The sequence below is a fragment of the Tyto alba genome, unplaced genomic scaffold, assembly GCF_018691265.1.
Source record: "Tyto alba isolate M040663 unplaced genomic scaffold, T.alba_DEE_v4.0 Super-Scaffold_2, whole genome shotgun sequence".
Classification (NCBI taxonomy): Eukaryota; Metazoa; Chordata; class Aves; order Strigiformes; family Tytonidae; genus Tyto; species Tyto alba.
The window spans coordinates 28,991,919-29,136,097 of record NW_024881282.1 but is presented as its reverse complement, the minus strand read 5'-3'; the positions used below and the strand labels follow the sequence as shown (position 1 = coordinate 29,136,097).

The following is a 144,179-nucleotide window of genomic DNA, read 5'->3' as shown; positions in this document are numbered from 1 at the left end:
CTGATAATTAGAGTTTATAGAATTGGAAGAGAGCCTCTGTATTAGAGTAAATAATGGTTATCTTTAGGTTCTTTGTAATGAAGCCAAGATTCAATTGTGCCTTATTTAAAAATAATCACAAAGCTTTTCTGTATGATTTGCAGTTGCAATAGCTATTCTTCAGAAGTTGTCGCCTTACTGACCACAAATTATAAGAGAAATAAGAAGGAAAGTTACTCTCCCAAAATGTATGTGACAATGACTATGAAAAATAAGTATGAGAGATCAGTGTCAGGGTTCTAAGTAAAAAAACATCTGTCAGGTTTTTGTGGAGATCTGTGTGAACTCAGAGAATTATTTTCCCACGAGTAGTCCTACTTAACTGAAAATGCAATTTAGCTATTTAGAAGTCTAAGCAGAGAAAGTTTGTCTTATTCTAAAACCCACCTACAAGCAGTTTCAGGATTTGATTTCCTGATTATGTCTGTACGAGTCTGACAGTGAGAGATGTAGCTCTATGACTGAAAAGGCATTTGAGAGATCTAGGGATTCACAGTGTAAATTTATCTCCGTATTGTAGAATTCTTGCATTAACAGGTTTTTATGGCAGTTCTGTTTTAGCAGTCATTTCGCTGGCAGCGGGAAAATGTAATGCTCTGTGACAATCTTTTTGAACTTTATTAACTGAAATAGTAGGAATGCAAAGTTTGGTGGGATGAAATTTTATTGGTTACTTTGCTCTTACAATTTTACAAAGTAGAATGTTGCTTTTGAAGGAGATACAACACCTGATAAATCTGTGTTTTGTGCTTTGAATTGAGAGGTCAGACTAGTCAGAAGTGTAATGTTGTTAGCAGCATTGCTTGCTTTTTGTAGATCATACTGTTTGCTTTCATGAAAGCCCAGTTGGATCCCCCAGGTCAAAACCAATAGGAAAGTATGAGGCACTCAAGTACTTTCTCACAAATAAAAATTGATCTCTTCACAAGGCAGTTGGCAATTGAAGAAAATAAATTCTCTGATATTACACTTTTATCTATTTTAAAACTATGAGCATATTGTCAAATACTGCTGTCAATGTTTAAAGTAAATATGAGTAGAATTTCCACTGAAAATTTATTAATTTCAGCTTAATTTCTGCTTAAAAAAACTCAAGGGAGTTTTTAAGATCTCAGTTGCATTGCCTACTACTGCCATTCAAAAGAAGTCTAAGTATCATCTTTCAGGATTTAATACTAAAGGAAACGTGTAACCATTATGAGGTAATAGTTCTTCAGCAACCTAGCTACATTAAAGGGTTCTGTAAAACAGTTAGATATGCTTTGATGATTGCATACATAATGACTGAAGCAGTGTATTTAAGTGCTGTATTTGCTCTGTTAACTAAAAATTCAGGGGCATGTGGTGGTAAGAGAAACAGAATGCAGGTAGCGTCTTCTTCCATTCAAACAGCAGAGCAAGCCCCTCTCCAGTCGTCTGCATGCAACTTTATCAGCTCATCCATGTGTCTGTGTGGGAGTCAGCTCACTGAAGCATGTCACATGATTCCAACTGTAACTGATTCCAGTTGTAACTAGCAAGAAGTATTACCTTGCCAGAAATAGCTGTAGATGTAAACCGAGGAGAGTTCATATGACCCGACTGTGAGTATTTGACTTAACGAACTAAATCGGCCTAGGCTCCATCTGTAATAGAGTCCTCCTGTCACTATACTAGCTGTGGTGTATGTCAGACTCTTTCCTGAGCTGATTTAACACTCTAGCCCAGCAAAATGTTCTGTAGTTAAATCAGTTTGTATCAGGTCCAGGGTGAGATTAGAGCATGGTGAAGAGCAGGAATTTATGGCTAGGAGAAGATGATATCCTGGTTTTGATGGTGATGGGCTGAGCCTGGAATGTAAATTACATAGAACAAAGACATTGCACATAGGTGCAAATGTAAGGGAGCCATAAAACTAAACAATGAGTTTGTATTGTCAGAATATTGCTTCTTAATATACAGTTAAATTGAAATCTGTAACTAATGCAAATTCCATTTTTGTTCATGGATAATAAAAATGCTGTAACTTGTGTCACTGCTAAATAGCCATTTATTGTCATACTGTGTTTGATAAAGAAGTGTAAGTTATTTTATTTGAGAATAATTAATACAGTCTGAAGTTTGAACCACTAAATTGAATCCTGTCTTTCTTACGTGAGAATGCATTGGAAATATGAAGAACTACTTATCTGCATTCTCTGTAATCTGAGCTTTATTTGTGTTTTTATAAAACAATACATTGAGAGTTAATATTCCCTTCCTCTGCAATGTCTGCTTCAGGGACTAAATATTGTATGTACAGCACAAACTGAAGACATACCCACTTATTTAAGACGTTCTACAATATTTGGGGCTGAATGTGAATATGAAACAAAAGAAATGCTGCCATTAGCTAGGTTTTCAAGCTGACTATCCAAATATTAGAAAATTTTAACAGTGACTACATACAAGCAAGATTAAAATACTGTTTGTAAATAGTACAGACAGCTTTACTAAATGACCATGCTATGAATTATGCTTTCCTGCTCTCTTTTTATAAAGAATTTCTGTTGAACAAAATACCGTGTTTTAACTTCAACCTTTTTCTGGTTTTGAGAAAAAGGGAACTAAAGAGGATGTGGGGAACCATAGGTCAGTCAGTCTCGCCACTGTACACAGCAAGATCATGGAGCAGATCCTCCTGGAAACTATGCTCGGGCACATGGGAAATGAGGCGGTTGATGACAGCCAACATGGCTTCACTAAGGGCAAATTGTGCTTGACGAATTTGGTGACCTTATGCAACTGGGTTACAGTGTTGGTGGATAAGGGAAGAGCAAATTACATCATCTACCTGGACTTGTGCAGAGCATCTGATGCTGTCCTGCACAGCATCCTTGTCTCTAAATTGGAGAGTCGTGGATTTGACTGGTGGACCACCCAGTGGATAAGGAATCAGCTGGATGGTCGCACTCGAAGAGTTGTGGTCAATGGCTTGGTGTCCAAGTGGAGAGCAGTGACAAGAGGTGTTCCTCAGGGGTCGGTGTTGGGACCAGTGCCATTTAACATCTTTGTTGGCAATAATGGAGAGTGGGACTGAGTGTACCCTCAGCAAGTTTGCTGACGACCCCGAGCTGTGTGGTGCGGTGACACGCTGGAGGGAAGGGATGCCATCCAGAGGGGCCTTGACAGCCTTGAGAGGTGGGCCTGTGCAAACCTCATGAAGTTCAACAATGTCAAGTGCAAGGTCCTGCACATGAGTCGGGGCAATCCCAAGCACAAATACAGGCTGGGCAATGAGTGGATTGAGGGCAGCCCTGCAGAGAAGGACTTAAGAATAGTAGTGGATGGAAAACTGACCGTGAGCCAGCAATGTGTGCTCCCAGCCCAGAAAACTAACCGTGTCCTCAGCAGCATCAAGAGAAGTGTGGCCAGCAGGTTGAGGGAGGGGATTCTCCCCCTCTGCTCCGCTCGTGTGAGGCCCCACGCTCAGTGCTGGGCCCAGCTCTGGGCTGCCCAATGTAAGAAGGACATGGACCTGCTTGAGTGTATCCAGAGGAGGCCGTGAAGATGCTCGGGGGCTGGAGCAGCTCCCCTGTGAGAGACCAGGCTGAGAGAGTTGGGGGGGTTCAGCCTGGAGAAGGGAAGGCTCCGGGGAGACCTTAGAGTGGCCTTCTAGTACTTTCTTAAAGGGGGCCTACAGGAAAGCTCGGGAGGGACTCTATCAGGGAGTGTAGTGGTAGGATGAGGTGTAACAGTTTTACACTGAAAGAGGGAAGATTTAGATTAGGTATTAGGAAGAAATTCTTTACTGTGAGAGTGGTAAGACTCTGGCCCAGGTTGCCCAGAGCAGTTGTGGGTGCCCCCTCCCTGGAAGGGTTCAAGGCCAGGTTGGATGGGGCTGGGAGCCCCCTGGGCTGGGGGAAGGGGGCCCTGCCCAGGGCAGGGGGGGTGGGACTAGATGATCTTGAAAGGTCCCTTCCAACCCAAACCATTCTGCGATTCTCAACACATCCTGTATCCATTACCTACTTACTTATTCTCAGAGCTATTAATCTCTACCTGTGCTGGGTTTCTGTGGCATGTTTTTTTGGTAGTGAGGGTGGGGGGCCCCTGTGAGAAGCTTCTCAAAAGGTCCTCAGGCTCCAAGTCGGACCTACCTCTGGCCAAGGCCAAGCCAATTAGTGATGGCAGCTGCGCCTCTGTGATAACATATTTAGGAAGGGGAACCAGGAAAGGGGTTGGGACTTGTGAGGAGGAGCTGAGAGAAGGACACCTATGTGAACACGCAGGTCAGTGGAAGGGAGGAAGGGAGGAAGGGAGGGAGGGAGGGAGGGAGGGAGGGAGGGAGGGAGGGAGGTAGGGAGGTGTGGGGGAGCAGAGACCCCTGTATCCTGCAGTGAGACAGCAGGGCCGCCCCCCTGCCACCCATGGAGGTCCATTATGGAGCAGAGGCTGACCTGAAGCCTGTGGGGGAGTCCACACCAGGACAGGCATCTGCGCTTAAAGGAAACCGGGACTCTGAGGGAAGAAGCAGCCTCTGGTGTTGTAGTTTGATTCTGGGAGGACTGCAACACCCCAGGGGTGACCCAGGCCGGGGCTGCATGGGAACGGCTGCATTCCTTGGGAAGGACTCACTGCGGAGAAGGTTCATGGAAGACTGTCTGAAGTAAGAGGGGAGCCATGGGGAGCAGGGGAGTCGTGTGGGGTGTTCACCCCACCTCCCGAGCAGGAAGGAGCGGCGAGCTGACTGTAACCCCCATCCTCTGCCTCCTGTGCCACTGGGGTAGGAGGTAGAGAGATCGTGAGCAGAGCTGAGCCTGGGAAGAAAGGAGGGGTGGAGGGAGGTGGTTTTTGGATGTGGTGGCGCTTCTCACTGTCATACCTTGTCTGCTAAGTGTTGGTTTTGTTAGTGTCTGAATTAAAGTGATGTTTGTTTTTTTCTTCTCATAACGAGTCTGTCTTTTGCCCATGACCGTAATGGGTGAGCCACCTCTCCCTGTCCTTATCTAAATTCCCCGAGCCTTTTACTTTATTTTCTCCTTCCCATTCCTGAGGGAGGAAGGGGTGAGTGAATGGCTGCATGGTGTTCAGTTGCCCTCTGGGCTCTGACCACACCACTGAAGAGGGATTCCAACTATAGTCTAGTTTTAAGAGTTGAGAATCCTAACAAAAAGTTTAACTTTCTAATTCCTGTACTGTGAAAGGCTATGCAGCTAAATATTCTATAGCTTCATGTACAAACATCTTTAGCCCTGCTCCTTCAATTCTTTTATTCTTTGCAAATAAACTATCAAATGGTTTGTTTTATGAAAAATTGTTTATTTCCCAGTTAGAATTAATGTAACTTGCTAGGTAGAGGTACACTCAGTGTTTCTAGGATTCAGCAGTGCTGTATGAGAAAAGTAGCCCAAGGGGAATTTAAGACTTGAGGTACTTTGCATTATACATGTCTGAAAAAGAGCAGTACGCTCAGAGTGTTTGTGTCTGACTGGTTCACCTTTTTTTTTTTTTTTTTTTTTTTTTGCGATAAATGTAGGCCCATCAGCTTCCTTGATACAGCTATTTAGTAGATTTCTATTAGAAACAGTAGTTTCACCTCCTGCTTTTGCTACTGTATTCATGAGTTTCTAGAATTTGGCAGTTGGTACTGCTGAATATCAGTGAATCTCATCAGAAAGCTTCCGTAGCTCCATAGAGCTAATCTTACTATGGGGCTGTGAATCTGACTCTTTCCACAGTGTATCTGTAGCATGGACGATGCTAAATGACCAGGGTATGATCACATCTTTTGATGTGATGATGTTACCAAATGTGTAAACTCTCTTTCCAGAGAGTAATACACATCAGCGAGTGGTATGAAACGTATTTGGTCATGGGCCCACAGACCTTGAGCTGTAGTGAGCACCTTCCTTACCCTATGAAGCTATTGCTCTATGTATTTGTGATGCCATCGTAAGCAACAGGAACAGTTTTGAGAGAAGCAACATCTTCCTTGAACTCTGGAAACAGACAATGGTGGGCAGCTGTCTAAAGAGCTGCTTGCCGGGCTGCAGCAGGGTGTAGGAGTCTTGGATCTGGGGAGGCATGAATTTACTTTCCAGCTCTCTCTCCTTTAAATCGCTCCTGGACTTTTTGAGCTCAACTAAAATAGTCAATAGACATCACAGATGTCTTCGAAGATGGCACAGTCAGATACGGAGCAGAAGCAAAGATTTTACAAGGTACAGTAGGACTCACTACAAGATAAGAGGGACAATGAAAATATCCATTTGCACAGAAACAGGTACTTCCTGCTGAGATAGATTCCTTATTGCATTAATTTTTCGATTAAAGATTGGAGCAACAGGGGAGTTTATCCTGTTACTATGTAGAGATTATGGTAGTGGGAATTCACCTGTGATCACTAGCTGGGTGAAATCCTTTAGGCAGAAGTAATGTGCTTTGGTGCAACTGTAATAATTATCATACAGCGTGTGTAATGTGATATGTTATTAGGTGTCATAGAATCATAGAACGGTTTGGGTTGGAAGGAACCTTAAAAATCATCTAGTTCCAACCCCCCTGCCATGGGGAGGGACACCTTCCACTTAGACCAGGTTGCTCAAAGCCCCATCCAACCATATATATACACATATAACCACCCCACACACGCACACACTTTGGTAACCTCTGAGAATGACAGAGTATTCTACAACTACCAAAACTTATCTATCAATGCACAGATCACTCTTAACAATGACACTAAATTGGAATGTTGCTTTTTAATTGTTACAGTAATATCAGTGCTCTGACTTCACCTATTTTCCTTCTAGTTTCCTGAGAAACAATAGGGAGAAAAAATAACAAAGCATATGAAACAGCATTGGTACCCCCACAGACCAGATCCTAAGGAGTTCTAGCATGACACAGCATCATTCATTTTATTTAAAAACTTGAGAAACCCTTTGGTTTATTTTAACTTAAAAAAATTTTTTTTGGTCTCAATATTGAGACAAATCCTCTTTGTTTACTTATGAAAAAGCCCGTTAAGTCAAGCAGATGAATAGTGAGCTAAGTAACATGAGCAGGAATAGTCTGGGCTTTTATTGATTTGTTCTATTCTTGTCCTCTGTTCTTGCTAGGGCATCCACAGTTCTTAAACCTTCTTAAATCCTTGAGGCAACACCATCCAAGTTAATTGAGTTTACGGCCGCTTTTGGGATTTTCCCATTTGAAAGGAAATAGTTTCTGGTTAGACTCGTGGAGAGGGAGGCAAAAGAAGGCATCCTTTAAATCTAGAACAGTAAACCAGGTTAATTCATGGGTCATGGTAGTAAGCATGGTATAGGGGTTAGCCACTACAGGATATAGGTCCTCGGTTATTTTGTTAATTGCCCTCAGGTCCTGTACAACCCGGTGAGATCCATCTGGTTTCTTCACTGGAAGGATAGGGGTATTAAAGGCAGATTCACATTCCTTCAGCAATCCCTGGTCCAGAAAATTTTTCAATAATGGGCTGAATACCTTCCCAATCCTCCTGCTTTAGAGGATACTGTTTTAAACTTACAGGGCCTTTGTCCTTCTTTCAGTTTTACTATAACTGGTATAGCATTTTTAGCTCACCCTGGTATTCCTGTTGCCCATACGCCTGGGTATACCTGGTCAGTAATTTCCTTGCTGATTTCTCCTTTTATTGGAAGATATGTTAAAAGTAAACTCATTATTTGTACATATTGTTGATCGTTTACCTCCAGAGTAACTTCCCCATTCTGAAACTTAATTGTGGCCTCCAATTGTTCCAGGAGGTCTCTTCCCAAAAGGGCTTTGGGCGAATCTGGCAAATATAAGAATTTATGAACACCCATTTGTTTTCCCAATTTATACTTTAGCAGCTTGCAAAAATAGGCTTTCCCAGTTTGGCCAGTAGCTCCCTTTACCATAACATATTCTTCTCCTAGGGGCATCAAGGCCTGATTAAGGACCGAATAGGTTGCTTCTTTATCCACTAAAAATTCTACTTCCCTTTGTTCTTTCTAGGAACAACATTAATTGTAGAAGGGTGTGATAGTCTAGGGTCCCATTTAGTGGCCATCTTGCTTCATTTTCCAGTTTATAAAGTGGCCACCACTGATTGCAGTACTAAGTAAGGGTCTTTTTACTTTCTGTGCCCCTAGACCCAGTGATGTCTTTCCAATGTGCTAATATACATCCTAAAGGGCTTTTCTTTAGGATTTCTTTACCGTGAGTATTTCCTATTTTTGTTCCCGCTTTAATCTTATGTGAAATTGATATGTTACCACAAAAACAGCGACAAATGACCACAGCAATTATTATTCCAGCTACCACCCCACCAGCAGCTAAGGATATCCAACTCAGCACATCAGTCTCATTTGCTTTGTTCACCCCTGGCCGCTCTCCTCGCGGAGCACACGGAACGGCGGGTCAGAACTCCGCCCTCGCTCCGCGGCTGCGCTGCCTCTCGCTCACACCCTGCAGGCACGCAAAGATCCCGCCATGCTTTTCACTCACGCCACAAAATGCATCAATTTAAAACAACAGCCAAGCTCGAGTGTAGTAGCATAAGTCATAAGCCATTAACCATTTGCCACAAGTACAAAACCGACTAATGCGAATCAGCACACAATGCACGGGACCGGATGCAAAAACTTACTTCAGTTCCCATGGGTTACAACAGATGACATGAACGATAGCTATCCCACTGGCGTACTGCCCTTAATAAGGGGTCTGCGCCAGGACTTCACTCGCATACTGCCCTCCTGCCCTAAGGAGAGATTCCCCAAGTCCTGCGTAATGCCCTTAATAAGGGATTCCCACAAGTCCGGGCCAGGGCAGAGTAGGAGTGCTCCGGCAGGACTTTATTACAGAAGGCAAATTATCTCTTATATGCCAATCATTGATAGTCTCCCAGCAAACTATCTCTTACATACCAATCTTTGACAGTCTCCCCAAGCCTATCCCCCACTCCTGTTACCACTCTAGACAGAGCCCTTCCCGGGGCGCCTTAACCAGACTGGGTACCCCACCTTGGGACTGTGCTGTGCGCCAGGCGGCTCTGCGTGCCTTACCAGCAGCCCATCACCCCGTAAACACACAGTTTAGATGGCTCTTGTCTGCTCCCGCAGTGAACGGCTGGGAGCAGAGTTCCTCCGAGAATTCTTGGGCCACAGCTAGGATGTCCGTTCCTCAGTCGTTCCGGCAGCAAGCAGAGAGAATCCCATCTGGGTCAGCAAAATGAAGGGCAGAATCACGACTTTAGAACCAGTAAGGTTATAAAGTAGGTATGTTTATTCAGTGCTGGATGCATGGGGGAATCATTGCACATGCACCTTGGAGCGAGAAGCGGCTCCTTTTTATTACGTAGAATGTTCCATATGTATCACAATTATGGGAATGGGGAGGGAATATTACAATTAGTTTCGAGGAATCCTTAAAATATCCCCCACCCCAAGCCCCCGGCGCCGACCCTCCCCTAGCAACTCCCATGTTATCAGATAAACAGCATGTCTTAACAAAACAGAGGGCATGTCCCAACAGACAAAGGGCATGTCCCAACAGACAAAGGGCATGTCTCAACCCCCAGGTGCAACATTTCCTGAGGGTGGGGGGCGCATCTGGCTTCCTTAGATCAATACTTCCAATACTTTTTATTTCTGCTCTGCTCTAAGTTTGGAAGAAAGCGTTTGCTCTTCAGGTATTATTTGGCCTTTAGTCAGCTTTATCCCTTTCCTCCTGAGACTGATGATTGCACTGCAGCTGGCCCTGTTAATGAAAAGTTAGTAATCTGTGGGGTTCTTCCCTGCCCCAATCAAGTATTTTTGAGGTCTGTAAGTTGTCCCTTGAAATTTAATACTCTGTATTCTCATAATAGAGGAATTGACGGAAGGGAATGGTTTTTAAGGAGCCTAGCATAAAGAGCAAAATTTGTTAAGGTGAAGAATTGTAAGTAGGTGAATCTTTGTACAGCTAAAATAAACATTATTTGATCATTATAAAAACCTCCCTGACTCTTGAAATACTAAAACCTCTGTAAGTTTCATTATCACTGCCAGTCTGCACCTGCAGCAACATATTTCTGTGGCTAAGAATAAAAACGTATCACAGGGAATATCACTCTTTGCAAAAGAGTTAAGCCTTGTTCTGATCTGTGATTACTGTTCTCCATGGCCGAAGAAAGTCTTAGCTTGAAGTGACTGGCTGCAGCGAGTGCACAAGCAGTGGCATCCACTGCGAGGTCCCTCGGGTTTCACAGCGGCTTCTGCCCGGTGGTGCGTGGTTGGATTTAGGGGGTCATCTCTGGAGGAGCACATGTTTCAATAATAAAAAAAAACCATTCACATCACTGAAGTTAAACACGTGCTCCCATGCTGTGCTGGGCTGAAGTGTTAGTATAGAGCAGGAGAGAAAAGCAAAAATGGTCAAACATTCTACTTGTGGAGAGGGCAGGTCTGTTAACTGAAGAGGAGCTTGCCAACACCTGCAGTGAAATGGGCCCGGCAAACCTGTGGGGTAAAGAGTATCACTTCTGCTTCCCTCCCCACCCAAGCGTGGTAACTGGGTACCCCTGGCAGCAGAAGCACTTGATAAGGAGGTGTCAGACCTTCAGCTAGTGCAAGTCACCAGGGCTAAGCCGGCCTCAGGGAGCGCAGAACAGCTGTGGCTGCGTAGAGTATTTGCAGAGCATCACCCAGACGCGTGGGTATAGCTTCCAGCTTGTTCCTGCCAGCTTCCACAGCTTCCTTGTTGCTCAGGTGGATGTTAAAAAGTTTTGAGAGTAGAGCCCGTGTCCACAAAGTTGACTGTCTAGATCTTAATATATCCTTCCTACGCACTGGTGCTCATGTTTTGCTCAGGAAGATAGAAAAAGCTTTGAAGAGAAGACATTAAGCTTTAAACAAGGCGGGGCTTTTCCCCGCTCCCCTGCCTGGGAACGCAGGAGGAGGGAAGGGCCCGAAGTGGTGAAGCTGGGGCTGGCTTTGCTGGGCAAGAGCTCGCCCTGCGGGGAGCTTGTCCTTCCAAGAGATCACCCCTGCTAGGTCTTGGCATGCAAACAGCTGGCTTACATTTGTTGTTGTTGCTACTTTTAAGAAGTATTTTATCATCTTATTCTCTTTTTTTTTTTTTTTTTTTTTTGGCATTGCCTTTATATGTTCATCCCCATAAAGAGACATGAAGACTGGAAATAGCTATTTCTCAAATATTTGAGCTATTCTTTGCCCATATGTATGTGTGTATGCACGTGTTTAAAGTATTTCTCTAACTTTTTAATCGGGAAAAAATATATATTTTTTTGTGGTTATACAAATTGCTACCCCCTTGCAAATATGTCGTGACTTCTCTCTTCTTGTGTCATAGAAAGAAGCTCTTTGCAGTACTGCCAGAGAAGGTTAATGGACAGCCTTTCAGCAACATTTGTTTGTCATGAGAAACGGCCCTTATTCCTCCATTCAGAGACATCATAAGTACACTGCAGTAGCCTGTGAATTCTAGACTTGTTGACTGTACAGAAACGAGTGCCAGGATCTCAGTGAATAGCTGGAGGTATAATTTAGTTGTTACCTTTAGCTTTTGTTTCTTATATGTTAGGTCAAAGCTAACATATCTGGAAAATAGATAGTAAAAGAATGTTAATTAGAGAAAAAAAAAACAAACAAACAAACTTCAAGCTTTCTCAGGGTAAGGCAAAATATTTTCTTTTGTAACTATTTTTGTGAAGTCCAGGTTTATATCAATGTAAAACCTGCATACTGATTGTATGTCCAAATATACTTACAAAGAAGGAAGATCCTTATGTTTGGACTATGAAAATGTATTTTAAGGATGAGACCACAGTTTTTGACTCTGAAATGGTATTGCTTGCTTTGAGTTAGGGGGTAGTGAGACACCCTGGCTTTTAGATGTTCTAGCTGTGCAGACTAGTATGAAATCTCTCTGTTCTTACTGCTACTAAAGTATGAATTCAGGAAACTCCATTGACCCCTTGTACTTTCATCACTGTAGAAGTGCCAGATAGCACGAACAGCTTAGTGAGCTACAGGATAATAGAATGAAAAAGAAAGGAAGTATTGATAAGGACAAAGCTCTTTTTTCTATAGTGTGCTACTTTTCTACACTGGACATGGTTTATTGGTTCTGGAGTATACTAGTCACAGAACTCCTTTTCAGGTCTTTTCTATGATGTTAGACCATCCCTTCTATTTCTGGGCAAACTGACGTAATTACTGTAGGCAAAGTGGAACAGCTTTAACAGGGGTGAGTGAGAATAGCTGTTGTTTAAATACTCAGGATTACATGTCCAGCTACTTTTCTGATGTGCTTTTATCCTGTCATTGCTAACTCATTTGGCTCTCTGTTCCATCTCTTGGTGTATGAGTGCTTCATCTATAGCTGCCTTGCTATCCTTATGTCTTGGGACCTTTTTTTCAGTCTTTGTGAAAAGCGTGTATTTCATTTGGTGGCAAGGCTGATGAAAATAGTTTCCTTGCCAGCATATGAGTCCTTCTGCAGATCTAATCCAGGATTGTCTATCTCTTGAATATTCTGTGTGAAGTAGGATGGGATATTTAATAGGAGAAAGGGTGCATTTTTTAAGACAAGTGGTGTTGGTAGGATGAGACTATGCTAGCTAGGTGATGAGTTAGTTGCACAAACCTACCTATAGGATGCAATGCTGCTTAGACTATAGCTATGTGTTGAATAAAAATTGTAAAAAAATGTTTATGAGGGGGTTGTTGTTGTACGATATCTTTTAGTCAGTTTTATTTGAAAAGTAGCAACTCAGCGTGTGGTTGTGACTCTTAGTACTCCTGAAAGCAGAATGACTTTCAGAGTATATGAGAACTACTACAGCAGATGGAAAAACCGTGCAGTTTTTGAGTCACAGGTAACTGTCAGCGTCTGATATTGATGGATGCTACAATAAAGCCATTGTACTTCTGTGGTACTTATCCAGAGCTATGATATGCATTTGGAGGGTTGTATATAAAGAAGTAGTTTTGAGAATTGTATAGAATTGTGATATTTTCCACCCCTTCCATTCATTCTGCTTGTATCCAACAGGTAACAGGTGGTGAAAATAACTGTAGGAATGATCATGTAATGAAAGCAGACAGTAATGAAATTTAGAATAGAAAAATAGACTTTAGATCTGACAAGGTGCTGTGTAAGATAAAATGCTGTCATGCCTGAGGTAGGCTGATTAAAGCTAAAGGGAGGGGAGGGGAAGTGAATCTTGTGCATTCTCCCAAAAGACAGGAACGCTCAAACGAGGCATGTTGAAATTTTTTGCAATAGTTTTGTACCAAATGTTTCATAAGGTCTTCAGCTACAAGACATGGACACTTTTAAAGAAGTGAATGCTTCTTGCTGTGAGTTTTTATTAATAGCAATGCTAAATATACCACTGTTTTAAATAAGCAGCAGAATGCAGTGGATGGTGTGCTGAAATTATGAATCCCATGAAGTTAATGAACTCTTTTAAAGGATTGGCAGTAGATTTTTAAGAGCGAATGTGTTTGTCTGTGGTTTTAGATTTTTTTGAGTAACTTGTGTTTTAAGAATGGTGTGTTAATATGTTATAATAGATTTTAGTGTACATCTTGGAGCAGAATTTAAAAGAAATCTATTATCTGAATTTAGATCAATAGGCATCCAGATTTTCAAAAGATATCAGTGCTCAATAGGACATGAGAGGCAAATCTTAAGCCATACTTCAAATTCAATCTGCACCCAGCAATTCCTTATTATTGTTGTTATTAAGTGAGAGCTGCTAAGCTTTTAACAGTTCTGGAAACATTGCCTATAGTAGTTAACTCTTGGCTCTTTCCCACTGAAATAGAGTCAAAACCCCCGTTGATTTCAGATGTGCATGATCAAGCCTCTAAGGTCTTATTTTATAATTTTGACCCTCAAAGATGTATGTTACATTGCAATGACAGAGAAGAGATCTGTCATAGTTTGATGTGTCATCATGGTGATACTGAATTTTCCTGACCTCTGAAATGCAGAAGTTTTGTATCTCTTCCAATTTTTGTAAGGTTGATCTAGAGAAGACATGAAGATACCTTCATTTGTTTGCCAAAAATAGATTTCCATGAGAAATTATTGAATTGTACACACTGGAAACTAAGGGTAGACTAGAAAGTAAGATCCTTCAGGTGGGGTGAGTTATCATTCATTGAAAGAGTGATGGTGTTTCCTGGCAGGCTGGTCAAAAAACATTTGCAGTCTTTAATCCACACAAGATATACAACATGAGCTTGCTAGATGACACGGTGACATATGGTGTAATGCCATACTTCTTCTGTGTACAATTCTTATCAGTAAGAAGTTCCCAGAATAAACAGGCTGATTTGGTTTATGGTGCTCTTGCTTTAATGCTGATTACAGTGTATAACTCACCTTGCCATGCTTGGCCAGCAGATGTATTTGGACATCATACTGTTTGGCAGACTACAGAATGACCTGCCAGTGACTGTCATCACGGATGGTATTTCTACTGTGCTTCTATGAGACTGTTGTCATTAACCCAGCAATTGTGCAATAAGTTCTATAATACATGATTCAATTCCATAGGCTATTGAGATTTCTTGGCTGGGTTTCTGCTGCTTAATATATCAGAAAACAGAGGACAAAGGCAAACATATTTTACTTCATATTTGAAAACACAGATAATATGAAACCCACTATAAATGAACTATTTACTCTTTGTGAAATTAAATAGTCTGAGCCCTTCTTCCAATAAAACTGATTATAGGGTTCAGAAATTACTTAGAGTGCAGATTGAAGCTTTACCAATTTTATATGAGATCACTGTAATTGCAACAATAGAGTACCTGCCAATTCATGTTGCTTAGTAACATTATGGACAAAGTTATGAGGGATGGAGTCATAGTTTCTTAACATATACATACTTTCACTGCCTCCGTTTGAATGTCATTCACTACTTGCATATAAATATTTTAGTGTTATGCCCTGGCAAGACGTAGTTCCTACATCCTGTGTTCCTTGAACTTGTGCTTATGAAGACTTACCTCAGTGAGTAACTTTGTGCAAGGAGTAGTTAAAGCTTCAAGGAGACTGTTAAGTCAAGTGCATTCATAAATATTCACAGGTTCCAGACACAGTGTAGTTATGCTAAAGTTAGTTACAAGTGTGGCTTAACTGCAGTGCAATGTAATGGATTTTATGGAGAGGATGCACAGGCTTGCCCCGTAAAAGGGAAAGCCATGCAGGGGGAGACAGATAATAATCACATTTAAGAAACGTTAAGAATGTGATGCATATATCTCACCTCCCTTAATATTTATGCTCACATATTCGTACATTTATATATGGTAACATTATCAAAAGTATCTGTTTATCAACAGAAAATGAGAATAGAAATTAACTAAAGAGTTTAATTCCATGCACATACTCTCAAATCTAGGCCCAAAAGAGAGGAGGAAAAAAAAAAAAATCTTTTAATCACTGAATACTAGTGTCCTGATTTTTCCAAGTCTTAGTGCTGTAAAACATTATGAAGAGGGAATCCTTGAAAGACTACAGGAGATGGGTAGACTCTCCAGAAAGAAAAGAAAGTAGTGTTTTGAAGGAAGGTGATTCTGATTTTTTAGGAGGAAGATAAATGAAAATATTCATATATACCCAATTGTTCTCTGGAAAATATAGACTAAATGAAAGATTTATGTGCTACCTTTCAGAAAAAAATATGATAAATTAATTGGCTTTTAGGAGCTAGTCTCATGTAGCTAAGATATGGAGGGTCAGATCGGATTGATTCAATTATGTGAAGATATTCACAGGATAAAGAACAGACGTGGCTGCTCTTGACTTCTGTCGTCTTCAGTGACTGTGCAACATACATCTTCAGCTCTGCAGATATTATTTTAGCTGTAAATATTCCAAGATGTGCATATTTTTATGGTGGGGTTGTAATTGTAATACAACCTTCTGAGTATTGAGGAAAAGGTTTTGTTTGGACGTTTTTTTTTTTTCCCCTGAAATTGGTACAGGCATGTTTTAATTTGTAGCAATGTAAGATTTTTATGGCAAAATGCATGGGGTTTTAAACTAATTTAATCAAAATGGAGGTTCCTATCTTTTAAAGTAATGTGTGTTGACACAACTGTCATTATTTGTTAATGATTTGATTGTGGGAAAGAGTAGTAGACCATGTTTAAAACCCCCCCAACTTTACTGTCATGTTACTAGATCAAACTTAAAGCAACTATAAAAAGAATGCAGCCATACCACACTATCATATACAAAAAGCACTGAGCTGGGTTTTTTTTTTGTTGTTTTTTTAAACACCTCTTTTCCCTAACTGTATGGAAGGTTATTTGTTTCAGACAGTTGAATTAGAATAAATTAGGGCAAAAGTTTTCTATGCAGAAGATATTACAGTTAATTTGATTTGGATAGAACAAAATCTAGTTATTGTAATCAAATGAGGTGTATCTTACAAAGATCAGAGAAGAGTCAGCAGGATGATGAGTGCGTTCTCATTTGCATTTGTGCTAAGGCTATGAAAAGGTTGTGCAAGTGTAACTAAGTGGTGTGAACGCTTATTTTGATATGCATTCATGTTTTGCTTTAGGACAGAAAATATATCCTCTTGATATAGGACAAATTGCAGTAAAGCATTCTTAAACCAGCATAATAATTCTATATGGCTTTAATTACATCATCTGAAAACTGGATGAAGTTAAACCAGTGCAATTTTTCCAAGTAAATGAGGACTGAGATCACATGTATGTTTCTCTAACAGGGTGCAAGTTGAAATGTGTAAAATACAATTTATGCTTGCTTTAAAGCCCATTTATTCTAATCCGGTGGTATAAGATGTAATTGATTTTCCTTGCAGAAGTTTTCCTCTTTATTTTTTATTATTTAAATCTTGTTTATGCTGATAACATTAAAACATACTTTCCTTCCTGACTAGTTAGCATTACCGTGTGAGAGCAGTCATCCTTTTCAGGCAAACGGTTGTGTAACTGGATGGTAACTTACGGATTTTCCAAAGCAAGAGCAATGTATGTATACTGGAGGAGGCTGCCAGAAATTGGAGGGGAAAAAAAATGTTACTGATCTATATCATAGTTTTCCAGAGCCTCCAGAAGCAAGAAGAAAATGCTTCTGTATGTTTGATATGATACGTATCTATCATATCTATTTCTCTTTTAGTACATGTATCTTCAAAACAGACATACACCTGTCAGCTGGCTGTTGCTGAACTCATTAGCTTTACTGAGGAGTACGTATTAACCCAGAGATGGATATGGGTCAGGAGTATTTATTTCTGCTACAAATCCAACAGTTAAGTGATGATGTGGGTGTCTAGATCTGCCAGAGCCTTGTGCTCAGTGAACAGACTCCTTCACCAGCATAAAGCACAACTCATGTTAGCAACGCTTTGTGAGGAGAGAAGGATTGACCATTTGGTCTGGTTGCAGGACTGAGGCTTCTGACCTAATTTGTGGTAAAATATGTTAAAAGGTGCTTAGGTCTGTTTGATTTGCTTTCTTCTTTTCATTCTTGAAAGGGCAATGGAGAAGGAAACATTGACCTGTCTTTTCTGATATGAATCAAAACTTTGGAGATGCACAAGACCAGACAAAGTAATAGGACTGCATGGTTGGAGACAAATCCAACAGCTTTGGCATTAGAGACTAAATTTTACTTTTTACTTTATCTGAATGAAATATCAGTTTTCAAGGAAATCTATGAAGAGAGGTTGCATTTGTATAGTATATGTGTGATATATTCAGTTTGAAGCAAAACTGCACACCCTTACATTGTCTCTTTGCTTTGAGATGTTGGTGGTGTTTAAGAGGAAGTAAACCCACCTCTTTTTAAAGGCTTTTTTCGAATTATAGACCCTGCCTCTAGTAACAGGAAATGTCACACAACCTTAGGACTGTTTTTAGTCGGTTTTGACTTCAGCGAAGTTTCAGTATGTGGACTTGAAGGTTGTTAGAACAGGCTTTTTCTTGTTTTGAAGCTTCAAGTAGAAATTGTCAAGGAAAAAGTATAAATTGTTAATGAAACTATTCTGGTTTAGAACAGGGACTGGAAGTGGGAGGCTATGTCCTATGTGCTACAAATATCCCTCTGAAAATCTGCTTGACTGTGGCTAAGTTGCAAGACTTCAGAATTGCAATTTGCATGTGCTCGACAGGGACTTGGCTAAAGCTCCCTGCGGGTGCCACTGTGTGGAGCCACAGCGAGCCCAGTGGGCTATGGTGTGACATTCACACAAAGCTTGTATTCCTATCATGTTTCAATGTAACTTTATTTGATCAGTTAAGTTTATCCAGGCAAACAAACTGTCCATTAAAAAATCATTTTTTTTAGAGCCAAAATTTCCTTTTGCTTGTGTTCAGGAAAAAAAGTAGTTTTAGTAATTCAGTTGTGGTAGTGTATGGCTTTTTTTATTACTATGTGTTTTGGCTTGAGAATGTTTTGGGGTGAAGGATACTTTCCTTTTTGCTTCTATGGAAGTTACACTTTGCATGGAAAGATTAATCTTTTAGTTGGAGGTCAAGGACAGCTGGCAGAGTTTTCAAGTCATCTCAAGAACAGTAAAAAGTCAGGGCTATATATAAAGTGCTGAGCAATAAGTGACATATAATTACATGATTACCTCACCTACATTTGTCTGTAAAGGAAATAATGTTTTATGATATGTTAAGAATTTGAAATCTTATTCAAGTTTCATTGCTCTCTAAGGATTGTCAGCTGTTCACCATTTCCCCCAAGCTCTTCAAATTGATTATGAGTGTTATCTCTGCCTAGCTGGGTGAAAACAATTTGATTCCCCAGCTGCTGGGGGAATCCTGCTAGTTGATGGCTCACAGCTTCTCTTTGCTTGCCTGCTCATAAACTCATTGAAAATAAGATTGTAGGATGAGTGTTTACAGAGCTCTGGTCGAGTATGGTGTGGAATAAACCAAACCCCAGTCCTGCTTAGTCTCATGACGTGATGTGACATGTTATGCTGGTAATTGAGTCAGTCATGCAGAGGAGGGGGGTTCTAGTGATTGAGAGACACGATAGCAAACGCTATGACATCTTCTCTTTCTGCAGCCCTAAGGTGAGGCATTCCTTGGGGAATGAATTTCCTGTTGTCTGTGCTTGGAACTCCTTGGTGGTCACTTTTTGAGAGTGAAAGGGAAGTGTCAGCTGGTGTAACTTGGAGGACACTCTGGCCCATGCCTGCTTGTCTGTGCAGTCCAGAAATGTTCTTTGCTCTTTGAGCTATTCGAATTCAGATTGGTATAATATAGATGCCTGAGCTACCTTTCCAGTATTTCTGCCAGGATCAGTAGCAGTTTGTTGTGACAGCACCAGGTTCTGTATAGGCTAATTTATGCTGCCCAGAGGCAGATATTTTGAATTATTAGCTACGATTGGAATAAATTGGCCCATGGGGGCTCTGGGCTGCTGTAGCTGGGTTAGTTTTCAGGTGACTTTGAAGCAATCCATGCACTAGAGACCAGGGTGACCAATTTTTTTGCTAGATATATGTGGGCCCTGCTTCTTGTGGAATATCATTTGACCAGAGCTTGCTCTCTGGCATTATTATGGGACAGCCAGAAAGATGTTCCTCCAGCAACTCCTGCTGGAGCAGGAAAAAAGCCTGCATTAAGTCGTGACCTGGTGCAAGCATTGAATTTGATATTTTTTTTTTTCCTTTCTGCCATGTTGGGGGATGAATTGTCAGGCACATACTGAAAGTAGGGATAGCAAATCCTCTGTCCTAGTGTCAGGCACAATGAAATCATGTCCTGACTCTTCTAGAAACTGCATTTTGGGATGGCCCTGGCTAAATCAAAGATGTATCTACACAAAGATGTACTTTGGCCAGGTGTTTATGTCATGTTTACAATGCAAAATTGAATTAGATGTAGTTTCATGGGGTAGACCAGAGCCTGGTAGACTTGTCTGAGTTGTGGATATTTTTAATGAGGATTAAACAAGCCTGTGCAAGAGCTGGTGGGAGTTATTGAGCGCAGTGCCAGGCAGAGATGTCTAGGATGTGACCCATCTTCTTTCCAGACTGTTTGGCGGTCTCTGTACTGTTTCTTTGCATTTCCTGTCCACTGTGAACTTAAGTACATACATTTGTCTGTGTCTGCTTTGCCAGCATTATCATTTTGAGATCTGGTATAAAATAATTCAAGGTTTCTTATTTTTTACCTTGCAGACTCAGACTTCCCTTTGGACCTGATGCTGGCTAAGTGCTCACCTATCACGTAGCAGGTAGCATGTACTATACTGGATGGCATTAACAGCCAAGAATGGTGGGCTTCTAACTCCGCTGGTAAGTTTGCTCCTAAGGGATATATAGTTCAAAATGTATTTCATGTAAAAAGCAAGGTTAATTTTTTTTAATTGCTGTTTAATCCTCTCCTCAATACAAGATTAAGCTGCAAAGCTAGGAAGTTGGGCAAAAGCAGTTACAAAACTTGCATCCCTATTTAGGTTTCCTTGATGTTACTGGATCTGGGTTTTTTGGTTGTTTTTTTTTTTTTTTTTTTTTTTTTTTGTTTGTTTTCAGGCTGTACCCGTAAGCATAAATTTCCTGTGCCATTTTGAATTGTATTAAAACATGTTTAGAGTTCTGGCAAGTTTTTAGGATGTCTGATGTAATGGCTGGAATAATGTAACAGAATTTACATGGCAGGGTGCCTGGATGGTAAAATTGTGCCACTTGGGTTACCAGGAAATCTCATAACTTTTGGCTTAAGCATTTTATTTCGGGAGGAGGGGTGGCTGACAAATGCTCATCAGGCAGAACTAGGTAGTCAGCATCTTCTTTACCCAGCTCTGCTATGAATGTGTAACATAGTACTCATTTCTAGTTTATATTGGAGTTTGTGAGGTACAGTACAGAGAGCAATGTTTCTGATTTCAATTGCTTTCTTTTTCTACTCTCGGTTTAACTATATATTAATATACATTGGTAGCATGTGCTTATATTCTTTCTTTTCCACATTGGATGTGGCAAATTAATTTCAAATGGTGTTTGTATTACTGCAACAGAAGCAAAGTAAGCAAAAAAGTAGCTCAGACAAAAAGTTTTTCTCAAAATAGTTAAAGATGCTTTTCCAAACAGTTGCACATAAACACAGTTCCACTTATTTTAAAATACCAATACTAAAATGAAAAATGCATAAGAATTTAATGTCAGTGGGAGGGGTACTGGCTGACTAAAGGGACTGTAACAGGGAATGGTTTCAAAGAGGACTTGTGTCAATAATGGCTGAAAACTGTTACCAGCATCTGATGGTTCTGTGGCATTTAAAGCAAAACAGTTTTTACAAGCACATTTAGGAAGATTTATATAAGCAGGCAATATATTAAAGATGAAGAAAATCACATTTCTCAGAATCTTTTAAGGCAGTTAGAAAGACTTCTGATTCTTCCACAAGAGAGTGTTTCTGTGTTGCTTTTGCCCATTCTCTGTCAGTCCAAGGTCATTCGCCTCTGTAGTAAACAACTCTGATACAATCTGTCAAACGGTTTTATTGCTTACCAAGCTGTTGCGTTTGGAACACTGTACCGCAGAAGCTGCAGTAAGACATTGTCAGCTTTCCTAGCACTGCATTTTAATTTTATTCAATGGGACTTTAATGAATTATAGGATCTGTTAGCCCAATCTTAGGCTTTACTTGAAGGCTGTACTAGCTGATTAAAAATCCATCCTGTAGTCACTGGAGTGCAGAAGCATCTTTATTAGCCAAGTGGTTTTTGAGATGCTGAGTGCTCTCGGTAATCACAGTCATGAGAAGGAGCTGACAGGGCTGGGCAGGCTGCTGGGAGATTTGCATGTTTCCCCTCTGTGAACAAAACTATGAAAAGTAAAGAAATTAGATAGTGGTATAATTACAGGTCTAATTTGTCATACATAATATATGTGAAACACTTAACAGGTTCTCAAAGGTGTTTTATGTAAATGCATATGGAGATCACATGGCATCTGTGTCCTGAACCTTCCAAGAGTACTAACAGAGCTGGTATTTGTGAAGTGAGGATAGTATGTAGCCTCTCTCTGAATTACTCCTGGTCACAAAATTCAGCCAAAGGTAAAACACTTAGTTCATAAACATTCTGTTTATCTTGAAAGAAATTGTATATGTTATCCCCACTCAGACCCAAGTTAATCTCACAGGCCCCGAATAGCAGCAGGGTGCCAGATATAAATCAGGCTATGTGGTACAGGCTTAAGACAACTACATGCCTTTTTGGTTTTAGGTCCATGCTATCTCTTGCTCTGTCCGTGCAGTAAGACAGCTCTCTGAGATTCTTCTTTGAATGATAATTCTGTGAAGCTCTCTATGCTGAGTGTGAGGGTTTGGTTTTGTTTTGTTTTTTTTTCTTTCCAAATTGCCAGCCATACCTAAACACCTTTCAGTTTCAGTTGGGACCAGGTAAGTGGCATAGGTGTGGTCAATTCTGACAATCACATGAGGGAAAGTCTGGGTTCTTTTCTGTGTTGTGTAAAGTATTGGATACATCTTTTTTTTTTTTTTTCAGTCATCTTGCAGCTAGGATCACTCAGACTGATGTGACTAAGAAGAGACATTTAAAGTTACATTATCCTGTAGGATTATTGTTTCGTATTAAGAGCAATTTTGAGAAACAATGTTGTAGGTTGACTTCCTCTACTTCTATATATCCCATTTTGTTTAAATAAAATCTAATACAGCTTTTGGAAGAGGGAATGTATCTTCATCTATCTTCTATGGATCCCAAATAAAGACAAATTAATTTCCATGTGTGCTCCTTGATACCAGTTTACCACATATTTTCCAGTATTCAAGTCATTACTCAGAGACCAGCAGATAAGGGAAAGGAAGTTGTCTGAAGTTAACAACTTGTTTTTAAACACCACTACCTCATGTTTTAGTTCTGTCTCTAGCCTTGCTGCTAACACTTAGGAATTACTTTGATTTATGTGAATAACCCACTGGCCTAACAGGTCTTCATACAGAAGGAAACACCCCATGCAAGTTGCTCTAACAGAATTACATAAAGGAAACAATTTTTCTTTTTATTTGTATCACATACATCAAGCATACATTAGCATTACAAAAGCAGGTTGTCTCATGTGCAGGGAGAGTGATCTTTGAAAGCACTGGGACTAGACACTCAAGCACACATCTTTTTTTATAGGTTAGTCCTGGCTATTTGGGGATCTAACCACAGACTGCCTGCAGCAAAAATGGGGGTTTCTACCCACAACAGTGGTTTTCACATTCAAGGTCCTGTCTTGTACACGCTTGCAGAAGAAAGAGAAGTATAGTCTAGTTTGAGAGTATAAAAAAATAAATGAATGTGAAAGTTCAAAGCCTTCAGGTTTCAAGGGGTGAGTGTGAGTGGTATAGAGCAGTGTATTGTCTTTTTCCAGACTTCTGTTAGAGATAAGTTTTCTAACCATAATACTGGTGTCACAGTGAGGGAACACAAATCCCTGGCTCTGCAGTATTCTCTTACTGCTTATGCCAGAACAGCAGCACCTCCATTGACTGCTGGAAATGGCTTCCCTGTTACTGCTCCTTCTTGTATTACCCAGAGCAGTTCTTGTAATTCTTCCTTGAGAATGTCTCACCTACCAATGTGGTTATTGTTCACAATATTTATAGTCTTAGGACTTGGAGACCAGTCCAGGCTGTGTTCAGGAGAAGAACAATGTGCCTTTTTCCATTAATTTATATTGAACTGCATGTGGGATTGAATGCATTTTTGCTTCATTGAAGGTAATTGATTAATTAGGAGTTGGGCTAACAAGAAAACCTACAATATCCTAGAACTATGTCATGAATTCAGAATGACTTTCACTGAGTCTCGTAATTTCATAGGTGACTTTTTTTTTTTTTTCTAGTTGTACACGGCAAGTCTGATGCTGAAAGGTAAATGAGTTTTAATTTTCTCTGCCCCAGGGTGTTGTAGTGAAAGAGTTCTGTGAAAGTCTTCTCTGACTAGAAAGATCAGAGAAAGCAAGTACCAGATTAGAAATTCTCTATGCAGTTGTCTTTCCTCTCACCTTGTCTGTTTTCTAAATATTGACCATCTTGTTCTCCCCTTGTTCCCAGAATTTATCATGATGGATTTTTAGTAATGTATAACCAGAATCGCATACTGCAATAATTAAATGACAGTGTAACATAAATGATAGTACAGGAACTTTGATGAAAGCTGTATCCACAAGTAACCAAGTCTGAGAAGTCATGGGTTATCAGACTTGTGGCAGTCACAATTGTAGCATCAATCAAGAACTCAGCCTTGATGGAAAGGATAGAACATGCAGCTACCCACTGACAGACACTTTGAAGTCCAAGGCTGATTGATTTTCTTTCAATTCATTGTGGTTTTGCCTGAAAAAATAAGGTGGGTGTCATTCTTTGTAAAAAAAGAGAATTAGAGTAGTATTTAGTCTGAAATCCTTTGGATTTGTAAAGGGTTGCTGCTTTAGAGATATATGGGGAGGAATGGCTGAGTAACTTCCAGACATAAATGACAATGGGTTATGTGGATCTCTTTGGTATAAGAACAAGCAGTGTTTGATGTTTACTATATTGGAAGAAGACTATGTTCCTTTTGTTATAAAGGAAGTTTCTGAGCACATCAGGAATTCTGCATGTAGAACCGCAACTTTTCCTCTGTGGAAGTGTTCTGGTTTTGTTCTTCTCCATCCATGCATTGTCTATTTTTTTTTTTCCCAAATATGAATAGATATGATTCAAGTTTTCAGATGGCCAGGATCTACAGCTATCAGTGGCAAGTGTTTCACAAGGAGTTGGGGGGCCTCAAAGCAGCATTAGGACTTGGGTGGATTTGATGGTATTCTCTGTATTGCGCATTTTATATCCAGCTTATGCTTTGAGCTTGTGTTGTTCATGGATGCAAGGCGTATATAGCACTTCTCAAGTGCAGGCTGCCCAGACAAGTAACACTTTGCTGTCGGTGCCGTGTTTGCTGTGCAAGAGTCCCGGGCAGCTCCTGGCACAGCGGGAGACCTGAGGAGCAGCGGAGTCGTGAGGGTGGGGGTATGTTGCCCACGCAGCCCCACTTGACCTTGAACCGAGAGATAAACCTTCAGCAGTGGCTGATAAAACGCTGCCGGCGGTTACGGACGGGGGGTAAAGTCGCTCTCCCGGGTCGGGCCGGGGCCCCCCCGCCACCCCTGGGTTCGCTCCCCCCGGGCCCGCCGCTTCCCGCTGAGGGAAAACCACCCAGACCCGCCGCCGCCCACCGTGTGTGTGTGCGTGGTGGGGGGGGGCAGCGCCCCCGGCCCTCAGCCCGCGGGCGTGGCGGGGCGTGGGGCAGCGCCCCCGGCCCTCAGCCCGCGGGCGGGACGGCGCTACCTGCCGCGGCCCGGCCGGGCGCCGCCTCCCGCCTCAGTGCGGCCCCGGGGCGGGGCCCGAGGAAGTGACTTCAGCCGGCGGCGGAGCGGCGGGAGCGGAGCGGAGCGGAGCATGGCAGCGGCGGCGGCGGCGCGGTCCCTGCTGGCGGCGGGGCGGGCGGGCGGGCGGCGGGGCCGGGCCCTGCCCCTGCCCGCCGCGGGGGCCGCTCCCTGCTGCACTGTGGCCCCGCAGCAGCGGCAGCAGCGGCAGCCGCCGCCCGACATGAAGCGTTACCTGTGGTCGCGTTACAAGGAGGCCAAGAGAGTCACCAAGGGTGAGCGGCGGGCGGCACCGGCGCGGCACCCTCCCCCCCCCCCCTCCTCCCGCCGTGCCCGCCCGCTTCCTGCAGCGGGTCGTAAGGGAAATAAATACGTGTGGGAGGCGGGGAACGGCGAACCGTGTGTATGGTGGGGGGTGTCCGTTGCGGCAGCGTGAAGGGCTCAGGGGGCGAATCGCTGCGCGCCGCCACCCGTGGGGTTTCTGCTCGTGGGTCCGCCCCGCAGCGCCCGGCGAAGCCGCCGTCCCCTGGAGTCGCCGCGGCTCTGGTGTCCAAGGGCTCTTCCCTTCTGGTGGTCGCCAGTGCTCTCCCCGTGTCAGACCGGGAGCGTGGGTAAGGCCGTCACCGCGAGCGGTCTCGAGGGCCAGGCGCGCTGCTGGGGGCGGCTGCCCCTTTTTCTATCCTTTTGCTGAAGAAAGGGTGAGCCTGCCCCACCACCGCCCCTGCTGTGACCCTCCGGGGGTGCCCTGGGGAGGGAAGGACCCTTTTGTGGCCGGAGTTGGAGACGTGGGATGTGGAGAAAAGCGAATGTGAAGAGAAAATCAGGAAGTTGGCCGTTTCTTTGAGGGATTTTCTGTAATAGGCTGCTCTTCCAAAAAGTTAAAATGCTGTGAGGTTTTAGATGCCCTTCTTCATTTTGCCTTCGGTTCCATTAAAATACTGTGAAGCACTGAAGCCGGGCTAAAATGCTAGTGATAAGTGCATGACTCTGGGAAGCCCTGGTCTTCAGCCCAGCTAGGCAAGGAGTTAAGGGCTAAATACTTGCCTGAAGCTTGTTTGCTTCTGCCTTTGTTCTGCCGGGAAGAGTATTACCAAGGTGCTTGAATATGTGATCTTTTTAGAGAGCCAAAAGAGAACGAGGCAGCATGTGTTCTTCAATGTCAGTTTGGAAAGCTTGTCCTGTAGTGGCAATGGATAATACTCTAGTCTTGTTTTTTTTTCCCTTAAAAACAAACAAACATACACAAAAACCCCAAAACAAAGAATAAAGAAATTACTGTATTATCCTGTACTTAAGATTCTTGAGCAGGAACTGGGGCTTCATTGTGCTAGGTACAAACATAGTATTTGCAAATATAAAACTGGCATCATTTCACACATGAAATAAGCTGTGTTAGATCTCAGAAGAATGCTATGGGCTTTGAAGGATGGGATAAGGGATAGGAAGAAGAGGGTAAATGCCTTTTATTTTGAATCTTTCTTTTCCTGTTATTGGAATTAATTTATTCTAAACCACACCCAAATTACACTTCAGAGCTGAGGTTAGAGAGTAGGGCAATGTTAAGAAAAAACAAGTCAGTCAGAGGGTGTGGGCTGGCAAAAGATGAGGCAAGTGCTTCTAGAATAATTCAGAGTATTTTATTACAACCGAAGTCACCCAATGGCTTCAAGTATGTGATGTTTCGCTTAGTTACAGTGGTAAGATGACAAAGATGTCCTGATTTTTGACCCAAGGTTTGTAGCACTTGGAATGCTATCTGCCAGCCAGAATGTCTAATAGCTACAGAGTGTTTATACTGTCTGTTTTCAGACAGGCGCTAGTCAGGCTTTTTTTTTTTCATCTGAAATATCTTTATATATAGATATATAAACATCTTTGAAACAAATGTTGACTCATGAGGCTGCACAACTGACATTAGAAAAAATACTTCAACTATAATACAGAAATGAGTGTTGTAACATGATTTTGGAAATTCACTCAAGACTATGGTTATGACTTTAAGTTAATTAAATGATTTGTGGACCTTTTTATAGAGTAAGAATATTTGTCTTAATAGTAGCATGTCAAATTGCATTTGATTATTTTGTTCCTCAACTGAGCGTAACGTTTATCTCCCTTATTACTATAAGTAGTGACAGGAGATAGTAAGAGCTCATATTTTGATTGAGGCTTATTTTGTTATATCTTTCATTTCAGGAGATTTAGCTTTTCACATCAGCTTAAGCGTGGGGAGCTCCTGGGATCCTTTTTTGGTGGAAGAGATGCTGGACTTTATTTGAAACTTGGAATTAAACTCAGTGAAATTGCTGTTCTTCCTCTCTTAAAAATTGAAAGACTTAGATATTGGCATCTGACAGAGTTGAATGGTTTCAGATTATCATCTGTCATTGAGCATCTACATAAAGTTTTTTATTGTCTCTGCCTCAAAACTGTGTAGCAGCCTAAGGCATTACATTTACAAAGGAAATGTTTTTTCCCTTTCTACAAGTTGGCCAGAGTTTTCAAATTGGAGCACTATCGAACAGATCTGGAGTCCCCGCCTACCTGCCTTGTTGGGACAATTTCCTCCCACGGTGGAGCACATAGTGTGTCTGTCCTCAGGGCTGAAGGTGTTGAGATAAGCTTGACCAATTCCTTCTAGGCTTATATGTAGAAAGTAAGCAAACAAAGCATATTCCCTTTAAACTCACCCTTCAAGCACAGATTTAAGATGAAAGCTCCCCTCTTTTCCCACTAATAGGGAAGGCTGGATCAGAAAGATAGTATATGGGAAGGGAAGGAAGGAAAACTTGTGCATGTTTTGTGTTTCCAGGAGGATAGCATTTAGCCTTCTAATGTTGCTATTTCAATTTTTCTAAACAAGAAATACAAACATTTTTAATACTGATGTTGGTGTGGGTCCTAAACTTACTTAATATGTTACGGTTCTACGTAAGTGGTCTTAACTTCTCAGCAGACTTTTCAGACAAGTATCAAGAGAAACATACCCTTACAAATGGAGGAGGTCTACACACACTAGGTACACGTGCAGTACACAATATGCAGAATATTTTTGGTTTCCTGATTTGCTAGAAGGTTTCTGAGCATAGCAATGTGTATGTAACTGTTGTTTGGAAAGTATGGCAATCGCAAAGTTTACTTATTTGGGTTGAAATTGAGTAATGTGGTAACCTTGAAATGGTGAAGCAAAAGAAATTAAAGCAATGTCAGTTCTGCTTCTGGGACAAAAGCTGAACCAAATAATGGGAGGAGAAGACAATTGTTATGATAATAACAATAACCTCATCCAACTCCAAAGTTCATTTTCAGAAATAGTAATAAATGTGTTAACGGAGTTAGGGAAAAAAATTATTGAGGGTGGGGTTCTCTGATAAGCAAGATGCTAAAATGTATCTTCTTCTCTACTTGAACTGTACAGAGAAAAGTGTGCTTCAAGTAAAAACCATGGGTCACCAAGACAAGTTTGGGACAGCATTTTCAATAGCATTGTGTTAAGGATTAGCTGGTTAGTTTGAATTAGTTTGATAGTTTCCATCATCATTTATCTATCTTTAAAAATTGCTAATGGATTTCTAGGTATTTATTTAAATAAAACTATGAAACTGGTGTAACTTTTTTTTTTTTCTCTCTCCTGTTCCCAGAGTTGGTTCCTTCAATTATGAGTAACATGCTGAATCCGGATGCTATTTTTTCAAACAATGAAATGAGCCTGTCAGACATTGAAATTTATGGTTTTGATTACGACTACACATTGGTCTTTTATTCTAAACATCTGCACACGCTGATCTTCAATGCTGCTCGAGATCTTCTTATTAATGAGCATCGGGTAAGTAAAATTAACAGAATAGCAATAAACTTATGAATAAAGAGTATAATAAATAATTTCTAACTGAGAGGGACATAACTCATCTTTTCATGCCTCAGTCCTAGCTTGGCTCCCTTATAACACATTTTGTGCAGCACCTACATATGAACCACAGAAGTCCTGGTTTATTCTCAGCTGCAGTTTTGAGCAGAGTACAATCTGACAACTGTTAAGGAATTGAGTTTTATTTGTTTTATTTTTTAATTTGGTGGTGGTGGTGTGGTTCTTTGTTTTTTCCTGATTGTCAATTATTGGAGTCACCCTAATAAATGAGGAGCCTAAAAGTTACTGTTACGCTGTTTGATGTGTTGCTGTGAGTGCAGTGAGTAATTTCCATATGAAATATTTTTAGCCCGACTTCTTAGGAGGTCTTTGATTGCACTGTGTGTTTGCGAGGTGCTCTGTATGCACCTAGCATTTCATCTGAGTTAGCTGAAGGGGCTGCATGGGCGGGGACTCTGTAATCAGAGGCTGGATACCAGAGAGACCAAAGTAAGTGTTCAGCTCGGTAGTCCCCTGAGAGAGAGCTCTGCCCTGTTGCCTCACCAAGCACTGTGTTTGCATCTGTGACCAGTTGACATCCATGCAGATTGGAGCTGGTTGTTGTGTAGATTGGGGATGGGAGAAGTTTCTGTGTGTCAGGAAGTGGGGGGGAGGTGGGTGACTTGGGAAACTGGAAGTATTGTAGGGAAAAAGGTTGCAGAGAGTGTGGACTGAGAGAGGCACCATTTATTGGATTGTAGGACTTGCCAGAAAATAGAAGACAAAAATTCCACAGGGTAACTTAATGAAACTGCTTGTATATTTTATACAACCTAAATCTGAATGAGTGGTGTTATTCTACTTTCGTATTTGAATCTAAAGGTTAGGAGCTGTATATAAACATCTATAAATATCCCTGAAAGAACAAACAAAACTTCCTGGGCGCTACAAGCATACACAACTTGATCCCCCTAAGATTTTGGCATGCCTTGGGAGCAATTGCTGTAGTATGTGTAAATACACTTTTTTAAAACTACATGTTTCTTGCAAAAACCAGTGTTATTGTAGGAGTCAAAACTAATTCTTGTAGACAAAAATTCAAATGGTGCTGTTTTTACTATTTGAATTAATTCAGGTAGTAATGACTTTCCATTTTGTCTCAGTTAAAATCTCTTGAGTTGCAGTAAATGAGCTGTAATTACTTTTTGAGATAGCTTATTGAAATACATCATATCCTGATGGAATTTATTGAGGGACAACAGTTTTTATTAATGCTATCTCTGTAGCTGCTTATGCTGTTAATGTTTTCCTTGCCTTTAACATCAGAAAAAACTTCTCAATAGTATTGCCCATTGTGACTTTCACAGCCAACCTGAAAGATGGCCAGTTTTGCTCATGGCAGTGTAAGGTAATTCATCAGAAATTACAAAATGCAGTGTAAGAGGCAAAGAATTTTGAAGCATGTCCAAGAGAATAAACATCAATTTAGTGCTAATCTCAAAAGTGGCAGCAGGTGTTGAATGTAAACTCTTGCTCCTGGGTTTATTTATTTCCTAGCGTACGGACCTTATGCCACCTTATCTGGAACGCTGTTTCAGTCCAGGTACACGTACCCATTGTGGTTTAACCTGGCAGGCAGCTCAGCATCATGCAGCCATTCGCTTACTCCCCTGCAGTGGGATGAGGGAGAGAGTTGGGAAAAAAGGTAAAAGTCGTGAGTTGAGATAGAGATAGTTAATTATACAGTAATAGGACAGAAAAGGAAGGGAAGATAATAATGGTATGGGAATATACAAAACAAGTGACGCACAGTGCAGTTGCCCACCACCCGCTGACCGATGCCCAGCCAGTCCCTGAGCAGCAGGCTGCCACATCCCAGCCGATTCCCCCCAGTTTTATTGTTCAGCATGACGTCGTGTGGTATGGAATATCCCTTTGGCTCAGCTGTCCTGGCTGTGTCCCCTCCCAGCTCCTTGTGCACCCCCAGCCTCCTCGCTGGCAGGGCAGTATGAGAAGCTGAAAAGTCATTGACTTACTGTAAGCCCTGCTTAGCAACAACTAAAACATCAGTGTGTTCTCAACATTATTCTCATCCTAAATCCAAAAGGCAGCACTATACTAGCTGCTAGCCAAAACCAGGACAGTATCCCTACCGAGAGTAGGGTAAGCAAACAGTGCAATTTTTTTTTTTGTTGTTGTTGTTTGGCTTGTAAGGAAGCTTTGATTTGTGTGCCAAGGTAGGCTCAATCTTTTTCTCATAAGTACTGGCATGCATGCAAAAAGATATCCTTCTTAGTAGAACAAATTAAAGTGGGAAGGTGAAGTATGCAGAAATTTGAAGAAGTCCAAATGCTTCGGGGTATGGGCAGTACGTTATCATTTTTAATTGATCACATTCTGTATCCTCCCCTGATGTTTTCCCTTGTCTCTTCTGCTTCATGTTCCCTGGCCAAATCTACACATCTTCCCAACCCATCCGTGGGCTTTTGATGTTGTTCTTCGTTCAGATCAGTAGTTTCCCCCATGTTTTCTGGAATTGGTAGTAGGGATGATAGTTCAGAAATTAGGAGAAAGGACTGTTTTCTTTAACTTGTAGGTGTCTGTGCTCAGTACAAACACAATCTACAGCAGTTGCAGAGTAAGTAGTCTTCAGCATAGATAAAAACTTTGTGGAGAAACAGTGATTTATGTATTTTTTTGTAAAAGTAGCTAGAGCCTCTGTTGAAGCTGTATAATCTTTTTTTTCCCTGAAGGCTTGTAAATTAACCATATATGTATGGAGACTGTTGTAGAGAAGGTGGAGGATGTGCCTGAGATGCATTTATCAAGTTCTAAGACTGCTGTAGCCTGTGGGAGGAAAACAAAGGATTGCCTTTCAGTTGGTTAATCAAAGAAATGATAGTTTTCTTGGGCCTTGTCAGAGATTACTGAAGCATTTTGCTTTTTAAAAATAAAGAAACAAAACCCTTAGCTCAGGGCGCACACCTAACAGTTTTTTTTGTTTTCATTGGCTAACCTATGCTTAAAGCAGGACAAAATGACAATCAGCTGAAAATGGGCCTGTACTGAAAAATGTTAGAAAACTCTCTAATAGGTGGTGTGAACCCCCTCTGCTATCTGAAGAACCTGAGGAAAGAGTACATGACATGGACATCCAATTCCTGTGCATCTCTAAACAATGAGGTGTTACAAATGCTGTCCAGGGTAAATATAGTTGGGTCACTGTGGTGTTCTCCTGAAGTGACTCACCCGAATGGTGTTTAACGCTTGACTTGCTTTCAGGATCTGATCGTGGTGACACACTGTACCTCAGGGAAGGTCTCTGTTAAGGGAGCCTGGCTTCTCCAGGTAACGAGCTGTTGTGAATTCTCTTCTTCCTTCCTCCCAGTCCATGTTTATTTGCAGTGTGCCATATCTTTAAACACCTCTCAGGTCTGCATTTCAAACTCGGCAATCTAAGTTCAGGGGTATGATCTGCACTGAAGGAGTCAAAACAGACAGCTGTGCTGCTTCTATTTCTTGAAAATGCCAAAGTTGTTTTTTGCTCCTGTTAATACTGATGATGTTGCATTGCTTTTTCTTTCAATAGAAATGAGCAGGAAAGTTCGGGGCGTGTTCTTTGGCTTCTAGCTGGAAGGTTGAGTTGGAAACTGTGTTCATAGAGTCTGTTTCTTGGGGGAACTTCACAATGCAAGGTAGCACAGCTATTAAATTATAGGAAGATAATAAAATCTAGTTTGTTTTCAAAGGTGCATATATTAAAATAACTTTTTGAACAAGAAGCTAATGTTCAAAGGTGATCACTACAGAGTACGTGGACATCCAACTTTAGGTACCGTGCTTGACTTAGATTTAAAACAATGACCTTGGATTTTGGAAAAATGTTTGACTTTTCTTGCACTGTACATGCGTTCCTGCAAACCTCATCAACCTATCAAGAAGCCTCTTAATGACTAGTAAAAATGAAAAACATAGAATACTTAGGCTTTTAAAATTCTGCAGAAACAATTTTTTACTTGTTTTTGTTACGAATTTAACATCAAATCATTGCTGTCTTTTCTTAGTATCCTGCAGAAATAAGAAAATACGATTATGATCCAAATTTTGCAATCAGAGGACTTCATTATGATGTGCACCGGGTATGTAGAAATTACTTTGTGATGAGTTATGTAGCGCTGATAACCTAGTGAAAGTAAATAAATAAGGCTTTTAAGTCTTCCAAGTTTTCACTCTGCGTTGATGTGTAAGGATTTTGTTTCATATTTTTCTCTTCCATAACAAGCTTGATTTTTGTATTTTAAATAGCTCAGGTATAAAAAGTTTTGGGTGTTTTGTTCTCATGGTGCATGGGGGAAGACAACTTACAGTGCAACAGAGTAAACCTAAGCAGGCATCTGATAGTAGGAAAGGTTATTTCTTCATGACTTAGCTCAGGTCACTGGACAATGTTTCCTTGGTGATTTGGCAAGCCCTATGTAAAAACTGTTGATAAAAGTAATTTGGAAGCTGTGAAGGAGATTGAAGTGAAGGTGCTCAGGCATTCTTGAGACAGAAAGGTTATAGATAAAATTGCTTTGATTTTTAAAATTTCATGTCAAATAGTTGATGTGATAAAAACTGATTATTTTTTTCTTTCCCTCTGCAAGGCATTATTAATGAAGATTGATGCTTTTCATTATATTCAGCTGGGAACAGTTTACAGGTGGGTAAAATTATTTCCTATTTATAATAAAAATGTATACTCTTATTTTTTGAATCTCTTAGTTGCATTTATTAGTGTACATCTTAGGTTCACATCAGGAACAGTGCCCTGACAAGCACAGACATGAATGAATGTTGCAGTGTTACTGGAAGGGGGTTTCTTTGCACCTCTGTGTGTACACACAGATGCGTGCACACTTTGACTGACTGATACAATACAGCTGATTCCCCAGTTCAGAGCTGAGGGAGTTGGCAAGCTGGTTGGTCACACAGTGCTGAGTCACTTTGTTTCCAGCTGTTAAATCGTGCTGAAAGACATCTGAAAATATGCTGATGACTTCTCGGCTGTTGCTTTCTATGTAAATAATTGTCACAGGGTGCCGGTGAGCATGACTTTGGTGTGGTTGTAGAGACACCTGAGAGGTCTTGTTGTGTTTGGACACATCAACCACATCATACTTGCCGAGTGGAGCACAACTGCTTTGTGTCCTCATGGCCTGACACTTTTTGAGTTTGCTGAAGGGATGTAAAATTGACAGTCTCTTTGCTGTGCTTCATTACATGATGTAGACTTACTCTGCGTGATCTTTGACAGGAGAGTTTTTAGTGTGGCTCAGTTTGCTGTAATGAAGCAGTACACATTTGACTGACATGAACACTACACTCGGTACAAGATCTTAAATGAAACAAGAATCCTGAGCACCTTTCATAATGTCATTGGACAAAAAGTTTTCTTCTGGGACCAAAAGCTAATGCAACCTTGAAGTGATTTGCTATGGGGTACTGTATATAGTAGCATGAAATTATGATAATGTGCTCATTACTTTTTGTTTGCCAGTCGGGCAGATAGGTAGATGATTCAGTCGTAGTTGGTGTTTTCTTTTATGAGTTAGTCTGAGATGCCCTTAGGTAGAGGGGAGAGAAAGGGAAGGAAAATGAAGGAGGAAGCCAGATGGCATGGTCCAGTATTAGGCTCATACTGTCAACACAGTAGCTCTCTAAAGCTGCCAAAACAATGTGATCTATATGTATCATCAGGGTCTGAGTGAAACTTTATACCATTTATTTGTGTGTTTTATACATGCTGATGTAGAATAACTATTGAATGCTTGAACTGACAAAACCCGTTCCCGTGGTTTTTGAAGGAATTGTTTATGCAGGGCTAGGAGGGAACCAGAGAACGCAGTGTGAAGGTCACTGATTGTAAGATTCATTTTAAAAGGCTGCCACATTTTTACATTTTTCACTGTGAAAAATGCTAGTTTACTAGATTAAAGGCTAGGTGAAGTAATCAAAGCTATGTTTATCTGTAGAGGTATTAGTAGAAATAATAAGATTGGTATGAATGGAAATATGTATGTATAGGAGCACCAGAAGAAACACTGGTAGAAGGGACAAAAGGATGGCATGTGTTGGTAGTGCCTGCATCAGTTGGTCATCAGAATATCATCACATCTGCATGCTGTTTTTCCAAACACCCGTATGGGGATGGGGAGAACAAAAAAACCAGGCTGAAGGCTTTGAGAGATGGTGTCAGGAGGAACAGTGATATGACTGGAGCTGTGTAGTGACCTAGACAAGAAGATGTATGGGTGGTGAGTCCATCAGCAGTGTTGCCTTATGACTCAGAGTGGGACAGAATGAAGAGGCAGAAGATCACAGTTGCTGTCAACTCCTAGTACAGAATGCACTTCAAAGCCAGAATGTGATGGCTGGTCAAGAAAACTCGATAGATGTTGAGATTTGTTGAAGAGCTGGTGTCCCTTTTTCTGTGCATCACCCAAAGTAATTCTGGACAGACTGCTAGGGCCCCACATCTTGGTACTTGTGAGTGTGTGCAAGGGTGAGAGTGAAAGCTACTATTTCACTCAATACTTCCTCTTAATTTTGTTTAAAAGAAGGTTATCTTTCTGCTCTGTACCAACACTAAGCTTTGCTGTCAGTTGGCACATATCCGTACTTCTTAGTTTTAACCTTCCATGTGTTCTGTATGTGTGTAGGTCAGCTACACAGCTGAAGGTAGCAGGACTTGTCCAAGCACACAGCCTCATTTGCACTGAGTGGTGTGTAAGCAGTTCTGGTATCCCTCTGACAATGCACATCTCCAGGAGCAGCAGTGGGAGCACTGCTGTAGGTGAACTGTGATGCTTTTGGTGCTGTCTGTCCATGCTGTCAGTGGAATGAAACAAACTTTGTGGTTACAGAGCTGGACTGTGAACTGTGTCAAGGCTGTGAGTCTTCTGGTGAAACTAATCTACAGCCTTGCCTACACAGTTGTCTCTCCTCTCTGGATTTCACGTGTGTGTATTGTCCTATCTTGATTTGTGCTTAAGTATCTCCTGATCCACAAGCGTTTTCTTTAGCGGTATTCAAATACCACTTGCCATAGCTGTCTGCAGACTAGAAGGTGAGTCAGTCCTCAATTCTGATCATTTGACTTGGTGTACATTTAACATTTCTGTGTGTATGTGGCACACATTGCATTTGTTTGTGTTTACTGCTGTGGAGTTGGTGACGCTGAACTCTGCGTTACAAAACTGAAGTATCTGCCCTGTTTTTGCACAATACTGGCTTGAATGCTGGAGCCCTGCCAGCAGTAGCACAGAGCGATGTACAAGTTGGTGTAACATTGAGGAGTGCAGTAAAGGAGCTAGTTAATGTGGGGCTCTGCTGCCACAGCAGCCCTGAAGGAGTTCATGTGTCGTGCTCTTGCACTGCAAAGCTGATGTGGGTGCTAAACACTGAAAGTACTAGCCTTATTAATTAATTAATTTATTTTTGAATGCCTCACAACACGTCTGGGTAAGACAAAGAAAGGAAGGCACTGAAGTAACTGTCTGTCTTAAAAGGCTGCAAAACACATAAGTAGACTTGAAAAAAGGGGCCAGATGATCTAGTTTTCACTTGTGTTCTTTCATCTTAAGCAAAACCTCAGCACTTCTGTGTCCTCTCGTGAGGATGTTTGCATGCATGCAGTGTTTTAGATGCTTTAGTGCAAGATGCTTGATACTGTAAAGATTCAAAACCAAACCAAAACAAAGCCCTTAGTCTCTTAGTAGCTGGTAAAGAAGCTCTGGGGAGAGATGATGTCTCCTTCCTCCCCATTTGTTGTTACATTTTTATATTTTATTTGCTTGTCAACAATCCTTCAAGTAATCTTAAGTTTTTGGAAACTGAACTGTTGACACAGTTCAAAAGGAATTCTTATTTAGTTAAAGGTTTTATTTTTATTTCCTTTGAATCTTCAAAGTCATGCCGTAGAATAATCTGGTTTAAACACTATCACATCATCAGTGCTGTATAAAAGGCAGAGTGAGGAATTACTGGATGTTAAGAAACTGAAAGCTCTAACTACTACTTACAAACTCTTGAGGCGTAATTTCAATGGAGACTAATTAGTTCTTTTCCTGTAAGAAAGTGAAAATTACTTGAAATTGGAATGCTTTCCCTGTGCATCAGCCTGGTAAAGTGTTACTTGTTCTGTAAGGAAAGATGCTGTTTCAACTTACAGACTAAAGTCTTCCTATGGCATTATTAGTATTTTAATAAACTCCAGATCTAGGTGTTAATCTTTCAGACTTTCATTTGGTGATTACTTGAAAATGTTAATCTGACTTTTGAACTAAACCTAATGTTGTTTTCCAGAGGCCTCAGTGTTGTCCCAGATGAAGAAGTCATTGCAATGTATGATGGTTCCCATGTCCCGTTAGAACAAATGAGTGACTTTTATGGAAAGGTAAAACTACAAACTGCTCTTTAAAAGTTGTGGGGTTTGGTTGTGTGTTTTTTTTTTTTTTTTTTTTTTTTTTTTTTTGTGGTGGGGGTAGAGGTGTTTGCATTTTGTTCTTGTACTTACTGGCAGTTAGGTTTTCTCAATACATGATTGACTTTCAGTGCTAGATGTGAAGTTTTCCCTCTAAAGTAGCAAATACATTTTCTTTCTCCTACTCACTGTAGTTTCTTCTTTCCCTGTTACCTTGCCCAGTCATACAGATAGAGAAGCGGAACATAGAAAAATCAAGTGACTTGCTCAGCGTTCCATAGCAGATCTGATAAAGTCTGGGAAATGAACCATATCTGGTGCCTTATCCCAGCTATGTACTTCTTCCTGGTGGTCTAATGGCTCAGCTGATGGAGCAGCAAGTAAATGTATGAAGGCATTTCTTGCAGACAAGCTGGCAGAGTGGCAGTGAGGGGATCTGACAAAAGATGAATGATAAAAAATAAAGATTTTTAAGTTTAAGATTTGACTTTGTGGGGAAAGTTGAGCTTCTTGCTGGTAGGTTCCCTTCTCTTTCCCAAGCAAGAATGCTGCTGTCTTTTTAGTAAAAAACAAGTTTATTTTACCCTTTTTACTTAGGGATGTTAATTCCATGTTGACATGAAAGGCCTTTCTTTGTGCTGTGGAGCATTTTGTTGTTCTTGCACTTGTTCTCATTTTAAGGGACTGAACTTAGAATTTCCAAATCTGGTCTCTGCAACAGTTCTGAGTATCACCCTGGCATGCCCTGTGGGATGCTTTTGTCTCTGCAGGTCTATGCTTTCTTTGATTTTGGAAAGGATAGTGACAGGACAAGAGGCCGTGGACACAAATTGAAACACAGGAGGTTTCCTCTGAACATCAGGAAACGGTTCCTTTACTGTGAGGGTGACCAAGCACTGGCATGGGTTGGCTGCCCGGGGAGGTTGTAGAATCTCCATCCTTGGAGATTCAGAAGGTCCTGGGCAGCTGGCTCTATGTGGCCCTGCTTGAGAAGAGGCTTGGACAAAATGACCTCCAGAGGTCCCTTGCAACTTCAACCATTCTGTTTTTGTGATTTTGACCAGTGTGCTGTCTTGAGCTGGTTGTTTTACATCTCCTTGAGAAGCATTTGGTTTGTATTTGCTCATGTATAATGAGAGTCTCTATTTTTGTGGAACTTAACTATAGTCACAACCTTTGCAGATTAGAAGTCTTTTCTTCTCTTACTGCATTAGTTATTGTAGATTCTTACAGCTTTTTATTATCTCTTTTCAAGGAGGTAAATTGTTTTGCAGTCGTAATCAGTATTTGACTTACAAAAAACCCCCAAACGAACCAAGTAACAAAACCTCCACCCCACATTACAATACCCAGTAACTCTTGTTCATAGAAGTGCAGACTTCCAGTGAAGGCCTCTAAGTTCTTCTCTTGACTTTTAGCTGAGTGCTGTCTTTTGTGTGTTTATAAATTAAAATAATGCTCCTGAGTAATGAGTCATGATTAATTCTTAAAATAAAGGCAATGCTTTTGTTGGAATTATTTTAGTGTAAGTCTGTTTTAGATTCTTTTTGAACCAACAGTGCAAACAGTGATGGCAAAGGCTGAATATCTGCAACTAAGGTGAAGTGTTTCTACCGAATGAATGAAAGTGTTCTAATCTGAGAAATGTGTGACACTTTTTTTATTCCACCCCTGTAGAGCTCACATGGAAATACAATGAAGCAATTCATGGATATATTTTCCTTGCCAGAAATGACACTACTTTCTTGTGTGAATGAATATTTTCTGAAAAACAACATAGACTATGAGCCTGTTCATCTGTACAAAGATGTCAAGGTACTAGCTTTTAAGATTTAAGGAAACCTCTACGTTTGTGCATCTTCTCTCTGAGCACTTCAGGAAGCTTCAACCTGTTGTGTCAGCTCCAGTGAAATACCTCAACTTTAGGTTTTGTATAGAGTAATTATTACTATACAATCAGAAAAGCGTGAATTAAAACAAAGGTAGACCTTGGAAAAGAAACATAGAATAGTTTGAAATTTGTTTTAAATCTGACATTCTAGGTCTGTTGCTCTTTTTGTAGGTTTGAGAAGTGGATAGGGGGAAACTGGAGAAGCTTTTGTATATTGATAAAGCTTCTTTTGATTGTTATTAAACGTATACTTTTCTCACTAGCAAGAATTGTATGAGGCTATAGTGAATTCTGGTTTGGAGCTTTCAGTTGTACTGCCTCTGTACCTTCACTAGTATATGATCATTTGTTGTCTCTTTTGGTGTATCTATTTTATCTGTTTCCCTCTCTTCCTTCTACAAAAAATCTAGTCATAATGACTAGAGGAATATGACCATCTTGATTCTTCAGGATGTATCCTGCAGAGGAGATTATTTTATGTCATGGTTATTTAAGAACAGAAGAGGTCATGCCCAAGTTGATGGTATTTGTCTCTACAGGCTTTCCATCCAAAACCCTTTCCTGGCCCTGTTCTTGACATGTATTAAACTTGTGTAGTTGTCCAGCATGTGATGCACCTGAAGGTTGAATTTTTCTCACTTTCCCAAGTAAATCAGATGGGTTTTAAGAAACTTTGTACCTTCAGAGTAATTTTCCCTTCTGCCTGTGGTTACATAGAATCAGAAGACTAGTTCTGTGGTTTCTGCTGAAGTGTTTGTATAAAATTCTGTACTTCTCAGCATTACCAACATTTTGGAAGCTCTATAGTGGCCTTTTTTTTTTTGAGGATTTTTAGGATATACCCCATGTAAGTACCAACATGGCAGTACCACTGTCCTGAGCAGAGCTGGCTCAGGAGAGCCGCCGATGCCTTCAGAGTGCCTTTTGAGTACTTCGCTTCTTTCATCTGTTTATAAATTTATTGTAAATAACCAAGGCATTTGTGAGTGATCATAATCTAAAATTTGTCTGATTTAAAGTTTATTTATTTATTTATTTAAAGGAATGTGTTCTGCTCCAAAGGACATCAGAAATCTATGATGACTTTGCTTCTGCAGATGGCTTTCACCCCACTTCACCATTCTGAGTGCTCTTTTCACATTTATATAAAACAGCTCGTGTGCTATACAGTTTTGTACTTCACAAAAGTAGGAAGTTAGTTTCTTAGAGGACAGGCTTACTCTTTGTCTAGTGGCGACATATATATAATGAACATCACATGCCATTTCTGTAAAGTTGAAGGTGTAATTCAGAAAAAGGAATTAGTTTAAAAGCAAATTACTACTGCTATGCAGTGAGCATGGTTTTTATACTTGAAAAGATTTTTCAGTTCTTTAGTTCTGTGTTGCTTTCCTGACAGGACTCAATCAGGGATGTCCACATCAAAGGAATAATGTACAGAGCAATTGAAGCAGATATTGGTAAGTACTAATGAGATCATCTGTCAGTGCTTTTTTCACTTGTATAATAATTTTTCTGGCTTCCTTATTTAAATTATAAATTCTAAATTTTAAAGCCTGAGAGAGTTATTTCCACTTGTCTAAGGTACCTTTGTTAAGTGTAACCTCATGTTCTGAACCCTTGGTTGAATGTAGAGAAAATTCTCATGAAAACTTTTTCAATTAATATTGCATTTTCCCCAATCCTCACAGAGAAATACATCTGCTATGCTGAGCAAACTCGTGCAGTGTTAGCAAAGCTGGCTGATCATGGCAAGAAGATGTTTCTCATCACAAACAGTCCCAGCAGCTTTGTGTAAGTGAACAGTTGCTTGCTATTCAACTATACATTTTTAAAGGAGGGAGAGAATGAGGTTCTCGAATGTAATTCGTTATATTGCGCAGAACTGGACTTCTGCTATGCTTCACTGTTAACATCCCTCTGTCCTTTTTAGAGACAAAGGCATGAAGTTCATAGTTGGCAAGGACTGGAGGGATCTCTTTGATGTGGTCATTGTACAGGCTGATAAGCCAAACTTTTTCAATGATAAGCGCAGGTGGGTATTTAATCGGTAAAGAATGATTCAAGCATCTTATTCCATATAACGCTATAGAGCATGTTACGAAATATTTTAATTTGGATGCAGTGTAAAATGAAATCCTATTTGATGACATCCTGTTTAAGATCATTACAGAATACAGCAACACCCAGTTCTGAAGTCCAAGTGTTTACCATTTTTTATCTAAGAAAGTTCCAGTGGCTATCACGGGTCTACTGCACTGAGTTAGGGTCGCAGAAGCTGGTTGTTAACATCTTAGCTTGTAAGCTGTAGTGTATTCCTTTCCTAGGAACTTTCCTGAGAAATTTTGGTGCCTTTCAGAATCAGCTTGTTATCTGGAAATATTTTTCATTGCTTTTGGTTTTTTTTTTTAGTCACACATGATATTTAAAGGGCAGACTGCCTGACAGACTGGAGCATTTGGACTAGTTGTTCAATTCAGTAAACACATTTGTAATGCATATGCACTACTCTTATGCTTGAAAAAGACCTATCCCTTTACATGTACTTATGATTTGAAAGTGAGAAGGAAGTGGGATTTTTTTTTTTTCCCCTTTTAAAATTTAATTTTAAGAAGAGCTCTGCTGTTATGTCTTGCCCCCTGTCTTCTGCCCCTTTCTTCAGTTGTACAAAATGAGGAATTGGGCAAGATTTTTACACATCTTCACTTTTTCTTGTGTTCTTTCCTTCTTACTGACAGACAGTGTTCTCTGTTTCTTCCCCTCTGTCTGGGATCCTTGTCTTACTTCTCTGTTGCAAACATCATAGGTAGGCTGGATAGATGTATTGCATTTCACTGGCTAAAGTGGAAGTTTTGGAGCTTTGCTTATCTGTCTATTACAAAATGCCCAGATGCTAGAGACCATGTTTTCCTTTTGAAAGACAAGTATTTTTAATATTGAAATTTTAATCTCCTCCTAAAGAGTGACAGAATTTCTACAGCAATGTAACAATTGTATAATTCTATTCTAGACCATTTCGGAAGGTGAATGAAAGGGGAGTGTTGCTTTGGGACAAAATTCACAAGCTGCAGAAAGGTCAGATTTACAAACAGGTATGCTTTCAATAAACTCTGTCAGTTCAAATTTAATATGTATTCCCTAGAATCCCAAGCTTCTTTAGATATCACAGAGGCTTCTAAAAAGGAGATATGTTCTTTAAGAGAGTTGTTTTGATGACTGAAGTGGTACAAATTCATTGTTGGTATTGTATGTCTGCAGTTTACTTGCCTCTTGAAGTGATAGTATTACTGAAATTGCCTGTAAAATTTGAGATTCATAATATATAGAATGAGGACAAGATTCTTGATATGAAAATGTTTTTAGGGGTGTACTTAATCCCTTTTTCATGCTTTGCAGGTTGCATGCTGGTACAATGTTTGTGTTGTTGTTTCTGCAGGGTAACTTGTACGAATTTCTGAAGCTTACTGGCTGGAGAGGCTCTAAGGTTCTCTACTTTGGCGATCACATTTACAGTGACTTGGCAGTAAGTAATTTACTTTCACAAAATAGGATAAAAGATGAGGCTTTCTCTTAGTTTTCCTCTCTTCCTTCCCAGTTATTCAATATAATGCACTTTCATTTCAGATTCCTGAATACAACAACATTTGAATCGGTAGTTAAGCCATAGTGCTTTTCTTGCCATGAAGAAAATTGATGCTGTAAAAGGCTGACCATATTTTCCACATGACTCGTAGCATTTAACTTGTTTACAAACTGTGCTTAGGAATATGTGAGTTTGTGTTTTGATCCAGATACTGATTTTGTCAGATGCCCCAGAGAGTTAACACAGATACCCAAACGTACAGGATGTGGCTGATTTGGATGACATTTACTACCAAATGTAATAAGAGCTGAATGAACTTCGGCTTTGAATGCAGGAACCAATCTTCTTGTCACCTTTCTTCCTGAGATCTTGCTATGGGTTGTCGCCCCACTATCCAGGCCCTTTTTTACTATCTTACAAACAAATGTCCTGCTGACTGTTAGTTTAGAGTAAGTGACCACCTCTTAACCCGTTTGTAATTAGTTGTGTATGAATGCCTGGATATGACTTTCCACTGGCGAACTCCGGTAACATGTTTCAGCAGCAGCAGATATTAACATTTTTGCCTCAGTCTGCTTTTAAGAAGAAAAGTCAGTTTGGGTGCTTCAGGAGGCTGAGAGCCAAAGGAAGGTGGACGCAGCTCTGTTCTTCTCCGGCCCAGTGGAGGAGAGAGCATGGGTGGTAGCTGCCTCCTCCTCTACCTGTCAGAAGGAGCCTGGATAGCTGGGGGTCCCAATAGGACCCTTCTGTCAGCTGAGCATATGGGTAAATACCACAAACCCAACGCACAGTTTCCTTGAGATACTTCTGACAGCAGCAGAGGTCTCTTCCACAAGAGGAATTTCCTACTATTTGTTTTAAATGTAACGAATTGGTGCATATCTGCAAGTGCTTATGTGTTTTTTGTCTCTCTGTCTTTAAAAATGTGGGATTTGAAGCTTACTCGGAAATTAAGTTCTGTTGCCTATTGGCACAGTTTAGTCCCATTGTCTAATATTTCTGCTTATACATAAGAAGCAATTAAATTAGTGCCCCCTTGGGATAAACAGTGACCAGATTCTTCAGTTCATTTAAGTAGTTCTTGCTAAGATTAATACTTGTATTTTGTAATCTTTGGTAAATAGGACTTGACCCTGAAGCATGGCTGGCGCACTGGTGCAATTATTCCAGAGTTACGAACAGAGATTAAAATAATGAATGCAGAGAAGTACATTCAAACTATGACCTGGCTGCAAACCTTGACAGGATTACTGGAACACATGCAGGTTTGTTCTCTGTGTGTGTGTGTGTAATCAGCTCTGTATAGCAGAAGGGATCCAGCCAAGTTTCTAAATGCTGGACATTGTCATTGCTAGTGTTTTCTGTCTCATTAAAGTTCACAAGTTTGACTGTAGATAAATAAACGCAATTATTTGTGTGGCTAGTTAATAAGAGTTTTCTTAAAATCTTGTCTCCCTCCTCCACTGGTTAGCCTGGATTGATTCCTGCTTTCGGGTGTTTAAGATGCGTGTGGATACCTCCGGTATACTGATCTCTGAAGCACTGCTCTCGTCCTCTTAGCTGATAAGGGTTTGGTAGTGGAAAGGCTCATTTACAAGGCCATCCTTAGTTACCTGTTATTCATACTTTACATTCTAGGTTCACCGTGATCCTGATTCACAAATGATTTTAGAAGAGTGGAAGAAAGAAAGAAAGGAAATGAGGTAAGACATGGGAGGTGAATTTTCAATATGCTTCATGGTAGCTAAGTGTTCTGTGTGATGTCTTCCATAGGTTTCTTCAGAATTCCTCCATCCCTGATGTATATTCCCTGGTAGTTACAGACTTTCTAAAAATGTCTGTGTAAAGCAATATTCTACCTGTCTTTTGGGCAGCTCTTCTCCTCTCTGACCCTTTCCTTACGAACCTTATGAAGATTTTTTTGTGTACATGAAGCTAAATCTTAGTTGTGTTTTTTTTTGTTTGTTTGTTTGTTTGTTTTTTTTTAAAGTCTCTTATCTTTGGGGCAAGTGACTGTCATTAGGATTTAGGTGAAGGCAAAAGTCTTTCATGGTCTTTAGAAAGGAAAGCTTGAGATGTCATGTTTCTGAAGTCGGAAGCACCATCACTGATTTTAGTGGGAGGAGCGTAAAGCTCTTCTGTTCCCTATTGTGATTGCTAGATCTGGGCTACATATGTGCAAGAGGTGTAAAAGTTTCTTATGGGGTGCATTTAAGTGTTTTGATGATCAATGGCAAGAGAATAATGCATAGAACAGATTATAGAAGCTGCTTGCTTCAGGTTCTGGATACTAGCTGGTAGAGAGGCATGCAGGTATGTTCACTTCATTCTCTTTGTTTTCTTCTTTCCGGGGACAGGGAGATGAACAGGAATTTCTTCAACGCACAGTTTGGAAGCTTATTCAGAACTGATGAGAATCCAACTTATTTCCTAAGACGTCTCTCTAGATTTGCGGACATCTACATGGCATCATTGAGCTGTCTCTTGAACTATGAGCCTGATTACACGTTTTATCCAAGAAGGACTCCTTTGCAGCATGAACTCCCTGGCTGGTCAGACCAGCTGTGCACTGGTACATTCAGAATACCTTTCCTACAAGAGACAGTTCAGATCAAATAAACACTTGGTGGCTTCTCTCTAAAATGGGCAATTTTTTTTTTTTTTTTTTGTTAATATACATGTATTTAATTTAAGTCACTTAAATCTTGATTTAGATGTAAGTCACCCTTGTTCTCACAAGTGTTGTACCTGTTTTCTCCTCTCCTGCTCGGAGATCTGAAAACTTACAGAAGAGATGATGGACTGCCAAAATAGTTGTGGGCTGGGAGGGAGGGAGGGCACATTTGAGGGGAAGGTTTGGTGGTGTTCTGGGGTGGTTGTTTTGTTCATTGGAAATTTCAATCCGCAGCCTTACGGTTTACAAAGAAGCACCTGTACTCTCTGTTCTGGCCCTGTTCAGCTCCCCAGCTGGAGCCTGGAATGGATCTTGGCACTGAAAAGCCTAAATCCAGTATTAGTAATTCAGCAATAGGCCGTTAGAAGCTGGTTTACAGTGAGACTGAGAGTCATGGTATACGTGTCTTACCTTTCCTTCCTGCCACAGCTGGAGCCTTACCTGTGACTGCACCGACCTCTCTAGTGCAGTGCAGTGTTTGCAGTACTGGCTGCCTCAGCCTGATGGGCTTTTCCTCCTGTCCATGCTGTGTCTGTTCTTGTAATGTCTGTGCTTGGCTGTAGGTGGGCCTGAGCCTAAAACTGAAAGCGGCAGTAACTTGGGCTGCCTCAGCTTCCTTTTGTTAACTTTTCAGCATCTTTCTTTTTAAGTTTCAAAACACTTTAAATAGCCGCTCTCCGATAATAAAGCCATTTCAAGACGTTTTGCATTTTGCATTTCAAAGTGGAGATGGATCTCTGTCAATCTTTAGATTGATCCTAAGTGCTGCTTTTAAGAATTTTAAGTGTCTTACAGTGGTAGGCAATGTGGTTTTGCTGTTCCCTAGGAGGGAATGTATTTCATACAGCCTTCAGTAATGGACTTTTACAGTCAAACACACACAATGGGCAAATGAGTTAAAAACTAAGAAATGAGAAAATGAAAATCAGAGTTTTCTGATAACGATATTTAAGCTCAAGTCCCGAAGGTTGAATTGGGGGTGGTGGACAGTTTTGCATCAAGCAAAATAATTTTGGAGGTGCAAATTTAGAAGTTCTATTGAATTACTGAAATTGCAGGTTGCATGACACAAAATATGTTCCAAAGATTTGAGCTTAAAAATGTCAGATTTTTGCACAAGGAAAACATCTGTTGATGTGTTTCCTCAAACAGGCACTTTATGGAACTGTTATATAGTTGTTTTTAAATAAGGATGCTTTCCTTTCTCTGCATCCAAATGAAACGTGTGTGGGGTTTTTTTGTTGCTTTTTTTTTTAACTGGTGCTTCCCACCCCTGTCATTTTAGAAGGCATAATATGATTAGTGCTTTTCAAATTTTAGTTACTAAAGGCTCCATTTTTAAAAGCATGCAATTAACAAAACATATAGCATTTGATATTCTTCATTTTGGGATATCACTTGCTTTCTACCATGATTGTAAGGTAAACAAACTTTTGGTGACCAAAAGTTGTTTGTTTGTTTTTTTTTTTTTTTTAACCTGTCTATATTATGTGCAAGTACCTGAATTGAATTGAATTTCATATGCCGTATCTTTCATATTTTTAAAATCATGTTTTCAAAGTAAAGAATGTATTCTAATCTAGCCTGCACAATTTCCTAAGTAGTTTTCCTTTATGCTTGAAATCAGTCTGAAGTCATCCGAGGTGGTTAAAGATTTTATGTTAATGGTTTTCTTGTTCTCCTGTTTCAAACTTGATGTGCAACACCCCTGAAGTGTGTGTGTGTGTATTTAAAGGGGTGAACATACTTGAAAGGAGTCAGTTCATCTGCCAGTCCTGCTGTTTTGCTGGAAGAAAAAGCTTTGCAGGAAATTAGTTTGGCTTTATCAGGAGACTTGTTGGTGGGGCTGTGTGGGAAATACTTAGCATAACTTGATAATGAAACGTGGGGATTGAAATATCCCCGATTTGCCTTTGGTTCTTTATCCTAATGCTCAGCTAGAACTGAACTTGGTGTTAGGTGCGCGTAGCACCTCTCGTGCTCCAGAGATTTCAATGTACTGTGAAAAAAAAAACATAACGCCAAACCACTGTACATTTTCCATCTTACCACCAGCAAATAATAATACTGTGTTACTCAGTTCTGCGTTATTGAATTTGATAATGTTATGTTGGTTATATCTTGGTGATGTTTATTCTTTTAAAGCTGGCTAGGAGTCAGTTTTGTTTGCCTAATTTTCCTGTGTTAAACAGGAACAGTTGGGTTGGATGATGTTATCTACACAATACACATTTTGTTTCAAGATGATTTTCTCCTCTCCCCTTTCCTTTCTCTTAACTTACAAATCGAACTTCTGTACAAAGCTACGTTACAATGGCCAGCTGAAGTAAAATCTTGTTTATTTTGCATGACTTCTTGAAATAAACACCATTGCATGAAAAAAAATACTATGGGAGGATTATGTTCCTTTAAAACAACCCAATAATGTATAATATGAATTTAAGTGAGATTTTTAAAGTGTGTTGTTTATTTTTCAGTGCTAGAATGCTTCTCTTAACAAAAATGCAAGACATTTCCAAAAGTTAATGATTTCATCTTGTCACTCTCTGCATTTCTTATTTACTGCATTATTTATTTAACCTTGCTATGTTACTGACTTCAGAGAGATCTTTGAGAATGTTTAAAGGGCAATGTCTATACTGGGAGTTCATTTGAACACCAAATAAGAAGAAATTTTCATTCTGTTCTGTCAAAAACACGGAGGAGAATGGTTTGTCAGTAAAAGAAGAGTTTAATGAATTGTGGAACTTTTTTGTGATAAAAATATTTAATTATTATTACAAAAATAAATGCTTGGACTTTATCTTCTGGTCCCTGTGAACCTTAGTATTTTTGGTGATTGGGGAGAATGAAAGAATGTGAGTTGTATTAATCACAGAACTTTGTGGAGCTAAGCCCCCTAAATACGTGTGTGTGTTTAAATGTGTTTGTGTTCTAAACTTTGTAAATATTTTACAGGTAAAGACAAGCAGCTGAGTGCCCTACAAGGGGGCAAGGGAAGGAGTTAGGGCAATTCCTTCAGCCCGCCTCTTTCATCCAGGCTTATTTACGCATCAGATTCCCTGGGTCGTGCTTGATAGCTGTGGCAACAACCCCGGATTTGCCTGCATGCCTTGTTCTGATGGGGGAGGCACCCCGGGGTTGCTCTCAGGGGTAACTAACGCGTTCCTGGAGTGACACCTTCCCTTCTGCTGCGGGGAGCATTCCATAAGGGAATGTTACTGCTGCTGTCTTCATACTGTCTTATTGCTATCTTCATTTTCTTGCTGTTTTCTGGTTTCTATAGCATTCTCACAATTTGCTATGATAGTAATATTTTGAGGGAAGGACGTGACAGCGAATCAAAATCAAGCTTGATTCACTTCTAATAGTATTGTGAAAATCTCAAGTGTTACTGCTGTGCCTCAGCTGAAAGGCAGTGTTAATGTGCTTGGTAATGAGATGGTGTGCAAGCAAGCAGGTAGCTCCTGCGCTTCTCGGAGCCAAAAAACTGAATGTGGACATGACATGGCAAGGTTATGCTCATCTTTGTCCGCATTTCATAAAAATGGCTCAAGTAAAATTTGATTACTGTTTGAATGCTCTCATATCACCTGTATTTCTTACTAAAGCTGCCACAGTTACTATTTCCCTTTGTACAGTGATTTCCCTTTGTACGGGTTTGAGGAAAGACAGAAAAGCTGGAGGAGACAAGCGAGGCAAACAGGAAGGTTGTATTTCCTGCTGCTGAAATCCTTACAAGAAGGTATCCTAGCAAAAAGTCTCCTCAGTTTAAAAATACAGGTTTAACACGTGTTCTGCTTCACACTTGCCAGTTGTAGTTGTAACTGAGCCAAAACGAATGTGTAGAGCTGGAGTACTAGCAAATTTAGGATACTTGCCAAGTCAGCAGCCCTGTGTGTTTGAGGCCATTTTAAATCTGTGGAAAAGAATAGAAGCAGTTAAATAGCAGGCTAGTGAAAATCTGCTTTTCACGGAGAGGTGTCTGCTTCTGGGTAGGTTAGTTGGGACTCAGTTTTGCATTTGGCACTCACAGTTGGTATTACTCAGATACAGCTGACATTTCTGGGGTTGTTAATTCTGTGAACTCCATAGACTGCATCTTAAACAAAGCTGTGTGCTTTTGGTATTTAATTTGTAACGAGATTTTATTCCCTGAAACGTGTAGGTGCTGTTTTTTTTTTCACAGTAAGTGTAAATAGAAATGTGTTTCTTAATTGAACTAATGCCAAATTCGGTCTTCAGTTCTGATCATGAGGACCACTCATCACAAGCTGCTGGTCATCTGAATCCTATAAAACAGAAGAAGAAGAAAATCAGACATGAGTATTGTGTTAAGAAAGGAAAGTCACTTTTTGGCCAATTTGTCCATACAGATGGAAGAGGTTGCACTTGACACTTTTGCACCAAACAAGTCTTTTTACAGGATGCAAAAAGGTTTATTTTGATTTTAGACTCTGCACGTACATGAGGGTCTTGCTAAATTAGACCCTTGAAACTATTCAGATATCCTGGCTCTACCCAATCTTTCCTTCTGTTGGTTCCCAGCCCCCTTCCCATCGTGTTTCAGGTTCTTTGGAGTGCTGGCATGGCACTCAGCTGCGTTTGCAGCAAGAAGGGAAGACAAAATCAGAAGGCTTTTTAAGTTTGTATATACACGTCACTGGCATCCAGCAGCATTTGAAGTCCAATTTAATTAATCTTTCTTTGAAGGCAGACTTGAGATACAGCTGTAGACCACAGGCTCAATTTTGCTACAAGTGAGGCCACCCAGTTTTTAGCAATGGTGAGACAGGAAAGCCAGGAACTTGAATGAATAGTGTTTTCCCAAATTAATTTTTCTTTTTTTCCAAATAGACATTTTCCTTTCCTTAAGTCTTTCCCTCTTACCATTATTTTAGTTGTGTGTCAAATCAAAATGAACACTTACTGAGAAAAGATTGTAAGTAGGCTCTGGTGGAGTCAGTGCAGAAGAACTTTCATATGAGGGGTTGGTGATATTTGAAGGCTGTAACCTGTCCAGTGGCGTTACGTCAGTGTCATCTTTTGACTATACAAAATCACACAGACCTGCTTAAGATCCATCCTCCTCCTACCGTGCATTAAGCGGGGCACTTAAGCCTCACTACCAACTGGTGTAGTGTTGTGACTGAACTGGCTTTATCATATAAATTAGTGTCTCCGGGCATGAACTGTGTTCTGGGTTGATGTATTACCTCAGGCCACCCAACACTGGTATCTTTTTTTTCTCTCCCTTTATTATTTTTAAGTGCCAGCAAAGATCTGGAGAAGAAGTGTTGCTGTGACATTGTGCCTGGGATAAAAGGTACCTGGTTGGTCCCGAGTGCTATCATTGCAACTATATAAAAATACAAGTGTTTCCCCTTGTTCGTGGCTCCTGTTTTTGGTTTCTAGAAGACGATTCACGTTACACGCAGGGGCTAAAATAGGAAGGGATTTCTGGTTACTTCAGGGTAGACTTTCTTTTGGATTGATTCTTGTGTGTTTTGTAATGTTTTTGTTTGTCATCCCTCGTCTCTGAGTAGCTTGGCTGTTGCTGGCTGGTTTTGCATCGTGATGATACTACACAAGGTTAGCAAAGTTAGTTAAGAGAAAGCAAGCATGAGAGTGCATTAGTATTAAACATTTGCACTTCTCAATCCTGCAATCATTTCAATTTGCTTGTCTTCTGAATCTGACCTTTTTCCTATCCAAAGTTTCGACCTCCAGAGCAGCAAAATTATTACCAATGCCACAGAGGAGGGGGAAGAAAAGATGTGCCCTTTCAGTGGGTGTAATTACCTGCTTCCCTCAGGGTGAGCTTTCTGGTGAGGCAAAGGCTGCTGCACTGCTGCTCTGTGCTTAAATAAGCTTTTGGCCAGTCCTTGGTGTGGGAAGTGTCTGTGAGAGCAGGAGCCCGCTGGGCACAGTCTGGGGGAGCAGGAGGCAAACGTAAGCTTGTGCCCAAGACAAGTGTGTGAGCTTTCTCTCTGTGTCTTAGTCTGAACAGTTCAAGTGATAAGCGATCAGGGATGTTTCTAGCTTACTGAAACGCAAGGAGGAACTGGAAGCTGTGATTCTGGGAGGTGTGGTGGGCCTGGGGAAGTGCTGCCCCCCTGCTTCGAGCTCTTTGCTGCCTACCTTGAAGTGCTGGAAGCCCGTGTTTCTCTTCCTGAACCTGAGGTAAGAATATCCGATCAAAGCCACGATTCCAATAACCAGGCAGACGCCAAAGAATATTCCTGTCCTGGTAATGACATGAAGAGGAGCCTGGAAGTAAGAAAGAGGGTAAGTGAGCTACGAGTGGGTGCTGGTCACCTTCAAGTGCCTGAGGAATTTTTTGAGGGTGCTGGACATTGCCTGTAGTACTTCTTGTTTATGTTTCTGAAGTTACAGAGCATGCCTAAGTGATCTTTTCTGGTCAGTTTTTTTTTTCAGAGAAGCAATTGAAGCTATAATGAGACGGAAACCTCACTGTCCTGAGGAGAAACAGGTATATATTTCCACTAAGCAGCTTTGGAAATGTGTGCTACAAGCCCTGGAGGGCTTTGCATGGGTTCAGGCTTATTCCCCGCTGCTTTGTGCACTGGGGAGGTGTTGGTTATTGCCAGCTACTGGCAGCCATACCATCCTCTGAGCCCTGCTTTACTGGGGCTCAAACCAAACCACGTCTGAGACGGGGCCCACCTCATTGCTGGTTAGAGGGACTGCCAGCCTGGGCAGAGGGTGCGCAGGCCTGGGGTCTGCCGGTGGCCCAACACCTGCCTTCTGTAGGTTGTTTTACCCCAAAACACGCAATGCCATTAACCTGAAATCCTTCTTTGGCCAAGCAGGTAAAGTGCCAATCCAAGGAACTATATATGATATTTTATAAATATTTTAATAAATATGTAGGTGAAGGATGGAAAGAAATTCGCATGTGATCTGGATTTAATCTAATGAGGAGAAACGCCTCCACACTCTGACTTCGATTTGCCTTTTGCAGCTCTGTGGCCTGATAGATTGATAACGTGAAGGTGACCAGCACTTTTGGGGTAGTGACAAGTTTGAGGGATCCCAGGGCACAAAGCCACTCAGGCTGCAGTCTCCCCCAGCCACTGTGCTCTTTTCTGGAAATCCAGGAGCTGAGGAGGTGTCTGGAAATGGGTAGGAGATTTGTACGCTGTTACTCTTGCTTCTCCATGTACTGCCTTAGCTCTGTGGCCTCCCCCCTAGAAAACTAATTATTAAACTTGGTCTGACAAAAATAATCATGTTGTCTTAATAGATATGCTCTCTTCATTTATTTTTTAGAAAACAAACTAATTTACATGGTGCAGCTGTACATCTAAATATTAGAAAATATTTAGTTGCCCTCTAGCATGTAAAAGGTATTAGAAAGACTGTAATATCATGCTGCTGTAGACTGATAGAAATTGCCTATTATCTTGAATCATTTTCAGGCAGTAATTTATGCCTTTACCCAAGTGTGTCATCTCCTCCTACTTCTGAGGATTGTAGGCTGAAAGGGACTTTTGTGAACCGAGACTGTGCAGGGATATTACTGAGCTTGTAGGAAGAAGAAGGCTGATTTGCAAAGGAGAAAAGGGCTGCTCAGAACAAAATGAAGGCGAGAAATAGGGTATCAATAGGATTAATCTTGTGGACTGAGGAGGCAGCTGGTTAGCCACTTCTGAAATCAGAGCTGGGATGGATGGGTTGTGAATGTGAGTGAGGCTCCTCCAGCCATGGAGAGAGAATGATCAGAATGAGTTTACCATGATGGAAGGGAAGTTCTTCAGATTAAATAAGTGGTGTGTCTTCTTGCAAGGTCATCTTGAGCCTGCGCTGGGCTGTCGCAGAGTACCCTGCGTGGAGCAGAGCTTGGGAGCACTAATGCTGCCCATCTGAACACTGACATCTTTAAGGAAAATATTCTGTGCTGAAAAAAAGGGTGCTCACTGCACACCTCTCCCAGGGGCAGCAGGGATCACTTTTGTGAAACATCCCTGTGGTACTGCTGGTGAATAAAATGGGTTTTGTGCCTTTCATACAAAGCAGTAAACTTTGCTGGTGGTTTCTGTGGTTTGGTGTTTTGTTTTGTTTGTTTGTTTGTTTGTTTTTTTCCCTGTTCAAAACCAGAACGATGTTCCTGCCTGTCTGCTTCTGTGCCTGGTACCATTTTGATTCCAGCTTGAAGCAGTGCAGCTGCTAACTCGACTTCCCTCCTCGGAAAGGACGGCACCCCTTTCTAAACTGTGCTGTTTTGCCATGAACAGTCTGGTTTGGTTTTTCTAATGGGAGAGATAATTGGATAAGTGGGACCATTGCAGAAATTCGTGCAGGCAAAAACTATCTATTTTCAAAACACTTTGTTGTTTTGGATAGGAATGAATTAAAAGTAAAGAGTGAAAAAATTTTCCTCAGAATCTTGAAATGTCTTTCTGGAGGAACTGAAATGGAACTTTATAAAACCTCCATCAGAAAAATGAGCTCCATTATAAAATGTAGCTTTTATTTATATAAAATAAATGGGGGAAGAACTTGTTCAGAGAGAAACATTTTGAACAAGCCTCACTGGCACCTTGTTTTCAACTTTTAACTTTCTTTCAAAATAACCTTTTAAACTGAACCTGCATGTATGGGAGGGAAATTGGGAACATATGAATGTCAGCAATGAGTTTGGGATGATAGAAGCCACAGCCACCTCACTAAAAAAAAAAAAAATAATCACTATGTACTTACAGGAGCTGGTGGAGCCTTTAGAGGCTCTGAAATAACATGGATTATCCCATTGGAAGCGATTATATCCCACTCAACAATAGCACTTCTGTCCACGTATCTGATCTCGGTCTGCCAGGAGAAAGCAGTGAGAGCTGAGCTTTGACCCTCCTCCCTTTGGACTGAAATAAGCCTTGAGACTATTTCCCCTCCTCAGTTACTGACACATAGAGAAAAATCACATGGGGGGCTCACACCATGGCCTCTCTGGACATCAGGCCGGTCAGCTCTCCTGTGCACGAAGGAGCCATCATTGTTACCTGCATATTGCCTTCAGGCATTTATTTTTTTTTTTTTAAAAGAGGGTTTTGTGATGTTTGTGCAATTGCCAAGCTCTGCCTCGGAGTGCTGTTACTCCCGCCTGCCAGGCAGCCTGCAGCCTGCCTCCGTTACAGCTGCTTGCTGGGCTGAGGGTGCCACTTGCACCGAGTTTGCTGGCTGGAGACAGCCGGCTCGACGCTGATGGGGAGCCACTGCCCGCAGTTTATTTGGTGGCCTCGTGTCCGTGAGCTGGAAAGTGGTCGCGTTTGGCAGCTTATCAGGAAGGGAGAGGGATGGGACCAGTCGTTGCCACCCCAACACTTCCCTAAAAATCTGCTGATAATGGGAGTCCTTGACTGCTTTGGGCTGGTCCTGAGTCTATCTCCAGCCTGTGTCTGTGTTTTGGGAGGGCAGGTTCATATGCGTCCAGAGCACCATTGCAAACTCTGCTTTAAATTGCATCCTACCACAGGGGTCTCTTCAGCGAGCAGAACCAGGAGCTGCTGCTCCTGGCACAAGGCTGTATGCTGCTGCTGGAGCACACGCCGACATTCTGTGCCCAGGGAGGAAGGGGCTCGGCTGCTGTGGCACTGTGGAGCAATTTGGGGGTCGCCCGGTGTCCTGCTGCCCTGCCGCCGTGCTGGGGAAAGCTGGTGGGCTCCGACCCGGTGTGCTGGGGCAGGGGGATGCTTGGCTGCATGGAACACGCGTGGAAAGTGTTCCATGAAAGTGGCTGCTGCTTCTCCTTCCCCCTCTGACACCCTGCTGAGCTTTACTGCAGCTGCAGGGACAGAGGGCTTGCTCAGGTCTTCCAGGGAGGAAAAAAAGCTACAAATTCCCAACCCGCTTTGAAAGGCAGGAGCAAGATTGGTGTTAAGGGGCACAGAGCCTCCCCTTGGCAGCTTTAGAAGGAAGGAGGATTTTTTAAAGGAGAATGTCTTCTAATTCAAATATCAGATCAAAGCGATCCAAAAGAGCTTTGACATGCTAGCTAATGAGTGATACAAGTAAGTCTTACGCTGGTACACCCAATGTCTCATGAGGGTATACTTTATTAAGGCAATTACTGGGTTTGCAGTATAGGATAGCTTTAAAAATATATATGTGGTAATTCTCATGCCAAAGGAATTTCTCCTGAAAAAGGAGGAAGGGAGCAAAGGCAACAGATGAGTCTTTTGTGCACCTCTTCCTGCAGCATCTATTTCCTGCTTGTTGGTGTCCATGAAAATCCACTCCCACAGCACCATGCGGGGCACTCCATTTTCCTTGGGTCCAGCATCATTCTCTAGAGCACAGCTAAACTACAAGCCCACAGACACAGGTTTTCTTACTTTCATATTCAGCTATACAGAGTCACCCACAGCAGAGCCCCAATCTTCGTCTCAAGGGGTTACTGCCATGGAGGTCATTTGAAATGCTCAGGTAGTGAGGGTTTTTTTGATAAAAAATTAGAAGTTGGGGGTGTTTGCAAAGGATACTTTCCATTTGCAAAAAGAATATAAATTTTTGCATTTAAAAAATGGTGGAGCAGTAACAAAAATATGCAAACCACTGTTTTGTCTGCTTTTGCTCTGAGCAAGACTGTGCTGGCATCTCCTGCCTCTCCCAGAAATTTACCAAGAAACTTTACAAATGCCAACACCTTTCTTTAATGATAAGCTGCTTTTCTCATCTCTCCTCCCATTGCAATGCCATCTCTTATAATCCTGCCAGTCTGAGAGAAGGGTTGAATCAAGCCCATATCCCCATCCTGCCATTCCTACAGGCCACCTGAACAGTTTCCTTTAAGTTTTGTGGGTCAGAGCTTGGCCGTTTGCAAACTTGTAAATTTGTGGTTTGTCAGCTGCTATCCAGGAAAGAGCCTTCTGAAGTCAGCCTCTCATTGCTGCCCACTGTAACCCTACCAAATTGTTATCTGGATCCATGTGTCACTCGATTACAGGGGTGAAAAAAGCATGAAGAAGGGAGATTTATTAAAAAGGTACCTGTTTAGCAGTGGGGGCTTGATGTGCCTGGCTTGTGGGGTTTGTAATGAGAAGTTTTTCCCCTAGACGAGTTAGAAGAGTGGTTCCATTGGTCAAGTCCTCATAAAACATTATGCTGGCATTAGACAAATGATACTCGATGTCTCGCCCAGAAAGTGTCTGCAAATGAGAGCAAAGCACAAGGAATGTTAACTGAGCTCATTCGTCCTCTGAATTTACCAGTAGGCTAAGTGCCTGTGACTTTTTTCCCCTCTTTGCTATTAATGCTGCAGCAAGTGCAAGATGGGGTAGAGGCTATTGGGAAATCTAGATGCAAACAGCAGGGTCTTCTGTCTCTGCTGGCCTCTGCAGCAGGCAGCACCTTGATTCAGGTGGGACAATGGGTTTTACGCTTTTGTATGATGACCTGTAGTGATGAGCTTCAGAGATATTTGAAACAGCTTGAAGATGCAAGCCAGGACATAAATCCATGTGAATTGTTTGAGGGAAGGGAAGAAGGAAGGAAGGAAGGAACTGAGTAACTAAATCTGTGATGGGAAAGTCTCTGTAGTGACTTGAACACTTGATAACCTTACACTCCTAACTATGGAAGAGAAATGGACACAATGAACTTGCCTCTTTCAGAAGCACAGTTTAAACTATGTGGGGTTACACAGAAGTCAAGTCATACTAAGATTATTATTTTTTTAAAACCTTAAATTTCACTGGAATACAGAAATCCATAATGGCTGTTTAAAAAGTGTTATTAAAATGAGGAAGAAAAAAAGAAAAAAAACCTGACCTCATTTTCCCTTAACCCACTATCGTCTGGAGCAAAGAGAGTGGCATGCACTGACAGGTCTGTGAGATATCGCACGAACTCTCTCCCCTTCCTAGAGCTGTTGGAGTAAGCCATGATGTCCTAGGCAGAAACAAAATCCAGTTTTACTAAAGAGCAATTCTATGCTCCTGTGGGAGGAGCTGGAAAGATGAGACTGTATAAATAATGACAAAGAAGCTTTCTATTAATAGCCACAAAGCAAGTCTGGAGTGATATTGCAGAATAAGTTTGTATTCAAAACCCAGCTTTAGCTGCTGCTGTGACCTGCAGGAGTTGGGCCCTTGCTGTCTGTGGGGCTCCTTACACATATAGTGCCTTTCTGAACAGTGTCAAGAAAGGGACCCTTTTAATACTTTGCCTTTTTCCCCAGCAGCAATTCAATAAAATTACCAAAATGCACCGCGCTCCTTGTGATGCTCAGAAAGCCAGGAGTAGTTGTGCACAGACTCCTCATTAAGCTAAAGCTGCAGTAGCCTTTCATCCCCAAACGAGTTTTAAAAAACCCCAAATCTCTTTGCAGCAAGTAATTAAAAAAATAGCGACTACGTTCTGATTTTGACGGTACAGAATTTGGACCACTCCACCTTGCTTTGCTGGTGTGCCGGGGTTACCCGCTAGTAAAGCAAACACTGCGACAGAACCTGGTGGCAGAGCCTGCTTTGCTCCGCTCACCCGGCCAAGCAGTGTGCCGGCTGTGGGCCGTACCGTCAAGAAGTTTGTCAGCGTTGGGGAGGACATCAGCACTTGCAGCAAGTTCCCGCTGCAGGAGAAGCCGTCCCCCACGTAGCCTGGCTTGCAGGTGCAGTTCACCTCTGGAAGGTACAAAACACAGAGAGCCACGTGGGCAAACGTCCTCTGCTAGAAGGCTTTAGGCTGTCCTGCACCTGAAAAACAACTTGCAGGCAACAATTTTTATTTTTTTTTTTAAAGTTAAAAAGAGGCAGAGTCTCTTGCAGTGTTATCTAGCAGCCTGTGGCTGACCAAAGGAACCAAAATCAGGCTGCTGCTCCCCTTTGCACAGAGGGATGCAGCAAAGGACCCTCTTACCTTTCTCCCTGTAGCAGAAAACATCCCAGGTTTCACTGAGGTTGACTCTTCTCCCGTAGTCCACAATGCCGACGTAGCCGGAGCCGCAGTTTGGGGAGGAGAAGGCGGTTGGGTAGCCCACTCTTGCGCTGTCTAGCCAGCCGGCAGCACACAGGTGGTACCTTGCCTGCAGCCGGCACAGGCGTTACGGGAGAAAACAGAGGGGGAAGAGCTGGGTGGTGGGGCTGGGGCTCTGTGGAGGAAATGAACAACCCCCCTGGGGCACTCAGGCGGCACCCAACCTGCCAGCATGCTTTCTCAGGGTCTGAGGGGTGCTCTGTGCATCCGTCCATCCTGCGGCCTGCCCTGGGCTGAGCTCTGTGCCAAGGGGATGCAGAGACAGGAGCCCCTCTGAAAAGTCAGTGGCTCCCTGCACGGATCGAAGGAGCCTTTTCTGGGAAAAGCTTCCCCAAGCCGGCAGGATGGCAGGTGGGTGTGAAAGCCAAAGGGGATGTGCAACGCCATTGTGTGCCAGCCCACCTTTTGTCAGCGTGGGAAGGGCTGACAAACCAACTCAACACAGAAAATAAGTCCCTAAGAGTGCTGGAGCCAGTCCCACTGTCGACTTTGCTGATTCAAGGGAAATATTTAGACTACGGGGCACAGGGGACATGCAGCTCTGGCTGCAAACTGAATCCCCTCAGGCAGCAGAAGGAGGTTTACGTGCTGGCTGTGGTCCACCCTCACATTTTGCTAAAGGTGTCTCTAAAAGATGAGCGTCTTTCTTCCTTCCACAGATGGGAAGCAGACAGGAAGTCAGGCTTGACCCACTCTTCTAAAACAAGTTTTACAAACCTAGGGTGTGATGCTCATCCCACCGATGTCATCCACGTATTGTCTATAACACACTCAAGGAAAAGAATATGGAAAAGGGTCTGCTAACTTAACAGCATTTGGGGAAAAGGTTCCTGAAGCAGTACATTAAAAAACATTAAGCATAATTCAAAAGTGTACATTTCTTCAAGAAGTGCTAATAATTAAAACCCACATGAAAACACTTTTTAAGTCTGACTGTACCATCTTACCCCAGTATCACTGGAAACAAGAACTTTGCAACTGGTTTCAGTGCTGTATGAGCAAGCATGAAACCAATGAACAGTCTGAAGACTGCTCCCAGCCAAATATACCCTGGGGCATGGGGGAAGAAAAGGAGGGAAAATGAAGCTTATTAGCACAGAGCAGCCCCCTGGCTTCTCCCTCCCCTTTTACACTGTGGCTGGGTCAACTCCTCCTGCAGTGAGGCTACCTTACCTTCTGTGCATACAGCAGCTGGTTATACGTCGCAATGGTGGCTGACTCATTGGCACAGGCCTCCTTTGCCTTCTCATAAGTCATTTTGTACTGCCCTTGTGGGGACCTCAAGTGGAAAACCCCAACCGTGGTATCTGCAAAGAGAGAGAGGAACCAGTTCTTCCTGAAGGGGTTTCCATGGCTGGCTGCAGTCAACTGTGCCATACAAATACCCGTGAATTTTGTGAAGTGTAGTTAGGACATATTGAACCTTTACGGGTAACATTCCTACCTGGAATGCCCGCATCTGTTGCTTCATAAACCTAGTATCACAAAGTATGTAAGCACATGCTCTAACTTCGATCTTCTAATTGTTTCAAGGGAACATAGGGAGAGGACTGCGTGAGCTTACAGACACGAGGATCGGGGACATCGGTTTCAGTGCAGTGGCACAGGGACGAGGATGTCCCTGTCCTGTGGCATGCACGGTGTGACATCCTCACCTTGGAAGTGGAGATCAGCACAGTCAGCGTCGGGGTGGCACTGCCCGTTGTCTTGCAAGCAGCGGTTGAGAGGAAGCTGCATCACTGAGCAGTTCAGCCCATCACCGATGTAGTTATTTTTACATTCACATTTGCGTTTGTCCTGGTCAGACAGAGAATAAAAAGGGCCAAGCCAAATACTTAGCTGACATAAAAGCGGTATTTCACGCAACATTCTGAACTGTTGGAAAAATTTTACTTGATATAGCCAGGAATGGCCAAACAGGAAAGTTGCTACTAACAACTGTGATTCAACAGACCACAAACTCTGACGCTGACATTTATTCTTCTAAGCAAAACATTTACACATGCACTTGGGTGCTTTGCTGAATTAATACCAAAGCATAATTCCATCCACAAAGCTAATAACATGCATTGGAGAATTATATGACACATAATTAACAAAAACGAATGGCAAACCTATCAAAATTATATTTAAATGACTGGGCACGGGAGCATGGAAGGAATTTAGCAGCCCACGGATAGTAATAAATTGAGAACTATAAACCAAACAGGAGTTGGTGACATCCAGAGATTGCGATGGTCGGCAGATGGAATGGATTAGCGGCAAGGCTTTTCTAGATAGCTCCTGGAAGACACATCAGGAAAGCCACCAAAATGGAATGGACAGGTGATCCCGAAAGCAGCAGGACTAGTATTGGATCAAGTCACCAGCACAAGTTTTCCTCAACAACGTTGAGGAATGTGGACCATGCGGGCCAGGAATTTGTACCATGTGTCTGAAGAGCTTTTTAAGCTGAGTCCGGCCAGCCAACAAGTGACACTATTCTCCCAGCTGTCCCTAAGTTTATCTACCAAAATACATTCAGTTTCAATCCAACGAAGTCCTATTGCAAATAAGGATATCCAGTTAGGGAGAGCTAAGAAGAGGACAGAAAGATTACACATGCAAAATATCCCACTTGTTGTAGTACCCCTTTCCCTAGAGCAAAGATGTCAAACTGCTTCTCACCCCTCAGCTGAAAGGATACCAAACTGATGTGGAAAGTAGGCTGGGGCTATGTAAAGGTTGTTTCGGAAAAGAGGGACTTTTTGAGGTATGGGGTGTGGTCCAGCCAGAGAAAAGACTTCTGTTGGCACCGGGAAGAAATGCCTCAGACTTCCCTGCTGGTGACGGAAACCTTTCAACTTACAGGTCCTGTGACAGTGCAAATGGCATGCTCATGGCAGCCTCCGTTGAACCCATCGGCGCAAGGATTTATTGGAAGGCAGGTAAAGCCATCGCCTTTGTATCCTTTCTGGCAGTTACAGAAGACTTTCACCCCGAGCTGTGTGCATTCGGCTGCCTTGTGGCACCCGCCGTTGTTTTGTTTGCAAAGGTCTGCAGCTGCAAGGGGGAAAAGAAAACAGGTGAGTAAAGTTTGCTTTTAAAGAAGGTGTTCTTCACAAAGGCAAACCACCTCCATGTTTTTAAGGCACACTAAAAATACTAGAACACTTGTTTGGGGAAAAAAGTTGAGTTGCCTGAGGCATCCCTGAACTTGCTCAACGTCTGTCTTTTAGGGCTCTGAAGCCTTGGTTGGGATATCCTTGATTTAAGAGACATGACACCACTCTCCAGAGATTCTGCTTCACCTTTTGGTGGCCAGAGAGCTGCTTTTTTGGGGACTCTGCTTTGGCCTGTGCAACTTTAGAGGATGCAAGACACCTGGCTCAGAAAAAAATGACTTTTCTGCATCAGTGTTCCTGCCTTGCCTAAGGTCATCAAAGAACATCCATCAGTGATGAAATGTTTGACGAAATCCCTGCTGTCTCCAGAACCTGACTGAAGCACATGTCCTGCTCGGTAAAGCCTAGTGAAGCCAGCGACTTGCTTTGGAAAAAGATGGATCTGTATATATCCTAAACTTGTTTCGCTTGCTGCGCTGTGGAAGTTTTTAGATTTGATAGCCAGCGTTTCATACTGGACAGTAACTGCATGCAAGTGCAAGAGGGGACAATGTGCTCGCTTGCAGCAGGCTGTGCAGGGGAGAGCTCACCTGTGCATGTGATCCCATCCCCATTGTAAAACGGCTTGCACTGACACGTGTTGTTCTCCATGCAGACAGCGTTGGCGGAGCAGCTCGGGGAACACACTGGCTGAAGAGCTGTGGAGAAGGCAGAACAGCTGGGATGAAGATGCTCTTTATATTGCAGTACCCTTATGTAGAAAGAAAAGCCCTTGTGCTAGTCTTGCTAACTGGAAAACCTGCAAGAATAATTTTTTTTTTTTTGTTTTTGTTTTTTTTTGAGTGCTTAGCTCTTGGGTGATACCTTCCCCATATAGCCCAAAGCTGCTCCTCAGGGGAGGTGAACACTTATATTCCCATTTCACAAAGGAGCAGACGGGGAGTGAAGGGACATGTTCAGAGCCCAGAACAGAGGCTTCTCACTTTGTTAGCCCTTTCTCTCTTTTCTCTACGCAAACCCTTTGTTGAATTGCAAGTGCTATCAACACATGGCTCCACGCAGCGGAGTCTGGTGAGAGGAGGCAGAGACCTAGCTTGGTTTCACACAGCCGGCCAGTCCATCCTGTTTCACAGAAGCATCGTCCTGTTCCTGAATATCCCTCGTCACACTGCCCATTGGTCTTGCATTCGCAGGCTGCAAAAGGAACACAGAGGGATCACTTACAGATCTGCCCTTGGGAAAGGGGAAAACCGTTTTCTAGGGAAACACCACCTAGACTGTCAGTTTAGATGCAGTATTATTTAGCAATTATTTAGATAAATGCAGCCTCGTGGTTTTTTACCATGAGGCCAGTGAAGTGGTGGGCCAGACTGTCCAGAGTGTTTGGTCAGTTTCTATCCTTGGAGGTTTTCAAGCCCTGACAGGATAGACCCTGATCAACCTGGTTTGAGCTCAGAACTGACCCTGTTTTGAACAGAGGTTAGACTAGAGACCTCCTGAGGTCCCTTGCAACCTGAATTATCCTGTGACCCTCTGCTTTTATACCTGGCATTCATTCAATGTACCTCTGAAAATGAAAATAAGTTTTGATTTGTATTACAGTAGAGTAGCAAACTTCACAAAGAACTATGGCAGGAAGGAGTTAAGGGCTGAGATGAAGACCCAGCCTCATCCTGTCCCAATGTGCAGCAGCTGCTGGTCATGGGGAAACCTTTTAGCCAGAAAAAAGGTGTGCAGGGAGAGAGTGGTTGCTGCTTGGGAGAAGGTCTGTCTGAGTGAAAGAAACCAAATATGAGGTTAGGGACCTTTCTGTAAAATAGCAGTAATTTTTTTTTTTTTTTTTTTTTTTTTTTTAAGGTTTTAGATACCTTTATGACTAAAAGCTTCTGATTTCCTTTTATCCATGGAGTGTTACTGCTTATGTCCTGTGAACTGAATCATGAGGGACTGATTTAATCTATAGGTGATGTTTTTTTCTCCGCTCTTTGGGCCCTGCAGTAATTTACATACTGAGTCCTTCTTAAGGAGTTATTGGTGGCTCTCTGTTTTATAATGTAATGAAGTAGCATCCTCTCTTGCCTTATTCCTCTTCCTGAAATATTGTTGTTTAAATAGGAAAATGATGTGGCATTGGAGAAACTGATTCTCTGAAGACCTGGTCCTGCTGAAAAGGAGCTTCACACTCTGGTTATCTAATTTTTGGCTGATATAAAGATATATTAAAGAGAAGGGGCTATAAAACACTTTTTCTGTTAGATATCGCAGTCTAGGTCAGACTACCAACTCGCACAGTTTATTTTGTGTTGTGCTATAAAACTGATAGAGCGCAGGTAAGCATATCTTGAGCATTGGTATCCAAGCCTAGTGTCTTGCCTCCACCCTAAGGATATCTAGCTTATAAATCCTGCCATATATGCATCATGAGCGCTCCAGGTGCACACAGTTAGGATGGAAGGGTTAATTATGTAGTTTCCAGTCTAAAGGCTTTATGTTGGGAAAAGATTTAAGTTTAAAGGGTGATATTGATCCTGATTCTACCTAGTTTACACTTAAAACCGCAATAAAATGGATTATGTGAGTAGTTTCTTGGCTGCTGTCCTCCTTCACAAACTGCTTTCAACTTGGTGTCCTTTTTCTTCTCTTCTGCAAAAGTAGTGCATGGCCTTGGCCTCCTGCAGTTCCCTCTATGGGGATGGGGGAGAAGGCTGTGCTGTAGTTGAAAACATTTCTTGACAGAGGCTCTGTCTCTGTTCCCTGTTACTTAGGTATCATATAAAAATAAGAGGAGCCTTGCAGAGAAAGTTGAGTAAGCCTTTGTTCCACCACCTTCCCATACTCCCTTCTGAGACTTTGTGCTGTCCCTCCATGTGAGAAGGCACTTGGGGAAAAATGTTGGTGTTGAAAGCAGGAAGCATTTCTTGATTCATTTAACCCGTCGCTGACAAAATAGTTTAGGTATGACATGGGCAACAGCATGGAAAGGAAGCTTAAACGTACATCTGCAGTTGGAGCCGTATCTGCCTGGCAAACACAGCTCACATGAAGTCCCGTTGAAGCCGCTGTTGCAGTGGCACTCTCCTGTCCCTGTGTACCCGTCGTTGCAGGAGCCGTGGTTATTGCATGGGGTCTCTGGGCCCCCTGGGCAAGCTGAATGGTTTAAAAAAAAACAAAACAAAACAAAAAAGTGGCTGTTTAGCTCCAGTGCATGTTTATTCAATGTCACTGTTTGTTACTTATTGTTCTGTAAAAATCCTTGAACAGGGCATCTCTCTTTGTTAGGGTATGTAAAAGCAGCTGTTCTTTGACACACTTTTACAACTCCTGTCAGAAATGTGTTGTGGACTCTTCCAGCCCTGGGTCTGGGTGCTGTTACCTGGGTGCTTGCTCATTCAGACCCATCGGTGAGTGCCGCTGCCCAGCCTCTGCCCAAATCCAGCCTTGCTTGTACACCCACATGTGCCTGGGTGCTGCTGGGCTGAGCCCAAAGGGCAGCTCAGGCTGGGCTGGCCAGAATTGCTCGGGGACCCCCATGTGTCTGTTTGTGAAATCTGGATGTGTTCCTGGACTCGTCTGTCAGCAGAGATCCTAACCCTGACCCTCTGTGCCCCGGTGAGCGTGTCAATACTGTTCCCCGTGGGGTTGGCAGGTGAAGGAGCACACAGTTCATTAGTATCTGCTAACGAACAGCTGGAGATAAAGCTTCTCAAACTATCAAGAGTTTGAGATACAATTAAAGATACAATTTCTGAGCTTACGCCAGTGGTGTGTGTGCTTGTAGGTGGCTGAGGACTCATATACCATGTCTCTGGTGTGTCCTGGTACCACTGCCATGAACTTGGTGTCCGTTTTTGTGTTGAAAGGACTTTCAGCTGATGACCGATTAAGACTTGCTAGCTTTGGTTACAGCAGAGCAGTATTAACACTCTGCAGCCTTCACTTAGTTTACCTTTAGCATGGAGTATAAAACTTGCTGTAAATGTGAGATTATTTGGAGTGGAAAAAGAATAATGCTGTTTTCTTCGGCTGTCGCAACAGAGTTCCCCCACCATGCAGCTGGTGACTCCTCATACCCCCCACCCAGCTCAGCCAGCTGGGCTCGGGGAGGGGGGAGTCTTACCTTGGCAGTCTGGCCCGAAGTAACCCTTGCAGCACTTGGCTGTCTGGATGACCATGGAGCAGTTCCTTCGGCAGCCATCCCTCTGCAGCCCGTAGGACTCGAACGTGCACCTTTGGATCCCTTCCTGGGCATCACACACGCCCGTGCAGAGAGGGGGGAAACCACAAGGAGATGAGTGCTATGTGGAGGTTTGGGGGCTTTTTCTCTTCAATTAACAGTTTCTGATGTACATTGACTCAAAATTAGATGTGTGAAGAGTGCAGGTGTGAGGCCCTCACCTCATCTTTGATTCCTGACTTTCTAAGCACCATTAATTAGGCTGGGGGGGCTGCTCCAAAGTCAGCCGAAGTACTCGCTACAGTGGATGCTGTGTGAGACCGACAAGTGTCCCCCACCACCTGGGTGTTTGCCTGGGGACAGATTCGTCCCCAAGGCCTTACGGCATCACTTAACAGTGTGGTCTCACCGTTGAGGGTTCTCTTACTTTTTCAAAGCAACTTATTCTCGTTTGCTTGTGTGAAGTACAGAGAAGAGCAGGTTGTGCTGTTTAAATGCAAGATTTCAATGTATTACCTTTGGTTTTGTCCCTGGAGGGCATTTAGAATTACTGAAACAGCTAACACAGTGCCCCTGTTGTACAAAATGGAAAAGAAAAAAAAAAGTATATTAAAATGATGGCAACAAAAGCCTATTTGAAATGGACAAAAAGTCTGTTTCATAAGAGCAGCAAATAACAAGCAGACTGTAGGCTTATAATGCTTGACACAGATAAGAACTCTGGAGAAAGAAGAGAGGAAAATGACATCAAAATAGTTGCATGACTTTAGTGCTGTGAAAAGCAAGAAATTAGTTTTGATAACAGAATGTAAGTTCTAGAAGAAGAAATTTTGCTCTGGATATAAACAAACAGGGAAAATAAGGTGGATATTCTTCAAACAAATATTGACATGGGCTACATCAGTTCTGGATGTCTAATTAGGAGTAGAGGTAAATGGTTACCTCTTGGGAAGAGCTGAACAGATCTGAAGAAATTACATCTATTAATAAAATCATGAAACAAAAGGTAACTTGAACAGATGGAGTGCACACAAATGTTGGTTTTATAATTGAAATATAAATTCCAATAAGATTTTTAAAAGACTGATTACATGAAATTTATTTTACATAAACTACAAAACTTATGTAGGTAATTTTCTCCTACATTCAAATTAAACTGAAGTAAATTTGGTCTTGAAGCAATTTCAAAACAGGTTTCAAAACTTCCTGTTTGTGGGATGCATCAAAGTTCACAGAGGAAACCTCCTCCATGCTAACAGTTCCTGTTCAGGTGTGCTAAAGGATATTTCTGTGAAAGCAAGGAATGTGGGAGACAGAGAGCCTGGCTAACAGACTAGGCAGTTCTCTATCTTGTGTCCTTAATACCCTGTGCAGCTGGGACAGCAACGTTGTTCCTTTGTAACTGGGAACTTCGTAAATTCAATCTCTATGACCATTCACAGTGTGAATTTGTATTAATTTAAAAGCATGCTAGGAAGATGTGTCCTGGCTCAAATTTATGCTTGCACTTGTAAGGTACTGTTCTTACTGAAAACAGGGCTGCAAGATTCAGCTGATCTTAGCTGAAATTGCTTGTCCTGTGTGTTGCTTAGAGTAGATATGGGGTTTCTGTTATGTACCTTTCAGGTGTTGTGCTGTGCTTCTTAACCTTATGTCTAACCAGTGTGATAGATGAAGCCAGCCTGAAATGGCTGGACTTAATCTCAGAAGTGTCAAAGTTCCTGCAAGTTGCTGTTGTGAGTGTTATGCTTGTGAGGACAGGGTTTGGCCCTTGGGCTGTGTTTTTGCCAGGGTGGGGGACCAAAAAAAGGGAACTGACCGTGAAATCCACAGTGAAGAAACTGTCACAACGTCCTCCCAGGCTGGGGTCTGTCAGCAGGCAGTCAATGCCGTAGGCCATGCCTCCATCAAACTCCAGCTGCCGCTGCACTATCTTACACTGTCTGTCGTTCAGGAAAAGGGCGCCCTGAGAGATGGGATGGGGAGAGGGGGGCATGACAAGTCATACATCAGTCTTCTGTGGGGCTGGGCTGAATTCAGGTCCTGCGTGGGTGTTAGGGATAATCCTTCCTCTGCTCTTTCAGAGATTCCCCTCCAATCTGGGGACCTACAGCTGAATGCTATAACACCACAGGTGGGCAGATTTTTTGCCTTTCCTGAAGGGACAGAGTATGCCAGCCCTGTGCCTGCAGTTTTACCTTATACATATTGAGGCTTCATCACATTTTCAGAGGCAGATGCTTGCCAGGTGTAATCTGATACATTTGCAAAGAAATATGTGCTGTTGTTCTGGCTTATCAGGCTGCATGTATGCCTGCCATCTTAGCTTGTAAGTGCTTACAAACCAGAGTTTGCATGCAGAAGCTATATTCATGGGGCTTCTGCCAAAACCAAGTTCACCTTAATAGTTTCCCACTGTGCATTTCATTGTAGAAGAAGTTAAAAGGTGCTAGTGTTTCAGTTTTGAGGTAACTAAGAGCTGTTTTGAGCAAATAGAATCTTATAACAGAGAAAATGACAGCTCCAAAGAGTTTTGCAAACAGTCTGGTTCCCTGAATCTGTTGGGGTGGCTGCCCTGGTTCTGTGGCTGTTGGCATGGACTGAAGCTGATCAACTGAATTTTGGTGCCCCTGGCCCTTTCTGGGGGCTATGCGCAGGCACAGTGGGGTCTGCATGAGTGGATCCTGTGGCACGGGCAAGGGGTAAATGTGCTGGCGGAGTGAACACTTACAATATCCCTGTTATCTCCACAGCTAATGCTGAGGTTGGAGCCCTGCAGGGTCTTCAGTGAGGTGGAGCTGGAGAGCTGGTAGGCCAACACCTGGTAAGGAAACAGGGGAAATGCATGTGTCTGGGCCTGTTTGCATGTCTTGGCCTTGGCAATGCTCCTAAAAAGCAAGGGCTTACCGCAGCATCACGGACAATGTGGAATTTGAGGTACTGCACCAGCTTGTCAGCGTTGGACTTCTTGAAGAGGAAGTCCTGCTGCTCCGGAGGCAGATTGCGGATAGCTGTGTCTGTGGGCCAGAAGAGCGTGACGGGTTTGTGAATAGGGTCGTTGATCAGCCCAAGCAAGTTGTTTTTCTGCAACATACCAAAAATTGGGGCAGGGGATTAATGCTCCATTTAAAATGACATTGACTCTGTGGGGTGAATGTCTAATGTAAGTGGGATGCAGAGGCCTGTGGGCTGCCTGGTCACCAGCATATAAACACCCTGACTTTAGAAACCAGATGCCTGAGTTGAGCTGCCCAAGTTGAGGAGTCTTGAGACCAAATTCTCAGAATTCCTTTAACACCCAGGGATGCCCACTGAAAACCAGGCAGCCAGCTCAACAAATCATACTCGTGTCAGACCTTGGTCATGTAATACCACATATGGTTGACTTCCCCCCACCTCTGTGGGAGGGGGACCATGTGGTAACCAGGGTTGTAGTGTACTGTGTTGTGAACCCTTTGGCTCCACTAAACACCACCCTGCCAGTAATGCCATGTGCCATGTTTGTGCTTTTGTCTTTTTTTTTGTTAAAGACGACAAGTGTTTAAAACCTTTGCTCAATGGCTGCTGCCTCTTGTGTCCTTACCTCTAGCAAACTACTGAATAGGATGTATCCATGTTTGGCTGCAACCATTTTAAGGCTTTCCTACAAAGAAAGGAATTTCAGTAATTTATCTAATAAATACACTTTGTGGGTATTTAAAAAGCAGATATCAGCTTGCTTTCCACTGTAAGTCACTTTTTGTTATGCAATCAATGCCACTGTAAAAGCCCTGTGCAGAAGTCCTCTTATACTGTTCTTAGTACAACAGTAACCCCTGAATTAATTTTAAATATAACATTTAACTTATCCAGCAGGGTCAAACAATGTTTGTATAAGGTTTTCTTAGTATCACTGTTTGGTTTCTGGGACCTAGATGATTTATATATCTAACAGTAACTGTGGAAAAGCCCCCACATTGAGAATGGCAATGACCTGCACATACCTTCTTAAGGGGAAAGTCCTGCATATATGTTGGAACCAGAATTTGGTTTATGACATGGATCACGCCATTTGTGCCCACAGCATCGCTGAGTATAATTTCAGCTTTGTTGTTCAAAACCAGTGAGTTCTGGAAAGGCAACAAAACATGTTTTCTGTGGAACCTTGTGGGAGAGTGAGGCTGATGCCAAATTTCTTTGGTACAGCAAGCCCACACCATCCTTTCTTTGCAGCAAACAGTAGCTTCAGTTTTAATAAATTGCACTTTGTTTTTTTCAAACTCTCATCATGCTCATAAAGCTGGAGTTTGAGGTTAAATAACTTGTGTCAAAGCAAGGGTTGTACAAATCCCCTCTTTGCAAGGCAGATAAGTGTTGAACACTTCAACTGAATGGACAACCTTCTTTTAATGCTAGTTATTTTTGTGCATCAGAGGAGGAAAGGGAATCATTCGGGTTTTAAAAAAAGTGGAATGAGGGCAGACTGTGTTAGTACTCTGTCCCCTGCCTCTTCAAGCTCTGTTACCTGAGAGTAGCTGATGTGTATTGGGTCTCCTTGGAGAGAGGTGATGTTTGTGATTGTTGTCAGGTCGCTGTACAACAGACTGGCACAACCGACCATATGGTACCGGAGAACCTGAGCCATCACTCCTTTGGCAAGCCAGTCCTTGACCTGCAGCAGAGAGAGGAGTAGTTGAGAAGCAGTTGAGCAAGGCATCAGAATCCAAAAACAGGGCCAGCTTATCAGAAACTTCTGGCTGCCTTACTTACTCGTGGGTCGCTGTTTAGTACATCTGTGTGAGGTACAAAGAGAGTGAAAGGGCCAGGGCTTGCAATATCTCTGATAGACAAGGCCTGCCAAATTTAAGAGGACAAAGTCGTAATGAGTTGTTAATGCACATAACGTCACGCGGCGATGGGGACAGCCCTGCTCAGTGGGAAGTGGTGCCCTGCAGCCCTGTTGCTGCTGTACATTGGGTTCCCTTCCCTGCGATGCAAGGATTAGAGAAACTACTGTACGGTGAAGACTTTCCTTCCCAGCCCCATCTGCCACCGCTGCCCATGGCTAGCAAATGGAAGATTTTGGCTTGTGGCCAAGTCTCTGTTTCCTTTGCAATAACAAACAGGAGAAGAAGAGGGAAAGCTCTCAGCCAACACCAAGCGTAGGGAGGGTGGAGGAGGGCTATTTCCTCCTGGGCAAGGGAAGATGAATGAACCCTTTCATCTTGAGATAGTCAAGAGTGGATATATGCATGTGCTTGTACGTGCATTTAACTGATACGTGGTTTCTTGTATCTAGGAGTAGATTAATTACTATTAGGTGGACAAATGGACTTGAGGTTTTGCAGGCACTTTGCAATGACCACTGACAAACCAAAATAAGAAGAGAGCTCTGCTAAAGCGAGAAGCAGCAATTAGTTTACAATGGTAACATAATCAAAGCTAGAATATCAGTCTTTAGACTAGCAGGCCAGTATACAGATTTGTGCTGCCTTGACGCTCAGGGTAAATGAAGATTTACTGCTGCCAGTCTCCAAAAAGCAATGAGAACTGGTGGTGCACGTTGGCTGTTTAGCAGCACATGGCAGCATCCTGCAATGTTTCTGAGGGGCAACTGAAAACAGCATCTCAGGTTGGAAATGCAGCAGGGCTAGAAGAGTCATATTTGCTCATATCAGAATCCGTGAGAGATGTGCTGGAAGATCTCAGAATGTGAATGGGTGAAAGCTTCAGTTTTAGGCCTGGTCTGGGGGCCCTTTTCCCCTGGTATTTTAGTCTTTACTATTAAATCTCTACAGGTTTTAATGACCATTAATAGTTTAAATTTCTCCAATATTAGTGGCTGGTGATCCAAATCTAGTTCCAGTGAAGTTGAAGTATGTTGGTGCGTGTCAGATTCATGCCTGCTCTCCACCTCCTTCTCGAGGCAAAAGAGAGGGAAATGTCTCCCACAACAATCCCCTTCCTCCCCCAACTCCCTCAAAAAAAAAAAAAACAAAAAACTTGACCTTTTCTTACCTCTAAGTGGAAATAAAACCTAGATGTGTTGGAGTTCCTGAGAAGTTCCTGCAATCAAGAGCAAGACTTTGTAACAGTGCTGCAAATGTGGGAAACATCTGTGGAGTACAAACAAATGCAGCCTTGGAAAAGAAAGAGAACTTCTGGCTTGGAATGAACACTGCCCATCTGCATCACTCCTGTTCTTTTCTTACCTTGCTTTATCAAAGAATGGCTTATTTGAAACCTAAAAGTACCTGTATTAACTCCCTGGTACTGCAGTCATCAGCATTGTCCATCAGTTGTTTCCTTTTTTTTTTTTTTTATTCAGGTAGGGTTATCTTGCAGCATCCTGTTCCTATTCTTGATATCTTGGATTGGGATTATTTCAAATTCTGGAGCAGATTTACCAGTTGTTCAAGAAAGAAATTGGCATGTTTCAAGAGACAACCATTGTATTAAATAACTATCTGAAGTAAAATAAGGGACAACAAACATGTACAGCACTTTACCTGGAAGATGTTGCCTCGGCACTTAAATCCATCTCCAACGTAGTTATGCTTGCAGGTGCAGGTCCTTTCTGTCAGCTCGGTGTCATTACAGATGGCAAGTTCACTGCAGCCTCCATTATTCTTGTAAGATCAAAATGTAAAATATTTAATTCTTTCATTGCCAGGTATACAGAGCAATTCTAGTTTACCACTTTTTCCCCATAATAACTTGGAAGGACTTAATCCTAGCAGTTTTTTGAAACCAGATTTTACTGGAACATCTAACAGTATATCATTTCTTGCAGACAATAAAGAACATTTAAGGTTCATAAGAAAACTCTCCTTTTATGCAGAGGATGTAGTTTTGATTCCCCTTATATCTTCAGTTCATGGTGTTATAAGGATCCAAAGGGTTTTCAGACAGGTTTTGTTCTGGACTTTGGGGATGAGTTTTAGCTGTTTTGCTGAGGCAGCGTTGACTTATGCTGAAGGGAGCTATTTACAGCTGTAAATCAATTTTATGGTGCTAGGAGCCTGGATTTCTGGAGGAGCATTAGCATAGGACTGTCTATTGTTCTTCGCCTTTCTGATGGCCCAGGCCAGCTGGAAAGGGAACCTGCCACATGTCCTCTCCTCTAAAACATCTTCTGTCTACCTCTGGGTGTACCCCCAGTGTGACCTAAGGCTTGGAACAGCAATGATGCGCCTCACCCAGGCATCGGCTGCCAGGAAGCTCTCTGGGCGAAGGGGAGATGTTCCTCATCCAGGAGCAGCATGCTGGGGTTCAGAACTCTGCCCAGTGGGTTCTTCCCAGCTAGCACCTCAGTTTGCAAATAAGTTTCTGTCCTGGACTTGAGAGCAAATCAGGAAAAATTGAGAAGCCATCTTTATTTCTTTCCTTGTGCTTGTTTCACTGTGCGCTTTCTGTTGCCGGTCATCTCGGGATTCCTTTCCCCTGGGCCAGGAGTGGGGACAGAAGCTCCTTTGGGAGCTACCAATGGGGCCTGCCTTGACAGGCCATAGTGAGTTCTGGGTGCAAGTAGTGGGCTTAGGTGCACTTGCTATTTATTTGGCTAGCTTTAGGTGGGCTTTTGGCAATCTTGGGTTCATCATAGCTTCCCACAAAGCTCTGCTGCATGGAGGTTTGCCAAAGTGAAGCCAGATTAGCTTCTGGTCTGACAGTACCACTTCTCAAGACTTTTTTAAAAAATATATATATAATTAGGCTGGCATCATTAGCCATTTGAGAGGAAAATTGCTGGAACAAGGCGTAGGAAAAGGCAAAAGCATACAAAATCATAGGAAGCAGTAGATCATAACTTCAAGCTCCCTTTCCTCCAGCTTCTGTTTCTGTCCTTGCTCTTTCATCTCTGCAACCTTTCAAGGTTAGAGAAACTCTGCTGACAGGCCCAGCTGGGAGGGTGAGAATTATTGTCACTGTGTTCAGAGCACAAAAGATTAATGTGCACGGGAGAGTGGATATGTCCCTGCTGCAGCTTGCCAAGAAGCAGAGCCATGCGGCTCGTGCAAGTACGTGGCTTGCAGTATGTGAGCTAGCTTGTGCAAAATAAATGCGAGAAGTGAGGGACAAAATGAATGCCATGGGAAACCCTACACTGCATGTTGGGGAGGGAAAGAAGGGAAATGGTTGGTGTAGAGAATGCTTTTATTTTTTTCTTTTAACCTTCCCATCAGGAAGGGCTTCGATTCTGCCACTCGTCACTTCACTTCCTCTGCTTCACTATTCACTCAGCCACCTCTGCTGCAGCTTTTAGCATTGATATCCTGTATTATGCATCCCAGGGATGTGTTCAGGATGCAGCCTATGCACGGCTGTAGGGGCTATGGGGCTCTGCTCTTTGACTTGCCCCATGGGAACTCTGATGGAAACATCTACTACAGGGAGCCCAGGCCCTTGAGCACCTCTTTGCCCCAACATAGATTTCACTGGTAATGATGCAGCAATGTGAGGACTTGATATTCTGATTAAGCCGGAAAAATTTCAGACTGAGAAGAGGATGTGTATGCTCACACTTGATTGTTTCCCTTGTTCAGGCTGCATGGATATGGTCCCTAATCACACCAGAGAACTTAATGACAGGAGACTATTAAAAATAAGTAGGCATTCTGATCTACTGTAGACTACTCTCTCTGGTTCCCAATCACCTGGCTCCTACAACAGTTCGAACTGGCCTCTGAGCATCAATGACTTACACTGTAGATTTTTTTTTTTTCTGGTCGTTACAGGTAACATGTAGTAGACCACACTTCCTTATCATTTGAACCAAGCCCTCTAATTGCCTTGACCAGAAACTGCATTTTTTTTTTTTTTTTAATATAGTAATTGAAATGTTGGTAAGCCCTCTGTGTCCCAAACTCAAATTTAGATAGAGGCTTTTTATATGAATTCTAGCAATGACAGAAACTTTGCTGAGAAGATATGACTTACATTTTACCACTACAGACTAGGGTTTATTTCTCTAGATCTTATTTGAAGTGTGGTTTTTTTTGTTTTTTTTTTTTTTTTAAGACTTGGTGATGAGTCCAGGCCCTCACTTGTTATGTGCAGGCTATGGTCCAGCCCTTACTGCATACTTGGTTTCTAAAATAGCGACAACACTAAAGCATGTACTGAACCAGACCCAAGCACATTTAAAAATCAACTAAGTTGACACAAGTAGATTCTGGGCATATCTGACTTAGTTTTGAAGGCATGCAAACTCAAAAAGTGTAATGATGATAACAAGACCTCAAATACTCCCCGTAAATGGATACTTACTTGTGAACACAGACTGATATATGTGCATCTTTTACCATCTCCAGAGTATCCCTTCAAGCAATTACACACTGCCTACAAAGCAAAACCAGAAAATATGGATACATGGAAAGATGTCTGATTTTTTTTCAGCAGACTTGTATTTAATTTACTTTTTTGCCAGAGTGTTTCATAGTGATATGGTGTACAATTTATTAAGCTAAAGGTACATCATATCTCCAGCAGCAGTTTCCTAGCCAGCATGAGCAACCATAGACTGAGATTGAGGAATAACAATTTCCAAGAGGCTCTATCTGCCTTTCCTCTGCCTATCCATCTCTTGGCTCTCCTCTGCTGTCCTGGTCATTTGAAATGACCTCTTTGACATCTGCACATGGTCATCTTGCTGGAAAAAACAGACCAAACCTGTAATTCATTTCCCTCATTTTATTTGTATAGGTTGGTATTCCCCCTCTCTTCCACTTCCTTGTTTTAAGTGATGGAACAAATCTTCAAAAAACAGTTAGAATTGTGTCCTGATGTTACCAACAGCTTCCCATGCAGTGGTAATGCATCTGACACTTGCGTCACTGTTACTCTGTTTTGTACTTGCAGTTATCACAAATAAGAAAAATTAACATGGTTGCAATGAAATGACTTCTCATGCTCTCCAATTCACTGTTTAATGGTTCTCAATTTAGAATTCACATTTAATATGTAGGAGATTGAAAATTCAAGGAGTTTTCTGCAATAAATAAAACTGCTAGGCAGTATAATAGGTTTTTTTTATGCACCTGGATGACTGAAAGCCCTACAGAAAGCAGATGCATTTCTGTCCTATAAGTCTGGCTCTGCAGCACTGGGATTTTGTAGTGGAGGTTATTGCTCTGATGTTAATTATATTCCCATGGATAAGGAAGTATAAATAATCATGTTGTAGCTACTACTTCTGTCTCTGGTGAAGTGTGTACGGAAGAAAATAGCCATCAACTGTCTTCTCTAGAGGGATGGGGAAGGAGTTCAGTGGCTCTGTGCTCCCACCAGAAATGTACTGACTTGCAAATGATAGTCAAGGCAAAGGGATAATTTATCGGTGCTGGCAAAAAGTGTTGATGGGGGTTACTGTCCCTCCTGTCCCTGGACAACTGGAAGGCTGGAGGTGGCCTCTGACTCCTGGTCACTGTTTCATGCATTGTTCCTGAAGAAATACTGCTGTGCAGTGCTCGCAGGAGGGTGACAGTCCTGCCTGGAGCTGGTATGAAACTACAGGGGGATGATAAGAAGTGCTGCAATCAGGGTGTTTGGTTTCTTCTGAATCTGTTATAAAAATAGAAACACTAATCTGTGTTGCTTGATTGCCTGGGCCAGTTTGTTTCTCCTTTCCTCCACTGTTCTTGTATGCTACTTTTTATTTGGAAGGTATGTGGTATTTCTGCATGGGAGACACAGAAGAGGGGAGGAGTGAGTGGATGCCGGGGTGCTGTAAGCCCTATACAAGAACTATGATTCAGGCAGTTTTGTTTCCTTGTGACTACCTTTGAGCTATGCTGGGAGAAGGGCTAGTCTGAAATGGAATTTTCCCATGGACAGTTTCTACAACAATGAAAAAAACATTATCTGGCAATACTCTCAAACTGACAGGTTTTCATACCAAAACCTCCCAAAGGAGAAAAACAATGTCTTGAAACAGCAAAACACTGCTTTCTTCTGCAGTTTTGGATTTCTTTTTCTGAAATTCATTTTTTCATGTTTGTCCACGCTCCCCCCCAAATACCTTTTTGAGGGAAGCATATACTTTTCAGAATTCCTGTTACGAAATCCACTTTTCCATTTAAAAACAAAGTTGAGATGGGAAAATCTTTCTTTACTCAACTGTAAACAGTTGGCCAGTCTTATTTATCTGCACTGACAAAGTACTCACTTGATTGGGTCCGGTCTGCGTGCATTCTGCATTTTTATCGCATCCACCGTTGTTCTCCAGACAAGGGTTGATTTCTTTATAAAAACAGAAGTCATATAATGAAAAAAACAGAGTGACTTCTGAAAACCCAAGAAAGGAGAATTTTAAGTAAAGCATACGAGGAATGCAGATTTATGACAACTGTTAGTCAATGAAACTCATTCCCTTAGCTATTTAATACCTCAGTCTAGGTCTTGCAGTTGTCTTGGTGAAGGCTAAAACTGCCATCAGCATTTCTAAAACTATACCTGGGGAGGTATGAAACAACAGTGTCTAAAAGTCTTTAATTTTTCAGTGCTCAGAGGAGCATGAGTTTATCAAGCTCCTGAAGATGGGTTCATCCTTGTTGAGAGGTTGATTTTTTTTTTTAATTATATTTTTTTAATAAACTTTGGTGTCACGCAACACTGCTGTAGTTGCATGGTTTGCCAAGTAGTATCAACCATGTGCCAGGTAGAGATGCCTTAGGCATCAGGGGCTATTGTATCAGGAAAATGCACTTCTGGGTCATAGTGGAAGAAGGATCTTCCATCTACAGGAAAACTCACTTCTGTAATTTCCCTCTGTGTGATATAAGACATTGCAAATGCTTACCTATGCAGACTATTCCATCTCCAGTGTACCCAGCATTGCAGATGCACACTCTATTGCCAGGCGTTGTTCTTCTGCACTCTGCCTTAGCAGAACAGCCACCGTTGTTGGTCTTGCAAGCATTAATAGCTGAACAGAGACAATGATCCAGATTAAATTAATGTGTTTAAACAGTTTTTTGCCTTTCAGGTTAAACTGTCTCTATGTTTTAAAAGGATTTGTTAACATTTTCTGAACATAGAATTTTTCTGATTTAAGAGGCCATAGACTTCATTAGTGCCAGATATTTAATATATCTTATTGATTACAAGAGGGAAAGCTGGGAAGATGCTTCTAGTCTGGAAGATAAGAATTCATCCAGGACTGACTTTCAGTCACTTCCTGTCTTCTCATTCTGCCCATTCCAACCAAGCACTGAAAAAGGGACCTGCATGTTCTTCTCTAGATTAAATGGACATTTGAAGTTTTCCCTTAGCTTGCCCTTTTCTGCACACAGATCATATGCCTTCTCTACAGGAGGTCTAGAGTGTAATACCACCCAGCACTCCTGTGACAAAAAGCCCTGGTTGTTATTCAGATACTCGTGCTGTTTCTCCAACTCTGGATGAGTCAGAGACTCACAAATTGAGTTTTCTTGGGTTACTCTGAGATAAAGGAGGGAGCCTTTGCTGGTTTTCAAATGTTGATTAAATTTTTGCCTCAAATGACCCCAAATTGCTGTTTCAGCAGCTGTAACAGACTGGGGAGGTGACTTGTCCTGTAACTGGTTTTGCCCAGGAATCTTGTACAGGGGAATAAGCGTGAGTGCAAAGCCTCTACGGATGACCTGTGTCACCCAGCTCTTCCTGCGCACAGGGGATTTCCCCACCAGTAGATTAAAATGGATTTGGTTGATTTGTGCCAGAAGAGAAAATGAAAGCAGCTGGAATAAGAGTGCTAAAATCTTGGATTAGGACCCTGCCAGCCATTGTGAGTAGACAAATATGCTTCTGTTCCCCAAAGCATTAGTATTTGAATCAGTTAAGGATTAAGTAAAACAACTGTAAGATTAATTACAATCACTGTAGCCGGAAGCAGTCTATTTAGTCTGGATATCCCAGACTCTTAGAGGGATACCTGGGTTAAGCTGCTATTGACCCTTTCTGATGGTGTCTCATATCTCTCTCGTCTAAAGCAGTTGATTTTACCACCCTAGAAATCTGTGCAAATTCAGAAAGCCGAGGAAATGGTAGGGCTATACAGCTACCAATAGCTGGAAGTGTTATTGTACCCTGAATTGACCTCTCTGTTGGGCTTTGTTGGGAAAAAAGAGTAAAAGTCATAATCCAGGTTTCATTGCTCTGCAAACAATGGGGTCTGGGTTGTGCACGTCATGTTCCCTTTTCTCTGGTCTCCCTTAGCACAATGCCTCACAGCTTGGAGATTTTGAGCCCTTTGTTTGCTGTGAATCTGCACCTGTTGGGCTCCTACTCATTTTGAGCAAACTGGCAGTGATTCCTGTTTTTTAACTGCTGCATAAGGAAGTGCTCATCTCTCATCAGCTCCACTGTGATCACAGAGTGTTTCAAGCACCATTTTTTTTTTTTTTTTTTTTTCAAAAGGGAAGAAACAAAGTCCACTTGCCTGGGCAGAATGTCCCGTTCCCCTCAAACCCAGCTGCACACTTGCAATAGGCAGTGCCATTTGGTAGGAGAAGGCAGCTAAAGAAGTAAAAGGAGGGAGACAACATTTAAAAAAACCAAAACAAAACAAAACAAAAAAAAAGCAGTGAGGTCTTCCATATAGCCCTTGTTTTTGTGCATTGTTCCAAAGGTAACGTCATATAGAAATTTAAGCATACAGTACGATGTAGCTATAATCATAAAAATGAGTCTACTTGGACTGAGATTTACAAGTGCATTTTGGATGTATTATTTTATGTATTAAAAATGCATGCTTTGGTCAAGTGTCCTATTTTCTCATGTGGAACTCCAGAAGTTGCATGTCTGCTCATGCAAAAACTGTGCACAAATTTTTTGTTTGTGTGCACACAATTTATTGAAGGATGCAGCAGAACTGATGAGCAGGGGTAGGAGCCAGGCATCTGAGTCCTCTGAGTTCAAGTCTGGGGTTTTTTGACAGTTTGACCTTCTATATGCAAGTGTGAGTTTACTGCCCCCTGAGCCCTGTATAATACAGGGATTGCTCCCTGGTGTTACCAAGGGAAAATGTCACAACACAGACTGGATAATCCTGTCCTTCCCCCCACTGCTGCCATGCCTGCACCTATCCTTGTACCCCCAGGGTAGGCAGTGGATGGATATGGCTCCAGAGAAGAACAGTCTGCTTCTCCTGTCAGAAACACAGTCTTGATGCCAGCATGTGTGGGATCCCCCTGAGCAAATTTGAGTGGAGTTTTGTCAAAAAAGCCTGGTATGGTACTGCTGCTGTGAACTGCAGTTCACAAACACACGGGGGAGAGAATGATCTACATCTGTGAAAAAGGGGGTTGACCCTCTGGTTTCTCTGCTCATACAGAAGAATTGTGGCTGAAAATGAGGAGTCTTGCTGGCCACCTTGTTTTTTAAATGTCTTGGGTAATGTAAATCTTGCTGTCTGGTGGGGGGCAGGTGCACTTGGGTAAATGACTCAATGGGGGTGACTTGCTCCTTTGAAAACTAATTAGTGTCCCAGTATTAGTGCTGGACTGCTGAGAGCACTTTTTTTTTCTTTATATTTTGATGTGAAGAGGAGAGCTGTTTCTGGCATTTCTCAGTTGTGGGTGGTGGTGGATGGGGCAAATAGGAGGAGCAGACAAAGCCCACCTCAGAAACCCAGCTGGCATCCTGTACTTTTTAGTGGTCTAGGCTCCATTCCTTTGTGTGCTGCATGGTAGGATGTCTCATGGATTATTTTTCTGTTTTGATTTTTTTTTTTTCCCCTCTCTCTCTTCCCTCACTGCTGTGCTGTGCCCCCCCCCTCCTCCCCCCCATCCTATTTGTTTCCTGTTTTAACATGCAGCACATTTTGAGCTTTTTGTTGTCAGCATCAAATATGTTAATTTAACATTGGTCCTTATCTCTGTGGTGGAAAACACGGGTGTTATTATCTGCTTGCTTCATAAAGAGCAAGATAGACTATGCTTTTCGTCTTGCAAGAGATCCCCTTTTTCTCCCCTGTCCTCCAAAGCAGTGGATTTTGTACATACTTAGCACTAGTATGGCATGAGGCATTACATGCGTCATCTTTGATTTCTGCAAGAGAGAAAAAAAAAAAAAAAAAGAAACAGGGATCAGAACCTTTTGGGTCAACAACCTTCTAGTTTCCTAGTCTTTTGGTCCCACCACACAGAGCTGGAGTCTGTTGAGTTCTGCACCAGGCAACTGCACTCTCAGTCTGTACAGAGACTCTCTATCTGTAGATCAGTGGCTACCATTTCAGTTCAGTTGTACGGAAAAGGTTTGTCAACATATTTCCAGGAAAACATTTCACCTGTTGTCATTTATCTGTATTTAGTCTGGTGAGTTTTGTACATTGTTAGTTTAATTATATCAGTGTAGGTTTTCTAAAGGAATTGAAATTGCTCAAATATAGCAAATATAGCAACTCTAACTATAAAGTTAATTTCATTACTATTTTTTCCTGAGCAAATTTAAAACTGATATAGAATGCTATTATTAACGTGCTTATACCATTTATTTTATACTATTATAGGTAGAGTTTTGAAATAGTCATTGAATACATTTTAATTATGTCTAACTAAAATATAATTTTATATTATAAATATATTAATATAAATATAAAATATAAATATATTAAACACAAAATGATTTATTTGTTAATTAATTTTTATTGTATTAGCAAGAACATAATTTAATATCCAGTACTGTATAACTAAATCAACTTATTGAAGCACTTGAGAGGTTTTTGATCTGAGGGTGTGTTAAGTATCTCCACTCTGGAAAATATATAGCCTTATCAAACGGGACGTTCTTTTGGGACAGGTACAGAGTGACACAGATAGAGAATTAGCTGAGTAAGGCACTGAAGTCTTGTGAGAGGTATCTCAGCTGGCTTTCTATTAATAAGGTAATTAATTGTCATAGCACAGGAGTGTCACCCGTATTTCACTGCATGTGGGAAGCTGCTGGGTATCTGGTAGTGCACTGGGGTTTGAAGAAAAAAGAAGCAGCACTTACCGGTCTCGCATGCCACCCCTCTCCAGCCAACGTCACATTCACAGGACCCGTCCCCGTCAATCCCGCTGCTGCACTTCCCGTGGACACAAGTGCACTCTGTGGGGAGAGATGGGAGAGAACCCCTGGGCAGGGTAGCAGTGTGCACAGCAAGGCAGCGCGGGGAACGATGGCCCAGATGCCTTCTGCTGATGGCACCTTCTGCTCTAGGCCATGTCATCAAATGCTTTGGCTTGTGCCTATTGGCTGCTACCTACAGAACATATCTAAATTCAAAATAAGCTTATCTTTCCTCTATTCCCAACAACAGGGACTGCAAACTGTATTTTAGTGGATAAGTATTGGTGAAAAATCAGTGCTAAAGAGGATTATTCTCACTGGGTGCTGTTCTAAGCCTGTAGCATGCCAGAGTAGAAGGCACCATCTCCAAAAAAGGGATTAGAGGGAAACCAACATAATGGGGAAAGAAAAGGGGCTTATGGGGGTCAAAACATGTTTTTAAGACTGGCCTATTACCCTGAAAGTGATGTACCTTTCCAGGATCTAGAATAGACATGGTTAGAAGATCAAAGGGGAAGGTTTTGACATCTGACAAGACTAGTGGAGGTGCCTGTGTGGGTGGGGGATGCTCAGTACCTTGATCACAGTTGAGGCCATATTTGCCTTTGATGCAGCTTTCGCAGGCTGTACCAACAAACCCCTCTCCACACTCGCAGACGCCCGTGCCGTTGATGCCATCCAGGCAGACGCCATTTCCAAAGCAGGCATTGCCTGCTTTCCCTGGGCAGGGCTGGCACTGCTGCCCGAAGAAACCTGCGCAGCACTCCCTCGTCTGGAAACCCAGAAATGCCGTGCTGAGGGTCAGGGTAGCAAGCATGGCGGCAAGCATGCGGCTGCTGGGTATTGGGTCTTGGGACTGCTGTCGGGTGGAGGTGAACTATAGATCTGGATCTTTAGCAGAACATCCCTGCTGGTCTCTGGCCATGGTCCTTACTGTGCTGGAGCTCAGGCTGCCACCCCAAGTCCTTGGTAGGACCAGGTGCCCTCAGCCACCCCAAGGAAATGTGGATGAGATTGCTAGGGACAAGCATGGGGTTATCTTTCCCAATCCTGTGCTCCCTCTGCACCACATTGACTACCAGCCCTTCCTATGCTGCGGCCATCAGCAAACTTTAACATTCCAACCTCTGCTGCATCCAGAATAAAAGGCCTATAAATATATTGTCAGGGACCACCTTGATGTGCTTCGTGTGTTTAGTGGGGATTATGAGGAGGGTGAAGTTCAGGGATAGGGGTTCCTGGCTTTTACTGAGACAGAAACAGTGTACTCACAATGACAGTTTTTGCACACTTTATCTGGCACCCAATCTGGATGGTGTACATTCTCATGTTGTTTTCTGAGAGGATGCAGTATTTCTTCACTCCTGCCTGAACAGAAATTGGAGAAGCAGCTGCACTTCTGAGTAATATCAATCAGCTAGTTTCAAATGTTTTAAAAAATGGGACATTAATGTATGCTGTGCTTCTATAAGCCCAACGGAGGGGCTTTCTCAGAGAAATTCAGGTGCCAGGAAACTATAGGTCTTATTGTGGTTGGCAAGGACCTGCAAAATATCTGCAGTTCTCATGTCTTGGACCTGGACATCCTAAGTCTCTATTCTCCAAGTGTCCTGGTGACCAGAACTCACAGCGTATTGTTGGGTCCAGGCTGGGTTTGCCCTTCTGTACATCTCTGATTCAAAGGGCTAAAAGTTGCTTCTATAATTCCTCCTGTAGCAAGGATACTTCAGACCATGCTCAACTCCCTCAGTTTTGCATGGTAGAGGTAACATTTGCAGTTAGAGGAGGCTTCGGTTGTCCCAGTGTATACTAGAAACTGGTCTTTCAGGATAAAACTACCTTCAAGCTACTCTTGATTCTACTCCCTTGTTCTCAGGGTAGATTGAGTCTATTGACTGTAAGTAATGTATGTAGCAGGCTGAACTAACTATGATAACTCTTGTTGAAATGGAGGCAATTATATTAAAACCAAGATTGAATGCATCTCTACTCAGTTTTGATTAAAAAAAAAAAAAAAAGGCATTAATGATAAAATACTTACTATTTCTTTTGTTCCTGGAGGACAACTTGATGTCTGTGAACAGCTTCTGCACTTTTCCTTAAGCAACACAGATGGGAGGTAGTTAACAGGTTGTAAAGAGCTGAAGACAGGTTACTTAATAGAAAATGCATAATTTCCAGTTGTGTTTCTAAGTCTAGCCCTCAGGGTGCATAGTCAGGATAACCCCTCTGTAAAGGTGGTGAGCGTAGATGGACTGCTCAGTAAGGAAGAACATCCCCACCAGCAGGTCTGTAGGGACACCCCATGTGAAGCCTTCTTCCAAGGGGAAGAAGAAAGAAAGCTCTTTTGGATATTTCTCTTTGCTCTTCTAAAGCAATGCTTCCCAAAGGCCTCCCCATTGAAAGCACAATAAGAGGTAAATCCTGAGCTTGCACACACATTGCCTGTGGTGCATGGGCAGATTATACCTGGTATGAGTTTTCCATTTCTATGTCCTACTCTATATGTGCGTGTGAATCATTTGCACACGTAAGGTCAGTTTCTGAAAAATGCTTAGATACACGTTGTACCTAGTACACGATGTTTAGTATTATTCCTGTTTAGCTAACTATGACCTTATTTTAGCAAGGCTTAAATAAATGTTTAAGTATATTGCTGCATTTCAACATATCAGGGAAAATAATTTTCCATGGGAAAACAAAGGACTATGTGCAAATGACCTGAGAGTAAAGCTAGGGAAAAGCATTGAGTGAAATATACTCAAATACAGGACTATATCCCCAGGAAAAGAATTAGGCTGCAAAAGGTCACACCTGTTAAATTTTCTTTAACTGAAGCACAAGTCTCACTCTTTCTTCCTTGTCTAGTTTGTTGAATGTTCCGTAAAAAGGGAGGTAAACTACCTGTTTGCTGCCCTATTTGACTCACTCAGGAGAAAAGATAAAGAAAATGTTTCTCTACTGGTTTGAGGAAATTGAGTAATGTAAACCTCTTTATATTTCATATATAAAAGGAACACAAGAGGGAGAATACTCAGAGGGTATGAGGAGTTCGTGTGTATGTGCAGTAGTAATTTACACTTGGGATGAAAAATTTTTCCATAATAAAGTATTTTATTTTCATTTTTTTTTTCCACTTGTTTACTTTATAAACAAGCGACCTGGCTAAGAAGATGTATTAGAATACTGCATTACAATTATTTTCTGAAAATTAAAGCTCAGGAATTGCTTATTCCTGTGCTACTCTGATTATATTTTATCTAAGCTGTCAGTACACTGTCTGCAGGATCAAAGCTGTTTTAATAGATGCTAAAACTCTGGCAGGAATATCTGTTGTGGAAAATGTGTACATTCCTTACTGAGAAATAGTGTCACTTTTCCTGTACATTTGAGCTATTTGGCTATAGATCTATCTGATGGGCCTTTAAGCCATCTATATGAAGAGAACCACTTACAATGATCACAGTATCATTGATGTCACATCTGTTCTTCTGGATTTCTAGGACCTTTCCCAAGCCATGAATTATTCCTTTGTCTGTTGCAACGTTTGTATAGATTATAGGTGCATCATTTATGAATAGCTGCAAAAGAAAAGCCATCAGTTACCAAACAGCTCTGCTGCTTTCTAGCTATACGGTAACGAGAACAGTAGGAGATGAAAGGAGGATCAGTGTGCAAGTCTCACTTCAGGAAAACCTACCAATGTAGTTAACTTCAAATACTTGCTCACATTTCAGTTGCATTTAAGAGCTCCACTGGCCTGGAGGGCATGAGATGACTTGCAGCCTGCTGAACTTCCTTAGCAACAGGATTGGGCAGAGCAGCTTTTTCCACCGTGGGATGTAAAGGTAAAGGGTTTGAAGAAGGAGCCTAAAGCAAGCCAAGAGCTGGGTCTGCTGGCTATGGGGGATGAGAGGCTTCAGGAAAGCCCTCCCAGCTGCTTCTTCAAGGAGGACTTTCATCATCTCACTGCTACCCCACACTCTCATTGTGCCCTCACCACCAACAGCTCCATGAGCAGATACTTTTCCAAGGGTCTGTCATGGGCAGAGCAAACAGCAGAGCTGAAACTGCTTTGGTGAGAAACTTTCTGTCCTCCTTTGCCATTTCCCAGAGGCAGCTCTGGGACAGAGAAGAAGGAGGACCAAGTTCCTTTCCTGGCTGTGCCACAAAACTGGGTGTGTTGTTTAATCTTGTTGTGCCTGATTTTCCTGTGAGTGGTGTTGAAAGGCAATTCATATTTGTTGCCCAGTGCTTCGAGCTCTTAGGATTGTAAGTGGAATAAATCCACAGAATATAGAATTAATGTTTTATAAATGAAGGTAGGTTTCTAATAGCTCTTGGAAGTCAGATTAATGACTGCTTTGTACTGCAGACTCGTGGCTGCTAGAGAAAAATGTCCACCACAATAGCTTTGAAAATGCACTGCTAAATGTGAACAGCAAAACTGAAATCAAATTAAATCAAAGATCTCTTCATGGGTGACTTTGAATTAAGCAAGCCCGAGTGTGACAACTTCTGTGCTATTATGTCCCAGAAGTTAATGGGGGCTGCACATCTCCTTTTGGCTGCGTGTTAGTTTAAAGTTGAAGATGGATTTATAAAAAGCAGGAAATGTGTTTTTCCAAGCAAGTGCAGACGGCAGTACCTGGCCATTGTGGAGGAAGAACCCAACCTGGTAGGAGAACCCTAGCATGGTCTCCCTGTGCATGCCATTGTGCAGGTTGTTCTTCAGGAGCTTCTCATCCAGCACAACGTGATAGCGGATTTGGCCTTCATCCTGCAAATGCACAATTACATTCAGAGTTATGTAACAAAGCATGAAAAGTTATTAAGGATAGCTTTTCCCAAAGGGTGTAAGCTGAACATAGATTGCCTGAATTTAAGCAGAAGCTTTGCCAGCCATCAGATTATTTCATATTTTCTACAGTGGAGAGCCTGCATTCCTGTTATGAATAAACTTTTATGGACCATGGAGGATGAAAGGCTACTGAACTAGTGGGACCATGGTTTTTAATTGAGCCTGGCAGTGTCTCTTTCTGTATATAGGACAGGCTGACAGATTCAGGGAAAAATTAGCCAGATGGCTTTTTTAGGGCTCTGAACTTAATGAGTTCATTTGACATCAAAAGTTGCGTATTCATGACTGATTTTATAAACTTGCCTGTACTCATTCCTTCTTCCTTTGGTAATCCTTGAATCACCTATAGATGAATATTTACAGTAGTTTATAGTGTGGTTTTTTTTTGTTTTTTTTTTTTTTTTGTTTAAATCTTTAAGGTAATCTTCAGTCAATGAAGTGTTAGAGCCACACCTGTTAATTGGAAAGTTTTGTATGCCTCATTGCTGGAATGCATTCATTTTTCATTGATGTGGTGAAATTATTCTCCGTACATCAAAATTTTGTGAAGGCTTCCCAAGGTCTCTGCATCTTGTTTTGAAGCAGGGGACTCCCAGAGCTCTCCCTGATGTGGAGGAGGAAGCAGAACCAGGATGTGTTTGTGAGAGAAGATGGGACATTTGGAGGGTTTAGGAGCTGCTTAGCCAACAGATATAGTGCTGCTGCTGCAGCTCTATGTCTTTGTAATAAAAGGTGCTTGTGGGAAATCCTGTTACCTGCTGTCCCCTTGCTCTGAACGTTCAACCTGCTCCTTGCTCTTTCATTCCTTCAAAAGTGTGTGAAAGCATGAAGCAACCCCAGGCTGCAAGATTTGTCATGTTGCCTGGCTTTGCCCCCAGGGTGAAATTGTGGTCTTTACATCTCTTAGTGTGGGACCTATTCAATTTTGATATCCACAGATTTGACAAAGAAATATTTGCAGGCAAGAAGGTGGGAATTACGATAGAGCTAATCTCCATCAGTGTCCAACCCTATTTAATCCTCCTGACTTGGGTGATTTGGAGAAAAAGCTAACTCTCCTCCATCTTAATTTAATCACCAGCAGAGTGAGAACAACACCTTGCTTCATCGAGGCCAAGAAGTGGGGTTTCTTCCCTGTGCTGAGCTTTTCCCTCTGTGGCAGTTTTGCCCAACGTGTTTCATGAAGAGGATAAGGCTTAGGCAGGCCTAACCTTACGGTTGTTTTCTGATTTTCTTTGTCAGATTGCCACACCAGTCAAGGTTGGGAGGATGGAAAAAAGACAAAAGAAACATCAGTAAATAGTGGAAATATAAAAGGATTTTTGTGTGTGTGCAACCCCTATCCAATGGGAATGATGTCTTAGGTGTGTCTCAAAATTTGCTATAAATGCTTCTTACAGAAATGTGTCATGAAACAACTGAAATAGCATTCAAAAGTCATTTGAGGAGATGAAGCTTGATCATATGTGAATTCTTCTGGTGAGGCAGCAAGCAGGACTTTTGCTGTGGGTCTGCTAGTTGGTGGTAAATGTTTTGAGATGTGTCATTTGAACCCCATGCTCCTCAGCTTCCTGGCTATAAATGGAGACCATGAAAGTAGGGACAGAGTGCATCAGGGTAAATATTTATGGGAGAGACAGGGAAGTATTAATGTAATTGAGCAAGTCATGGGTAAAGCTTCCTCTGCAAGATGTGGCTCTCGATACGCATGCTTGATAAAGCTGTTTCAAACTGGATCAAATGCAAAGAAAAGCGCTGCGATGATGCAGGAAACAGATAGTTTATCATGGGAGGAAACTAATAGGCTTGAGAAGGCTGTTTGGCCTTGTAAATATGTCAGGGCCCAAATGTCAGAGAGAGAAAGTTGTTCCAGCTAAAGCATACTCCTGGTGTTAGAATCAAGGGATCTAAACTGGCCAGAGGTGTGCTGACAAAATAACATAAACTAACTCTGAGCATAAGGACTGAGGTTGGCAGCGAAGGGATGGACATGTCTGTGCTGGGGTAGGAGCTGGTGGCCAAGTCAGGCATGAGCCTGGTGTGGGGCTCCTGGGACTGGGCAACAGCAACGGGGGTTGCCTGAGGAAATTTTTCTAGCCAGGAAAATTTAGGAAATTTTTCTGAGCCCTGGGACTGGCCAATGATGCTTGTAAACTGGGATTAGAAATGGCCTGCAGAAAGTGGCTGGGCAATAGCTTTCCTGCAGGAGTGACAGGGCAAGCATCTTGATAGTTTTAAGAAAGAGTTGGAATATTTTTGTGGCATTATTAATGATGGGGTTGCCAGTGATGACAGAGGCTCTGGACATGTTCACTTAAGAAACTCATTTCAGTGTTATTCCTGGTCATTTCTGCACTAATCTTCTTTGAAAAAAATCCCCCAAAGCATTATATTGATGAAATGTCTGATATTATCAGCATGGTTTTAATCTAGAGAAAGACAAACCCCAGAACAAACAGCTATGCTCTTCTGACAAGCCAGAAAAACATAGGTGGATCCATCCCTCCTCACCGTCTCTGTTGTTAAAAACAAAACCAAACTTAATGCATTTCTGGAAAGCAAATCCCTTTTCTTATTTCTGTGTCCTCTCAATCTACCCACTTGAAACTGAGATGAGATACTGAGTTGTTAAGACAAGTCTTGTGAGCAATACGTACCAGAGTAGCAGACTTTTTATCCCTGAGGTAATTTTCTATGGCATCATTATTTGGGGCAAAGACTGTATATGTATTCGCAGCTTCTATTTCATTTGTCAGGCTGTATTGCTGTTGTGAAACACATAAAAACGAATCAGAATGACCACTAGTAGTCTGATACCAGTCGAAATGTAAAGAAAGCAGGGAATTGCTTCTATTCTTAAAACGATGTGAAAGCTCACAATAAGGTATCCCCTGAAAATGGAGTAATCAGGCATTTGCTTCAGGCGGGCCAGCAGCCTTGGCATGACAGTGCTGCGGAGCGGGGTCAGAACCTGAAAAGGGAGCAGATATCCCATGTCAGTGTGTGTGCACATGCTGTTGTTGTACCTGCAGGGATCAGATGCAGGACAAAATGCTATTTTGTGAAAATAATACTTTTTTTTTTTTTTTTTTTTCCCCAAAGCTGTTGATTATTTTCCACTGCTTGTGGTGCAGTGGAACAAATCCTCCCTGTGTGGCTGTATACCTTATCAATAACGTGTATGATCCCATTTGTGGATGCGATGTCGCCAGCCACGATGTGAGCGCCCTCGAGGGTGAGGTTCTGAAAGAGGGAGAGGAGATGGGGTTTGCTTTCGCATTACAGTGGTGGCACTTTCCTAGAGGTTCATGCTGTAGATTTCGACACCTTCCAAAATGCTTGCCTGGGGCCCCACCACAACTCCACTCGCAAAAGCCCGCACCAGAGGCCTGGTTACCCTCAGGGAACCGTGCATAGGACAGAGGATTTTGGGATTCTCTGCTGTCCCCTGCATGCAGACCCATGGGGTTGCTTGCCCTGGGACAGTTACTCGGTGTAGGTGTGCTCACCTCCACCCCATGGCAGGATAAGCTCCTGTGCTGATTCACGCCCTCCTGTTTCTGTACAGTTTTAGGGAACCTCATTTTTGATGTTTCCCTTGGGGCATGGAGGTAGGGGGAACTTTTCCTTCCCTTAGTGGGGATGAATTGCTTAAATGTGCCATATATATTTCCAGAAAATCTTCCTCAGAACATGGAGTACTAAATAAAAATGCTGAGGTGGGAAAGGCTGTCAGCTGTACTTATTTACCATTAAAAATACCTCTGGGTGGTTTGGGACTATCAGGTTGCACATGCAGACATGTGCATGATATCACTGCTCCTACCTTCCCAGTTCCCTAAAAAAAGTTACTGGGTCTTCTTGGTGCCCTTTGTCTTAAATTAGTTCACACAGGGCTGCTCCAGGCAGGGACTGTACTTCCGCTTGGATATGAGACTGTCCAGCATTTGTAGGAGCTACTGAGACATTAAGAATAAATAACATTGTGGACAAATTTCAGCTAGGTAAAGTGGTAAAGAATCAACTTAATGTTTCTCTCAGAGTGTCCAATATAATTGATCTAGTCCAATTTTATGACACTGTCTTTTTTAAAATACAGGTGCATAATGTCTGTGTGTTTTTTTAATACAACAAAATCAGTGGCAGTGATGATCGGGGTTTGGTGTATGATACCACAGTGGTTTGCAGGTCATCTCACCCCGTTTTCTTTAGACAAGTGTAGGAAGTTGCTCTGTAGAGATGTTGGCAGCATGTCAGAAGACGATAAATTCTGGAAATCAGCAAAGCTGTAAGCTCCTGTCAATACATGATACCTAAAGGAAATTAAATGGATTTGAAGGTTTTGTATTTTATCTTTTTTTTTTTTTTTCAGATAAATATGCTTAGTGTGTCTAAAACTGGTGTAAAGCAGGAATTGTTTATACAATATCTAGTTCAGCTATGTTCCGATCTTAGCTAGGCCTTTAAACATTTCTGACATAATATAATTAATGCCTTTGTTTTTAGTGGAGTTGCTATTGAGATTTATATCACTGTGACTAGAATGGGAATTCTATGTCCCTCTCTTATAATAATAGCTGTCTTGCTCTAGTGTCTTCAAAGCAATGCTTGTTTGGCATAAAAAAGCAATTAATTTAAAAAAAAAAAAGCAAAACTGCAAACCATTAACATACTTCAGTAGAGTTGGGAAGTTACTCTTTGACATCCAAAAGGCTTTCTCATCTTCATCCATGTTTTCAATCGCTTGGAGGGAAGGCACAAGGACAGTTAGGTTTGAGGTGGTGGACAACACCGAGTTTATCTCAGCCTCCTGCATGAAAGTAAAGAGGGTAAAATAATTAGTTCTAAGGATGATCTATAAATAGCAGCAGGTGACTTTTTAGCAAGGTGGAGTATGTGACATGCTTTGTGACCAGCCTGGAGTGGAAAAGCTATTATACTGAGCAATGACTTGATCAAAAGTACTTAGAGCTATACAAAAATGGTAAATGGGTGTCTATTTTTTACAGAGTAGTTTGCCAACATTTAAAGAGCAGAAGCAATGTTTAGGTCAGAATTGTTTTTTACTATGGAACACATAAATTACTTCCCACAAAAATTCATCTGTCTCATGGATTTGATTTTATCTATTTGAATGTTAAAAAAAAAAAAAAAGTCATGGTGATAAATGTTAGTGGTTACTGATAACCTCAATTAACCAGCTCTTACAGAGCACTCCATGCTATATAATAGAGGATTATGAACCATGAAATAAGAAACCCACGTAACACGTTGTTCCCATTTGGAATAAGACTATTTAACATGGCTGGGATTTTTCAAGATGTCCAAGGGATATCTGTGCCCACCAGAACTGCAATGGAGCTTGCTGCTGACAGCTCTAATTTTAGATGGAGGATGTGAGCTCTGTCCTGTGCATGGACTGCTTCATCCTCCATATATTTGTACCTGGCTTAAGGATGGAGAGAGCCCCCACTAGAGAGGATTTTTGCAGTTGTGTGGATTTTTTTGTGGGGTATAAAAGGGACAACTAAAGATTTTAATGTGATTTTGCTGAAGGTGTGGTTCTCCAAACTTTTCACAGGCTCCACAACTTGGTATTTTTGATACTGCAAAACTTGGGGGAGCAATACGAGCTTGGGTTCTACCTTTTTGCAGCTGGTATGCTGCCGGGAAACTGGCTTGTTTTGGATAGTCCTTTAATACCCATACTGGCTTTTAAATCAAGAAGGGAATCAGTTCCCTTAAATAGCTGGGAATTTTGTCTATGTTAAGATCATCTTTCTTTCTAGCTATCATCACTGTCACCTTCCAAATATTTAAATACAGAAATAGCAACAGACTTCCCTTTCTCATCCTTCCTGACCAGCAAGAAAAATACTTAGTTATGAAAACTGGTAAACATCACATTCCTGCTCAGTTATGAAGTTAAAAACTCCACAGATAGATATACCTCCCTATTTTGCTCATGACTGTAGCTATCACTGTTTAAAGGATGCCATATTTCTGAAGTGTAGCAGAAATTTCCACATTCTTGTTTCAATAGTTTTTACATAATCTGCTCCCTGATTCCACCCCCCTCACCCCTGCCCCTCTTCATTATCTAAAGAGCACATTAGCAGGTGAACAGCCTTTCCTATTGTGCTCATTTCTTTAACTTCACTAGTTTCTCTATACTGTGTCCAGTGCTGCAGCTTGAGCCCTGGGCCAGGCAGATAGCTAATTTAAATTAGCCACAGTGGCCTCTCTTTTAAGCAGCTCCCTGAGGTCCCTGTTGCAATTACATGCCTTAATGATCCCTGAGCCATTTAACTTTGGAAAGCTTGAAAACAGCTATACGCAGTGACTTCTGCTCCTGATGTTATTCATTAACATATCCCTGTTCCTTCCTGTTTGCCATGTATTTACTATATGCTTCTTATATTTAGGTCCTAAGTTCTTTGTGGGAGAAACTGGTTTTCATCTTTATCAGAGTGGTGTAGGACCTCTAATGTTACTGCTGCCCTAGTAATAAATGATAATATGTGAAAATAAAAAGTAGACAGTGACAGTCAATCTATCTAGAACTTTTTTTCCATCTAAATTGTTGTTTCTTCCCTAATCTGAAGCCAAACAAGCTAATCTGTTTCTTTGTGTCCTGCACCTCTGTGAAGCCTGCACAGACTGAGTTTTTTCCTTGTTGCTTGCTGTGGCAGCAGTGGACTGACCAGATATACGGTTGCATTTTCCTGGCGTGGGATTCAGTGAAAATAGGAAGGGTAAGGCCTTTCCTTCCCTTTCCACTTGCTTGTGGTTTTGTTGCATGAGAGAAGTTGGAAGGAGCCCCTTGGCATATTCAGGCTTTGCTTGTAACCCACTGGTTGTCATCTGGACTAAAGAGTATTTATGTACCCAGCTAGTCATGGCTTATGTAGCCCCCTGACTCAGCGAGTGGGCTTGTAACTTGCTCTTTTGCTTGTGGAGCTTCCTTCCTTGCCTGAATTTGCGACCAGGCAGAAATAGGGAATCAGATGATCAGTCCTGCTGTGACTGGTGGGAGAGGCACTCTGATACCTCTCCAGAGTTTAGGCCTATGATGTGTGATGGGAATATTGCTGTGAGGTTCCCATTTTTAAAAGCTGAAAGGTTCACGTTTTTCTGCAAACATACTAAAAAAACAGCCATGAAGTGTACTTACATTAATCCACTGGTTAAATACAGCTGCTTCTGATAGAGTAGATAACTCCTAATTAGAAATAGAAAGAGAGAACAATGAGTAGGTAAGCTATAATTAGCTGTACCAAAGTACTCTTGCTGTAGCCTGTAGTGTAACTTGCCAGGTGTATGGCCTGGCTGATGTGACATGGAGGACGTTTTCAGTGTGTGTGAATAAAGGAGGACATTTGTGTTTTTCTAGTACTAATACTTTCTGGTAGTGGGAATAGAGTGAGTTACCAACTCTTTGAAAATCAGGCCATCTATTGCTTATGTGTATTAGGTGTTCCTGACCTTGAAACCTGATATGTACTGACCTCAGGCTAAGTGTTAATTTTCTGGGAATGTAAACCTAAATCTTTTATTCAATGCAAAATTAATTGAAAAAAAAGGTATGTTGTTTTGCTTCTTACATATCATACTGCAAGTGGAGAGCCTTTTATTCTGCCATGATACTTCAAACAGAGACAGATGATGGTATGAGCAGGGAAGGTAGATAGTGCTAAGAGCCATGTAAGATTATTGCCAATGGCTGGGAGAGCTGACACTTTCATTTTTCCTATGCTGTTAAATGCATATTTATTTCACCAATTTTTTTGTTTTGATTTTATTTACCTGCCAGTCAACATGGTTTGTTTTAACATGATAAATTGACCATTTCCACTGAGATAGACCTCAAGGCAGAACTTCAGAAGAGCTGGTTGCTTGCTGCTTCCAGCTGGGAAGTCGAGTGCTTAGCACTTCTCCATGCTAGGCCTCTGGGGATGGCATTTTTCAATTTGTCTTAAAGAAATATGCTTGAATCTCTTAGGCTCTTTTCCAAATTCTGTTTTTTAAACACAACAGATCATTTTTGTATCAGGCAAGAGTCTCCAGCAGGAATGCTGCAGATAGCACTGGTGGGCGTCATATTTTTCAAACTGTTTATGATGGCTTTGCTATCTCTCTGGCTAAGATCCAGTGTGAGAACAGTGCTGTAGGTTCTGTGCTCAGAGAAGATGACCATCTTACTTACATCTGCAACATTTCCATAGCATATTCTGCCATCTCCTTCATAGCCCTTCGGGCACACACACTCCCAGCCATGCGAAGACTCAAACTGACAAATTGCCTTTGAACCAGAAAGAGAGAAACTTCGTCAAGTACTCAGGAAACAACTTGAGAGCAAGGATGGCCTGTAAAGCCTCTTACTGAAACTCATTCATATACAAACATGAACCTAACAAAGGTTTTTCATACCATCTTCCATGGATGTCCTCACCCTCCTACAGAACAAACGCCACCAGCTGAGGGCACTAACTCCCTCACCTGCCCACCATGCACTGAGTCTACAGCAATCTTACTCCCCCCTTTCTTGCTTCTTCCCTACATAAAATGGGCCCTGTTCCTTCACCCGACAGTAGCAGATCCATCCTTTGCTCCCCAATGTGCTTTGTTTTAACTCTGTCCCTGTGTCCTGCCTGGGGCTGGTGTGGCTCTTGCAGGAGCTACAGAGCACAGCAGAGACTACGCAGAGTTGCGTGACGTGGGTAAATATCCCAACAGGCTAGTGCATCCCAATTGTAATTTCTGGCAGAGAAGCAGCATTTATTTACTCCAGACTTGAGATAGTCCTTCTGTACAGGCAGAATTAGGAGCAGCCCTTGCAGTCTGTCCTCAGCGCACATACCATACTGACATGGTTTTCGTAGCATTTTTGGTGTTTGCAGTGCTGCTTGGAAAGCTTTGTTCCAACTCAAACAGAAACTGCAGGCTTGAAATGGCAAGGAAATTCTATGGTGTGTGCAGGAGGCGAGGTGTGATATGTATCTGAACACTTTGTTCAGGGAATGTTTGATTACTCACCAGATGATGACATTTTCCATTTTGTTTGAGGCACGAGTTTATGGGTGTGCATTCAATTCCATTCCCCTGAAATCCGTCCTTACACTTGCAGTCATTCTGTCATTTCAATAAAACACAGCAATTTATTACAATGATTAAAATAGTATGTATATTCTAGACGTGGTGAATTAGTCTCTCTGTGTTTTTTGCGTAGCTCCACTGACTGCAGTGGAATGACACTGATTAATATCTCAAGACCACCTTTATGCCTGACATATACTAATGTACTTACTAAGAAGTGTTTGCTGCCACAATGCCACCGCATAGGAGGGAGGAAGCACTGGGATAGGAACTAAAGGAGACTGCTTTGGATAGAATGTGCCACCTGGAAATAACCTTGTATCTAGGAGGGAGAGGAAAATTTGGGGAAGAAAACAGGGTAGGAAGTGCTGACAGCAAAATGGGTGAGGAGTAGTGCAGAGGGTGGCAATGAATGTGGGAGGACGTACCTGACCCGGCCCAACGTATATGCAGGTGGCATTTTCGTGACACCCTGCCACGGTGGGCAGCAGGCAGTTGTTGATAGCTGAGCAGTCCCTTCCATCGCCTGTCCATCCTGCCTGGCAAACACATGTGTGCTCTCCTGGGCCCGTCCGAACACACTCGGCCTGGGGGGACATGCAGAGGCACCCGTTCAGGACAGTTAGGTGGCATCTGGCTTTAGTTGTAAGGCTTGTCTAAGCAATAGTGATGCTTCTATCTGGGGAAAGAGCTTGAAACTGCAGTGAAAATTGTGACTGCAGGTGTTTCTGGTCAAACCTTTCTTATTGCCCACTTTTCTGTGGTGTCAGGCTCTGTGGGAAAAGCACATACTTACATTGATATTGCAGCCACCTGGGTTTAAAGCAGCACAAGGATCAGCTTTGCTGCAGCTCATGCCATCTCCCTCATAACCAGGTTTGCAAACACAGCTGTAGAGACAACAGGAGGAGAGAGGCATTAAATGTGGTAGGACAGCTGTAAAGTGAAGTGATTGTTTTCCACTGTAACCTTTTGTTTATAGGCAGCTTAAAATTGGTAACCTTGGGTTCATGATGTAAATAGTTTAAGTATGTACATTATTTTTTTTTTTTCCACAAAATATTGGCTGGGTTATTTAAATCAAATCAGGGATCCATTCTCTGTGTATAAGATGGGGAGTGAAGTTAATTCTGTGCTAATGTGATCTTTGTAAAGGTGAGCTAATAGCTCTAAATTAATTATGAGTTGGGGTTGCTCCTTCTTTCAGTGACACAGAAGATAGCTCTCTCCTTGAAATGTATGAGAATGAGTCCCCCTGTTTCTCTGGGTTATGTCCCATCCCCCCCAGACTAACCCATTTGGAGAGAATATTTTAAGCACATAAGTAACACAGGCAGCATCCCCTCTTCTGCTTTCTGTGGTGACTCGTTATGAAGACACTGGCAAGAGGCAAACTTGCTGTGTGAGGTTGAGTGTGAGGCAAGCACAAGGCAGCTGTAGCAGTAACAGGGGTTTGTGACCAGTCCTGTCAGGACTGGAGAACCTTGTTGAAGTCTGCGGTGTTACGGCATGCAAATCTTACCTGAGTGGTCCAGAATGAGATATCTATCCCCAAACTGCTTGAGAGTTTGTTTTTCAGGAAGGCTCAAACTCCTAATTCATAAGAGGTTCCCAAGAGCCTTGAGATGTTGGTGGGAAGGCAGCCTTCTGAACAGGGGTCATATCCGTACGCATCTATCTTACCAGTGTTAAATATAAGGTACAGGATAGGGCATTGAGAAATCTTAATTATTATCTTGCAACTCAAGGTTGATGTGGTGCATGTTTAAGCTTATTTGCTGCATAACAGTATTTCAGTAGCTGATGTTTGTGTGCTGCTACAAGGCACTGTTTGGATCAAGAAAATAGGACAAAGCTGCAGCATAGTTAATATTAATTACATGCAAGTTGCTGACTTACCTCACTGCACCATTGCTAAGATGACAGTCTGCATGTGCATGGCAGAGCTGTAGGGAGGGCTCACAGGGAACAACCTGCTTATCACAGAGTTTCCCCGTGTATCCACTTCTGCATGATCCAGGAAGACAGATCCCATCACTGTCTATTCGGTTATTGCACTTCCCATAAATGCAGAGGCACTCTACCAGAGATAAATGACAATGTGCAGTTCCCTCATGGTAAAAGGCATCTATCTTTACGTAGCACTTCTTATGAACTGAGTCCTCCTTCTTTTTCTAGAATCTAAACTTTTGTATTTTTAAAGGTGCACGTTGTTGGGAGACTTACTGTTTATGTATCAGAGCTATGTCTTTTCAGGTGTCTTTTATGGGTATCTATTTAAAATTTATTGTGTCTTCAGTGCCCTTATCTATCAATGAATTTCAAAGTACTTCAGAGAAGGCGGAGCAAAATACTATGTCCTTTTAAGGCTAAAGTTATTTCATTGCTCAACTTCTGACATACTATCAGTGACATGGGAAGCCTTTTAATATTGAGTCCACAATCCTACAAATTGCACAGTGCTGGGCTAGTGCACAGAGCAGCAGCACAGACCTACCAGAGCTTTGCTGGGGCTGGGCTGATTAGTATTGCTAGGAGGCACAGCAATGTGCCCAAAGGACATAGTAGGTAAGCCTTCTGCAATCCGAAGTAGTGCCAGTGGTGACTAGTTAAGCCAACATGTACTGCTTTGGCAGGACCAGAGCTTAGGCAATACCACTCTTTCTTATGGAATTTATCTTTTGTTTTTTGTCCATATACCTCTGAACCTTCAAGTGAGCTTTACTTCATAAATGACAGGCTGTTTCATAGCAAAGAAGACTAAAAATGATTTTGCAGATGGGGAATATATCTGTATTTGATGTTGTATGTTCTGTAGACTTTCAAATGTAGTATAGTTTGACATAGCAGGATTAAAACTGTCAGTATATAGAAGATGACTGCTGGAACTATAAGCTATTCAATAGATCAGAAATTATTCAGTAAAGATGGTTATGAAGTGGCCCTAAACACAGTCTGTTTATAGATCTAGATGTTCTTAGATTATATGTATTTCTCATTGCAGGCAGAATCTCTTCTGTTATGGGCAATACCAGATGGGAATAGAATAACAAAGATTTTCTTTTTCAGTTACTTATGTGAGGGAGACAGAAGTGAAAAGAACAATAAATTAATATAAAGCAAACCATGGCCCCTGCAGAAAGCCCAATTAAGTCGGTGAGAATATTTTCATTGACTCTGGGTTTATGATGTCTCCCTTTGAAATAACAAATGAAAGTACCCCAGAGAGATCTTGTTTATCCTCTATAGGTACTGTTTAGTGAGCAGTTAACTCCTACCCTAATGTTACTAGGGTCCAAAAGAAATAGCCCATGCTCTTGAGCTGAGGATATATGGCTTTACTGACCTTTGTCGCACTGAGGTCCATATTTGCCAGGGTCTGAGCAGAACTGACAGCTCGAGCCTTGAAATGCCTCAGCACAAACACAGGTCCCATTTCCACCCAGGCCATCCATGCACTGTGATATAGAAGAGAGTTGATTTCTAGGTGTAAATTGAAATAAGTCTATCCTTCCCCCAGAAAAGAGACTATATGCTTGTCTGTATTATGACTGTGCTAGACTACTATGAAGAACCTCAGCTTTGATGAAAAAGGTGTTTCAAAGCAAGAGCTTTCCCTGTACTTGTACTTTGCTGCTGTGTATTCTACTTCTCTTTGTAATTTTAAAGTGAGAATAGTGAGCTGTGTCATTCTCCTGTGCTGTGCAAAGTAAAAGTATCAGAGTGGGTCACCCAGCCCCAGACTTTCCTGTGTGCTGGTGTTGGAAACACAGAAACCTGCAATTTGGACACCTGAGAGGAGACTGATTCATTTTCCCTCCTCTGTATAACTGAACTTGGAATTCATGGCCATCACTGGACATAAATGGAGGGTGCAGCTCTTGTGGACTCTAACATCCCTGTTGTGCAGAAGTGCTTCAGGGACTTTTGGGACACAGCCTGTCCTCCCTGCCATGGGAGTGCAAGGTGCTGCCGGATGCTCTGCTTACTTGCCCGTTTCCTGAGCAGGGTTTGGTGAAACCTCCTGGACATGGACTGCAGTCAGAGCCAAAGAAGCCTTTGCAACACTTTGGTTCCTGTGAAATAAAGTAAATATCCTTTTTTCCAATGCCTTAGTGTGGAGGCAGTGCACAAAAGACAACTCTCCGTTGTGTTTTGGCCCTCTGGCAAAGGCCTGTAAGGCTAGATGGTTCTTAAAAGGCTTGTGTTGAACCAGAACCACCTTTGCAATGGCCTTATTAAAACTGGGAGGGGCGGGGGGGGGGGGGTATGGCAGCCCAAGAAGGGGATGCACAAACCACCAGATCCTTCTCTTGTTCTTATCATACTCCTCAGTGTTAGAAATCCCTGTCCTGTCACCAGTTACGATTGTGCCTGTGTGTGCCTGCTCCATACTGTGTGTGCTCTTGTATTTGCCAGAGGGAGTGCAGTGCAATTCAGAGGCAGGCAGTCTCCTTTGCATCCGAGATCAGGAACTCAAAGATGTATTTTATCCCAGGGAGGTTCTGTGAAAGCTAAACGTGCTGCTTTGATCTTCCTCCTTCCCCTCTGCACCAATGTGAGATTTAACTGCTACAGAGCCCTAAATGTTTTTCTCAGCTGCATTTTTTGTTTTATTTATGAATTGGCTGCCTGATTCATTTGTTTATCAAGAGCACAGAAATTGTATTTGAAAAAAACCCCTCATTTACATGTATGATTCAAGGGAAATAGGAATTAGCAAAAGGCACTCAAAGCTTACAGATTTGTAGACTTCTCTGCTTGTTACTTAATGGTGGTCATGAAATGCAGAAGCCTATTTAGGAGTCCCAGGAGCCAGAAAGGTAGGAGTACCTCTCAGGGGCTAATGACTTCTGTGAGGACTAGACTTGCCAAGCAGAGCAAGCGGAGCGTGGTTCTTGGGACCATTTTCCATTTATTATTCTCCAATATCATGTGAAGTCCTGGGACAGGAGGAGCTGGGGACCAAGCTGACCTGTTCTTCATGGGTGAGGCTATATGGGGCAATAACAACATCTGGGCTTGGAGCCTTACATGAAAACTTCTGCATTACAGAGTACGAGAGCGTTGTTGTCAATAACATGGCAGCTAAGAAACCTCACGGAGTTTGCCTGGTATTTTGCTCTAAGATTTACAGTAGTTCCTCTCAGCCCCCTGTAGAAGAGTATGGAAACTACGTGGACATCTGCAAACATCTTTTGACTCCAAAAGGGAAGGTCACAATGCAAAAGACAATATTTTGGAAAAATTTTATATATGTTTCACCTGAAGGAACCATAAGTCTATACCTTTATTGTTATATTGCAGGCTCTAGCACAGCCAGTTTTTTGGAAGGTTGGGCCTTCAATAATGCATCTCCGTTTTGAGAAAGGCTAGAACATGCACAAAATAGAAGCATTAGTATTTCTAAGCAACATTATGGTTCTGTGATACAGTCTTGATATTGCAACGTAATTTAACTGGAGAACAGAAGGAACCTTGCTATAGTGTTGGGTTAAAAAAAATCAGAATATTATTGATTTTTTCATAATACCAACTTTCTTTTCATTATTACTGAATAATGGGATATAGGTTATTACTGAATATGGCATATAGGAATAACTACCAGTAAATTTTTATAACATGGGGAATAAAATTCCTGTGGTAGCTAGACTTGAGTTCTGTATGTGGAGAAACATGGAGATTTGTATCTCTCAAATGCAAAGCAGATGGACAAGTTTCAATCCTTTCTGAAGCTGCTTCTGCAGACAGTTGCTTCTGGGGGAATGCTTAATCAAAAGGAAATTTTTAGCAGATGTGAGGTCTGTTTTAAGTGTATCTCTTCTCTATTTTTTATCTACTAACTCTCAAAACATAATAATTGCAATTGTCATTCTTCACCTCTCTCTTCTGCCAAAGCCTGTCTGAAATAGATCTTACTTTACCTGAGAAAAGAGTCAGAGCTTCTGTGAAGTCTATACGGGATCTTGAAACCACAAAAAAAATAATGCTGAAATTACCTGATGCTTTAATCATTGACAAAAAAAGACTAGAGTAGTGCCTATATTTGTATTTTTATGCACTTTCCTGTATTTTTATCTGGCTCTTTTGCTCACTATATTGGGAGAGCAGTAATCAACAGTATTCAACCCCTTCTCCCTCTATGCATTTTGCACAACTGGGGAATCTGTCAGGAGATGTCACTTACGATGGGCTTTGAATCTTGTGGACAGGTAGCCAATGTATATGATAAACAACTTGCACAGATGCCCTAGATGAAAACAATAAGGATCGTCAATTGAAAAAGCATTATACCAACTACTGAGATGCATATTTATGAATGGTATACCCTGTACATTTTAAGTACATCTGTTTTATGACTTTTAACTGTTACAACATGGATCTGGAACTGAACAGCAGTGCCAGGGCTGTATGTGCTGACTATGATTTTTGCGGAGTGGTTGTTCATTTCTACCTTCCCCTTTTTATCTTTACTTGTCCTTCCCCCACTCTCCTCTTTTAAAGAACTGGAAGCTTCCTAAACAGAAGATAAACATGGGCATGATTTCACTGGCCTCCTTTGCTCAATCCAGTGTAATATATTAACTAATATTGTCTGAGGGCCTAGTGCAGTCTGCACACTTCTGTGAGAATTTTTTATTTCTTCCAAGGAAGACTTCAAATTAGTTGAGTCTTGTATACAGACAGTGTGAACAGAAATTTGTCTTGGGTATAAGCAGTGAAGAGAAAAATATTCTTTGATACTGTGTCATAGATCCTGTACTCCACTATGATCCAGTGGTATATAGCTATTTTTATGTCTTCACCTTTTGGTTGCCTTTCTCCACTAGCTAATTTATAACCATGTGGTGGTGACAGAGACTGGCAATTACAGCAGTGAGGACATATAAACTCCTGTGGTAGTTTTAAAGGTGAGCCCTCTGACAAGCTCAACCTGCAATAACTTCAAAGAGGTTGAGTCTTTCAGAGCGTGGATATGCAGTCTGTCAAATCATGTTGCTTGTGACTGCTAATGTCTTGTGTTTCACTCAAGTTAGAATAAATCCTACAGCTGGCATCTGATGTGTTCACTGTGTTTCATAGTCATTGGACAAGTGACTGTGGACGAGTGTGAATTACAGGATTTTTTTTTCCCGCAGATATCACTGGAGCTCTGTGGGGAAAGAAACAAGTATGGGTTTGGATTTAATAGTCCTTCATGTTGTACAGCACTTAAAGGAATAAAGGACCAGACTTAAAAAAGCATTTGGGCATCAAATAGTTGAGATATCAATGACACTATGTTTTAAAGGCCTATCAGTGAAATGTATTTTGCCAAATACATTTGGGCATAATAAAAGCTCTTTGATAAGCTGCGGAGCCATCGCTGAAGCTGATTTAGGCTCTTACCTTTCTTTGTGTTTCTGAAAATCCCTTCAAGTACCTCTTTGCTCCTTTAGAACTTAAAAATCTGGCCAACTGTTGTGGGAAATTTCCCTCTGTTGGCATTGCTCTCATTGCTGCTCACTGCTGCTCAGTGTCACCTACTCTCTCCCTTTTTCCACCTGTCATGATTTCGGCCATTGACATGTACCTGCTCCTTCCTTTTTCTGAGGGTGGGAGTCCTGTCTCTCCCCTCTGTCATGCTGCAGGCAGGGACAGAGAAAAGCATCTGCACTTCCACTCAAGGTCAGATCTGCCCATTTTCAGCAGTGGCTTAAGATACTGTCTTTGCATCGAAGTAACTGAAGCATAAACATCTATGTTCCCATATGTCAAGACTGCCATGGGAATGATGGCCTTGGGGGAGGAGGTAGAGCAGATAGCTGGGGACAGCTTCAGTGCTCAGAGACCATCAAAACTGGCCACAGTCCACGTATCAGGCAGGTAGTGAGGACGTGTTGTCCCTCTTGTGCTGTTTGTGACATTATGAATAATCATTGCTGTTCAGTTAGGCTCAGGTATGGCTTTCAGCATTCAAGTATGGTTACATGAATATGTGTGTGTTAGCATAGTGTTTTCATCTTTATGGATATAAAGATTTTGTAGGTGTGTACACCTACCAATTCCTACAAGGTCCGTTCTTTTAACCGGTACCACATGTAGTATTTACGAGATGGTTTTATTTCTGTTTTCTAAGAGTGATGAAGATGCAGTGAACAGTAAAAACAGTAAAGTCATTGTTTTCTTCTGGTGTTCTCTTTGGTAGCAGTGCTCTGCTTACACCTTGGGTATTAAACTATATTTTAAACTCTGCATGAAGCTTTCAAAGCTGACAAAAGTGCCTAACTTCAGTTTGGGGAATAATTTTTGTGACAGATGCTGTTTGTTTTGTCTTTAAATCATTTTCCTCAGTGTTGCGTTAGGATTGATCGATGGCAGACACGGATTGTAGGTCAGTTCCTGGTAAGGAACTCAAATTACTGAAGTGTTCTGGGTGTTGATTACTTTTTGTATTGGAGATTGCTGTTTGGCACTCTGCCTGGTCTATGATTATATTGCACATACGGCACTTTGTAGTTACTGCCAGAGGTGATAGCTCTTTACTGCCAGCTTTTGTGTTTTTCTTCATTAGATTTTGATGCTGTCCAGCTCTGCTGAGCACCTCTTTCAAGGCTCTGGTTCTGGACTCTCATAAGTTAAGATAGTAAATGTTTTGCATTACTGTACCAGAACTGTTACTGGCCCAGATATGTGCTTGAACATGGCCCAGTAAGAGCGTATTGGAGCCATGCTTACTGCAAATTAAAAACTCGGTCTAATACTTGGTCTTCTTACCAGAAATAGTACTTGAACATTAACAAGTGTAAAGGCCTGTACTGTGTTACCAAACTGAACAAGCTATGTTGAAATCCACCCTTTGAAATATGAAACGGTTTTGTATTTCCTAATTTGAATAAAACTAAGAAAGCAGGGCCAGGGGAATTTGTGGCTTCTGAAAATAACATATTTCTAATGTAATAACACAAAAACTAATTTTGCATTAATATTTTAACTTGCTGGCTCCTTTCCCTGCATATTTAGTAGAAATGAAAATACTGATTTAGAGTAGTTTCCCTGGGAAATTGACACTGCTTAACATGTACTTTTATGCACAGATGTGATTCAGGAACTGAAGGAAAACGTTTGGAGAGACAAAAATATTTAAAAGGACTACTGCAAGAACTAAATATGTTGAAGTGGTATAGGTTGTGCTTATCTGAGTTCCCTGTTTGCAAATTATTTGTATCTGTGTAGTACTGCTAGCCAGGTGGCTGTATGTCATTGATATATTAATTGCCAAAAAATGCCCCATTTTTTAAATGAGAAAGTAGTAGAGAGGAAGCTAGAGTGCCTTGTATGGAGCAATTAAGAGCTATTGATTTGTTGCGACTCTCTTACCATTGCAACTTGACTTCTTGTCTCGTCACACCGATGTGGTAGAATTGGAACAATTGTAGGTGGGATAAGAACTCCTGCAAGAGTATAAATGCGACCATTTTTTGCAACTATATCTGTTTCTTCCATTTCTTCTCCATTCACCAGGATTTTTCCCTATGAAAACATACATTATTATTATTTATAAAATTTTCATAGCTTCTCAATTTCTGATGATTTAATTTCAAGAATTTCTAGTTATACTTACTTTTAATTTTCTATCTATTTTTATTATGCTTGTTTTATGCAAGAAGCATGCAAATCTTGTGCATTTTCTTGAATACTGGTCTACAGTGGTATCTAAAGTTTTCCTCTTAATCTGCACTGTTAGTCTGTAGAACTGGTGAGTAAAAGACTGGACAAAATGAGAAGACTACTGATGACTTCAGACACTGATTTCAGGGGGCATAGGCATGTTTTGGTCCTCTCTCTGACAAAGAGGGGGAAAAGAAAGAATCTGGCATCTATTTAAATTCACAGGACAAAAAAAAAAAAAGAAAAAGAAAGAACATTCTTTCTGCATTTACTCATGCAACTGCTCTGCCTTTACAAGGTTTTTCATAGGTGCATCCCTTCTCCAAAAGTACTGAAAAATTAACACCTTTAAAAAGGTGTTCACTACGTTCATCAGGATCAGAGACCACAATATTAAAGACAATGAAAGAATATATATGTGTGAACTGAGAGATGCTTAAAATAGCCAAAATATGCAAAATAATGATTTAAAATATTTTAAATAGTTTTTTTTTTGTTTTGTTTTGTTTTTTTTTTTTTTTTAACTAAATGAGGATCATTCCTGGACTGGGGCTACTCATAAGAAAAAAGAAACTGCTGGCTGTCCTTATATGCCAGCCATTTGTTCTGTATCCTTTATAATACTAATTTCTAACAGTAGGTGGGAATGGCAAGTCAAAAATTTCTGCCTCATTATAGCAAGAAATTCCTCTGCTAATGTCCCCCCTCCTCCCTGTTTTACTCCCCCTGCATGCAAACAATTGTCTAGATCAGAGAGAGCGGCTCACAGGTGAAAGCTGCCTTTGACTTACATTGCTGGTCCTGTTAAAGTAAATGAACTGCTTCGCCATGCTGCTGATGTGCTCTATAGACATGAGGCTGGCAACCTCTAGCTGAAATGAATATAAATTGATTGAAAGAAATGTAATATCATTACTCTTTTCAAATCCAGATGGATTTCACAAGAAATACCGCCTTTCTCCTTAGGGTGAGCAAATGACCCTATTAGCTATGTGGTCAGCCTCACATTGACTAATCTGCTTGTGTAACAAAGTTAGAGTGATTAAGTTTTGAGCTTGCTTGTTGCTGCGTGTGAAGAGCTTATAGCCCAAAAGAATATTAATTTTTCTCCTAATTATAGCAGCCAGTCTAAGTAAAGTTATCACCTCTCCCTAAAAATAGCCCTGTTTGTATCCTTAGACCATTGTGAGGATGATGGTGCTGATATCCTGTAAAGGGACACGTGGATCTCATGCCTCTGCTCCCTGTGACCACATTCTGTGTTGGAAGTGACCTTCACGTTGGATGCTGCGAGCAGGGCCTTTCCCTAAGGATACGAGCCCTTCCTTCCTTCCCCACAGCAGGGGCTGCGGTGGGGATGAACATCAGTCTCCTCTAGCCTTATTTGCTGGTGGTGGTGTTGTGTTCTGTTCTTTGTTTCCAGTAGAAAAAGGAGGAGAAAAACAAGGGGCTTATTTATAGGATGACAAAACCACCTCTCTGATAAACAGAAGACTAATCCTAGCAAAATAGGCTCAGAGAGAGCTTGACTTCAATAGCAACAAATACTTTTCCTGCTACAGTGGTTCTTGCTCCACAGCAGGCTAAGGTATCAGGTCTCAGGTTCAGGATGACTATATATACATACATGTATATATACATGTTTTTTTCCCACTTGGGCTAAGTCCCCATCACCAAAAGGTATATTTTAAAGTGGAAATAGTCACTCGCATGTAACACACTAGTGTGGCACAACACAGTTTTAATCTGCCATAATTTGAGGACTACTCCATGCCCCCTAGTGGGGTTTTATTTTGATTAGTGACAATGAGGTGAAAGGTCAGTGTTCTTGGTTAATGACCTTTATGTGACCACCCTTAGCAAAGGCAGAGGCACAGCTGTCCTTTGCAGCCTTGCTGTTCAGCACTGAGCAGAGGTCGTTCTTGGAAATCCTTTGCCTTCAGAGTGGCAAAGGGTTTGAAAATGCTCTTACGCTCCGGGTCAGTAAAGCAGCTATGCTCACCTCTATATTGGAGACAATGTGGTATCGGACCAGCTCCAGCAACTTCCAAGAACCCTGCCGAAGTAGAAAAGAGGCCGTTTTAGTCCAAAATGATTCACACAAACCCAACCTGGCCTGTTGAGAGGACATGGGGATGACAATAGCATCACTGGCTGGTGCACCAGAAACCTTCGTGTGAGTGGTAGTGCTCAGCTTGTGGCATGCGCCCTGCCCTACATCACTTTTTATTTTGGCACGGGCCTCTCACAACTTGCAGGTGTGTTGGGAAAGACAGGAGGTGTCCAGGGGACAGGACACCAATATCTGTCTCCTGGGTCCCCACCAGCAGTGTCTTCCAGCCAACGGGGCCCTTGTGGCATCTGGTCCCCTTGACTGTTCCCAGCCAGGGTGACACTTTCCAGGAGAGGGTTTGAGGTTTTGCCTTGTGGCTGTATGGACTGTGCCATCCAGGCAAGAGCAGGGCAGTGGGGGTCTGGTGTGGAGGATTGTCATTACTTTATATGATGGGAGACCCCAAATCCTGTTCCTCTCTGGGTGTCGTCTTGATCTTTAATTGTTACAGCTGGCTTAAGCCTTGATCCTAGCAGCTCAGTTTAGATGAACACCGGACAATGTATATATGCATCTGCTATATATCTTCATATATATTTACTATCTGAGAAAGATTTGAGTTATAGAAAGACTATACCTCTGCAGAAAGCAGGTAATCCAGAACCTCAGCTTTCATATTACTCAAAGCCTCATCACTTGGAACAAAGACTGTGTAAGGCCTGTTGTCCTGCTGTAAATCCATTCCCAGGCCAGTTTTCTGTTTTGATTTAAAAATAAAAGTGAAATTACATATTAATCTTGAAGAACATCTGGAAATAGCTTTCTGAAATTGCTTTTTTGGATCCTTACCTCTATCAAAGATGTAAATTGGCTGTATCTTCTGTTATCTTGAAGTACTGACATTATGGTTTCCTGAAATAAGATGAAAGTAAGATTTATTTTAGTTGAGAACATGGAATAAATACCAATTCTTATGACACAGTTTTTGAATTACCCTATGAGCCTCAGTTATTACCAATTAAATACATTTGGGTTTCTTTATTGTTTGGGTGGCTGGTGGTGTCTGGAAATGGCTGAGATGGTAGCACTCTTGTCCTGGTGCTATACTGGCTTATAGTTAGAGTTTGTCATTGTCCTGAAATACTGTGTAGTCACAGATTGTCTCTTCATCCTCAATAAGAAAGGGCAGAGAAATAAAATATTTACAAGAACATCATCTAAAGAAGTGAACTCTCAAGGAAGTATGCTAAGCAGGGTACTAAAAACCCCTAAGCGCCCAAAATTACCAGTTTGTATAATGCTAGCCTTTTGCGGGGTGGGATTGCTGCTCTGAATAGAAGTCATGCCTGGTATCTGTCAAGATGTCCCTCCTTTGAATATGTTGTTTTAAAATTTGGTGACATGCACTGACTGTGACTGCCAGTTTCCCAAGGAACCATTCAGACGCAGTGAGTACAACCAAATCAATCCTCCACGGACCAGCTTAGCAGAAGATTGAATGCCTGTTTGCTGTGGAAATTGTGTCATTACCTTTCACTTTGAATGTTGCTTCTCTGAGTTGATGCACAATGGCTCAGCAGAGTTTGTCTTGCTGCCGTCAGTCATCCTCCTTTGCATTCAATTAATGTGAAATTATTTTAAAAGAAAGTCTGACATTGCATGTATATAGCTTACAACTCACCTCTTTGCTGCTTTCAAAGGTTGGCTCCACGTTGTCCATGGCTTTGTCAAGAATGTGCAAAATCCCATTGGAAGCAATAATATTTCCCTGCAAAAGTTTCCCTTTCCTCCTTCCTCCTTGGATTCTAATTCTTAATTGATTATCCTGAAAGAAGGCAGGCAATGGATAGTGAGCTCTTTATTATGGAATGACAACATAGCGAGGATGCATATTGAATAAAGTTTAACACCCCCTTTCATTGCCAATACCTGGGCCATTTAAATCTGGGGAGGCTAAAGGTTGCTTCTAATGCTTATCAAGGAAATGGAAAAAATTCCTTTGACTTTGGATCAGTATTGTGTTACTTTGTTCCAGGGCAGCAAAGTTCAGAAGAGAAGCAGGGACAGGCCCTGTGGGGAGAGCAGTGAACCTAAAAGGGCTCTGATGACTGCTAGTAATGAAAGTCTGACAGGAAATGATTTAAAATATGATTGTACTGAAAAGGTCAACTCCCATAATATTCAGGGACTATAACGCATTTCCTTATATTATATGTATATTTAAAACAACAAAATGTTGCTGATTTTGCACTGTACTTAAACCTGGAGGAAACTAAAAGGCCTAAGACAGCAATGATATTTTCCTGTTAGAAATGGAGTGTGTACTCATTAAAGAAATGAAATAGATCTCTCAGATGCCACTGATCTACTGCAAAATATGAGAAGTACTTGATTTAAGCCTTCACATAGACCCGGGTCATTAAGAAACATTTAATGGACCAGGAACCATAATTTGAGATTATAGAATCTGGTATATCAGCTATAGGGAACACATTTTTTAAACAGTGGGATCAGACTGCCCTAATGTTTACTGACATCAAGTAAACTGGGCTAGTGATGAACTTTACTCCATATTTTTCATGATAAATTTCCATATGCAATTTATTTATGCTGAAGACTTCTATTTGCTGCATTATTCAAATGATGTTGATGATCAGGTGTAGGTGGGATTTGCAGTGCAGTCGGTGATTGCTCTGTCTCAGCAGTACATGCAGGTTTCCAGCGTAAGGTCTGGATTTCCAGCCCCCTCCTTTTACTTCACGTAGGCTCTCTTAATGCCCCCCACCAGCTCTATTGGTCACACCTGAGGATTTAAGATGACTTAATCCTAGCAAACTTTTTTAGAGCTGTGTTAGACTGCTATGTCACTCAGTGGTGATGCATCTCTAAAGGTAACTTTTGTTTTCACTGCTTTTTAGTGGGAACTTTGCTGGTGAGGTTTCAGGTTTCACTTGAACTCCCTTTCAATGCATGGCCACAGCTGTGGTTTTTCATAATCCAGCAGCTATCTGCAACCTGATGTCTGACTGCAGAAAGACCTTTCCTTCCTTGTTGAGTGAACAGAGAGTAGTATTCTTGCTGAGGTAGGTTGGAAGGCCACTTACCTCTTCTCCCTTTGATATCTCTCCTGACTTGCCAGTCAAAGTATATATTACATTAGTAGTATTCAAGCTACTGGTATTCAACTGACCAGCAATTACATGGAGTTTCACAAAGTACTGTGCTTTCTGTTTATTATTCAGAAGATCCTTTATCTGGAAGGGCAGAAGAACAGAGATTTATTTCAGTACAGACTTAATCTAAAAATAATCTCAAGGTAAATGATCTTTTTCCTCTAGCTGTTATATTCTGAAATAATATATATATATATATATATATATATATATTTTATTTTTTTTTTCCTGAAGTGAGGTGATAGGGTCAACCAAATGGAGGTCTCTCTTGGTTTCAGTTCAGGTCACTTTGCACCCTTATGTCCTTGCATGAGCAGTGCCTCCAGAGTTGACTTCAGGGGAAGGTATACAAGTCGTCAATATCAGGCCACTTATTTTTTTAAACTAAAACTATTATTTTTTTTTAATTGCCCTTATATAAAGGTGACCCATAAGCTTCCCTGCTGAAAATTCAGACCTTAACTCAGCCCCTGTCTTAACCAGGTGAAAAAACCTTGAGCACAGCCACATAAGACAATCCAAAACTTACTTGAAGTATGACTGCATTCTACCCTGACTCACCAAATTATTTTGTTTTTCTTTTAAATAGGAAAAAGACAGTCTCTGGACCCAAGATTTAAATGTATCCAGAAGTGTACTAGAGCAAAATGTTGCATCAAAACACTTTTAACACAGATGGGATTTCTGAAGGACCTAAATCCGCCCCTTCCCCTCCACCCACCAAATTTAAACCCCTCTCTGTTACTTACTTACATTTGTACCTTTGAGCCCCTTGTTTGTCGGTACAAACACAGTAAATGGTCCCAGAGTACTCAGCGGCCATTCATAGACATTTTCTTATAAAGAGAGAGGGGGGGAAACAAAAAATTTTAAAAGTTTAAAAAGCTCATAGGTGGAAGGGACTATATTATCTGAGTCAGGTATGCAAGGGCAGAGTAAGAAAGAACATAATCTGTGATTGTTAAATGTTAATTTAAGATTCTAAAATCCAGGTTGTTGAAAGATGACAGGCAAATGGGATGTGAAATTCAGCTGCTGCTGCATATTTGACACAGGATGAGGCAAAACATTCAGAATGCTTCTGAAACCCCAGATTCTGCATCATGCAGACCAAGGTGATGGACATGAAACCAGCGTTTCTTTGGAGATGTGTCTTTACAGGAAGACTGTCTCCTTTTTTAAATCATTTCAGTCTTCTTGGGGTGAGGTGTATGCTACTGATAACCTGCTGGTAGTACGAATGTCAGCAACGCATAGCTGGTAATAAAAGTTGATGCACTGAAAGCTAATTAAAGTTAATTTGCGACCCAGATGGGTCTTGTTTCCAAGACAGCAGTAGGAGACCAGTGATTCTGTAGCTGAAGGGATTAAATATTTCTAATATTTTTCTCTTTTTCCAGAGGTTTAAAATCAGAACTAAAACAACCTTTACAGTCATCATATAGGTATGTTGTACCAGAGAATATACATCAAAATTAATATGCTGTCTTACAAAACAGTGGGGACTATTCTGCTGTATTTTCTTAGTTTTTGAAAGACGTTTACATGGAGTGAATGTATTGTAAAATAACCTGTGCGGTTAATATGTCTTTGTAGCTTCTGGCTAGTAAATCAAATGGCACATTTATGTCCAAAACTTAACATAAAATCTGGATTGTTGTTAACAAATGGTGGCGCCCAGCATATCAGGCACTTTAGACATGTAAGGAAAAACACAGAGAAACTGCAACTGATCTCTCAGTGCTAAGGCAATGGATTTTGATCTTCAAAGCTGAATGTGAAGGTCACTGCCAGACTTTGCCTTTGGCCCGCTATGGGGGATTCTTATTCTGTTCTGGTCAGGAATTCAGGATCTTTATTTTAATTGTTGGGCTCAGTGAAAAGGTCTGAGCAAATTATATTAAACAGGGGAAAATTTTTTCATATGTACAAATTTATCTTGAAGATCCAGCTTGATTCTAGCAAGGTTTGTTCATAGCTCACATTTGTGGCCATGCAACAGAAAATGATGAAGACAGTTACACTGTTCTCTTCATGAGGTGGCTGCAATAACTGTGACAGGCTGGAAGCTGTGAGCTCTGGCAGGATCTTCACTTCATCTCTGCAGGCAATTTGGAAACCTGGAGACGCCCCGGCTGTAGCCAAGGTGATCTAGTGGGGGATCCTGAGCTTGATGGAGACCATGGATGGGATTAGTCTCTTCAGCTTGCCTCTCTCCTCTTTCCAGGTGAAAGCAATTCCAATGCTGATGACTGGGGAATCCTAATGTTTTTGATGGACTTCTTTGTGCTTTTCCAGATCAAATCTCAGTTATCCAAATCAATGGGGGCAGGGAGGGAGAGGAAGTGGGATGATCCCACTAAGAGGCAAAACCCACCGGTGATACCAAATGATGTGTGAGGGGTATGGGAATGTGCTTAGCACTTTTGCTTGGAAATTCTTTCAGATTGCACAGCATGGTGAGCAAAGGCAGCTTTAGGTGGTCAGGCGGGGTCTGTGGTGAGTAGCGTGTGTGCTGTGTCAGACTGTTAGCGGCACCTCCCTGCAGCAGGGAGTGCTGGGGGAGGACAGGGCAAGATGAACCCACCCAGCAGGAGCTGACTCTGCCTGTGTGTGGTCACTGACCCATGAGCGATAGGGCGGCTGTCAGCTGGCCTTGCCACCATCCTCCCACTTCTGCGTTCAGGTCTTGGAGGCGCTCCATGATGTTTCCGTAGCACACAAACCCGTTCCCCACGGAGCCCTCCTGGCACGTACACCTGTGAAGGGATTGTCATCTTAGCTGTGGGCTGATGCCTCGTGGTGTCATTGCAGCTCTTGTTAAGCCTGCTCCAGGTGTTACCTATTGTTTCTCTGAAGGCATTTTCAAGTAGCATCAATGCATTTTAATCTAATCTCTGCTTTTGCATGTTGTGATGTACGTCTGTGTGTAGGTCATCTGGGTGGCTGCTTGCCTGATGCGATGTCCTTCTGCCAGCTGGGCCAGGAGGCAGTGAATCTGTCTTGTAGGAGCTCTTTGAATGGGGGCTATGTGATGCCCCTGACTGTGGTGCAGCCTCTGGTCCCCAAATACTGTGGTTGCTGGAGCCCAGAAAGCCACTGATCATTCCTGCCTGTGGGCAATGAGGGGCTAGGGCATAAATATGTGGGCTGCCACCCTCACAGTGGGGACGTGGTTGTGTGAAGCTCCCACTTACTATGCAGGACTCAGCAGGATTAATGGTAGTTATGTATGAAGGGAGTGACGGCAGCTCATCAATCCTTGTGATAGCTTTATAGGACTAGTAGGAAAAGGTAGGCAGGGGTGTCAGTCCTTTCAACAAAGTAAAGTGATTGGTTGTTACCCTGCCCTTTATGTAACACAACTATTTTAGGCAATGGTACTTTATGTTTTTTCTGAAGCTGCTGAAGCATGAAATCTTATGCTTTTTTTAGGTGTGTGTTTTATGCTGCTGCTGTGTCTGTACTGGAAATACCATCTCATCTGGGACACCCTGGCTGTCCCCAGGGGACTCCAGACTGTGAGAGGTGTCAGTGATGTATGGCTGACCCAGTCCTATGTATGTCCAAAGCAGGCTTAGGTCATGGTACTCATGAGAGTGACAGGCAATGCCTTGAGATGGGCTCAATGTTCTTGCTGCCTTCAGATGAGCTGCATTTGAGGTAGTGTGTTGCAGCCAAGGCAAAATATAAAGGAAATTTATGGAAGAACAACACCAGGTATCAGTCTGACACTTTCTATCCTATGTGGGAGGGAATATGCCTCATGAAAACTTAATCTTATGGCTGTGAAAGACCTCAACAATGCAAGAGAGGTGGGGAAAATATTGTTGGTTGTCATCGTGATTGACACATGCTTGCTATTAGGTGTTGATGGGCACAATGGTTGTGAATTTCTAGGAACAACTAGGATATGAGTATACCTTGACCTTTTGTCAGCCTGACTATTCACTGGGAGAGGTGGTTAGTATTTTCTAAAAAATCTGAACTCTTTAAGCCTGCCTCAAAGTGAGGGGCTGATGATGCCTGCTGGTTTTGCCAATCTCAACTTTTTCTGTTGCAGTCTTCAGAAAACCAGCCCCTTCTTGGCTGCTCCTGGGAGACTGGCTGGGGCTGTCAGATCAGCCATTTACTCATCTTCAGTGATAAAATTAAAGCAGGTTCTTGTCAACATGTACTGCACACAGAAAGAAACACTAACCATATTTAGGAGGCTAAACAACTACATGGTATGCATTGCCAAACATTAGCTCTTAATAGTCCCTTTCCTAATTAAGTCTCCATCATGTTCAGTATTCGTACAAGCCCTATCCATAATGATTCATCTCTCTGGGTATTTTTTTCTAAAGGCATCATTAGAGAAGGAACATTACTCCACGCAAGCAAAAGATGTTCTTTATATAACTAATGACCTAACATTTGCATGTGCTGGTTGTTACATACACACATCTGCCACTCACACCCCACACCAGTATCAACCTGGTGCCAAATCATCTCCTGTTTCCTATGTACCATCTCTGCTGTAGCTGTTTCTCTGGTGATTGCAATATTTGAAAATCCTCACAGTCCCTGCAGTCTGGGGGCTGCATGTAGGATCAGAGGGGTGCTGGGATTTTGGACAGAAGGCTCAAACTTTGACTTCTTCTGATCCTGGGTAAAAATAGCAGCCTAAACACATCTTAATTTTTTAGGATGTGATTCTGATGATGAGCGCTCTTCTTTTTAAGGGGATCTCTTGGGCAGAGGGTATGCCTGTGGAGCCCAGATGAAGGCTTTAGGGCTGGGGGAGAGGAGCAGCTCCCCCTTGGGAACTGACACTTTCCTTCTGATAGGGTAAATATTGCTGTATTGATGTATGTAGCCCTCTTAACTTCTGAGCAGAGAAGAAAAAAACAGTCTTCAAAGGAGCCGAGAAGGTTTAGTAGAAAAATAAAGTACCCTTGAAATATTGCACAAATCAGATCAAGGTTTCAAAATAATCTTCTCTGCTCCCTTTCAGCAAATGGTCATAAAGAAGCAGGTGGTTAAACATAATAATTTTTTTGGTTATAGTTTCCAGGGGCACAGTGAACTGCAGAAATACCTATGTAGTCTGAAACTTCTTTCTTGAGGACAATATTGCTTATAACTGGGTGGGTGTCCTATAACATGCTTTGGATTTGACTGCCAAAGGAAAGCATTTAGTAATTGCAGATTAGAACCTATTGCGTAGGATTGAACCCTTCAACATGTCCTCTCACCCCTTCTAATGGAGTAATTTACTCTGTGTGCCTAGGCAAGGGAAGGACCAGATGGGTGACTGACTTCGATCTCTTTTCTCTCAGCTTTGTCTGGAGGATCTGGTTTGCAACTCATACTGCATATGGCTTTATAGGTTTTGCTTTGAATGCACTGCGTTCCGTACAGCCTGGGTGCCTCTAAAGAGGAACAGTTTTATAACTGCTGAACTATTTAAACTTAATTGTTTGATGTTTTCATGATATGCTGCATGGGCTGTATAGGCAGGACTGAAAGAGATGGGAACTGTCACTACTTCAGTTTACCCAGGAGGGAGAAGAGAATTGTATTTCTCTGGAAAAAGGGGATCCCAACTTTCCATCTCCATTTTACCTGAAACTTGTATAATAGAATTTTGGTTTATGAAGCTACTCATTTCTACATTGAAGACATAGTCAGAGTGAAAGTAAGAGTGAGATAAAAAAGAAAATACCTGAGTTTATCTAAGGCAAGGCTAGTTCTGCTCGGAAACCAGAGAGGTTATGGTGTAATATGCAGTGTAATTCTGTACCAGTTGAAGCTTTGTAGCTTCTGGGCAAGGCTGAACATAGTTACTGTGCTGAAGCAATGCCATAGAAAGTGTCATCAATCATTCAGGAAAGATATATGTGGGAATAGAAAACAGAGACAATCTTGATTTTACAGGAGGTTATGTTCACAGACTAAATGTTTGTATTTTCTACATCTTTGTCTGTATAAGAGATTTATTCCTGTACAAATAATTTGATTCTGGAGAAAGTAGAAGTGACTCTATATGGGGGAAGCTAACAGCACAAATATGTCTTTAATAAAAACAAAACCTGAAACGAAGGAAAGGAAGCAATGCAAGTTTGTGGCCTCTGTTACAGCTTTGTGTTTTAGAAGAATCAAAAAAAACTCCACCAAAACAAGCCCTCCAAAAAAAATTTAAAATCTGGGATGCAGCCAAAATACAGTGTCTGCCACTTATCAGAAAGTATTTGCTGTGCATTTACCATTAGATGTTTTTCTTTGCAAAGTTCCTCTTTCATAAATGGATTTTCCTGAGTTGGAAACTGTTCAGTATAGTTCCAATCTTTTGCCAAATAGGTAGTTTTAGTTTGATTTGATTTCCATTCCTTTCTTCAGTTTTTGTTTTTGCTATTCAAGGTCACTGAATGAACAATGAGCAAAGCATTTAGATTGAAAAAAAATTTTAATTTTCCCATTTTAAAATTCTCAAAACTTTCTCAGCTTTTGAAAATTGAGTTGCAACTGTGAAACAATGACAAATTAGGAAAGAAGGGTCCTGATGTATGTGATGTGAAATTTTATTATAATTTTCAACTCATGTTGTGCAGTATAATAGTATACTATGTAAAGTATAGTGTAAGTATATATAAAGTGCGGTTTGAGTAGCATACTATGCTCTAGAAATGAACCAGGGGGTATTCTAGATAAACTTATTTGAAATGCACAATAGCTTACACAAAAGTGATGTTGATATTACACTATAAGAGAAAGCTGAATGATGAAGCAAGAACTGACAATAAGAATACTCTACTGAGTGAATGCTTTCTGTCTATATAGATCTATATGATAAATAATTTGTTCCCAATTTACAATGAATTGTCTTGTCTTTCTTACTCAAGCTCTCAGATCTTGAAAGCTAACACTTGAGGAACACCTCTTTAAACCTACTACTAGCCATCACTGGGCTATAGAAACATGTAATCTGAATTGTTTGGTTTAAGATAGCTTTGTTAAATTTAGTGTTAAAACTGACTTTCCTCCTAATATCTGTGTAGAAAATTTCTGTAGAGGAAAACAAACTCTGCCAGAGTTTTCACAGTTTCCCATGTGCTTGTCTCGAGCTTTTGAGGAATCTGTCAAGGTTGGTGATGCTTTCATACCATGGGGATCAGGTTCCCTAGTATTAGTACACCAAAAAGAGCCAGGGGTCCAGTGCTGTGCCATGATAATTAATGCTGATTAATTTTTAGCATGCTGCCTGGCATGTTTCTGGCCCACATGAAGTAACATTTTCCCAGGCAGTGCCCAGGCACAGCTGAAGGGATAGAGTGTGCCAGGGATCTCTGCCAACAGGCAGTTACTCTGTTTTGGAAGAAGAGGAGACTTTAGCTGTGAGCCAGACTATTCTGCTCACTCTGAGGAACAGAAAAGAGGTCTTGGTCCTTTTTATTTACTAGTGTAGAAATGACCTCTGGGTGCTATAAAAATTAAACTTAGTAGGTATTAGCAATTGGACTGAAGAAATCAAACACTATGCTAATTGGTTGACACTAATCCCATTAAATCTTGTAATTTGTCCTTGATAAAAAAAACATTAGTGATAAATTCAGGAAGTGTTCATCCATTGTATTTGTTTTAACAGACTGTTTACTAGGGGGAGGAGGGAGAAACTGGGTGAAAGCTTTAATAAGCAAAAAGACTCACGTAATCTGTCCTGGTGCAACCATTGAGCATTTAGCTTTTTTATGGCAGGTGTTGTTTGTTTCACAGATGTCCATCATGCTGCATCCTTTCCCAGGTACAAAGTTTGTGTAATACTCCTTGCATTCACAGTGGGACTAAATCAGAAGGATAGGATAGTGGAGATAAAAATTAGACATGCATGAACTGTGGATGTCAGCATAGTTTCTGGAAATTGGGTCTAAAGACAGTGAGCTTCCAGGGCCTTAGTTAAATCACCCGGTGAGTTCAGATTATCCAGATTTATACAACTGCCTTCTAGATTTTATCTGCTCCAGAAATCTACTGTCTCTCAGATAAATTTCTTTCAGATAAAGCCCTTTAGATTCACTTATGTGACCAGAGAACATTTAAAATCAGTGTGGGTAGGCCAGACTTTTTACCTCCGTTCCCACAGTGCTCTGCCTTTCAAAACAAGTGCCATTACATATTAATGAGCAAGGCGTATCAGCACTTATATGAACATGAACTGCAGGATGACCCTGGGTAACTGACTCCTTTTTCAGCTCTTCAGGGTGTGCAGGCAAAACAAGCAGTCTTCTAAAGTCTTCTTTTCTCAGTGTCAGGAGTTTTGCACTCAGAAACCTGAGCTACTTCCTGATGGTGTGAATAGTATGCAGCGTTTATATGGTACCTTTCATTGGCAGTCCTCAAAGACCCAGATTACTCCTTTCCTAAATACGTTCACTGTAGGCGTTTATCTGTGGTACCAGTGTAAGTAGCCTACTGGTCCTACAATCCCGCTGTGGTCAAAGAGAGAAAAATTAACTGGGAGAAGCTTAATTTCAGTGCCTTCATTTTGGGGAGGCAAATCTGAGCCAAAATATTCTAGGAAAAAGAACACTAATGCCTTTCCCATTTTTGGAGGGGAAAGTACCACATAGGTGCATAGAGAAGGAGGTTAAGGGACTCACTCCTGGTCACTGACAGGGCTTATACCAAAGCTAGGAGTAGAGCTTGGCCTCCTTGAGGCCTGTTCCTGTATCCTCATTGCTTCTTTTTGGAGAGAAAGAGTTATTGCTTTCTAGGGAGTTGACACAGGAAATGTCTGGGGCACCTGTTCAATACTAACCTTTCCTGGACCATCATATATGCAAATGGTAGACTGTGCAGGGCAATTCCCATATGTTGCTTGACAGGGGTCTATGGGTAAGCAGACTTGACCGTCCCCTCTGTAACCTTCTTGACAGGTACATTTGTGCTGATTTGGTCCAAGGTAAATGCAGTCGGCATTAGGATCACAGATCTTTTTGGAGCATGGGTTGATAGCTTGAGAAAAAAAAGAAGTGAAGTAAATGAATTATTGCCCACAGTTTTGAAATTGAAGGCAAGGATTTTCCAGAGCACCTGCATGCCAAACAAAGCCCGGGTAGACTAAACTTCTCATAACAGCCAAGTCTGAAGTATTATGGTGGCACAAAGACAGAAGGGAGGAATGTATTTATACAAACGTAGCAACCAACTGCTTACTTTTAAACAGAAATGATCTCTTAACATGGCAAATTGAGTTATAAACAGATTAAAATGTGTAATGTGCTCATTAAAATATCACAACTATTTTCCTGTTCTCTGGTGGATTTTAACCAGAGAAGGTCAGGTAGGTGATACAAAGTCTGTACAAGCTTTAAGCGCATGGTAGATCAGTTGGAAAATATTTCTCAATACAATAAGCCTTTGCTGATTTCTTTCTGGTAATTAAACAATGTAATGTCACCCATTCAGCTATATGGAAAACCGGCCAACAAGTGCTTCAGTCGAGTCTTCCACACTGCTGTAGTTTCAGGACTGGACTGGGATTGAAGCTCATTGAAGCTCCATGAGCCCTTTTTTTCAAGACAGTGACGTTGTTTGTCCTTGTTCATAGTCCAGCAGTGCTTGGAGAACACCCTCTAATACCCTTGTGCCCATTTTAGGGTATGGTCAAGGATGCATTGCAGCTGGAAGGTGGCAGGTCCTGGACTCACCTTAAAGGTGGTGCTGCTCACTGTCTTCCCCTCTCCTCCTCCCTTTCTTCCCCCTCAGCTGGGACTGAGAGAGTTGGCAATGCTCAATTTCACTCTTTAAAGACTTCTATTCTGTTCTGGTATGAAATCACGCATGTACACACATATTCACATGCTCAAATTGACCATAAGAAATTCCACCTACAAGAAGAGTCTGGGGCAGTTGCTGCTGTCCTCACTCATGACCTTAGCTGAGCTGCAGCAGCTTGTCCCCTGCTTCTCAGCCATTCAAGTGTAAAAGACACTGGCTTAAGCCACAAATGACCTCAGTAGTTAAAGGCACTGGGACAGAGGAGCAATATCCACACAGACTGCATCAATATAAAACCCAAGAGAGGTAGTGATATTAGCATCCTTCTCTACTGGTTGCTGAAATTTCTTTGTCTGTTGCTTGTCTATGTTGCCTACTAGAAGAACATCACATTCCCTGAGGAGTGACTTTCTGATGTCTTGCTCTTGGATGGTGTTCAAGCCTACTTGGAGGGGATGACATCATAGTTAGGACCAAGAGGATTGAATGTAGATAGTCCTAGACAGGATAAGAAGTATTGTACCTGTGTCCTGATCCAATCCAACATTTACTAAATAGTGCTTCCAGTACCAGATACAACAATTTTCTTCATTGCAGTTGGTCTAGAAGGAAGAGCTGGTGTTGCAAGGTAATCTAAGTAGAGGAAAGAAAATCTGGACTCTTGTAATGTAGTTAATTTGAGCATTCAATGGCAAGTTGAGGAGTCTATAAAGACAACTTTAAGATAGACTTTTACCTCCAGCTGAGATACTATTAGCTTTGTTTCATAAAAAATATGAAAGCTAAAATGAGCTTTACTTGCCTGTAGAGTTTATCTTAGTGATGAAGCTGAGCTGCCACATGATGGATATTCAGTAAACATAAGACCTTGGTTACTGTTGATTTTTATGGAAGCAAACAATGAGGTTGAACTTCAGCAAGTAGAGGGAGGTAATAGGAATGGATTTGTAAGCGCTGATGACTCAGTGTCCACGCTGTATTTCAAGGGGCTTTACTAGCTTTAGTCTGGTTGCATGGACTGCAACTTGTTACCAGTTGGACTGATGTGCTTCTGAAGCACATTTTAGGGTGTAGTTTCATCATGAAGGAAACGTTTTGTGCACATGAGACTGCTTTGGGTTATGAATCAAAGAACAATTAGATGATGAAATTTGGTACAAAAGTGCACTCAATATCTGAACTATAACACCAATGATGTTGTATACAAAGAACTTGGTGGACATGAAAATTACTCACGTTCACATTGTGTACCATCCCTGTGGTAGCTGGGCAGACACATGCATTGCAGTTGTATTCCATCCTTGCCCGAGGCAGTGCATCTGGAGTTTGAAGGGCACCGCAAGGCCTCGCATTCAGCTATTGCTGAGGAACAGAGTGCAACAGGTTAATCCGTGTCTGCAAGCTGTGCCAGGAGGCATTGTGTTGTGCAGTATACTAGTTCAAAGTATGCCTGATCTAGAGACCATCAATCCCATTGATATTATAATTTTCCTGGCTATTGAAATGGTGATGATGGTTATGGGAGCTCACACACAAGTGTATGTTTGGTTGCTCTAGAGTGACTAATTTGAGATGAATCTTGTACTTGTCCTTACCAATTCTAATGGTTTCAGAGCTACTGAGTATATCTTATACAGAAAACAATCTACTTACGCTGATCACATCTGAGCCCTTTGTAGCCAGACAAGCAAGTGCATTTTCCATCCCCTGAAATTCCACTGTTGCATACTCCATGAACGCAGTCACAGACTATATGGAGAAATGGATTGGCTTTACTGAATAACAGTGGTGTTCACAAAGACATTGTTAGTGGTTACCCATAGCAAATAGTGTCCTGGTCAACAACTTTGGCCAAATCAAGCTTTGGCCTGAGTTCCTGATTTCATAGGCTTCCATTAATGAGAAGATCAATACCCACAGTTGCATACATCAGTAAATAACATATTGATTTTTGCAGGCTGTTAATAGCCTTGGGCCTGAAAATCTTCAGGACACACACTATAAACACCCAAACTGACTAGTTGGTAATACCATAAAACTTGTAAAATTTGATAAACAATCCTGAGCCAAAATTGAATATATAGTATAATTTAGACAATTTCTATAACTGTTAAATTGCTCATTTTTGCTTCAATTCTGTTTGTCTTTCAAACATCTCCAAAATAGATGAGTTTTCTGACTTTCCTCCTCCCTCCCCCCGAATATATTTAGTTAAAAGAATAATTATTCACTCTGTAGGTCTCAGGCTTTTTTCTGGTCCTGTTCCTATATTCTGTCTTTTCTCATTACATACCTTGTAACAATATGTGAACAAGATGCTGTATTCAGAGTCCAGGCAACTATGAGGCCCTTTTATAAGTGGTTTTTGAAGCCCTAAGTATACTTAAAAAGCTTTATAGTTATAATGGTTTCAATTATGGTTAATGATGTTTTTTGAAAAGATCCTTTCCAGTTACACTTGGAAAAGCCTCTAAGAGCTAGGGTTGTATTGGTGACTTGAAGCTGCAGTGATGTAGCATATCCTCTTCCCTTTACCAACATTTATTGTGTTCATGCAAATCACCCACAGTAAATAATTAGTAACATTCTATCTATGTTAGTAGTCCTAATATAAAAGCCAGGAATGTCTAGGGTATTGCTGAAAAGCGGTTAGTTTCAGATGCACAGTATTTATAGGTGCTTAGAAAACTTGGAGGAGCTCAAATATCTGACACATGAAGGGTAAAATGTTGCTTAAATTTATATGCAGTCGAGTCCTCCAGTAGCTTCTTGGAAAATAATTACATTTACAATATTGAATTAATTCAAGTACCCTCTTTTAATGAATATGTTGGCTCAGTCACATTTCTGTGTATCAACACTGGCATCCAGTGGACGGCTGGTGGAAAAAGGGCATTTGATTCAGCAGTGCTGTAGGGTTAGTGTAGAAGAGCCAACAGATTATTTAAATTGAGGCCATTTGTAACTCTCTGTGGAAGTAAATTTATGTAGATCTTGAGGGGACAAAAAGAGTTTTACCTGGAGATAAACAACTATTACCACTTAAAGTGGAATTTGTTAGTGTGTTTTTTTTTTTTTTTTTTTTCAGGCAGTTTTCTGGTTTACTGGCTTAATGTTCAGCAGGGGTCAGGAAGGTAAATAAAATACTAAAAATCATTAGCAAACAGGCAAACCTGGAAAATATTATGCAAAAATATACACTTGTGATAAGTATACATTTTAAATAGTGCACATACCTCTGATCCCTCTCTGTGTCCTGTTTTTCCTAATAGAAGTATGGCCAACCAGTGAAATAATCCACCAGACAAAACCCAAACCTAAACCAAGCCCATCCTTTTAACCAAATTACAGAGTTCCCTGGCACAGAATACTCTTTTTTTTCCTATTGTGTTCCCTGAAGCAGACAGCAACTCTTGCTGGGAAACCCTTAGATCCTCTACCCATTTCTCTGTGTGTTCTGAGTGTATGAATACAGCTTTCATGCACCTTCTTTTCCCCACCTCAATAAAGAAAGTTCAAACTTACCTGATGTGCAGTGAGGACCAAACAAATTATCTTCATCACAGTTTTCACAGGCTGTCCCACCAAACCCTTTCTGTGAATTACAGAATGGAAATAAAAGCATAAATTTCTCATCTGTCTATATACAGATAGATATACACTTATCAGACTGAAAACAGCATCTTTAGCTGCCAAAAGAAAATAACATGAAAGGCTCAATCAGCAAATCAGAAATGACTACTGCAATCCAGAAAACATTGTCTTTTTAATGAATTTCTCCCCGCCTTTTTTAAAAATAGTTTTTAGATCTTACACTTCAAATCAGATATTCCAAATATCAAGTTATCATTAAATAATAGTAATCAAGCCTAATGCCTAAATAATTCTTATGATTGTCAGGTTGTATTGTCTGACTATTTCTCACACTGCCTCTTTTTTACATGTCCCCAGATGTGCTTTTGATGTAATGGAAAGATTATCCAGTAGAGGGGGAGGTAGAAAAGATTTGTTGTGGGTTGTTTTTTTTTTTTTTTTTTTTTTTGTTTTTTTGTTTTTTTTTTTTGTTTTTTGTTTTTTTTGTTTGTTTTTTGGTTTTTGTTTTTTTTTAATCTTTTTGGCTGAAGTTATTAAGCACTGCACATTGCACTCTCAGTAAAAGAACACTGGATTGAGAGTATAGTCCTAAGTATAGGTACTTTCTAATTAGGGCAAAACATCATAAGTAACAACAGACTTAAAAAACAGAGGAACTCAAAACACCTGTTTAAAGAAGGCAAGATGGAAGAACTTTTTAATCATTTCACCTGAACATGCTCAAATCTGTAGAAATAATAGTGTGAAGATTAGTGCAATCCAAGCAAAAAATGAATTGCAAGCAGATCATCTCTGCTGTTTCTGAAATGCTTTCCTTTAATGTATTTATGCAATGCATTATTTCTTAACGAGCTTACATGCTATTGTTATATATTTTTGTTTGAAAGAAAAGACATACCTGACAAATGCATGTTCCATCCCCATTTATACCTTGAGAGCAGCGTCCTCTCCCGTTGCATGGTGATGCAGCTCCTCCCGGACATGCTAGAAATGATAATATTGAAGCCATTATTTGACTCGTTCTGACCCTTATGCTCCCTTTGCACATTAGGGGTGACAACCTTGGAAGCTACAGAGTTTTGGGCCAGACAGGGACCTCAAGTGATGGCTGCTGTTTTGCAGCTGCCTGAATCTCTTCACTAGCATCTCAGCTTCAGTGGAGACCATCACCCTCTCTAGTCTGGGAACTGAAGCTAGTGACTGTAATCAAAGGATAGCACAAAAAGTAGTTTTGTCCCTGCTGATCCACCTTCATCTGCAAACACTAAACTGTTAGCTTTTTTGATACAAGTGGAGTTTGCCTGACCATGTCTTCTGTACGATAATACAACTCTGAAAATTTGTTGTCAGATTTATATTTGATTCCAAGTTAGTGTTTAAATAAACCTTTTTCTTTTCCGCACAAACTGAATTTTCTTTATGTGGAAAGATTTCCTTTTCCCCGCTACCTCCCATAAGAATGTGATATTTGATTAAAATGATCTTGGAAACTGAGATTTGGGTATCACATAACCTACTTCTGTCCAATGTGCTGTGGTCACTAGTAAAACTTTTGTGCCAAAAATGTGTTATGCTCTTCAGATCCTCTGATGCTAAAACCATGATTACAGGCAGTGGTACACTAGGTGAGACAGCCTGACTGAAAACCTCATCTAGGAGGAGGCGATAAGAAACAATGACTATTTCCAAATCGAAATAGTTTAACTTTTGGCTGAACGTTTTCAGTATTCAAAATTTTACTGAAATGTTGCCTATAGGACATGCATATTACAATAATTTTTAGTCAGATTGTTCTGTCAGGCTTTTCCCCCTGTAGGAATATCCTTATTTTTTTATAGTTGTGCAGCCTCTCCATGGAAATGATTTATTGATTCCCTTCCATAAGCTTATCCCTTCCATAAATGGAGCTCCCATTAGGTACTATACTCCTGATGCAGGTGGTATCTAAATAGATCAAACACCTACTACTCTCACAGGTTCTCTGCTGTACTTTACAGTTAGATTTATTGCTTATAATGAGTCTCAGTTTGTTCTGTGTGGGTGGAGATGGGCAGCACTGGATTTATGTTTCCACTGAGTAATTTAATCCTGATTTAGATTGTTTATGTGATGTGGAAATTTTAATGAAATTGAACTTGATCTGGACGGAGTGATGAGCAAATAAATGTATGAGTATATGTATACACCTAATTTTAGTGAAGGCTTTGTCTTTATACCAATCTATTAATATTTCTTAATTTGTTCCTTAATGATGAGTCTGTGAAGTCTGTTGGATCTGAGTAAGCTTCTTGTGAAAACCCAATAAATTTGAAGATGAAAATTCTAATGCAGTTTATTTAACCCGTGCTGAAATAAAAAGATTTATTAAGAATTGAGATGAAATAACCAGAAAGGAGGTAAAGTAATAGATAGATATACTTTAATCTCTAAAGTGGCTTTCAGTGAATCTTGTTTTCTGGCTACCATGTGATAGCTAAATCCCATCTTTAAGACTGACACAGGCAGAAGCTGTTTAATTTTTGCTCTGAATGGAAATGGTGTTACCTGCACTGATGCTTTTATTGAATGCGCGAAGACAGAGTAAACTTTATGGTATAATTTCTAGGAAAGAATACATTAAAATTGCTGACAAAACAGTTTTTTTTTGCAGTTGGCCTTCATTGCACTTCCCCCTGTCTTCACTGCCCCTTGTCTCTTGCTTTGATGCCACCGCCGAGGGGCAGCTTTGTCGGGGGTTTAGCGGGGTGCCAGGTCGCTGCCTGGGTTTGGTCAAGCAGGTGAAGTGCGAGGCCTGGCCGGTAGGGCTGCGGGTGAGCGGCCTGGCCTGGCCACCGGTGGCCGGGATGCTGGCGCGGTGCTGGCAGAGAAGCGAGGCCTCTGCTTTTGTTGAGGAAGTTTTTTGAAAAGCAGTAAGAAAGAGATGCTTCTACTTAGGTCTTACAGCTGTCAGAATATGAAGGCCAAATCCTTATATCTAGGCCAAAAGATCTTAAACCTATTAGCTTTTTTGCATCATAGAGTTTAATTCAGAACTTCCCAAGTGTTTTCAAATGCAGCCTCTTGGATTACTTCTCTTCACCCGACTCCCTGAAGGCTGAAGGTAGAACTTGTGAAGGTGTATTTTGGACCATATAATTTGATAGAATTAGGTTTATTATCTTTCCTCTTGGCCTTTTATATTTTTCCTTTTATTTCTTTTTTGTTTTGTTTTGTTTATTCTTACAGTGCTTTCTACTCAGTTGCTCATACCATACACCTTTCAGTTGGTACCCAGGCTTTTCTTTGGAGCCATGCAAATATTTGTCCAGAGTGAGAACCTGAGCTGGGGTGGGGAATAGCTCCTGCTGAAGCCCATCAGTTACACATGTGGGATATCTGAGCTCCATCAGCTGTAGTATCTGTGGTTAGATGATACCAGCAATGATAAAAGGTTGTGCTCTTTTCTCCTGGACCTTTTCCCCCTGGTACTTTTCTTTTCCCTTGACAACTTTTTATGAAGGGATGGGTGTACGATTGGTTGGCTTGAGGCGATTTGTGGGGAGAGAAGGGGACAAAGCAACTTTCATGCACACTGTATTTCAGCATGTGCTATCATTTATGGAAGTCAGAGTGCTATTTAAGACCTATTTTGTCATTGCCATCAGATGCTAAATGTGGAGTACACCCCTAGTCAGAGATTTTTCTCTGGCCTCACGAAGGACAGGCTTTCCTCCAAATATTTCAAGGAATGCCGTATGCTCTTGATATTGAGATAATGCAAAGAGCTATTTTCTTCCTCCAAATGTCAGCAGAAACAATGCTGAGACCTTGATTCTTTACTTTTTGGGTCCAGGAATCTTGTCCAAAGGAAGAGAGGGCTTCCTTGCCTCTGCAGCCTCCTGCCCACGGCGGTGCAGGCTGGGCTCCAGCTCAGGGGCAGTGAGATCTGCCCCTCTCTAGAAGCACCCATGCCTCTCGTGTTGCCTCCCAGAGCACCCTGAAGTATGGCATGACAATCACACGCAGCGTTGCCTTCCTACCAGGCACTTAGGGTGCATTTGGTGGAAAAATGGTAAATCGCCACACGAGTGGTTATCTCCAGAAGAAGACGGGACCACACACTACATACTCAGTTATTTGCCTACCTTTTCTGTAGAAATAGCTGTAAATTGGATTTTGACTATTTTGCCCAAGTAGATAAATGATTGGTATTTAAATCATAGATTGGGCCATGCTAAAATAACTTTTTTATCTATTTTGTGGACAAAAGGACTTCGAAGACATTGAACCAGACCTTGACCCCCTTAACTAAAGGAGGAAATGCTCTGTCTGGGCAGGGAAACTTCCTCTGAGGGTCTTGATGCCCATGTCAGTCGTCTGAGATTTGATGCACTTGTGGAGGTGCTGAAAGGCTTTTCCTGAGGAAGGGGCAGCGGGAGGAGAGGCACTACTGATAACCTCTGCTTCAATAATGTCCTTCAGCATTCGATGGAAGTTCAAAAGTCTTGGAAGGAAAAAACTGTTTCAAGTTGAACTGAAAGAAAAGACCCTCCCTGCATCAAAAATTAAATAATTAAAGAGATTTGGAAATATTTCAGACTCAGATGAGCATGTTTTTGACCTCAAATGAAACGCTTAATCTTGCAGTTTGAAAACTTTAATTTTTAAATTTGTTGTGGGGATCCTCCCAAATGAAAAGTCATTTTGCAGGCATCAACTGAAATTATTTGTTTGGAAAAATCTCAAAATCTCAAAACCAAAGGGGATCTGTGAGTTTTTTGTACTTCTTTATGATTTTTTTATTTTTAAATGAAGCTACGAATATGTGTTTTTCTCCAAATCCTCTAAATTTTGGCTTAAAGCTGCTGTTTTCTTCTACTCTTATAATAAGCTCTGAGGAGAAAACCTCTCATGGCAGTAGTTTCTGAAAAGAAGAAAAATCACTGCTTTACTTCTCAAATTCTACCAAAAAGAAAAGAGCTTACCCATGCAATCTGGGCCCCAGTGTCCCTGGCAGCACTCAGGTTGTTCAAACTCTTTCATACAATGATGCCGACATCCCGGAAAAGACAGTATGTGTGTTTTAATTTCTAGGTAATACCTGAGGAAAAGAAGTTGGAGCTGTTTTAAAGTACTTAAAAGCCTCTTGTGGGGAAAAATTAAATTCTTAACCTCTTTTTCTCCTTTTAGTGTCAGACAACAGCACTTTAAGCTTAGTTCTGTTGATCTGCCCATTTTTTCTTCATTAAAACATACATTACACACCAAGGTCTAAAAAGATCCTTGGAGCTGTTTCTTTTGTGTAGTATATTTATCTATCTATCTATCTATCTATCTATCTATCTATCTATCTATCTATCTATCTATCTATCTATCTATCTATCTATTTATTTTTTTCATTTCTGCAACCTAAACCACTGCAGCTTTCTCTAAGTTTTGATTTGCAAAAGTATTTTAAAAATTATTTAATATCAAGATTCTTAAAATACTAACTAAGCTCAAAAGAGTTACATTTTCCCTAAAATATTGCTTTGTTTTTTTTTTTTTTTTTTTTCAATCTGAAAGAGAAGATTTCAAATTTGTTTTGAGATATTTTTTCCTGCCCTTCACCCCCAACACCTTCCCAGTCTGGCAGTTTGAAAATGCTGTTATTTATGTGATAATACATGATATGAGTGATATGTAATTTATGTAAATACCATATGATAAATATATATTATCATATATAATTCATATCAAGTATGCAGAGTAAACAAGGAAATGATTTTATGATATCACTCAAAAAATCTGATAGACTATCGATAACAATGTTTACTTTCCTCTTATACAATTGTTGATTAACTTTACGTTTAAAGTACTCTGAGTGTAGCTTGAGTTCTGGAGTTGGTGAAGCCAATGGTAAATGTTCCTTAAAAAAATTGCATAGGCTAGAGCATTTGTAATATGAATTAACATTTTCTAATTCATGGAGAACAATATTCATGAAGAAAAGCTCTAACAGAAGAGATAGATACCTGCAATCTGGTATCCCAGTGCCATTGGTGATTTTGGTATAACCAGCAGGGCACTGGGTTTTGAAGTTTAAAGAGCAAGGTACACAGTCAGTTTTCATTCGAATGAGCAGCTTTTGATCACATTGCTTCTTCACCTGCAATAAGAGAAGATTAATTAAAAAGACAGAAAAAGTTCTCTGAGCTGGTTTAACACTGCCCCCAGTGGCATTGCTGAAAAATGACAAATTTAACTCAGCTTTGTTCTCACTCACAGTCCCAAGCTCTACCCTGTTCAGCAGGGGTTCCCTGCTCTGGATTTAAACTAGGTAACAGACCACATATTAGGGCTCTGCAGTAGTCTTGTCTGCACAAAATAGGTCCAACCACTGCAGGGTAAACCCTTCTAAGTGTCATGTTTCTCCTAAGAATACTTTATCAACAAATGCTAAGTTCAGCAGACTTAAAAGCCAAATTACTGAAACAGCATCAGCCTACAAAGTGTTAGTTCTGAAGTTGCTTCGCAAACCCAAAGCAGATGGAGAAAGAGAAGTGCCATCAAGTGCCTTCTCCATTCAATGGCAAAACTAAACATAAGGTGTGGAGGAAGTTGCTTGTGTCTCCGTGCACACAGAGCACAGCAGAAGCCTTTGTTCATCTCAGAAGCAAGTTTCATATTATCAGCACCAGCCTATCGAACTAAAGAACTATGGCTGGTATTTTCAAATTGGTGTAAAAGAATGATGTGTAGCTTTGCATTCAAGTCTGGCAGAAGTTATAGGCCTGACTCCACTAGAGCACACTGAGGAGAGCAGACTCTTCTTTTTTGACCTGAGAAAGCCACAGAAGGAACTGGCCCAGCTTGGGAAACCTGTCTGTAGTCCTCTAGCTCAAATGCCAAGGGTTTACGTCCCTTGCTGTGGAGGTCCCAGTTTCAAGAATGCAAATCTGACAAATGACTCGAGAAGTTGGCAAAAAGGAGAAAAAGCTTAAGGTATTGTCACAGTGGTGGCATTGTACTTTGTGGTTGTAGAAATCACAGATTTGAAAATGTCTATATACCAAAAACTGTGTTTCCCAATACTAAAACAGTCAGCTTATGTTAAGGTAAAAAGTCTTTGCTGAACTCCATCTAAAGTTGGCTTCATCTTCTTTCTTCCTGGTGAGTATCTGTAGAAGTTCATAATTCACAAATGATGAGAAATGATCTAATGCAAAATATGATCTTTAAAAAACAAAAAAAAGTAATAAATTACATCATCATTCTTGGAGAGGAAGTACTGTGAAGCGCTTAATTTTCTGTTCCAAGATAATCTTTTATCCACCGTTCTCTAAGTATGGACCCGTTTAGGTGGTCTTAACTCACTCAAGCAATATTGACCATGAGAGACTTCCTATCTGACACAATAGAATTGAAATTAACTCTCTGAATGGGATTTCAATTAAGCAGTCAAGTAGTCAATTAAGGCAATGTCTGAATCATTATCGGGCCAATGTGAGGAAATGCTTAATGCTGGTCTTGAAAAACCATGCCTGCCCACTGTGTGTGTGCGTGCATGCATGTGTATATGTGTGTAGGGGCCGGTTCTAGAAGCATCATCCACTTGAAAATATTTATATATGTCAATAGTTGTCTGTGGACTTTTTAAGTAGCTTCCCAACTTACAAAGCCAGGACAATTATACCAGAGGAGCGTGATACAGGATAATGGAGTTTCTTGCATGAAATTTAGTTTGAACAAGAAGAATTTTTAGAAAGCATTAATTTGATTTTGAAATGGTCAGTTGTGGAAAAACAAACCATGGCATGCTGCTTCTGTTGTAATTTGTTAGTGATGGTTTTGCTTCGGTCTCCAGACATTGCTCTTCTGTAACTTGCATGACATGTAGGAATCTGTTCTGTTACAATGTTTACTACTCCCTTCCTATGAATACTTACAGTCTGAGATCAAAATACATTTTCTTTGTGCACCTAAATAAATAACATTTCTCGAATTCCCTGCCATGGTTCCTTTTTCCCAATTCTTGAGTCATGCCCCAGCTCTCCGCCAGAGCCTGCCCAGTTTGCCAATAGTCCACCTGGACGGGGAGTGTCAGACCCAGCCTGTCTGGGTAGTTCCTGTGCACACGAATGGGATCTGCATACTCCCCCTTCAGAGGTGTCTGTCCCCTGCCTTGGCAAATCAACCGTTAACCCTTTGTCCAGCAGCAGCACAGCAGGAGTTTCAGGTCATTTGCTATGCAGGGTGTATTCCAGACCATAAGTTCCAAGGATGGAGCTCATCGCAGTGCTTTTATGTGTTGCTCATTGGATATCCTCCAGTATTTCTGTCCAGGGATCCTCAAACAACATATGTGCAAATGCAACCCTGTGCTGTCCAGATAGTACTGGACATTCTGGGAATATATGGGATGCTGCAACTTCTTTGCAGAACCTCACGGTTGGTCTGGGTGAGTGTACTGGTCCCTTGGGCAGGATTTCTACATGTGCCACAGCCTGGTAGTCCTGGATGAAGCCCTCGCCCCAGCAGTTTCTCCCCTTGTTAGTTATCCTTCCTTCAGTGTTTGTGATAGCAGCATGTTTCAGTAATGAAGATTGTGTAGATGTATCACAGACGCTGATAAGGAGATTAGGTTTCATGAGCTCTGAGGGACACTACGTGGTAGTTGTTGCCCAGTTATAAGTACATTTCAACATCTATTTAGTTGTCAAATTTTAGTCTTTATAAATGTGCTGTTGAAATCTGATCTGGGTAACAATTGACTACTTGGGTAGTGAAACCTCTTACTGTTAGAGAGATGTATTTTAGGCATCTGAAATAAAATTGAGACCTTTTTCCAGATGTGGGCATAACGTGGATACAGCTTAACGAGGCACTTAGCAAAGCAGCAGCAAGCAGTGCCATGCTGGGAAGATTGAGCAGCACCCCTGCCCTCTTGGCAGCACCAGGTGCTGGTGGGGCACTGGACTGACCTGGCTCTTAGGGCTTTAGGTCTAAGGTGGCTCCCACAAACTCAAACCAGAGCGACTCTGCACTTCGTTTCCCATCCAAAACCACCTCACAGAGCACCAACACAAGGGGGCTTGAATGCCTCAAGCCTTTCAAAACCCTGGTGCTCAGCACCACTGCAGCCACCTTAATGGCCCATCCTTAATGAGAGATGACTCATTGCATGAGAGCAAGAACCAACACAGCACAAACGCCCAGTCCAGGCACCTTGACTCCTATGAGCATTTCCACTGAGTCAAATCAGCACTGTTAGTGTTGAAGAATCATAAACTTAGAGCGTTGGCTGTTTTTTCTGAGTCTTTAGCCAAGTGTGCTGCTGAAGCCCTGCTCCTCGCAGGTGCTCGGTGTAAGCCATTAAGAATTTGAGGCTGGACAAACTGCTGGGCTTGTAGGATATTCAGGTTCAGAAGTGAAAAAGCTGTTGGTAGGAGTGGCTGCAATTATCTCATTGCAGAAATTGCCATCAAAAAGACACCTCACAAAATTTAATTTTTGGAAAAAGAAAATTCAAAGAGATTTTGAAAAGGTAAAATCTAAATAAAAATAAGTTATATCCTTTCCCTATCACCAGATATAAAACACTATTTGTTTTGGAACGGTTGGGCTATTTCCAATTTCTTCCATTTCCTTGTTTTCCCTTTTTGCTGTTAGGGAAAATGGAAGCTCTTTTTTTAGAGATAGAATAAGTTTAACACATTTCCCAGTATTTGTTTGTACTTTTAAAAGTATACTTCCATGTAAAAAAAAACAACCAACCAAGTAACAACAAAAAAATAACCTGAGTGACTTCCCTCTCCCCCCCCCCCCCCCCCCAATTTCTCCCTGTCCTTTTGTTTCCTCTTCTACAAGTGTTTTTCCTCCAGAACGCAGTAATTTAAAGCATCATGTTGTGAGACACTTTAGATGAGTGAATGTCTTGCTGTTGAGCTCCTGTCTCAGATTTGTAACCCAACACTTTCTGCCTCTCTACAAGGGTACTGAAAACAGATTTTGTGAAATACCACAGATCCACAGGATTTGTACGTGATAAATGCACTACTACCCCAAAAGTCTACAAATATTTTACTTAAATTTATAACTCTGTACAATTACTTCGAACAGCTGAATTCCTTAGATTTCCCGCCCCCCCCCCCCCCCATCCCCAAAACAGCTTTTACTTCTTGTGGTTAGTAGAGTGGATAATTTTCACTTTGGAAAACTTTCTGCTTTCATCTTCTGACTTGTCAGAAATTCTAATGTTGTCTTTTGTTGCTTTTGATGAATGTGTCAGGTACAGTCTTTTGCTACATTTGCCATTTTCTACAGACTTTTTCAGTGTATTCACGACATATCCTTTGAGCCCAATTCCCATGTGGAATAAACAGATGCATTTCTCTTATTTCAGAGGACTGATGTACAGAGCTCTTAGTTTATAATTCAGTGTCATATGCATCAGTGACTATTAAAGTGGGTTTTTCTTCTATAAAATATGGTATCTAATAACAATTATCTCAATAACAGTGGAACAACCCCCACCCCTATAGTGTAATACAGACATAATAATTCATTACTTAAATAAAAAGCTACTTCTTACCTCATCTGGGACTTGTGATGTCAAACACAGTTTCACTGCAGCTAAAAAAGCCAAAAAGAATAAAACAACTGGATTTTTTTCCATTGTGAAGAACTTGATTCTTTTTTTTCTTCAGAGCCCTCCAGACACAAAAACTAAAATTCTGATGTAAAGTGATGTTTGTTAGAGGTGCTATTTCTTCTGCATTCTTAGGGAAATAGTTTAACAGGATTCTTGTCTTTCTGGAGGAAAATGAGTGGAGGATACAGTATGTGGACCTTGCCTACAGGCAAGAAAAATTTGAAAATGCAGGGTATTTGCCAAAAGTTTTCACAGCAAAGCTGAATAAACCCTTCCCAACTGAATGACAGGATATCCTGACAGGGCTCTGTTCATTTATCCCTCTCTCTAAAGCTGTTGACAGCACAAAACCAAGGACACTGAGCTGTTATGACAGAAGATGTTTTCTTCTTTTAGGTGGGCATGGATAGGGGACTGGAGTAATTGCTGTGCTTGTTATCATTAACATTTGTTCAACTGACTAAGGCAGAGCAAAGGATCTCTGGAAGTTGGCTTATCATTCCTAATAATATAAGGGTGGTTCCCTGAGTGTGATTCTGGAAGAAATACTATTGACTTTATCTCAGGAGGCCAAAAGAACATCTTACAGCTTTGGTCAGCCAGATAAAAAGGGGGGATTCTTTTTTTACTTTTTGCTATTTTTGTTAAATCATTTTGACTGGTTTCCTGGAGCTAAGCAGAGGAAAAGTAGCTCAGCTATGTTATTTGCATATGATTAGGAGGGAAGAGTAGACATTTTGATTTGCCAAAAGCAAGACTGTTTCTCTTAGTTGTTCAGCTCTTTTCTAGTGTTGCTCTTTGCTGCTGCTCTGGTCAGCCTTGTAAGGGCAGCTTCTCTCATGTTAAATACTGAATAATTGTGCTGGCTACATTTTGTCAGCTTTGCTTTGTGCCACTGATGTTATCATTTTTCAGTCATTTGAAGTCACTCCATAAGAGTGTCTTAATACAAAGTTGTGCTTTGAAGCTAGGTTAAGTTTTTGAAGAGTCCACAGTAAACATAGTGTTTTCTTCCATATTCCTATTTTTAGTCACATCTAGATGCTGTATCCACCTTTATACCACAAATGTAACGTTTGATGCAGTTGTAACCTATTATCCTGAACTCTGTATTTTTTCCTAAAGAACTCAGTGGAGATACACATATAATACACAAATTCATCTACTTTTGTTATACACTCTGAATACTGCAAAATTGCTGGTAGGAGATGGTAGGGAAAGATGTTTCCTGCGCACTCATCAGATCCTGTTCCTTTCTGCTATACGATGAGGGAAGTAAATCATATCTTGTTTATGCAGACAAGATAACAGCCGGGGGTTGTGATGTACATGCTGACGGTATATATGGCCCTGAGAAGTGCCATTTCTCTTTTCTGAGGTCAAGGCCTTTCATGTTACTTTGGTTTTGCATACAATGTACAATCTGGCCTGGCTGAAGGAATGGTTTGGATATTCTCCAAAAGAGCAGAATCCTGGCAGATCTCCTCTCCTCTCCTGTGTGCTGGCAGCCCATGGCTGCACCCTGTTCTCCTCTTCTGCAGCTGTGCCTTGCTGGCATGTGGGCAGGGTGGCTGCCTGTGCAGGGTCTGCTCTACCCAGGCAAACCACGTCTGCCTGGTCCCTGCGTGTGTGATGGCAGGAGCCGAACAGCTTCTGCAGCAGCTCGAGGTCATCTGTGTTTCTTGCCTGTTGCCATTTCAGCCCAGTGATGAAAGGAGCTGTAAATCAAGCATGTCCCTTTCCTGTCCTGTAGATTGAGATAAAAAGCAACACACATCAGCTCTCTTGTTATCTGCTCTTACCTCCCATATAGCCATTTGGGTGAAGTAAACCCTTTTTCCCTTTCTTTCCTCTCCCTTTGTGTTGAAGCATGGGCCCCCCGCTAAGCACCCTGATGACCGCTGCTTTCCCTGCTCTGGAGGGACTGGGCACCCTTTCTTTGTGTTGGTGACAGAGATTTTCCTTGTTCGTGGGGGTTAATTACAGGCTGTGCCAGGCTCTAACTGTAACTCTGCCTGGCCGGCTCCTGCCCCACTCTGGGCAGAAGTACAGGCCAGTATGTCACCCGGCACACAGGATGGGGCTCCCTGGGAACTTGGGTAGTGGGAAGGTGGCACCCAGCAGTCAAAGCAGGCTGTGCAGTATGGCAGCATACCCGCTAGCCAGCTGGGGACCTGGCGTGACACCTTGCTCGAGACGAGGCTGCCTTGGTGGTACTGGGCAGCCGCTGCCTCCAGCACTGTTGTCTGTGCTGGTGTTGGGTGCTGGCACGCCATTGGCATGGGCAGGAAGCCCTGTCCGCCAGGTTTTGCCCTTTGCTTTTAGAAACGTGACAGTAGTGGTGTCTGCGGGCTGGGACCCGCATCCTCCCTCCCCTTCCCCTGCTGGTGCCTGGGCCACAGAGCGCCGAGAGCCCTGCACACCTCTGGGATCCCCCGGGGGACTTCACCAGTCATCCTGCTCATTGCTGCACTTGTGCCGACTTTCGTCTTGGCCATCCTCCAACTCCTGCCCTTGACATGTTTGTATCCTGACCTGGCCGTCCAGCCCATGTATTTTTGGGGCTGTCCCCCCCCTCCAGGGTCGTGGTGGCAAGCTATCCCATTCTCGTTATCTTGCTGCTTATACAGCTCAGCTGAGACCTTTGTGCTCTTGCATTTCCTACCCTTAATTTTTTCCTGGCTTTAGCGGGATATTTTATTTTAGCTTTGTGCTATACCTCTTTCTGTGTCCATCTGGAGTGGTGGAGAGGTCTTGGATCTCTTTGGTTCATACAAGAAGGTGAAAATTTAGGAAGCCTTAGATAACAAATATCAAATACAGATGTGTCTGTGGGGTTGGTCCCCTTGGATTTTTTTAAAATAATGTTAATACAAGTGAGGGAAGTGGGAGCAAAGAATGTGGGGGTGACAGTGACTGTGGGCACAGATACACCTGAAGGCTGGGATCAATTTGACATGGAGGAGCCCTGCCAAGCCTCCCTGGGGATAGCCTGGCCACTTGGATGCTTCATGTCTCAGCTGCTAGTCACCCTTGTACCTCTGTAAACTTCCAGATTGAAAGCAGGCTGGTGCAAAAGATTAGTAAGAGTCATTGTGTGTGCTGTAATACTGCAAATACCATGGGCTGTGGCATACACTTGCATGTGTCACAGCCGCCTTCTGCTCTGCTATTGCATTCCTGGTCTGGATGCTCCTACTTTAAGTAGATGTGAGCTGGTTGCCTTTTTACTTTCTTCATCCACCTACTGCCTCTCTCCAAGTTCCTGCTCCTATTTCTGTGCTGAAAATGTTAACCAACCAGAGAAAATGTGATGGTTCTGTTAGGTAGGTGTTTCTGAAAACGATGTTTTGTGCTGCAACTTATTTCAATGTTACAATGAGCTAGCTGTTCTTTCTCCGAGCCAGGCATCTGGTGCATAAGTCAGATTAAAAGAATAAAAAACAGTGGAGGTACAGACATGGTGGCTGCAACACTCACCTTCCTCTACATAGCTTTGATAACAACATAATTTCTTGCATTTTTAAAATTTTTAAATTGATTTTTGACTACATGACTCACACTGTATATTGTTCCCCTGAACTTTCTGAATGTGAAGCGCTCTCAACCAGAGATGGCCGAATGGCATACGATGAGCTCTCAGAGACTCATATAAAGCTCAGCCATTTCAGAAACAATCATATGACAAAAGCACCATTTTAGAGGAAGAAATAAAAAGAAATATAAACATTTTGAAGAATAGCCATTGCAGCCTGAACATTCAGGAGCTCTGCATAATAAAAGCTGGTACTGCTTTTCTGGTATGTCCCACCCTACCAGCTCCTCTACCAAGGGAACAGCCTTGTTAGTGAGGCCTTAGAGAGTGTCAAGGGTGAGAGTAGTCTTGAGCTAAACTTAATATTCTTACTTAGTAAATTGAAAGTGGTCAGCAGAAAATAAATTAATTATTGGTATTTACTGTATGTGGCTCCTGTTTTAGAAGCTTTCACAGCAGGAAAACTGTCCTGGGGGTGTTTGAATACAGTTTGAGGCTTTGCTTGTCTGAGGAAAGTCACTTTGCTCTTTGTTTGGAAACTGGCTAAAGCACCTTGCAGAGGGGTAGGAAAAGATAAACTGTACTTGGAAGAAGAAAGCTTCCTAGGGGGAGGGAGGCTTTGACTCTGCCGAGAAACGTCTGAATGCTAATTGTAGATAGGAGGAAGGGGGGCACAAACATCATGTTGCCTAGGAGGAGGCTTGGGGCGGGGGGAGATATTTGGGAAATACTGCCTTTGATTAACACAGGCTTAATTGGAACGTAACAAAGAGATTAAAAAAAAAGGTATGGCAAGTTAAATCTTTCCAGTGCCATACATCTGAGGAGGCCAACGGTGGCCTACGGAGAGTCTGAATGGGCAATGTGGAAAATTCTAGGAGTGTGTAATTTTATCTGCGGGGTTATGACAGCCATCATTTTGAAACATGGTGACTATCAGAACTAATTAATTCTCCAAGCCCATAGGATGCATTAAGATAGAGCTGCAGCTGGTATGCTGAGGAATGCCGTGCGCCTGGCAGAGGCCATCGCTTTTATCAATGTTAATGAGGGAGAAGGCACAGACAGCTGATCTAAACTCAAATGTGTTCATGATGCATACAGCTGATGGCAATGCAGACTGCCAGTCAAGGGGTGGTCTTAGCCATAGATTAGATCCTCATAGTGGCCTCTTCAGCTTTCTTTCTTTCCCCTCTTTTTTTTTTTTTTTTTTTTTTTTTGTTCTCAAAAGAGTCTTTCAGCTGGTGAAATTGTAAACAAAAGACATTCTAGCTGAGGCCGTGGCAGAGAGGGCTTTGCTAGGGAGACATGAGGAGAGTAGTGTACATTGCACTAGCTTGGACAATGTTATTTACTACAAATTTTAAGGGGGTGTTAGGTGGGGGAGCTACAAGGCTGAGCTTATTGTCAGCACCATGCTCTAGAGGGAACGACCACAAAATTAGGGGCTGCTTACAGGTATTTCTGATACCTTTTCATGTGATAATAACATGTTGCTTAAAAAAATGAAAGTCATGCTCAAGCCATAGGTAAGGCCCCATGCTCTGTAGGTCCATCAGAATATAGGACTTATAAGTTCCTGATTTGTGGGAAGCATTCCCCATGTTTAGCTGTGAGGCATTCAGGGCAAGATGTACAGGGTGGATGAAGCTACAGGGCTCTTGGGTGGCAGTGCCATGGGGGTGAAGAGAAGGACTTAGTAACCTAGACCTGGAAGTGCAGGTGGATTAGAGGACTATTAAAGCCATCTGTGTGTCCTTGCCTCTCTTCTGCATCTCCTGTGTTGTAGTTTTTGATAGACCATGTATAGGCTCTGGTCCCACGTTACTTGCCAGCTAATGGCATGATGAATGCAGAAGGTACTGCCCTGGTACAAATTCTTGACTTTTTTGAACACTGTGGCTCTTCCTGGCAATATAGCACTCTTCAGAATCATTAAATCTCATATTTAATGGAGTATATATATAACACATAATCCTTGCACAGATCTGGAATAAAATGAATCACAGTTATGAGCTGCTGGATAAATACACCAAAATAAACTTGTAGTTGGAATTAACATCTGCCTGTTTGTGTAACATCAGCACATAAGAAGCTTCAACTTTAAGATGTGATCAAAGGATATCAGAAACTAGGAACAAATAATGGACTCACACAAGATGAGAAGGTGGCTCAAATGGATCTTGACAGCAATTCTTAAGAAAACCTATTTTGCAGTTTAAAAACATCCATGCAGGAAGGAGACTGGGTCTGTTTATACGTATGTCTTGTACTTCTGCAGTCGTACTAAGGTTGCAGTGTGTAAGGTCAAAATACCAGGAAAACACTGAGACTCCAGGATTTGGCATGGACAGAGGGATGTAGAGCATGGCTTTCTGGTGCTGTAAATGTTACACTGATTTCTCTGACCCCCTGGTAGAACAGCAGGACAGAGAGCGACACACACGTTTCAGATCTTAGCAGTTGGCCATGGTAGGACTGGGGATGTTTGGAACTCCAGGCACCATAAGGTAAGGGAGGGTGTGGAGTGGGGGGAAGCAGCAGAGGCTGTGTTATTACTGTGTGTTACTACCTGCTGGCTTCCTTCCTTGCTCTAGACAACGCAGAGAGTTTGCTCTAATCCTGGCCTACATAGAGCTTGCATGCTTTCATAGTAATGCTTTTGTTTTGACTAGTCAGACTTAAACAAAGTTAGCCTAATATAGTTAATAATTTACTAGTAATAGAACTGAATTGCAGATAACGAAGTGGAGCAATTAACCTTTGCCCATTTTTTTTTTCTTCTTTCTTCCATTTAAATGCAGCCTTTATAACATTATCCAAATGTGCATGTTTACAGCCATAGTGAACTGATTTCAGACAATTATCTTGTCTAGGAAAAGTCATCTCAAAATTCATTTGAGAAAGAAAATCATGCAGAAGACTCACATAATTCTCACAAATAGAGTAACACAATGTTGTCTTTCATTGTCTTCCTCCTTATGATACATAAACTTGCTGCTGCTTACATCAGGCCAAAGGGATCTGTTACGTGCTGTGCCAGATGGGGTAACACAGCGTGGCTGTGAAGCTTGGTAATCCCTAAACCCTGACCCAAGGGCAACAAGTTGCCCACGGGGACATCTGATACTGCTGGGAAGAGCCAAGTGTGGGCTTCCTGGTGCGTGTTAGCTGCTGTGGGCCAGCAAGGCCTGCAAACCACTGCCCTAAGAGAGAGAGCTGGACTTGGGATGAGGAAGCTCAGGCTGCGGTTTTGAGCTCCATTGCTTAAAGATGTGGACAAGCCGCTCTCTGTTCTGACTTGGCTACATCTTCTCTTCCTTCTGCCTTTCGCTATGGGTGTGTGGCAGCAACCCCAAAAGTGACACCTGGGGTGAGGATGGCTGCAGTGCAAGTTAATGCTGAAGAAGGAAATGCAAGTTTCTCCACCAGCACCCTCCATCCCTCTTCAGTTCAGTGCATGATTCTTTGGGGGGACAGGCGGGGGGTCCCGTCCCCCCGCCTCCGAGCACAGAACCCTCCCCGCGGGACCACCGGAGGGCAGCAGAGCCCAAGACACGGTTTCAGCATCTTCTCCCTCCCCTCCCCAACCCCGCAGGCAACAGCACCTGGAAGGGGGCTCCTCGCTCATCACGACCCCCCGCGAGAACCGTGCGGGACGCGGCTCCTTGCGTGGGTGAGCCCACTGCAACCCAGAGCAGACATGCCGTGAGGGAAGAGTGTGAACACGGTTACATGACTGAGGTGTGTACCAATTCCCTGGAAACAGTCTGAGAGCATGTGGGTATAAATAAAAAGAAGAAAGTAAATATATAAAAGAAATAGATGTATAATTATATTTAAAAATATAAAAAATATGTAAATACATAAAACAAACATATAAGAAGTATAAAATAAATACATAAAAATGCAATTATGGCAATATTAAAATGGTGTGTGTTTTTATATGACAGAGAAGTTTGGAAGCATTCATCTACTTGCAGAAAGTACATAGGACGTGAGGTAGAGGGGAGAGGATACGTCCAGATACCTGCACAAACATACTCTGCACCTCAAAAACTGAGCACCTGGGGAACTATTCGCTTTCCCCTGACTCTCACTGAGTCGTATATGCACCATGAATAAAAACTTTCAGACACACAGGAGGATCTGCTGAAGTCCCATCTATAAAAATCTGCTTCATAACTTGTATGTTGAATACTAAACCTCATTAGAAAGTTCTGTTTTCTGACTGTGATGAAATAAACATGCAAGGATTCTTTCCAGTTATACAAAAGGTATAGTAAAAAGACTATACTTTGTGTTAAATACACTGGAAAGTCTAAATAAGCATAAAAATGTAAAGACAGTGTAACTGGCAGTGAGATTAGGCTGAGCACACATATGCAGAAAAGCCTCTTCAGGGTCTCACATGTGTGGCAAGGCTCTGTACAGAAGTAGGAAGGCACTTGTGAAGAACTGTGCAAAGTCCTCATCTACAAATGTAGATGGCTCTTGCATATGTCCTATATATATATAAAAGCTACAGGTTGGAAAGTTTTGATGGAGAAATCAAATATTTAGAAGTACGAAGAGTCCAAAATTAAATGCCCTCCCCAAGAAGATTATTCAGTTCAGTAATTGGAGCCAGTAACATGAAAAATTAATGTAAAGAGAGAAAAACTAGGCTATATAGGGGTTATAAATCAGAAACTTTATAGTTTTTGAGTTCTTGACTTAAAAATAGATTTTTTTTTTTTAAGCTTTTGGAGATGTAATCATCTAATTTACAAAAAAAAAAAATCAAACCCACTTGTAAATTAGAACTTTAATCTACTTTTTATCTAAGCAATAGAAACAAGGTCTGATGATGTGAAATGCTAAGCAGGAACATTGTTAACTCTGCAGTCCCACTAACAACACTCCTCTTCTTAGATGTATCTTTTCCTGGCCCTGCCAGATAGTCTTCCAAGACTCACCCAGCACTGTATCTCAGTCTCTGTGATTGCAGAATGTATTTTAATATCATTTAGCATTAGCAGTATTCTAGCAGTGTAAAGACAGACTCTTCCACATTCACACCCTCTTTAGCATCCTCTTCTTGTGAACCATCAATGACATTAGACCAGCCAGAATCCCAGTTGCTGCAGCCACAATGAATTTTACCACATGAATGTACATACATGAAGAATGCTGTCTGGCTGTGCATAGTTATTTAGGAATAGGGAATAGCACTGTAGGACAATGAAATTCAAACTTCAGCCTTATTTGTTTGTTTTTAAGTTTTGACCTGCAGGTGTGAAATTATGTAAAAACTTTAGGTATCAGTTGGGGAAATAACATTATTGCAGAAGAACACTGTGGCATAACCTCATGAGCCTCACCTTGTTCAATAGCATTAATATACTGAGGTGAACTAAATGTTAGATTCTGGTTTAACCTTCTCAGGGGAAAGACCTCTGCTTCCTAGGAGGAGACCAAATATATAATTAAAGATGTGGCCTGATTATTTTAATGACAGAAATTCTTTTCAGCCTTCTTCTGACTGTGGTGTACAGTTCTGATCATCTCATCCCATGAAGAATATAGAAGGATTTGGAGAATGAAAATGACAGTGATTAGAAAAATATGAAGTGATACATGCCTGTGTGGAGTTGATAGAAGATTAAAAAGAGATAAAATGAATAGAGGTATTATGAAGTGTGGAGGGTGGGTAAATGGAA

General features: G+C 41.6%; 2 protein-coding genes across 2 annotated transcripts; one reads left to right on the top strand and one right to left on the bottom strand.

Moving 5' to 3' along the window:
* Positions 1-25,509: 25,509 nt before the first annotated feature.
* NT5DC3 (5'-nucleotidase domain containing 3) lies at positions 25,510-45,833 on the top strand. The gene is made up of 14 exons (XM_042793018.1): positions 25,510-25,680; positions 29,047-29,231; positions 33,317-33,391; positions 33,899-33,954; positions 37,599-37,689; positions 39,394-39,531; positions 41,007-41,067; positions 41,299-41,401; positions 41,541-41,642; positions 42,618-42,699; positions 43,044-43,130; positions 44,315-44,455; positions 44,829-44,893; positions 45,548-45,833. Exons 1-14 carry the CDS (start codon positions 25,629-25,631, stop codon positions 45,807-45,809), a joined length of 1,500 nt encoding a protein of 499 aa, XP_042648952.1. The 5' UTR covers positions 25,510-25,628; the 3' UTR covers positions 45,810-45,833.
* Positions 45,831-134,966, bottom strand: STAB2 (stabilin 2). The gene is made up of 69 exons (XM_033008027.2): positions 134,883-134,966; positions 130,324-130,457; positions 129,295-129,410; positions 125,229-125,314; positions 124,262-124,331; positions 122,390-122,485; positions 121,973-122,098; positions 119,775-119,971; positions 118,667-118,800; positions 113,600-113,733; positions 111,728-111,810; positions 110,906-111,055; positions 109,483-109,626; positions 108,651-108,713; positions 108,439-108,558; positions 107,751-107,804; positions 106,540-106,620; positions 105,458-105,610; positions 102,285-102,347; positions 101,386-101,469; positions 100,087-100,173; positions 99,444-99,555; positions 97,997-98,177; positions 96,894-96,987; positions 96,526-96,684; positions 96,038-96,133; positions 95,208-95,303; positions 94,176-94,223; positions 91,675-91,811; positions 91,200-91,314; positions 90,167-90,244; positions 89,880-89,972; positions 89,659-89,766; positions 86,789-86,920; positions 85,596-85,721; positions 84,182-84,238; positions 83,413-83,508; positions 82,717-82,912; positions 82,084-82,179; positions 81,093-81,138; positions 79,529-79,605; positions 77,909-78,034; positions 77,276-77,349; positions 75,379-75,450; positions 72,621-72,740; positions 72,130-72,177; positions 70,882-70,965; positions 70,637-70,783; positions 70,116-70,241; positions 69,716-69,775; positions 69,040-69,216; positions 68,864-68,953; positions 67,952-68,098; positions 66,649-66,705; positions 66,076-66,199; positions 64,956-65,105; positions 63,048-63,152; positions 62,549-62,656; positions 61,703-61,896; positions 60,510-60,651; positions 60,028-60,161; positions 58,738-58,903; positions 58,396-58,502; positions 57,652-57,771; positions 56,871-57,029; positions 54,589-54,696; positions 52,006-52,134; positions 50,795-50,914; positions 45,831-50,156 (listed from the first exon to the last, which is right to left on the bottom strand). The coding sequence occupies exons 1-69, from the start codon at positions 134,964-134,966 to the stop codon at positions 50,106-50,108; spliced, it is 7,647 nt and encodes a 2,548-aa protein (XP_032863918.2). The 3' UTR covers positions 45,831-50,105.
* Positions 134,967-144,179: the final 9,213 nt, after the last annotated feature.

Bases quoted from the DNA above. Each gene is read 5' to 3' on its own strand.
- NT5DC3 (XM_042793018.1), top strand. From the start codon at position 25,629: ATGAAGCGTTACCTGTGGTCGCGTTACAAGGAGGCCAAGAGAGTCACC. The intron at 44,456-44,828 runs GTTTGTTCTCTG...TTTACATTCTAG, and splicing joins GATTACTGGAACACATGCAG to GTTCACCGTGATCCTGATTC. The intron at 44,894-45,547 runs GTAAGACATGGG...TTCCGGGGACAG, and splicing joins AAAGAAAGAAAGGAAATGAG to GGAGATGAACAGGAATTTCT.
- STAB2 (XM_033008027.2), bottom strand. From the start codon at position 134,966: ATGGAAAAAAATCCAGTTGTTTTATTCTTTTTGGCTTTTTTAGCTGCA. The intron at 77,350-77,908 runs GTAAGCATTTGC...GTTTTTATAAAG, and splicing joins AGATGGAATAGTCTGCATAG to AAATCAACCCTTGTCTGGAG. The intron at 52,135-54,588 runs GTAAGTACATAG...TCTTACTTCCAG, and splicing joins TAAAGGCTCCACCAGCTCCT to GCTCCTCTTCATGTCATTAC.